Consider the following 142841-nt stretch of genomic DNA (forward strand, 5'->3'; position numbering starts at 1 on the left):
ATTGTCCAATGCCAAAGTAGCCCATAACTGAAAAAAGTCTGAAAATCGGTTGGGTTGTTTTTGAGATAAGGTTAATCTTCCGGTTGACCCGGAAATAAAGGTCAACATGGGGGTCTCAGTTTTCAAAGTTAATATTTAATGCCTAAGAAGTCTATAACTAAACAAAAATTGAAAATCGGTTGTGTAGTTCTTGAGAAATGGTCCCACTTCCGGTTGACCCAAAAGAAGAGGTCAAAATGGGGTCACGGATTTTCCCCAACAAAATTTAATGCCTTAGGAATCTATAACTAAAGAAAAAAATTAAATCGGTTGTGTAACTCTTCAGATTTGGTCCCACTTCCGGTTGACCCGGAAGTAGAGGTCAAATCGGGGTCACGGTTACCCGAGGCAATTCCCGTATGCCTAATGAGTCTAATACTGAAAAAAAACTTTGAAATCGGCCGTACACTTCTTGAGATATAGTGCTGCAAAGAAAAACTCATTAAAGCTTCTAATTAGCATAAATTAACATGTGATGACGTCACAGTCTTAAAATTGTATTTTTCGTACTAATAAATTTTATAAGGTACACGATGGTATGCAACTTACCTCAATGCAATGCCTTTTGCAAAATCTCAATTTTCGATTGCATTAACCGTGGAGAAGCTATTGCAATGCGTTGAAAGTGACTGCATCGAGTTTATGAGGTACTACGTTGTACCCATGATGCCAAGGTTTTTAATTAACTGTTAATTATAGACGTACTTTGATTGATTTTAATGGACTAAAACATCTCTTATTAGAATCAGTTACTCCAATCCCCATGGAGTCTTTATCTACAAAACAGTCTGTTAAACGGCTGTGTACTTCTTGAGATATGGTGCTACAAAGATTTCCCAATTAAATATGCAAATATGGGTCACGTGGTTAATTAATTATGAATTTAAAAAAAAATGGTCTGTGGTTTGATGTAAAAATTGATTGAAAATCGGTTGAGTAGTTCTTGAGATATGGTCCCACTTCCGGTTGACCCGGAAGTAGAGGTCAAATTGAGGTCACGGTTTTTCCAAATTTTTCTCCTATCCCCAAGGAGTCTTATAACTACAAACAGTCGACATTCTTAAAGAAGAATGTCGTCTTCCTGTGATAATTTATCTCGGAATGTCGACATCCTAAAAGTAGGATGTCGTCTTGCTGTGATAATTTATCTCGGTATGTCGACATCCTAAACGTCAGTTGTCATCTTCCTGTGATATTATTTATCTCTTAAACTAAAATAATGGACGAAACAAAATGTACCACGTAAAACTCTGTAGTGACTTATTGCTATTAATATTAGTCATGCAACAGCCGTTTATTTTGGTACGGAAAACATGTACATGATACATTTGCTACACGCAACAGCAGTTGACTTTTTCCATGGCTTCAGCTTTTTGCATGGGCAACGCGCTCTTGTTTTATGAAGTCAACAGATGAACATGCATCATTCTATTGCTCCACCTTCGGTTTTATAACTTCAGTTAAGTTTCATTAAAGGGTATTCGGGAAAACCCTATCTGACCATTGCTAACACTGTATACTACATATATTCGCTCCGAGTATTTTGAGGACGGATTCCGGCACCTTTTTCTGTGGAAAAGCGGAACAATTCTAAGTTGCAATTCGTGCGGTTTGATTCTTAATTTCTGGAGTACGTGCGCTACATTCGTACACTGGTTGGCTCTACCACGTTTTGACCATCGCCGCGATTGACTCTTGGAAGAGTGGATGGTCATCTTATCAGTACTTTTGAGTAAGTAAATTGACAGTGTTTACATTTACTTCAACTCCATAAGGTTTGGAACATAATGGTCCCGCAAGTTCAAATACGCGCGAGACTTGCTTAGTCTACACAGAAGGTAATAAATAATTTATTACAAGCAAATGCAATCGTACAATAATAGAAAACAAAAAATAAAAATCAATGCAAAACACATGTAGGGGATGGAGGGGCCCATAAAAAGCAAACCTTAACGAGTACGGACCCCCTCCCCCCTTTTTTGTAACGAAGAAAGCAATGTAAGCAATTCTATTTAGTGGGTGTAATCTTATGTAGCGGCAAAACAATTCAAAATTACAGGAAGAACAAACACAAAAACAGTTAGCGTAAAATAAAACTTAACCATATATTTAAATGAAACAGATAAACAAAATACCCAAAATAAATACTAGAGAAATTGGGCCCCACAACTCTTGCTGGGAAAAAAACCATGTCGAAATATACCATTGTTATCCATTAGAGAAGTTTTGTGGTCACCTTGGTTGGGGAGCGAGGACGATTGCACTTTTGGTATTGTCAATGTCAAACTCCGGTTCCATTGTGTGCTGTCTGTTACCCTCAACGCATAGATTTTCTTGTGAATAGTAGCTGTGTATGATTCATGGTTCGCTGAATAATGTGGCAATAACAAACTTTTATCCTTTTGATCACCATCAGCCCCATGTATAATAAACTTCAACGGCTGACGATTGCGTTTTTGGTATTGTCATTGTTAAACTCCGGTTCCATTGTGTGCTGTCTGTTACCCTCCACACATAGATTTTCTTGTGAATAGTAGTAGCTGTGTATGATTCATGGTTCGCTGAATAATGGGGCAATAACAAACTTTTATAATTTTGAACTGAATGCTTGATTTATTATCTAGAGGTAAATGCTTGAGGCCAGTAAGAGTATTGTGCACGTACACCATGTAGTTTTTGTTGGAAACCGTTTGCTAACAGCCATCTATGTTACCCTTTGAAATAAAATCAGAAAATTTATAAGTTTGCTTGTTGCATAAAATTAAATTGAAGATGATGCCTGAATTGATTTTTCAATCAGAGTTGGACTCTAGACTGACGTGTTGGACTCCTTGAACACTCCAAGTGGTTCAATAGGTAGTGCAATTCCAATACTTATGCTGATGTTCTCATGATGTCAGCATCAACAGGAAGTTCCAACAACTTTGTCCCCTTGTACAATTAAATATGCAAATATGGGTCACGTGGTTAATTAATTACGATTTTTTTTTTTTTTTTTTTGGGGGGGGGGTCTGTGGTTTGATGTTTGATCTAGTACAAGTTGATTTCACAGAACTCTTAACCACCAAACTCTGCGCTTATGATCACCATTTTTCGCTTACTGTGTTTTTATTAAACATCATCGTGTCATGCATGCACACAGGTTATGTTGGGCTAACATTTTGAGAAAATAAAAAGGCAACACTATCGATATAAAGATAAGAATCAAACTTAAATATTACAAAAAGAAATATATTTTTAGTTTTAGGGGATACAAAAATATTGATTTCAGACGGAGATTCGAACTCGCAATTCTTAGATGTGTAGTCGCGACTGATGACCACTAGGCTAGAAGGGCACGATGTAAAAAATGGTGGGTTTTTACATGTGTGCATCAACAGAGGGGATTATGATCCGGCGAAATAATTCTCGTTTCATGATTTTGCGACCATTGTCACTAAATATGAACTGCTGACGCCTATAATTATTAAGTAGGGTTGAAATGTAGTATTAGATGCGTTAAGGGGGTTTTTGACGACGACGTCGATGTCGTCAAAAACCCCTATCTAATTACGCACGTTCGTTTTAACGAAAACCCATGCACAGAGTAATTGGTCCAGAACGCGGTTAGAAAAACAAGGACAAATTTAACGCACGTTCTAACGAAAATCCCAAACCTCCCTACTTTGTGCGTGTACAGAGTAATGTGTCCAGAACGCGGGTAGAAAACAAAATAGTATAGACTCCTCTCAAGAAGTCAACAACTCATTGAGGTACATACTGTGTTGTATAACCAAAGAGAATGTTTCACAATAACATGAAAGTGACTGCATCAAAATTACAAATTAAAAAGTTCAAATGAAGACCACGTGGTTAATTAATGAAGAATTTTTACACTTTTTTGTTAGAGTAAAACTTATGTTCTAAGCTTCAATTTGATATATGATTTAACTATTTTATCCTCATACTTTAGGAGTAGGGGCCTGAACAAAAACGCTGTACAAACGCTATGGGGTTTTAGGCAGAAACAAAGAATAATAATAATAAAAATAATAAAAATCTCGACGAAAACAACACCTGTTCCGACGGTAGGTCGGAACAGCTAAAAATAATAAAAATCTCGACGAAAACAACACCTGTTCCGACGGTAGGTCGGAACAGCTAATAATAATTAGGTGATTCCTTGAACAAATATTTCTTGTGTTTTTGTGCAAATCTCTTTCTGGAAAACTGATGAGCGACATTGCTTGTCTGATTATCTTTTCTAGATAACTACCCTATCTTGAGTTGTTATCCAGAGGCTTCTGATCTTCAGGCCAACGTCAGGGAACGTCTAGCAGCCAAAATGAAGAGCATCCAAACAGCTTTTGTGTGTACCCTTCTAATTGCTATGCTGTTCCTCTTCCTATCCATGATGTACTTACCCTTAAACACAGGGATTTTTTCTGGTGACAAAAGGTAAGAACGTAAACCTGGAGCGCGTTTTGGTGGTCATAACTAATTACAGTTTCCGCCACTGGCCAGACTTGATTTACCAATGGCGAAATCAACCGAAACAGGGAATATTGGTTACTACCCCAAAAACACACCCCTGACTGGGCAAATTTGGTTGAACAAGGGAAAGTGGTAGTCCAACCTGGGACCTCTACCAGCTGAGCTATCTAGCCTCATGTTGGCCGTCTGGCTATTTTGTTAAAATCTTTGTGTTGGGGTGCCAGTCAGAAGCCATTCAACCTGTGACTGCTGTTTAGCCAAGTTTGTACTTTGTATCAGTGCAACAAAGTCGTAACTCATGGGAAAGGGTTGTTTTTTGTAGATTTGAAGATGGGCAATTTGTGTCAAACAACTTTGTTCCTAATGGTGCTGTATAAAAAAAATCAAATTAATTTTTAGATTTTGGACTGGAAATGGAATAGGGGACTTTTGGAACACTACGCTGGCAGCAGACTTACCGGGTAAATCCATTTTTCCTTGGTAAAGTGCGTATATTCAGAACTAAGTAAAGAATGGTATTTTACCTGGTAAGTCTGCTGCCACCTAGTGAACCTGCGAGGGTAGATGTTGATACGGCAGCTCAGGGCTGTATACTGCCGAGGGAGCTGAGAAAGATTTAAGGAATGTTATAGGCCAAATGACCAAGGCACTGATGTAAAGTGCATTGAGACGTACTGTGAAATCTTATTTTGTTCCAAAGTGGTTATTTTTTTTTGACAGGGAACTGGTTTACTGTATAATTGCGTGTAACATGATATTAACTTGAATTTTTCTTGTAAACTTTACCACCCAACAGGATGAGTGGGAGAGATGCCATCTACATGTTGATGCACGCCTCCGTTCTCAAAGACAAAATCAACAAGATGGAAGGAGTTCGGTCAAATCTGGAGTCGCTTTTACTTCCCGAGGCGGAGCGAGAAAGGAACTTGAGCAACAATGGAGAAACTGACAAGATTCCCAGGACTAACAAGAACACTGTAAAGGATATTGGGAATATCTCATTACCTCTTACTGGAATAGATAACAAATCACATGGTGTTAAATTGAACCCAGACAACGGGAAAAACTCGGCACAAACCAGAAAAGATAACAAATCACCACCAGTTAATTTGAGCCTCGACCCCTCAAAGAATATCATTAAGGATGGAGGAAATCTTTCAAGTCTCCCCGTCAAAATTGAAGACACTTGCAAAGAGAAGACGAACATTCTTCTCTTGAAGACCCACAAGACTGGAGGCTCCACTCTACAGAATGTTCTGTATCGCTTCGGAGACATTCGAGATTTGACCTTTGCCCTTCCGTTGACCGATGTCTACATGGGGAGTCCAGTGAAATTCAAGCCTTCGTTTGCGATTCGGTCACCGACAGGCCAGTACAACATTCTAGCGAATCATGCACGTTTCCATAACGAAAGTAAGCTGACAAAGTTTTAAGTACGTATTTTTATCTTAAAGGGACATGTTGCCTTGGATTGGGGGCTTTGGGTCATGAACAAGTTTGAAAGCGTTTGTTTTAAAATAACACACAGCAATTGCCGTGGTGCCCTTTGCAAAGTTCCATAGAAATTTACATCTTCCTCATAGAAGTGCTCTAACAAGAGAGAAATTGCTGTGCCCCTTCAAGAGTGAAATTCAAGTATGGTTGGAAAGATGTTTTAAAAGTTGAACAAGGATCCACACAAATATCCCTCTCTATTTTGTCGAGTCAACAATTTGGTTAGCTATAAAATAGTGGACTGTGTAATTACTCAAAATATTTATTAGCACAAAACCTTACTTGGTAATGAGTAATGGGGAGAGGTTGATAGTATAACATTGTGAGAAACGGCTCCCTCTGAAGTGACATAGTTTTTGAGACCTAAAGTTTCGAATTCAAGCATCTGAAAGCACACAACTTCGAGTGACAAGGGTGTTTTTGATTTCATTCATATCTCGCAACTTCGATGACCAATTGAGCTCAATTTTTCACAGGATTGTTATTTTATGCATATGTTGAGATACACAAAGTGAGAAGACTGGTCTTTGACAATTACCAATTGTGTCCAGTGTCTTTAAGTTCACACTATTAAAAAGGTTAACCACAAGAAGTTGGAAACGTCATGGACAATTAAACCTTTAAAGCGTATAAATTTATTTTAGTGTATTATAATTGCTATTGTTTGTGTTTAAAACGCCTTGATAATTTTTTTTGGAATTGCGCTATATAAGAGCTGGTTTTATTATTTTGTTTATTTTTCATATTTTTAGACATGAGGAAAATAATGGCCCCAGGCGCCAAGTTCATTACAATCCTCCGCTACCCACCAAAGCAATTTGAAAGTACCTACAGCTTCTTCAAAATGGAACGTCGGATGAAGTGCCCCCTAGAAATTTTCGCAGCTTCTCCGAAGAGCTTCTACAATTATGACAAGGAGAGAAACCCTCGTCATAGCAGCCTCAACCCGATGCTGTATGATCTTGGATTGGACATTCAAGCCATGAATGACCCTGTGAAGGTTCAGAACTGGATCTCTTACATCGATGATGCGTTTGACTTGGTCCTGATCGTTGAGTATCTTAAGGAGTCCCTGATACTACTTAAAGAGATGATGTGCTGGTATTTCGATGACATCACCTACTTTACTAGCAACGCTCGCAGCAGTATGCTCATTGGGCAGCTTTCAAATGCAACAACCAACAATCTTCTGAACTGGCTGGACGGGGACGTCCGTCTCTACCGCCATTTCAACACCACGCTCTGGAACAAGATCCGACAGTATGGGGTGGATCGCATGGCTGCCGATGTCGCTGAGCTTGATCGTCGGAATGAGAAGCTCAGTCAACGTTGCGTCAAGGGAAAAGTATCTGAAATGGGAAGAAATACAATTATTGAGAGATATATCCTGAGACCGGAAGCTGCTCAAGATATAACTTGTAAGACAATAACGTATTCTGCTTACAGCTACTTGACATCCCTAAGGCATAAGATGAACATGCGTCGACCTAAGAAGATAGAAGGTGCCAATTAGGAAGGGTTGTGGTGTCAGTGTTCTCCCTTAACAGTGGTCCACTAGCAAAATGGCTATTAGAGCACATTAGGACAGGTGAAAATTCTCTCCATTTGGCTATCTGGCTAGTTCGGTGTTTTAAAAGCATTCCTATTTAATATGAATAATGGGCAAGTGCAAAAGCTGACTAAAGAGTGACATAAAATATTGGCCCGTCACCCCCAAAAATACAGGTAAACCCTGGGCACTCTATGGGAAAACCGAAAACCAGGCGTGCTTCCCTGCCAAAACTTCAAAGTGGACCTCTTTTTGCTCATTAATCAAATAAAAGCTTTCAAAATAACATCATCTTCTCACTTATGTCGCAGGCCTCGACCTCTGCAGCGGCCACCAGCGGCCACCAGCGGCCACCAGCGGCCATTGCCGTGATGCCCCAGCCAATTGCCGTGAAGCCCTTTTAAAAATCACGTACCTTACGGCCACTTGGCCGTCGTGCCCTTTTTCATTGATCCCATAACATTATTTATTCGAAAATGTTATTTATTGTTAACATTGTGACCCATTTACATCACCATCAGCCCCATGTATAATAAACTTCAACGGCTGACGATTGCACTTTTGGTATTGTCATTGTTAAACTCCGGTTCCATTGTGTGCTGTCTGTTACCCTCCACACATAGATTTTCTTGTGAATAGTAGCTGTGTATGATTCATGGTTCGCTGAATAATGTGGCAATAACAAACTTTTATCATTTTGAACTGAATGCTTGATTTATTATCTAGAGGTAAATGCTTGAGGCCAGTAAGAGTATTGTGCACGTACACCATGTACTTTTTGTTGGAAACCGTTTGCTAACAGCCATTTATGTTACCCTTTGAAATAAAATCAGAAAATTTATAAGTTTGCTTGGTGCATAAAATTAAATTGAAGATGATGCCTGAATTGATTTTTTCAATCAGAGTTGGACTCTGACGTGGACTCCTTGAACACTCCAAGTGGTTCAATAGGTAGTGCAATTCCAATACTTATGCTGATGTTCTCATGATGTCAGCATCAACAGGAAGTTCCAACAACTTTGTCCCCTTGTACAATTAAATATGCAAATATGGGTCACGTGGTTAATTAATTACGATTTTTTTTTTTGGGGTCAGTGGTTTGATGTTTGATCTAGTACAAGTTGATTTCACAGAACTCTTCACCACCAAATTCTGCGCTTATGATCACCATTTTTCGCTTACTGTGTTTTTAAACATCGTGTCATGCATGCACACAGGTTATGTTGGGCTAACATTTGAGAAAAAGAAAAGGCAACACTATCGATATAAAGATAAGAATCAAACTTAAATATTACAAAAAGAAATATATTTTTAGTTTTGGGGGATACAAAAATATTGATTTCGGACGGAGATTCGAACTCGCAATTCTCAGATGTGTAGTCGCGACTGATGACCACTAGGCTATGACGTCACAGTCTTAAAATTGTATTTTTCGTACTAATAAATTTCATAAGGTACACGATGGTATGCAACTTACCCCAATGCAATGCCTTTTGCAAAATCTCAATTTTGTATTGCATTAACCGTGGAGAAGCTATTGCAATGCGTTGAAAGTGACTGCATCGAGTTTATGAGGTACTACGTTGTACCCATGATGCCAAGGTTTTTAATTAACTGTTAATTATAGACGTACTTTGATTGATTTTAATGGACTAAAACATCTCTTATTAGAATCAGTTACTCCAATCCCCATGGAGTCTTTATCTACAAACAGTCTGTTAAACGGCCGTGTACTTCTTGAGATATGGTGCTACAAAGATTTCCCAATTAAATATGCAAATATGGGTCACGTGGTTAATTAATTACGAATTTAAAAAAAAAATGGTCCGTGGTTTGATGTTTGATCTAGTACAAGTTGATTTCACAGAACTCTTAACCACCAAACTCTGCGCTTATGATCACCATTTTTCGCTTACTGTGTTCTTAAACATCATCATGTCATGCATGCACACAGGTTATGTTGGGCTTACCATTGAGAAAAAGAAAAGACAACACTATCGATATGAAGATAAGAATCAAACTTAAATATTACAAACAGAAATGTATGTTTAGTTTTGGGCGATAAAAAAATAAAAACATTCGGACGGAGATTCGAACTCGCAACTATCAAATGTGTAGTCGCGACTGATGACCACTAGGCTAGAAGGGCACGATGTAAAAATGGTGGGTTTTTACATGTGTGCATCAACAGAGGGGATTATGATTCAGCGAAATAATTCTCGTTTCATGATTTTGCGACCATTGTCACTAAATATGAACTGCTGACGCCTATAATTATTAAGTAGGGTTGAAATGTAGTATTAGATGCCTTAAGGGGGTTTTTGACGACGACGTCGATGTCGTCAAAAACCCCTATCTAATTACGCACGTTCGTTTTAACGAAAACCCATGCACAGAGTAATTGGTCCAGAACGCGGTTAGAAAAACAAGGACAAATTTAACGCACGTTCTAACGAAAATCCTAAACCTCCGTACGTTGTGCGTGTACAGAGTAATGTGTCCAGAACGCAGGTAGGAAACAAAATAGTATAGACTCCTCTCAAGAAGTCAACAACTCATCGAGGTACATACTGTGTTGTATTACCGAAGATAATGTTTCACAATAACATGAAAGTGACTGCATCAAGTTTACAAATTAAAAATTCAAATGAAGACCACGTGGTTAATTAATTAAGAATGTTAACACTTTTTTATTAGAGTAAAGCTTATGTTCTAAGCTTCAATTTGATATATGATTTAACTATTTTATCCTTATACTTTAGGAGACGGAGCCTGAAAAAAATGCTGTACAAACGCAATGGGGTTTTAGGCGGAAACAAAGAATAATAATAATAATAAAAATAACTAGAGGTACATGTACAGTTTTTGTTTACTACAAAAACAAGGTGTTTGGGGTGAGTGAGTGAATGAATTGGTGACAACATTTTACCTCATCAATCCAATGACTGGTTAAGGAGTTATGATTTTTTTTACAAATTAAACACCAACTTCCGGTTTGCATTGGAGAAAAGGTCAAATAGGGGTTACTTTTTATGTAGCGCGTGATAAGTTTTTTAAGACCTTTTAAATGATGGATGGGTTGTAAAAATCAAATATTTGGTTTAGAAGTTATGATTTGTTTAAATATAAAGTTTCAACTTCCGTTTTGAACCGGAAGGTATTGTCAAATGAGGTCACACTTGGTAGCGTTAGTGATGTCTTTTGAGTTCTATCTTTTGACGTATAGATGATAAAAATCAAATCATGTGGTTTAGGATTTTTTTATTTTTCAAACATTATATATCAATTTCCAACTTTAACTGGAAGTCAAGGTCAAACAGGGTCGCATTTGTATAGCACTTGATAAGTCTATTAATACCTTTCAGATGATGCATAGATTGAAAAATCCAATGTATGGTTCAGATGTTATGATTTTTTTCAAATATAAAATTTAAACATCCGGTTTGAACCGGAAGACAATTTTTTTCAGGTCACAAATTATAGCGATAGTAATGTTTTTCAAAGCCTTATCTGACGACGTTCAGATAATAAACAACTAATTTCTGGTTCCGGAGTAATATTTTCTCAAATAATTAACTGCATCTTCGTGTTTAACTGGAGGTCAAGGTTTAATAGTCAATGTTGTGTATCGTTTCTTAAGTTGTTACATACCTACCCAATGACGTATAAATATATAAAAAATCAAATGTGTGGTTGTGAAATTATTTTTCTGTGACCAATTATTTTCAACCTCTGGTTTGAACAAGAAGCCAAGTTTAAACTGATTTCATTTGTGTAGATCCTGACTAGTTCATTAAAACCTTTCAGCTGATGTATGACTTGTAAGCATTTTATAATTATGTGATGGACTATCTGAAGGTGTATAATGTATCTTTTAACATCAATGCAAATGTATTCCTACTTGTAGTTTTGGTGCGAGACGTTGTTCATTATTACTCAACTATTGTGATTCACCGCGATTCACTCAGCGCTCGATGATACTAAAAACGTTACAGCGCCCTTTTTCGCTAGACTAAAGAGAGCACTTTTGGGAATTCCCCCAAAAACTCGGCGCTTGCATGCACTGCTTAGCGTACATAGCGTGCGTTGTTGATCAACATGGGGTAAATGCGTGGGTCAACAGGTGCATTGACGTCCCTTTTCGACTGATGTAAAGGTCCAAATTTTGTTATTTCTGTGCAAAAGATTGAGCGGGATTGCTGTTTTACAATCTGAAACAAAAATTACGTTGAAATGATCAATAGTTTTAAAAACATGAATACGATAAGATTTTATGAAATTTTCAACTTCCGTTTTGCACTAGAAGTATTAAAAATATTTTACGTGTTCTGTAAAGCATTTGTCCAACTTTTAATGATCTATCCGATGGTGTGTAGATTGTCAAAATCCGAATCATAGTTTTTGAGTTGTGATTTTTACAAATATTAAACTTTGATCTAACGTAATTCAATTCCCGATGACGTCATAATGACGTAATTAAGTATGTGTTGTCTTGATACTGAGGTTCAACTATCTCTTGAGTTTCAATATTCCATTCAATCTCAATCTTAAGTTATTCCGTAGAAAAGCTCGAAAGTTGTCTTTTGACGAAAAAAAACCCGAAGGTGAACTTCGACCCAGGGTAACGACCCGGATGCTAAGGTCGTACGATTTTGGCGTTTACTTTTCAAATGTTGCCCCAGTCTTGGTCTATCAGATGCACAAACTTTAAACATCATAGCTTTCATATTCGCTGAGATACAGCAAAAAGCAAAAGGTTATTGTTCAACTTTAAAAACCTTGTAATTCGACACTTGATGACGTCATCATGACGTAATGAAAACTGTGTCGTCTTCATATTGAGGTTCAACTTTCTGAACACCTAAAAAACCAACATGTATACACGATTGTTTTATGACCAAATTGTATACATGACAAAACAGCTACGCAAGTTTAGTAATTCATCCTTGTCCAAAAGGTTGTTTTTATTAAGAGTGAAATATGGTTGCGCTTATGGTTAGGCTTCACTTGTGTTCAAAATTGCTGGAGAAGTTTCATTGAGAATATTACATTATTTATTTTATTTTCAACATCCTGGTCTGAATAGACTGTAAAATTGAAGTACACAAACTGGAATGAGGAAAGGAATAGTCAGGAATGTCATTTGTTTGTCTTTTGATTTATTCAAGTTTCAGTATTATTGATAAATTATTGTACTTAAGAAATTAAAAGTGGTGTTTTGATTGAGCTATAGGAAACTGCATGGGGAGAAAATACAGCACTAAAATGACTGTTCTCCTTTATTGAAACTTAAGGACCAAAATCTCTTTGAACTTCAAATGCAATCAACTCTCAAGCACCTATGTTTCTACCATGATTAATCTGTTTTCAATCTAATTGTTCAAAGTGTATGTGGTTAATTTACTTTAATGTGGTCAATCATTGTTGAACAATAAACTTTTTGGAAACAAAACAATAATACAACTTGACATGTGTATGGTATGGGCTGATTAAGTGTAACTAAATTATTTTCACACATAACTTAACACACAGAGCCTTTTGTCTGATCTGAAGAACAAAGCAATAATGGTTTAATTGTCTTGCTTTAAGAACACATTTTTCAAGACTGGGAGTTGAACTTACTTTCTAGAGGTTAGAAACACTAGATTTGGTATTGACACCAGCAACCAGACCACAAGGCTTGATCATCAATTAGAGATTTTTGGCTGCATATGTAATTCTTTACATTTGTAAAGAGCTCCCAAAACACCCACCCTATGAACAAGTTTGGTTTGGACATTGATGAAACACTGTACACAATTCAATTTCAGATTGAAACTTTGTTATGTTAAAAGGTTCCTAAAGTTGGGTCAACCCTTGTCCAATGCTGTAGTGTTAAAAGGTTCTTAAAGTTGGGTCAAACCTTGTCCAACACATATATTTTGAGGCCTTCTGTTATAATTTGTAGCCTTTAAACCTTTTTATAAGTTTTCCCTTTGGCATTGTCACTGCCAAATGTGTACAAAGAAGTACTTATTGAATTGTGTAGAATCAGTGGTTGAATGAAGTGCATTCATTCATTCATTGACATCAAATTTGTGTCTCTTCACTGAATACAGGAATAGTTCAGTTTTCCATTTAGGAATTAAGACTTTAGATTAAATCCAAGCAAAAATTATTTCCAATTGTCAGCAGTATAATTTTTGTAACTTATTCCCCAATTACATATCTTACAATGCCATGCTAAACATGTTCACTTGAAACTAATGTAGTATGCAGATGTTATATTCACAACATGTTCACAACATTTGCATATACTGTAAATTTTATGTTTTGTGTAAAAATGTGTTGACTTAAGTTTTCAGACCATTATCTAAAACCCCAATAACATGTTCCAACTTTCATTTACTTTTATTTTGTGTCTTTGCTTAACAGGAATATGTTAAGCTTCAATAGTCGTCAACAACCAGCTCCTGGGGTGGATAATCAATGTCATGTGGATTACTCCTAGAACTGAACGAGTCTCTCACTATAATCCATAGACCAACACTAGCTACTTTTGTGTGGACAACCAAGTCTTTTTGGAGTTAAACATGAACATTACAAACTTTCAACCCAACACTGAACTGCTAGCAACCAATAGCTCCCAGAGTACACACCTGTATTTTTGTATGTGTGTACATGTATGTATGTGTGTATAAACTACAGATGGAACATTGCATAGTCATGAAGCATTAGTTTGTGCAGTTTAAAGGGTGTGTACAACATTGTTATGAATGAACATATAAATGCTCACAGATTTGCACATAACTTATGGTATCAAGATGGTCATGGCAGAAAACTTCCCTTGAAATAGTTTTGCTTGATATGCCATAGTTTTTTTGGAAATGAATAAAATACGAGCCTTTATCCTGCAGGATAAATTCCGATGTTTGAAAATAGGTTAAAACACATAAGGGTTTTTCCCCACTGTTTTCTCATGACTTCGAAGAAGAAAAATGTGAATAATTGTTTATGTACATTTAACATGAACACCAAACACTTCATGCATACTATTCTTTGTTTTGAATTCTAACATCAACATTTAGAACTACTTTACGTATGTGCTTTTCTTTCTATAACAGTGGGAATTCTGATTTGTTTGTCCTCGTAAAATCAGCAAAACTCATTAACAGTCTGTTAAATAGTATGAAATGTCCTTGAAACCTGATATGAATTTACATGTACAAAGGTCAGACCTTGTACTTAATAACATTCCCTCTTATGTTGATGGGCTTAATATCACGCCTGAATCTTGTTACCAATAATTGGACTGCATAGCATATAGTGTACCTGTACATCGCGCTATATGATGTCTTTTGACATGCTAGTTATCCAGTTATGAATATATATCTATGCTATATTACTACATAACAGACTTAAAGTTTTTGTATAGATAAACCAACCATTTTCAGTGCTAGAATTATGCTATAATTATATAAATGTTAACTGTTTATACATGTAACTTTATAAGTGTAGATATATAGGCTGACTACTTTAAAAAATAATATGTATGGGTCATTTTATTAATGGTTTCTGATCTGATAAGTAACTGAATTCTTTCACACGGAATACCTGTAGGTCTATGATGACAAATGTTTCTTGACTTTACTGGACCATGAGGATTTTATAATAAGTATTGGATGTACCTGAACAATGGATGAAAGTGTTACTTGTCTTTAATAGAAAAATCGTGTGTCAAAGCACAGTCATATTGCTTTCAGTTTAAACTGAACATTATGAGTAAACTTTCTTGAATGCATAATTTGTGGTGTTCAAAGTATTAAAAAACACAATGTTAACATTTCATACAATTAACACTTGAATGTTTATTTCCCTAGCATTGCTACAGAAAAGTAGCCAAGTATTGGTTAACAAATTTGCAAGTACAAAAAAAGGTTAAAGCCACTGGACACTATTGGTAATTGTCAAAGACCAGTCTTCTCACTTTGTGTATCTCAACATATGAACAAAATAACAAACCTGTGAAAATTTGAACTGAATTGGTCGTTGAAGTTGCGAGATAATAATAGAAGAAAAAACACCCTTGTCACACAAAGTTGTGTGCTTTCAGATGCTTGATTTCGGGACTTCTGAGGTCTTGAAATCAAATTCGTTTCAAATAACTTCTTTCTCAAAAACTACGTCACTTCAGAGGGAGCCGTTTCTCACAATGTTTTATACTATCAACAGCTCTCTATTGCTCATTACCAAGTGAGTTTTTATGCTAACAATTATTTTGAGTAATTACCAATAGTGTCCACTGCCTTTAAGGTTTAATAGGATGTGTATATCATACTTGGATTGTTGACTTTACTTTGAAAGATAGTGTGTTTTAAGATTCAAAGAATCAACCATTCACACATTACAAAAATCAAAGAAGAGCAATTTGTTTTACAGATAATGTCTTCTGAATTGTTAAGCTGAGTATACTTTTCTAAATTGCTTGTATAATGTAATGACATAAACGGTTGTAATAAAGGTTCATCTTCTACACTCAAGAATCAACCAATCTAAAACTATTGTCATTTGTATGTGTTCATTCCGTTCATACATTTTAATGAAATAAAATTGATTGATAAATTTTAGAAGCAACTGTCAACATGGAAAGCAATAGATACAAAAAGATGTTTCAGCCGTCTTTCAGAATTGGATTTTAATTTTTCACCTAAGAATAATTTTTTGAGGTTTGATCAGAAGTTATTTAGTCTTTCTGAAAGGTTGAGACTCCCTTATGAAATGGTTGCTCTGTGATGGACTAGCTTAAGTGTTCTCTTCAACGCACGCTGCATGTGTTGTTCCAATTCCATGCTTGGGGGCGCTATTCACACTTTGCGGAAGTCGTCTGTGGTCGTGGCCGTGATTTTTACAAATATTAAACTCTGACTTATTGTAATTCGATGCCCGATGACGTCATCATGACGTCATTAGGTCTGTGTTGACTTGATACTGAGGTTCAACTTTCTGATGAGTTTCAATTTTCCATTCAATCTCAATCTTGAGTTTTTCCGTAGATAAGCTCGAAAGTTGTTTTTTGAAGGGAAAAACCGAACGCGAACTTCGACCCAGGGTAACGACCCGGATGCTAAGGTCGTACGATTTTGGCGTTAACTTTTTAAATGTTGCCCTGGTCTTGGTCTATCAGATGCGAAAACTTTGAACATTATAGCTTTCATATTCGTTGAGATACAGCAAAACGAAAATGGTCCCTTTTCAACTTTAAAAACCTTGTAATTTGACACCTAATGACGTCATCATGACGTAATGAAAACTGTGCCGTCTTCGTATTGAGGTTCAATTGCCTGATGAGTTTCAAGGTTCAGTTTGGCTTGAATCTTGAGTTATGCTGTAGAGAAGAGTTGACGGTGAAGAAGAAGGAAGATGGAGCAATAACAATAGGTGTTCGTGCTGAAATGCGCGAACACCTAATAAAAATCTCGACGAAAACAATACCTGTTCCGACGGTAGGTCGGAACAGCTAATAAAAATCTTCACGAAAACAATACCTGTTCCGACGGTAGGTCGGAACAGCTAATAATAAAAATCTCGACGAAAACAACACCTGTTCCGACGGTAGGTCGGAACAGCTAATAATACAAATAATAAAAATCTCGACGAAAACAATAGCTGTTCCGACTGGATCGGAACAGCTAATAATAATAATAAAAATCTCGACGAAAACAATACCTGTTCCGACTGGATCGGAACAGCTAATAATAATAAAAATAATAAAAATCTCGACGAAAACAATAGCTGTTCCGACTGGATCGGAACAGCTAATAAAAATAATAAAAATATCGACGAAAACAATAGCTGTTCCGACTGGATCGGAACAGCTAATAATGATAAAAATAATAAAAAATAATCTCGACGAAAACAATAGCTGTTCCGACTGGATCGGAACAGCTAATTATTTTATTGAGAAATTACCTCGAAGACGTTAAGTAGGGAGCCGTTTCTTACAATGTTTATACTACCAACATCTCTCAACAAGTTGTTATGCTAACAATTATTTTGATGAGCAATTACTTTATAGTATCCAGTGCCTTTGAAATTAAGTTCTACCCCTCGCCCCTCCTACCGTCGACGTCGGTGATCGGACTCGAGACGATCAAAACCGCTCAAATTGCTCTGAGGTTAAATCTGTTATAAACAAAAAAAATGTGGGCTTCTGAAGCTGCTGGTAAAATCTCACTGTGATCTGTAAACAAGATTATTTTCTTCTTGAAGACGTTCAGATTGCTCTGCGACTAACTCTGTACTAATAGGGAATAAGGATTTCCTGAAGTTGCTGGAGTAAAATCTCAGCATGATTGGAGCCCCCCCCCCACCCCGACAAAAATACTTCTAGCAGTGCAGTGCAAAATATAAAAAAAAAACACGGAAAATCACCCCGAAGCCAAATTAATACCCAATCAGTGTATTTGTCCAACCGTCCGAGCATCAATCTTGAACGTAATTTAATCTGAAAGATCTTGAAAGATGTCTACACCTCGCAGCAAATAGGTTTTTTTTAAAGCCATTGGACACTTTCGGTTAACAGTGTTGTCCAAGGCCCATACTTCGTGTATCACAACTTTTATATAAAAATAGGTAACCTGTGAAAATTAAGCCTCAATTTGTTGGTCATCGGAGTCGGGAGAAAACAAAACCAACCATGTTTACGCACGTTTCGCCGTGTTATGACATGTGTTTAAAATAAATCCGTAATTCTCGATATCGAGAATTGATATTGTTTTAATGTTTTCTCAAAAAGTACATCATTTCATGGAATAATATTTCAAGAGAAGTCTTTCACCGTTACCTTCCTGTAAACCCTGTAAGCTATTTGTAAATCTGTGGAAAAAAAATATGTTCCGAAAGTGTCCGACGTGTCATCCGAAATACAGAAGTTGGAAGTCAACAACCCAGGGTCACAAATTTGCAATTTTTTCTTCTTCACGGAACCGCCTTTGGGGCTCTCCAAATTTGTATATTATAGAATTTTAGGGTATACAATAATAATAATCCTGACGCTCCGTTTTCTGCTATGGGGTGCACCCATAGGTGCTACAGGTGTCCGGAGACAATGTACTTTACAACAGCACAAGATGGATGCACCTATAAAATCGTGTCCGCAGACAATGTTTCAAGGCCTATCGGGTCCGCAGACAATGTCCTTGTTTACCTTTCATTCCTCCATGCTACAATATCATGGAGGATAGACGCCATGCTTAACATCGCCAGTTTCTTAAGATGGGGTACACCCATTGTTGAATCGATTAGAATTGAATTGAGACCGACTAGAAGTCCTGCAGTGTTATTCTCAATGTTCACTGCCGCGTAACGCTTCCTTGCAAAGGCATAATAGATAATAGTATTGATGAACATACGCCCATCAATGCTTTCACGACAATCGCGACTTAAGCCCCACCTTCGTGGAAAATAATATGTTACAACTCGGGCCCAAGTCAACTCGGACCCAGGTAAACTCGTACCCTAGTAAACCCGAGTGGAAACTCACTTGTAACAATATTAAACTTTACTCCATTTTTTAAACATTTTCTTTTCAAACTCTGGGTTTGGTTTATTAAAAAAAAAAGAATTAAAAAAAAAGTATTTCTTTTCAGAGCCATAGCATTATTTGCTGAAAGAAAAACATAATTTAAAAAACATTAAACTTTGCAAAAGTCTGAGTTCATTGCTCTGAATCATTGATATTCTGCAAGATACTCATTCAAACAAGAGAGGAAATTCATTTTGAGAGAAAAGGCAAACGTTGTCAAGTAAAACAATAAAGATGGTCCTTGACGTCTATAGATTTCTTGGACACAAACAATAAGCATGCAATAAGTATGATCTTGCAAATAAGAAAATAATTTACATGCAAATAACTTATAAGTGTAACACCGGCGGTACCACCCATAAGACAAGGGGTCATGTCACCTGCACCACCACTAATCTCATTTATCTCATATCTTGCAGAGTCTGTGGTGTTCAATATATAGGTGAAACAAGAACTACACTCAAGAGGCGTTTCTACGGCCACAGATCTACAGTCAAGACGCAAAAGCTAGATACACCTGTAGGTCATCACTTCAATCTTCCTAATCACTCCATTTCTGACATGATCTTACAGGGCATAGAGGCACTAGGCAACCACAGAGAGACTGTGCGTTTGAGTAGGGAGAAACTCTGGATTAGACGCCTCCAGACCATTCAACCCCATGGTCTGAACATCCAAGAAGGAAACGACTAATAAACCTTTTGTTTTGCCGTCTCCTTTTTTTCCCCATAGCCTTTTAGCCTGAGCCTCATTCACTAATAAATTACTTTTTACCCAACCTCACCACCCTTGATGTTGTCCTTTGTGTTTCCATATTCTTGCTTGTGGTCAAGCCAGCCCCTTCCCTTCACCCCCCCTTTTTTGTCCCCCTATTCATTGTTTACCCCCTGCTTTCTGTATGCTTTCTAACCCCATTCATGTATTTCCACTTCACTGCTTATGTTTCACTTAGTTACCTGTTCATGTTTGTTGCGTTGTAATTTAGCCTTCGAGAAAGACTCTGCTAGGGTCGAAACGTCAGGCCATTAACTATTTTTTGCATTTATACTCTCGGTCCATTTGGTTGGCAAGTTGTTTGCAACAGTTAATTCTATTTTCTCAAGTGTCAATCCTGTATGCTTCGTTTTTGAAAGGGCAAGGGCACAAAGGCATCGTCTCCCTGGTGAAAGAGTACCCTAAGAGGAAATTGAATTCATTTCTACTAGGGCATTTCAAGGGCACCAAGGCAATGCTGAAGTGGCATGTTGGAGACAGTCGCCTTTGGTTGCCTCCCTGTGGGGTATCGGCCCTAGCACCTTCGTCACTACACAAAGCCGACTTGTGAAACACGGCGGCTTAGTGGACGAGTTGACTTTTGGGGGGACGAGTTAACATAGGAACCGGTAAAAGAGATCAGTGGGTACAGCTTTCCGACCGTTCAGCAACGACTACGTTGAAGTTGAGATCCTCCCAGGAAGCTACTACGGGCAATACCCTCTGAAAACGGACTAAAGTACATGTGCCTTCGTTGTTGCCGAAGTTTTTAAACTCTTGACCAAGTTGGAAAAGGAAGACCGGGCGGGGCATTAATGGACGGCAGGGTGAACCATAGCAGCACAAAACAGGGATATTCTGTTCACTTATCTCCAAGACCTCGTCAGCTCCTCGGACAGACAGTTCCACCCACGATGCTCACGAGGGTTTTTCTGGTCATAATATTGGCAACCGCTTCACTCGTTGTCTGTTACTGTGAGTACCGTTTATTGTGGCTTCTTATAGGGGCCATTTTGAAGTACAGATAGTGCTTATATTATACTTACATCAACCGTTTGGGATAACTTTCCGTATGGCGCCACCACTTTTTCACTCATTTTTACAAAAGGGATCAATCAGGTAAATTAGATACTATATTATTTTATTTCGAATGATAAAGTGGTGGCGCCGGCCATACGGAAACTTTTCCATTTAGGCACAATTGGTCATCGGAGTCGGGAGAAAATAACGGGAAAACCCACCCTTATTTTCGCACGTTTTGCCGTGTCATGACATGTGTTTAAAATAAATCCGTAATTCTCGATAATAAATTATCGAGAATTGATATTGTTTTAACGTTTTCTCAAAAAGTAAAGCATTTCATGGAATAATATTCCAATGGAAGTCTTTCACCAATTCCTTCTGTAAACCCTGTAAATTATTTGTAAATCTGTGATCTTAAAAAAAAATTATGTTCCGAAAGTGTCCAATGACTTTAAATAAAATGGATATTCATACCACTCTAACTATTTAACAGACTTAAATACAACCAACCTAGGTCATGCCTCAGTAAAAAGCAACTATAATGGTAACCAGGACACTTGGGTTCCATGATGGACACTTCGTACATTTTTCAAGGTTATATCCGCAACTATACGAACATTACAAGATAATTGGGTGTCAGGACACACTTCGTACCTTTGCCACTTCGTACCCTGGACACTTCGTACCTTTTGAAGGTACGAAGTGTCTTTGGACACTTCGTACCTTGGACACTTCGTACCTTCTCACGAGACAGGGTGGAACCTTCAGACGAGACACTTCGTACCTTCAGGATTTCATCGCATCAACCAGAAGGCAGGCAACCACGGAGTGCACTTTTACAAGTTAATCCAGCTACTTCATCAAGAATCATCCCTCGTCACAATCCAGATTAGGCTGGTAGGCTGGTAAAGGAGTCCAAGCTGCGTCGTTACCAGAGGCAGAAATATCAGAGACTCCAAGGTCGGGTTTTTGCACTCTGGGACCAGTACGAGTCAGGCCGCATAACGACGTCGTCCCTCCTGTCAGCTTGTAGCCATCTCAACGGTCCAGCCATCTAAACGGTGTATACCACAAACTTCTCAGAGCCACACATATTCAAAAAGAGATAAAATTCAATTTGTCGGTCAAGTTTAATTTTACATAAGTGCATTATTTAAACAAAAAGGAAACAAAAATTATTTCTAATATCAAATTAATAAATCAATATTTCAAATACAAAAAATCATAATACCGACTGAAAGCATGTAACTTAAGAACAACTTAAAAACACTTACAAGAAACACCCAAACACTTCACAACCCCAAGGATATTCCACAAATATTTTTAACAGTAATCATTATTTTTAATGAGCTTCACTTTACAGTCCATATCAAATAAATAAATCATAATAAAAATCATAGTAATCAAAATCATAGTAAAACACGTTTTAAAAATAAATACTTTTAACTTAAAAACTGGTATTCCATCTTTTCCTATATATCCGGAAACATCGGATGACGTAATGATCCGCACGAATGTTACAATATTAAATTATGATATTTTAAACTTCACACTGACAAGGACTTTCACATTTTAGACATTAATAACAATTCATGAGGTATTCAGTTATATACTTTTATAATTTTACTGAAGGTACGAAGTGACTCGGCTGACGGTACGAAGTGACTTATCTGATGGTCACTTCGTACCCCGCCCACGGTACGAAGTGACCAATTTGGGTACGGTACGAAGTTGATGGCCGATCGATCTCAAACTTCTACAGGAGTGCCTAAAACTCCATCAACTGTTTTGTTCCAGGCCTGAAACTTCACGGAGGCAACGAGGACGTTTGCCCCCATGCCCCTTGGTCATTGCCTTGAATTGATGCCCTTAAAATGCTCGGTAGACATTTACAATTCCATCATGAGGGTGCCCTTTTCCAAGGGGAAAAATGCCATTGATAGCGTCATTGCCCTCAGAAGGCAGTGGACACTATTGGTAATTACTCAAAATAATTATTAGCATAAAACCGCACTTGGTAACGAGCAATGGAGAGCTGTTGATAGTATAAAGCATTGTGAGAAACAGCTCCCTCTGAAGTGCTGTAGTTTTCGAGACAGAAGTCATTTTCCACGAATTTGATTTCAAGACCTCGAAATTAGAATTTGGGTTCTCGAAATCAAGCATTTGAAAGCACACAACTTCGTGTGTGACAAGGTGTTTTTTCTTTCATTATTATCTCATAACTTCGACGACCGATTGAGCTCAAATTTTCACAGGTTATTTTATGCATAATGTTGAGATACACCAACTGTGAAGAGTAGTCTTTGACAATTACCAATAGTGTCCACTGTCTTTAAAAAAGTAAGCATACAGGCCTGGTGTTCATTTAAGTTTACATAAAAATGGTTCGGGAGAGGGGCTAATAGCTAGTCTTGGTGCAAGACGTTTCTCGTTTCCTTTTCACGCACACCGCGGCCAATTCACCAACAGCGCCCGCACCGACTCAACCCGCACCGACTCACCTGACTTAGTCCACTGAGTGGACTTTTAAGTCGGGTGAGTCGGTGTGCGCGCTGTCGGTGAATTGGCCGCGGTGTGCGTGAAAAGGGAACGAGAAACGTCTTGCACCAAGACTAGCTAATAGCATGTGCCTGGGCTGGGATGTAGGGAGAAGATTAGGGTAAAACTCGATTTACTTGAATAGACAATATCATGACAATAGAAGTGGACAGCGTCGAGGCACAAGCTTGGTAGAAGGGCAGCGTAAGACATACTTCTTCCTTTTTGTGAAGATACATTTTACCGATCTCAGACGAAAAAACGCTCAGTCGATTGTCTTTAAAAATATGTCAGCGGGCAATTTTGAAAAAATCCGCCTCTTGTTTTCTTTTAAAGGCAGTGGACACTATTGGTTGTTGTCAAAGACTAGCCTTCACAGTCGGTGTATCTCAACATATGCATAAAATAACAAACCTGTGAAAATTTGCGCTTAATCGGTCATCAAAGTTGCGAGAAGAAAAAACACCCTTGTCATAAGAAGTTGTGTGCGTTTAGATGGTTGATTTCGAGACCTCAAGTTCTAAATCTGAGGTCTCGAAATCAAATTCGTGGAAAATTACTTCTTTCTCGAAAACTATGGCACTTCAGGGGGAGCCGTTTCTCACAATGTTTCATACCATCAACCTCTCCACATTACTCGTCACCAAGTAAGGTTTTATGCTATAATAATTATTTTGAGTAATTACCAATAGTGTCCACTGCCTTTAAATGCAAGACGCTAAGTTCCCGTGCATATTTTGTTTTGCTAAGGTAATTGGCCAGTTGCCCAACCTGCAAAACCAAAACTTTGTTTCTATAATCCTGTGACGTCAGATCTGTTCAGAAGACCTGCATAACCAAACCTGTGTTTTTATTCTTACATGTGCGTAGTTTTGTTGGATAGCAAGTCATCAGTGATGATAAGAAGCAGAACGTTCCTTCAGCAACAAGATGTGTCTGGAAGGTCCAAAACAGCACGACTTGCACCCCAGAGCATCTACAGGCCTACGACTGCAGCAAACGCTTCCAGGGGTCACAATGAGACAACGGTAGTATTGCCCATGCAAATCACAGACATTACAAAGCCAACGCTGATCGACGTGGATGCGGACACGAATGTGAACGCCCTCTACGATCGGCTTGTGATAGTGACGGCAATATCCGACAACCATATAGTCGAATCAATGGGAATGATCAAATCGGCACAGACTCACATGCCCGATAAACAAATTTATGTTTATAATTTGGGACTCAACAAGAAAAACATCCAAAAGGTAATAAAGTATAAGTGACATTTTTAATGAGAGACTTTGGAACGCTAGGTGGCAGCAGACTTACCAGGGGTGGGTAACACAAAGAGTTAATCGACCCCTGGTATTAAACTTTCCATTGGTGGTGCATTACTGAAAACAATATTGGTATGTCTACTGCCTGAGAGTAAAACATCAAAAAGGTGACAAGAGAGTTTGCCATTTTGTTCTTGGTGTTTCTGTTTCGTTTTGGGGAGACGGAGAGGCGAGAGGTCGTTCAGGAGATTCCCCGCCCCGGAGAAATGTGGTCCCACATAATGGCAAAATGTGTACATGTACAAACTTCTTCTGATAGCGCCCTCTTTTGAAGCATCCTCCTATAATAATAGAGGACGCCTCTCCCGGCGGAAATAATTCCCTTTGACGCCTTTGTGGCAGGGGAGTCTGTTCCACATAAGGCGAACGGTAAAAAGGTGAAGAGATAAAGAAAAAGAAAGAAAAAAAAAAGGGGGGGGGGGGAAAAACACGCGAGTATTGTCCGTCATACCACTCTTGCAAAGAGTCATAATTATGGTGGACAACTCTTTTTAGAGGAAAGACGGGTACTTTCAACGAGTCATAGAGTAAAGTTCTTTACAATTTCACTAAAAAAGAGTGATACGTGACGTTCAATCTCAAAAGAGCGAAACTGGCATCACAAAACAGTGAACAAAATACCTTCTTTTTTTTTTTTCTTTTTTTACGTAAGAGTATAGACACATGCTGCTATCTTTGATGACGCACAATGGAAACGTGTCCGAGTGCTGCGCACAATGCACTCTCAGCCAATGATGGCTCTTCACACGTGCAACCGTTTCATCAGCGATGCCAATGGTAATATTTAAGTTTCTGTTTCCTTATACTATAGTTGAACTCCGTTTGCAACGTACACGTGCGTGGGTTCGACTTCTCCAAGTACCCGCCTCACGTCAGGAATCTGAATACGATGGTGTGGAAGGTTGTTATAATGCGCGTAAGTATAAAATAGATGCGCTTGTTTCTGCAAATAAAAAAAACCATTATATTTGTTTCATGAAAAATCACCTTTCACGGCAAGGCAACGGTCGCTTCAAGGTGGGGGCTTTACCTATTACTGATTTGGGCCGTCAACCCAAGGAGCACGCTGCCATCTACGGAGCTGGAACAGGGTTCCCCTTTTGACAGTCAGTTAGGATTGGCAAGGGGATGTCATCCACTGGGGCCAGGCTGGTAGAGCGGCCGGAGCACATACTAATATAAACAACTTTCAGGGCGGACACCAATAAGCCATTTTGAGATAATCATGGCTGCATTCTCCCCATGGCTCTTCTCCACTTTGACCCCCTGTCCTTAGAGTCCCTTGCAATGACTTCAGGCAGTTCAAAGCCATTTGACACAGTAGAGCTCTGTCACGACTTGCGCGGTTGGCCAACAGGTGTGGGCCCCCCCTCACCTTGTTGAACACCTCCTCTTGACCCAGTTTAAATCCTTCTTTCTCCCCCACATGGCCAAACCACCGTCAGCCTGTGCCTCCTTAATACGGTGCCGATCCCCTCCTCTCCTCCTTCTCACTGACAGCACGTCAGCCAGGCAAAAAAAAAACACCACACATCCACCTGATCATTCCCATCATCTCTCCTCGTTCCATCTGCTAATTATTTATTTTTCCTTTGCTTTTTGTTTTCAAACTTACAGGAGACATTGGCCGAGTTTGGTACTATCTTCTACGGCGATGCATCCGTCCGCTTCAAGGGACCATTGAGTAAAATCATGCCGTACCTTTATCTCCATCACGGCTTTATGGCACATCTGCTCGGCTTTGACCCGAAAATCACCGGGGAAATTCCACACTACTACTACATGACACACGAAGGGATGTTCAAAGAAATGGGTCTGGATAAAAACGACTTCTACAATGTCACAAAGTCCGATGCGCCTTATTTCAGCTTTGGGCGGCTCCTACTCGCGAACAGTACCGTGTTGTGGGAGAAGTTGCTCAACCCTGTCTTAGAATGTGCGTTAAAGCCACAGTGCATTGCACCGGAGGGTTCTAAGAGGAATAATCACCACTATGACCAGTCTCTGGCGGCTATAGTTATATATAAGAACATGAGAAATGAGTGGACTGAAGATAATCACCACACCAAGCAGTATGACACGGTGATTGAAATAAAACGGTCGAAAAATGATGGTGATGGGGTTAAAATGTGCTAAATGAATGCGCCTAATACTGTGTGGCCCTTTCTGAAACCACGGCTTCAGGTTCGGCTCAGGCCTGCTTGACCCTGCGGATGTTGCCAATTATAAGGTGCTAAATAATTGGGTCCGATAATTCATCACTGCAATTATACCTATCTTTCTGAAAGTTTGTATACATGTATACTCAGTGCCTTGAGTACCTTGTTTGGTAGATACGTGCACTACATGTATATAAGACTTCGATATTATTGTTATTATTTTTGCTACGCGCTCAGGGCTTCAGACGAGAGGATAGACTTGATTGAAGCCCCGTTCTCATGCGAGAGGTCCCTAATGTGTAGCTATCGTGGTCCCGCGTGCGGAACAGGTTGGGGAATGCAGAGCATCACAAAATAATTGTTTTCTGGCGATGGTATGGGATTGGGACTTGAGTCAAGTCTAACGAGAGGACGGAGCCTGAAGCCGAATCTAAAGCCGAAGCGTGGTTTCGAAAAGGACTAGTTTCAAATAGATGTATATGATAAAAATGGAAACGTGCACACCGGGCTGTGCACATCTCTCAGCCAATGATAGTACATTTCTTCAAATATGGTGGCCAATTACGTCATGTACAATCCCTCTGTTGACACATATTCCAGACCCCCACATAGGGGGTGGGGCGTGGAGCAATCAAGTCCATTTATTGATGCAGGGCCCATTTTTATATAGAGTTGCTTGCAGAAAAGGTAGCTTAGTGACAAAGTGTTGCTTGCCAGGCAGTAAAGGGATACCAGCCAAACTACCACATGTAAACTTCGTGACTGGTGTCTTGCTCATTTCTGTTAAGCAGAAAACTGTTAAGCAATTATGTAAATTTAACATCTATCACATATATATTCATATTAATATTTCATTATACTTTCACCAATTTGTGTTTAACTATTATCTTATATTGTTGGTTTTAAACCATACCTTCTAAATATATAAACATGAGCTGAAATCCAACTGTCAAATGAAAAAGTGCTTTTCAAACACCATGAAAATAAATACAAATTTGAAAAAAATACAATCTAAATACACTGAAAAGATATGTAAACAATTTAAACTAAAATAGGAACACAATGCATTTCTGTACGTTTTAAAGGCACTGTACACGTTTGGTAGTTCTCAAAGACCAGTCTTCTCACTTGGTGTATCCAAACATAAGCATAAAGTAACAAGCCTGTGTAAATTTGAGCTAAATTGGTCATCGAAATTGCGAGAAAATGATGAGAGATAAAACACCCTCGTTGGACGAATTTATGTGCTTTCAGGTAGGAATAAAAGACTTCGGGTTAGAAGTCTTATAATATTTTAGTGAGAAATTAACTCTTTCTCAAAATCCTTGCTACAATAGAGGGAGCCGTTCCTCACAATTTGTTATACTATCAACAGCTCTCCAATGTTCGTTACCAAGTCATATTTTAAGTGAATATTTGTTTTGAGTAATTACCAAACGTGTACCTTCCCTTTAAGCTGCAGCTCTATGAAGTGGGGCCATGGCAAACCCCTAAACTGTTTTGTTTTAACGTGAGGTTTTGACTCGCCTTTCTGTTGTGCCTGGCTTGATTTGGCTGGTTCATTGTAGTCTTGAAGTCAAGACGGTAATTTTTAAGCGCGGTGTGTAGTTACAGCGCGGTGTAGCTACGGGGACGGTACACTCATCCTCGATCCCAGTATGTGAGTCAGTTAGAGCTGCTACGACCGTTGCATGTGTATAATCGCACTGGGACTGTTGCATGAACGGCGGACAAATAGGCAGCGCCTAACGACTTGTCATCAAGTCTAGGTTCATTGTGCCTCTACCTACTGATCGATAATGCTGTATATTATTTGTGTTTCTAGTAAGACAATTTGCCGCCAGATGCTCTGCATGGGACTTAAAAATTATTTACATAAAATAAATGAATGTTTTTAATCTTGTTATTGTAGACAGCAGTGTGAAATAAAAGTCACCACTCACTTAAAATAGTTACAAGTTCTTTAAAGATAATAAGTTTAATGAGAAATACACATAAAATTTGTCCTTTTTTTAAACAAAAAAATGTAAAAAAGAAAAGAAAAAAGGATGCGGCTTCAAAAAAAGGTCGAGGGAGGGGACGCTTAACTGGTATATATTTGTTTGGGCCTTATTCACTTTCCTGTTTTGTCCTAGGTCTAGTAACTTTTCTTTGCTCTGTACGATCTATTGCAACTGAAGTTCTGCTCAGAAGACCGTATGTTGTATACATGTAATTGTTTTTGTTTTTAAATACAAGTCTTTTGAATATTTTTTCCCCCTATTTCATTGTGTCTCGTATAATGATAGGTCTAGTATCTTTATTATATACTATCTTTGTTCGGTAGATCTTCTTTATAATTATTTGTGTGCATTTTGCGATATGTCCTGTTGAAAATTAAAAATTTTGTGGTTTAAAAACTTTATTGCCATTAATTGTTAGAGTGATTACAAAACGTAAACCTCTCCCCTAAACCTTAACAATAAGGGATGCCATTATTTTTAACTTGGCAAAAAAAACAACCAACATTTCTACATCATTTCATGTTTATTCTCGCGGACAAACCTATCCTTAAAATCAGTGGACACTATTGGTAATTACACAAAATAATTATTAGCATAAAACCTTTCTTGGTGACGAGAGGATGATGGTATAAAACATTGTGAGAAACGGCTCCCTCTGAAGTGCCATAGTTTTCGAGAAAGAAGTAATTTTCCACGAATTTGATTTCGAGACCTCGGATTTAGAACTTGAGGTCTCGAAATCAACCATCTAAACGCACACAACTTCGTGTGACAAGGGCGTTTTCTTCTTTCATTATTATCTCGCAACTTTAATGATCAATTGAGCTCAAATTTTCACAGGTTAGTTATTTTATGCATATATTGAGATACACCAACTGTGAAGGCTAGTCTTTGACAATTACCAATAGTGTCCACTGCCTTTAAAAAATGAAGTCTTCAAGTCGGAGCTGACAAGTGCCAACCAAATTCCTAATGAGCCTACTTGATATTTCAGGTTTTGATACATTTTGCGGATCAAGTGTTTGGCCATTTATGAATCCCTACTCACTCTGAATGAAGATGTTGTAAAACAATTTACCTGTAGAAGTTTCAGTTTCATTAATCAATAAGTGGTTTAGGTTAAAAACAAAAAGTGAAAATCACAGAGCAATGTTTTCAGGAGAGTTGCGTAAATCCGCTGTACAAATAATTGTTGTCTCACAAAACACAAAAATTCTTTTCATGAAACAGTATTTATAATTTCTCAAAAAATACAGCACCTCAGCCAGTAATATTATAAGGAAAGCTTTCCACCATCATGATCTTTAAAGGCACTTGACACCTTTGGTAGAGACCAGGACCCAATTTCATGGCTCTGCTTACCATAAGCACAGAATTGGCGCTTACAGAAGCAGGGAATTCTGCGCTTACGGCAAGCGTATTTCACGGGTTAGCAGCGAATTTGGGCTTCAGGTTACTAGACATTCTACGCTTACAAGGCAAGCGCAGAAATTCAGCGCTTGCACGTAAGCGGGGAATCGCGATCGTAAGCGCAGAATTCGGCAGTAAGCAGAGCTATGAAATTGGGCCCAGTATTCTCACATGGTGTATCCCAACATATGCATAAAGTAACAAATCTGTGCAAATTTGGAATAGATTGGTCATTGAAGTTGCAAGAGAATAATGAAAGAAAAAACACCCTTGTTGCACAAAATTGATGTGCTTTCACACTGGGGCAAACCCCCTTCTCTTTATTGATAAGTGCACTGGGTCCTTTACGTGCGATGCCCAACACACTCGACCAACGGCTATTTGTGTCCCATCCGAAGGACGAAGCATCATGGTTAAGTGTCTTGCTTAAGGATACAAGTGTCACGAATGGGACTCGAACCGACACTCTGCTGATCAGAAACACCAGAGTTGAATTTGGTGCTCTTAACTGAGAACCGGAATTGAAAAAGAAGTCTTTGAAGTTTTGAACAAGAAGTTGAGCAGGATACACCAGTGTTCTCCCTTATAAGTGCTTCGCTGGCCTGAAACAACCTTCTACGTAGAGGAGACCAAAGAAAACAAAACAACTATGGTATCTTGCTCAAGGGCACAAGTGGCGAGTCCGGTGCTCTTAACCTTTTTATAAAATCATACATGGTGCTGGAAGCGACCAACGGTGGGCATGACCAAGGTGATGTATCCCAGTGTACATTACCTTTCATGATGTATGAAGCTATACACAAACAACAACAATGCGCATTCTATGGGAAATGTGCACCTAGTAATATTATTATTATGGTACTTGAATTTCCTAGCAACGCACCTGTAAGAATCCGCACTGTGTTCCTGTGGTAACATCAAGAGTCACATTTACAAGGACTAGCCTTGTTTTGCCGGATTTCAAAACTTGTATTTTACCCAAGTATCCTTCTGCCACTTATTCACTGTTTCTCATTGTGTCTTAATAGCATATGTGCTGTTTGGACTAGTGGTACGGGTAGTCTTTTGTCGTTTTCTACCTTCTAAGTCGATAGTTGTAAAAGACTCTCAAAGTTTGGCGTGCAGACAATTCTGTTTTTCACGTGTCCCAATCGGATCATTTCACCTGAACGCTCATCGTCGTCAAGCCTAAGTGACATCACATCCTGAATTTAAACAAGATACAAAAGAAACGATAATAATAGAGACACGCAATGCAAGTGTTGTGTTATGACTGTTAAAGAACCCAGAGCACTTATTGAATAGAAGGGGTTTTCCCCTGTGTTACTCGCTGTGTCGGCTGTATGCCCCGTAGGACCTTGTAAACCCATAAGGTGCTAAATAATTGGGTCTCAGAACGTATCACTGCAATAACTTATCTTTCTGAAAGTTTATAATCTCAGCGCCAAGGGTTCCTTGTTTGGTAGATACGTGCACTATATAAGACTTTGATACTATTATTATTATTATTGTTATATAGCGCTCAAATCCGTCACTCAGTGCACTAACGGGGCTCGTACATTATCACCCCAGTTTATTTTTTCATTCCTTAAACGATTTCAGCTCCCAGGAGAGTAAACAACCTGTGCTGGCAAGAAATAGTGCACTATGTTAAATCAGGAACCATCACTGCCCTCACAGGTACCTATTTACTCCTGGGTGGAGAGAAGCAACTATAGTTTTAACTATAATTGCTTCTCTCCACCCAGTGTCTTGTTAAAGGACATAAGTGTCACGACCAGGAATCGAACCCACACTCTGGTGAACAAAAACACCAGAGCTTGAGTCTGGTGCTAATACACTACACCCAATTAGAAGAAGTATTTCCTGACTGTTGCAGTAAAACCTAAATACAGGCGGCACTCATTATAAAGAGTACTGTTAAAGGAAAGTTTCAGAATTGGTAAGAAACAAAAAATTGTGAAGATCACAGATTAACATAAAACTTACACGGTCTATGGATGATAGAAGAAAACATCCCTTGAAATATTTCTGTCTGAAATTTCATATTTGATGAGAAATAAATAATCTAAATTCTCATTCTTGAGTTTATCGCTCAGTGAGCGTTTTATTCATTTTTGTTTTGGCATCGATGCAATGCAAAATTTGTAATACATTTTTCACTTTTTTCTCGTGACCTAGATGGCCGATCGATCTCAAACTTTTACAGGTTTTTCAGTTCGTGTATATGGTGGATTACATAAAAAATTTTTGCTAGCAAAACCAATGGACACTTGCTATGAAATATGCTAATTACATTCACGCATGCGTACATACCCTGTTGGTTGGCAAACACCATAGAGTTGTGCACTAAGCAAATGCGCAATCGCATCTGCGTCACGCACCCATTAGCCGTGTACAAAACAGGGTGATGTTCCCTCATTTTGCCAACCAAAACATAAGTGCGCATGTGCTATGTGCAATTTACATATTTCATGGGCAGGGTCTATTTTGTAATGTTCGTTTAAGAAAAGGTTCTCTGCTTTTAAAGAGTATACATTGTATTCTGAATTCCCGAATCTCATTTCGGTTTTGTGTGTTTTTGATATGCCCATATAGGTGTGATAAAGCGCTATAAACAAGAACGTACTATTATTATTATGAATAAAGATACTTGAATTTCATAGCAACGCACCTGTAAGAATCCGCACTGTGTTCCTGTGGCAACATCAAGAGTCACGTTTCCAAGGACAAACCTTGTTTTGCCGGATTTCAAAACTTGCATTTTACCCAAGTATCCTTCTGGCAGACTCTGTAGGGTACACTTGACTGGTTTATTGTCCTGTTTTTGAAAAGAAATATAATTTACCATGTTTAATCTCCTGTTTAACGTGCTGTTTAAAGGAACACGTTTTCTTGGATCGGACGAGTTGGTCTTTGAAAAGCGTTATTTGTCACCATTTGTTAAAAAATGCATATGGTTAGAAAGACTAACACGGTCGACCATTTATGGGAGTCAAATTGTTGACTCCCATAAATGGCCGACCGTGTTAGTTCGCAAAGTAAAAGGAAAACCTTGCAATTTCGAGGCAAACTTGTGTGGATCATTGTATTCTACTTTTAAAACATCTTTCTAACAATATGCATTTTATAACAAACGGTTACAAACGCTTTTTAAAGATCAACTCGACCGATCCAAGGCAAGGTGTTCCTTTAAAGGCACTGCAGCCGATTTCACAAAAAGCTAAGATTAATCCTATCTCGAGTTATGGGTTCAATACATCCCAACGTCTCCGTATGTGGAACTGAACTCGTCCCAAGTCCTAAGGTTAATCCTAAGTTACGAAGAGTTTAGTGAAATCGATGGCTGGACACTATTGGTACTCAAAACAATTGTTAGCATTAAAATTTACTTGGTAATGAGTATGGGGAGCTGTTGATAGTATACAACATTGTGAGAAACGGCTCCCTCTCAAGTAACATAGTTTTTGAGAAAGAGGTAATTTCTTACTCAAATTTATTTTAATTGAATTTGAGACTTAGTTGAGGTCTCGAATTCAAGCGTCTGACCAATTGAGTTCAAATTTTCACATGTTTTTACCATGTTCAACATTGACATTTATAATTCAATTTAGCTTTTTCAACTGGAAAAGACAAGAAAAGAAGGAGTAATTGGGAGATTTCTATTCACAGATCATAAGCTTAGACTGTACAATACAATACAATTATTGTACAACAAAACTTTATTGTCCCTGCATGGGAAATGCCTTTGGACTTTTTGTTTTAGTTTTTACATAAACACACACCAAGATAAAATACCTGTGTTAAAAAGGGGTTAAAGCCATTGGACACTTTCGGAACAGAAAAAAAAAAAAAGTTCACAGATTTACAAATAACTTACAGGGTTTACAGAAGGTAATGGTGAAAGACCTCTCTTGAAATATTATTCCATGAAATGCTTTACTTTTTGAGAAAACATTAAAAAAATTATTAATTCTCGATATCGAGAATTACAGATTTATTTTAAACACATGTCATGACACGGCGAAACGTGCGGAAACAAGGGTGGGTTTTCCCGTTATTTTCTCCCGACTCAGATGACCGATTGAGCCTAAATTTTCACATGTTTGTTATTGTTGTTTTACACAAAGTGTGGGCCTTTGGACAATACTGTTACCTACCGAAAGTGTCCAATGGCTTTAAATTGTATAATAGAGAAAGTGTAGGCCTAAACAAAAAGTTAAAAAGTGAACCATAGAGAGATAAAAAGGCAGTTACTGAAAAAAGTAAACCATACAACAACAAGTATAGTAAAAAGGCAATAACAACAATGGAGTTAGAACCAAAAAGATACTACAGCTCACCGTTCCAGCTGCCTAATGTATAAACTTAATGGCAGCCGGAACAAACATACCTCAGGGTTCTGACGGCTCTTTGAAGAAAATGATTACTTCTAGGGCTTTTCTGGAATTTCAAATGCAGCAGGTGTGAGCTATCGGAACTAATGAATAAGATTCAAAGATTTGAAAGCAGTTTATTTTTAGAATGATTCACCTCTTTTGACTTCTTGTGACTATCTGTGTCTGCTGTTGTCGTTCCTGGTTCTTGTTTAAACTTTGGCCTTTGCTCTTCATCATCCTTTGTCATTGCCTGACCAGGTAGTGTATCCGGAAACTGGAAAAATATAAGTTCACCCTCAGATTTTGTCCGACTGCCAAATATGGAGGCACACGTTGTCCTCTCTGGTATGAATTTTGTGCTGGCCTTTGGTTGTATGGCGATTTTTTCAAGAGAAGGTTTTGTTTCTGATTCTGGCATTTCTACATCCTCTCCAGCGTCCGGTTCTTTTTTAATTTCTAAAATAAAGAACGTTATAAATTATCATAGAGTTTAGAATCTACAATAAGCACACATTTAGAAAATACTTAAATAATTAATCAGAAAAAACCGAGCTGTGACAATATTTTTTACATGTTAAGAAAAGGCAAAGTAACAGGAACCCCCCCCCCCTAAAATTTGTTTTTGATGAAGTGACCAGGGGTGGATTTCACAAGGGCTTTAGACTAGTCTTATCTCCAGTTAGGACGATTAAAGTTTTTAATATCTCCTGGGACTAGTCTTAGAAAGTAATTAACTAGTGAATTAGGCAGGCTAAAAAGGGGTCATCTGTGGCGAAAAAGGAGGAGGCAAAGGGTTATTAGGGTTTCCTTCTTGGATGCTCAGACCATGGGGTTGATTGGTACGAAGGCGCCTTATCCACAGTTTCTCCCTAGTTTATCCCTATCCTTAGTCTCTTAGTGGCTACCTAGTAAAGGGTAATTAGTTGTTTCCTTCTTGGATGCTAAGACCATTGGGGTTGAGAGGTCTGAAGGCGCATTGTCCACAGTTTCTCCCTAGTTTATCCCTATCCTAAGTCTCTTAGTGGCTACCTAGTAAAGGGTAATTAGTTGTTTCCTTCTTGGATGCTAAGACCATTGGGGTTGAGAGGTCTGAAGGCGCATTGTCCACAGTTTCTCCCTAGTTTATCCCTATCCTAAGTCTCTTAGTGGCTACCTAGTAAAGGGTAATTAGTTGTTTCCTTCTTGGATGCTCAGACCATGGGGTTGATTGGTACGAAGGCGCCTTATCCACAGTTTCTCCCTAGTTTATCCCTATCCTTAGTCTCTTAGTGGCTACCTAGTAAAGGGTAATTAGTTGTTTCCTTCTTGGATGCTAAGACCATTGGGGTTGAGAGGTCTGAAGGCGCATTGTCCACAGTTTCTCCCTAGTTTATCCCTATCCTAAGTCTCTTAGTGGCTACCTAGTAAAGGGTAATTAGTTGTTTCCTTCTTGGATGCTAAGACCATTGGGGTTGAGAGGTCTGAAGGCGCATTGTCCACAGTTTCTCCCTAGTTTATCCCTATCCTAAGTCTCTTAGTGGCTACCTAGTAAAGGGTTATTAGTTGTTTCCTTCTCGGATGCTAAGACCATTGGGGTTGAGAGGTCTGAAGGCGCATTATCCACAGTTTCTCCCTAGTTTATCCCTATCCTAAGTCTCTTAGTGGCTACCTAGTAAAGGGTAATTAGTTGTTTCCTTCTTGGATGCTAAGACCATTGGGGTTGAGAGGTCTGAAGGCGCATTGTCCACAGTTTCTCCCTAGTTTATCCCTATCCTAAGTCTCTTAGTGGCTACCTAGTAAAGGGTAATTAGTTGTTTCCTTCTTGGATGCTAAGACCATTGGGGTTGAGAGGTCTGAAGGCGCATTGTCCACAGTTTCTCCCTAGTTTATCCCTATCCTAAGTCTCTTAGTGGCTACCTAGTAAAGGGTTATTAGTTGTTTCCTTCTCGGATGCTAAGACCATTGGGGTTGAGAGGTCTGAAGGCGCATTATCCACAGTTTCTCCCTAGTTTATCCCTAGTTTATTTTACTCCCTCCCTAGTTCTCTCTGGTTTATTGCCTCCTCCTTTTTCGCCACAGATGACCACTTTTTAGCCTGCCTAATTCACTAGTTAATTACTTTCTAGGACTAGTCCCAGGAGACTAGTGTTTGATTTTTCCCTGAGGGAGGAAAACCGGATAGTCTGGAAAACCCTTGTGGCCCCGATCGGGAATCGTACCGGGGTCACCTTGGGGAGAGGCGAGCGCTTTACACACAAGCCAACCGTGCCACCAGTTATGTTACCAATGAGTAAATTCTTACCTTTTTTTTCCTCCTCACATTCCATCTTTATTTCTGCGTCTTGTTTGTGTTCCTTCTTCAAGGACAACGCCGCCACCAACGGTAGATGTATCGGGCAGTATTGATTTTCCGCATAATCCCCATCCAACTCACTCACAAACTAAACATTGCAAAAAAAATGATTAAGGTGTCATGGCCGAGTGTTTTAGAGAATTGAGTTCAAGTTGTAGTGGTTAAGTCATCAGAGTATGGGTTCGAATCCCGGTCATGACACTTATGTCTAGGTGACCTGGCTGAGTGGTTAGAGCATCGAGCTCAAGCACCAGTGGTAAGGTCATTGGAGTGTGGGTTCGAATCCCAATCATGACACTTCGTAATGTCTGTGTGTCATGGCCGAGTGTTTTAGAGCATCGAGTTCAAGTTCTAGTGGTTAAGCCATCAGAGTGTGGGTTTGAATCCTGGTCATGTCACTTGTGTCCTTGAGCAAGATGCTTTACTATAATTGCTTCTCTTTACCCAGGGGTATACATGGGTGCCTCCAGGGCGATATACTCTCCAGGGAGCTTGGAAAGATTCAAGAAATGTTATTTGCCCATTGAACAGGGCATTAATGCAAAGCACATTGATACTTTGTATCTTAACTTGTACTAATATTATTTAAAAGTGGTGTAAGCCAATCTCCTCGAACGAAACAAACTCAGTTAAATTATCTACTCTGTTTATTTCTTCCGTTTGGAAAAAGTACAATTTTCTTACGTCATCTCTGAGAATTTCTTTCATCCTCTTAGAGTCTTCCTCCGTCATTTTATCTCTTTTGATTGGCCGAGAAGAAGATGATGATTTACTGTCCCCTCCTCCTCCAAGATAACCACTGCCCCCTCCTACTGCCGGACAAAAACAAACAAGAGATTTAATTTTTGTTAATTTATTATTTTTCACAAAATTCGGAAAAGGACTTGGTGTACTTTCAGGCCGGTATGCTTCGTTTTTGAAAGGACAAGGGCACCAAGGAATTTTCTCCAATGAAACTTCCACTGTAGCAACAAGGCAATGGCAAGGGCATGGAGGCGATCGCATTCTTTCCCTTTGTGAAGTGTCAGGCCTGAGTATACAGTACTAAACATACTTCGGTGTTTGGGTAAAAACAAACTAAATTAATTTGTTGTGGTACCGGCTGCTAACACAAAGAATTTAAACTGCCTCTAGCCACCGGGATTGCTCGGTTGAAAGAAATCTCCAGCAAAGATTGCGGGTTCAAATCCCAGCAAGTGATTTACCTACGGATTCCTTTTAAAGAACTTGAGGAAATATTGAGTACACACATTCACAAATACCTAAGACAGTTTCGCTATTCCTACATTCCTATTGGTGGAGAGCGCGTCACGTGGGGGTGTTTAAACCTTTGATAATGACCAGTAAAAAGTGTTAAAACATGGGCGTGACACGCGAGCTTGCACCTGTGCTTATAAGACAGTTTCTTCATTCCTATTGGTCGAGAGCAATGGCCGGGACAGTTGTGCCACATCACACGATACGCGCGATGCGCACAGCATTCCCTTATAAGAAGTTGTTTACACAAGGGCTTTACCATTTCATAGCTGGAGGGGTGTTGTGTTGACAGAAATCATTGAACAATTATAATTTTTGAATTTATTTTACTTTTTGACAAAAAGTGTTGATGTTTTTTGACCAAAAAGGTACTTATGAATGGGAATCAAAGTGTGTTGAATCAGTTTTCAACTAGTGGTTTAAACCCGCCGACACCTAGTTCTTGATAATTAACCTCGACTTCGTCTCGGTAAAACTATCAAGAACCAGGCCTCGTTGGGTTTAAACCACTAGTTGAAAACCTCTTCACCACACATTGATTCCCTTATTGGTGTAAGGGTTGAAAACAAATTAAATTCTTTATCCCCAATGCAAAAACAACATTCATTTTAAATTGTTACGGTACCCACTGCTAACACAATTCAAACTACCTCTGACCAACGGGCTCGCTCGGTGGTCGAGTGGTTAGACGGTTAGACAAAGTGCAGGATTAATATAAAGAGTAAAGTGTTACGAGTACTGTAAATATAAGTTTTGAATTGTAAAGAGAAGGGGTTCGCCCCGGTGTTCCTCGTCTGATCAGAAGTATATTTTGACACAGCACCTTGTTTACCATTACAAGGTGCTACACAAAAACAAAGCTCCACATATCTTGCATGGCAAAATACTGAGCGCTTTGGGGTATGCTGGTATAATTACTATTTTATAATTATTTGTTAACAATAAGTTCTTAATAGTCAAACTTTCCATTGAATATACATGCCTTTTTTTGTTTGGTCTAGCAGGGCCTTGCTCAAAGATAGAAAAAAAAAGAAAAAAAAAAAAAGAGTGAGATTGAATGGTTTTAAAGCAATTGGACACTTTGGGTAAACAGTTATGTCCAAGGCCCACACTTCACGTATCACAACTTCTTTATAAAATAACAAACCTGTGAAAATGTAGGCTCAACCGGTCATCGGAGTCAGGAGAAACTCACAGAAAAACCCACCCTTGTTTCCGCACGTTTCGACGTGTCATGACATGTGTTTACAATAAATTTGTAATTCTCGATATCGAGATTTGATATTGTTTTAATGTTTTCTCAAAAAGTATAAAGCATTTCATGGAATAATATTTCAACAGAAGTCTTTCACCATTACCTTCTGTAAACCCTTTAAGTTATTTGTAAATCTGTGAACTTTTAATTATTTTTCTGTACCGAAAGTGTCCAACGGCTTTAAAACCAGAGTCCCAGAGGGGCAAGGAAAGAAAAGATACCACTACGCTTGTACACCAACTGGACTACTTTACTAATCTTTACCCTCAAACTTTCCATTGAATATACATTACATGTATGTACATGACTTTTTTGCTTAAAGGCAGTGGACACTAATGGTAATTTCTCGAAATAATTATTAGCATAAAATCTTACTTTGTAACTAGTAATGGGGAGAGGTTGATAGTATAAAACATTGTGAGAAACTGCTCCCTCTGAAGTAACGTAGTTTTCAAGAAAGAAGTAAGCCTCAGATTTAGAATTTGAGGTCTCAAAATCAAGCATCTGAAAGCACAGAACTTCGGGTGACAAGGGCGTTTTTTTCTTTCATGATTATCTCGCAACTTGGATGACCGATGGAGCTGTGACGACTATTCTTAAAAAATTACCAATAGTGTCCAGTGTCTTTAATAGTAAAACTTTCCATTGAATATACATATACATACCTTTTTTGTTTAGTCTGTCTGCAGGGCCTTGCTCAAAGATAGAGTGGGATTGAATGGTTTCTGGCCGTCCGCGACCTCTGCCTCTCCCACGACCGCCATCACCTCTCCCGGATTTATGACCTCTCTGTCGTGGGGTGTCTGATGATACAGACTCTTTGCTTGTGCTTTATGAAAAGACAAAGTCAATTGGTTACTGACAAATTAATAAATAATAATACCGAATTGTAATGCCCCGTTCATACTTCCTGTAAATCGAAGCGAAATTGACGTGAAATTTACGTCATAACTCTCCTTTTGCAGCGCTATTCGCAAGTGAGTTGAGCAGAGTTGAACTGCTGCGAAATTATTTGTTGCGAATTTGTGACATCAACATTTGCTTCACATTCGCAGGAAGCATGAACCAGGCTTTATGCGAACATACCCATCTGGCTGGGTGCTCAGGGCGTCTGAACAAATCAGCGCTATGAAATTGAGCACCGGTGAGCATTGACAAGGACAAATTCTAACATGTCTTGCTTACCCATCTTTTTGGCTTCTCTCTTTTCTACCAGCTGAAGTGAGGTTAGGCTTGAATGCTTTCTGTAAGAACAAAATGAAAGGTGGCATTGTTTTTGAAATATCACTAAAAATATGGACAGCTTGTGAAACATTTCTGTCAGTTACATTTCTCAAATCAATATTTGTTCTGGGATAATTTTTCCATAATTGCAGTACAAGAAAGTGAAAAGTTTCTTAAATTGTATTTACTATCCAAAGGTGACTTTTTTTTCTTTCTTTATAAATAAGTTTTTTATTTCAATTATAGAATAAAAATAGTTATAAGAGATGTTAAATTTGCATTGGGGATAAAGAATATTGACTTTGGTTTTTACCCACACACCGATGTGTGTGAGCACTGTATACACAGTACTTTCCTGAGTCCTGTGAAAAAATATCACAGGCATAATATAGAATAGAGTTATCTACCAAACGTTTACAGACCCTTTAAAATGATAAGTCATTAGAACAGTTTTAAAAACACCATGCCAATCACAAATTACTGGAAGCAGAAGCATGCAGCATGCAAGGAGCCTGGGCATTCTCTTCTTTTCAAGTACAGCGGGGCGGCACAATTTGCTATGTTTTAGACTAACAATTACAGCGAGGATCAAGCCGAAAACCTGTAAGTATTGCAATCCTATGAAACTGTCGGTTTTTGGTATTTTTAAGAATTTTTTTTAAGGCTTCATCTTGCACAAGGGAAAAATTACAATATCGAGTATATAATTTAATTTTTGATTAATCAATTATTAAAAAAAAACTTACAGCACAAATGTTTATAAATAGATTGACCATAAACAAACCTTCTGTACACCTCCTAGGGTTAGGTCTCTTGCTGGGCGTAAAGATGGGAGACGAGTGCTTGGGTTGACAATACCCCCTCGACGCCCAATTAGCCCTCGAGGAAGGCTTCCTGAGGTATTTCCTGAAGATGGGGATTGTTCTTGCCCAGACATGATGATGTTTTTAACTTATACGTCTTTCTCTCCATCTTTTAAAAAAAAACACAAACAAAAACAGGAAAACATTTAATGGTTTGAACCGAGTGTGGTGGTGGATTGGCCCTGATTACTTCTAGAAACTATAAGGCTCCCCTGTGAGCTCACAGGGGAGCGTTTCTAGAAGTAGGCCCTGATGAGGCTAAGCTATGCTGTAGCCTGTACATACTAGCCAGGACACTGCGGACATGGTCATGGTGACAACTGACATGGACGTGACTGCTGCTTCTGGTCGTACTCACATGCATGCAGTGGTGGCAGCGAAATCTTTATTGATAGTTACAGTTAGTTGTGATAACGTAAGTCGTAACCCTCCTACAGCCGACGTCGGACTATGTATAACTTTTAATTTTATTAACAACAAATAAAGAATGTTCTTAATCTTAATATTAACAGCTGACAGTGATATTCGTGTCATCTTTACCATTAGCCCACCTTGTTGAGCTGTTAATGGCTCCGCTTTTAACATCTGACAGTGATATTCGTGTCATCTTTACCATTAGCCCACCTTGTTGAGCTGTTAATGGCTCCGCTTTTAACATCAGTCTCAGTGATGAGACCGATGTTAAAAGCGGAGCCGTTAACAGCTCAACAAGGAAGGTGGGCTACTTTACCATGTGTTTACTGTTGACTGTACTGTAGTGCTGTTATGTTTTAGTGATTGTTAGTTTGTGTACTGTAAATTAGTGTAATTAATAATAATAAATAAGTTGAGTTTAATTAATAATTACAAATTAATTTCAATATTAAAAAAGTCAATCAAAACCTAGCCCCACTTGTTGTGTGGCCAAGGATAGCTGAATCCTTGGCCACACACAAGTGGGGCTAATCAAAACCATATTGATCATTGATATTTTGAATTTGAATATTACAGTGGAATATATCACTATCTCTGGACTCTACTATGATTTGATTATATAAAACTTACAAACATTAATAAAACCACAACAACATCCTCACCAACACCATCCACAAAATTCAGTAATGGGCGCCGCCATGTTTTTAGTTTAGGGCTAAAGGGCGCCACCAATAGTTGAACACGCGAATCACTGAAGCGTTCCCGATGCAATTTGTACACGTATGCACTAAACACTAGCCTTACATAATAATCGATTCTTACGTGGAAAACTTGGTTAAGGCATACTTGCTAACCACAGAAAAATCATGCTTAGTTAGGAAAAATAAGTTACCAGCCAACATCACATAAAGTAAGTTGATACTTTTGCCACCGGTACCCGCTCATTTCTTGCTCAACAAAGTCATCTATTCTTGCTAAGCAGTATTTTTCAGCTTTGTTAATTTTTGGCCCCTGCTGCTGATATGTATCGATAACTTGGGATCGTTTTTGGGAGGGAGTCGATCCACCAGACACAACGTAAGTCGTCCTAGTCTTGAAACAGGACGTTCTCGTGGAGTTGGAAACAACCACACTAAACACACTACACGCGCATAGTTGTGTGATAATGGAAAACAACGTCTTGAATCAATACTAATGTCGTCGTCGTGTTAGTTTTGCATCATCAATGCAGGGTTCCGGTTGTTGAACACGGTCGCCCGCCACCACCACGCTGCAAAAATCTCTCCTCTCGCCTTATCGTATCATCGCCGTACAAAGGTTGGTATTTAATCTGGAGTTGTTTATCTCCTTTGTTGGCTGTTCCGCATTCTTATGTTGTTTATCAGTGACTCGGCAGTGATTACAAACTGATCAACACATCTTGACAGGTTTTACAACAGAAAACATCGTCTCCCGCAGAACAGGTATTTGACTATCAAAATTATATAAAAAGGCATGGCTCCTAACCTCTGAGCCATGTTATTGGGCAATCTGTTGGAGGTGTGGTGTGGGTGTGTTGCGGGCTGGGGTGTCTGAGCGATCAGCGAGAAAACACTCCTGACGTACCCGCTGACCATAATGGCATAACGGTGGTCCATCTTGCTCAGTTATTTCATGGTTATTTTTTTACTTCTATGATCCTGATTTCAATTACTGTTCTTAGGGAAACTGTCTTGCTTTATTCTACTACCGCGGAGTAGATAATCGGAGGTTCGGGAGACTTCTCAGTTCTGAAAAGAACTGTCCTGCTTTTTTACCAGGGCGGATGGTATAGAAATTAGACTGGACTACTACTTTAGCTTATAGGATCGTAATTAACTGTACTGCCGCGGAGTCAGTTCTGAATTGGCCCAACGTTTCGACTAGCTTGCCAAAAGTAAAGTCATCGTCAGGAGACTGACGTCATAGTGGTTAACAAAAAAACATTAAAAAAAATAAAAAAAAATTTTGTTTTTAACCATGTTTTTAACCATGACTATGACTATAGCAAGCTAGTCGAAACGTTGGGCCAATTCAGAACTGACTCCGCGGCAGTACAGTTAATTACAATCCTATTATAAGCTAAAGTAGTAGTCCAGTCTAATTTCTATACCATCCACCCGAACCTCCGATTATCTACTCCGCGGTAGTAGAATAAAGCAAGACAGTTCCCTAAGAACAACTCTACCTGGCAAGTAGATACGCACATGGTGTTACCGCAAACCAAATATACATTGATACCTCACCATGCAATGCCTCAAATCCTATACACTATGACTATGTTTTAAATTTTTATAAAATAAAATTTAGTTCAGGCTCTGCTGACTGAGTCTGAGTATTCCTTTTCTATTGTTGCTGGCTCTAGCTCCTTCCTCCGCCCATTTGGGAGGATGGAGGGTTATAAATTTTTATATAACACCCAAGCAGATCCTTGCCATTTGATTGGAGGATTGTCCGTCACGTGAAAGCAAATAAAAGTACCATTGCATGCTGAGTCACTCACCATGCTTTTTCGTTCCATCCGAAAAGTACCATTGCACGCTGGCAGCGTGCAATGGTACTTTTCGGATGGAACGAAAAAGCTGAGTAAAAACATCACTGCGTGCGCGTGTCTTTGGTAACGCAGCAGGTGTTACTGCAAGAAGGCATAGTAAAATTACTAGCATTCGGCTTCTACAGTTGAAATTGTTTGTTTTGAAAGTTGTATCTTTCAATCAAAATGACAAAGTTCTACTTGGATGTTATATAAAACAAATAATGAATGTTTTTCATTCGTGCAATGGTGCGAATATGTTCATTCGTTGAAAGCTGGAATGTTCCATTCAACTCGGCTCCGCCTCGTTGAATAGAACATTCCATCTTTCAACTCATGAACATATTCGCACCATTGCACTCATAAACATTCATTATGTGTATAATATTTTTATTATGAATATGTGTCAGTCTTTTGTATCATTGGATTGGAGGTAAGTCGTATTGTCTTACTCTTTGCATGATTGGCGCTGTTTTTGTACAGGCTGTACAGCAGTGCCTTGAGATCCCGTCATAAACTTGTATTAATTTTAATTAATCTTCGGCTAGAGGTAAAACTAAAAGAAGGTATACAATTTCAACTCAATTTTTTTGGCTATTTATGTGGATCTTGTTTTATCCGGATCTGGATATAGTTCTATTCTATGTTATTTAGTCGGCTCGAGAGCAGCTGTTTTGAAAGCTTTGTTGTCTTGAATGGTAGTTAAGTTGAACGGAAGTTTGTTCCAGTGTTTAATGGTGTTGGGTAGAAAACTGAATTTGTAGCAGTCCTTGTTGGTATGGATTGTTTGGAGTGAAGGTGTCGTGACAGGCGTTGGAGCGCCTGAAGGAGTTCCCTCTACTGGTAAGGCAATGTGACCCTGTCTCGTTTTGTGCAGTATCTGGAGAGCCTGTTCAGTCATGCAACTCGCCCGCGTTTCCGTGGAATACCGTTTTTTTTTTTTTTTTAACATGAAGAAAAAGAAAAAAAAAGAAAAAAAACATGTTTTTTCCCCGTTTTTTTTTTCGGATTTTTTTTGTATAGCCTAATATATGCCTGGCAACAACAGTGTATAACTACAATCATGTAAAATAAGCCAAAAATGAACCTAAGAGCATAATAAACCTCAAAATTTTCTAGGGTACCATTGTGGGTATCATGTCCCGCGGCGTTTCTGCTGCCTCGCTCCGCACTTGCGCTGTGCCTTTGAAAATTTTCCTTTTTTTTTTTTCAACGGGCAGTTGCATGCCTGGCTGTTGGTAGGTCTTCTGTCCTTTAATAAGGTGTTCCAATTGTGGTATGCAAACATTAATTTCACCTATGATTGGTTATGATGATCTGTCAGCAGTGCATTTACATGTAAGGTCCTTAATTAAAGATGATATTAGTTATGAAAATTTGATTTGTTTCAATTTATCACAAATACAGTGTATGTTATCCTTTACTCATTTTAGGGTTAGCAGCTTTGAAAGCAGAAAAGAAGTTTGACTTTGAGCCAACGTCCTAACTTTAAGAAAAATGTCTATCAAGGAGACGACATCTTGGATTGCGCCTGATCTTCCATCTAAATGCACTTGGCATCTTGGTGTTGATCCCAAGTCAAGCCCACATCGTCATGAATCTAATGAGTAAGTATAGAAGAAGGAAATGGAGCTTGTTGTTAACACGTATGGTAGCCACTCTTAACATTAATGGCAATAAAAAGTACTTGGTTCGAGGTACAGTTAGCTTGCAAAAAAAGGTTACACTTTCGATAAAAGTCAGGTTGAACAGTGGTGTCTTGCCTCGCCTTCCACTCAGTCTGTGGGGACCCCGGGTCGAATCCTACGGGGGGTACTATGTGGATTGGGTTTTCAGTCCCTACTGAGGTTTTCCCTCGAACAATTCTGTGGGGTTTTCCTCCCACTTCTAAAAACTTAAATTTCTTCATTGTCTTCTCACCTTGTCTCGACGCTGAAAAGGCTATGACAAGTATTAATAGATTAAATAACGCTGAAAATCCAGGACGATAAATGTCCATCCATGAAGAATAACTTATCATCGGACATGTTGGAAACCACAATATGAAAAACGTCTTGTCAAACGCTTGACCTCGGTTGCAAAATTTGGGGGGATAAAAACTCAGATAATGCTTTACACAATGTATCTAGGGCCTAAAGCTTTTTGAGAATCATTATCAAAAGCTGCTGATTCTTCTAACAAGTAACTTTTTATTGCAGTTAATTTCAAGAGTGATAACCAAACCAAACGTACACATTCCCTGTTAAGTTTAGTTTGTAGTCAACAATTTTAAACAAAAACACCATTTTTATCAGTGGGCTTTAGTTACAGACACTGTTAAAAAGAAATTCTGCTTATAAAAAGTACTTTTCGATCCCAAATCTCATTTCTGATTTGTGTTTTTGTTTTGCCGTCCTCACTCCTATATAAAGAGGTAATTTGGCTAGTCCCAGCGACTTTTTTATAACGAGAGTCTACTGTATATGTTTACAAATAACAGCTATATCACTATATTCTGATGACATTAAGTGGTGATAACAGTAACTTATCATGGTGTTCACACTTCAACTTGGTACTTTAACTTGATTTCAAAAAAAGATACAAAAGTTTTCAAAAAGTGCGAGGATCAAACTTTAGCCTTCGACCTTACTCAGTATTTGGACTATTTGATATGGAAAACACAGGCATACCGGGACTCAAAAAGACATTTGACCCTCTTGTTTAGAAGGGCTATCTGAAATGTAACCTTTTTAAAGATACAAAACTTCCGTTGTCTATACTAAAACACCCTGTTTAGTCAAAAACATTGCCATTTTAAATTCTCTTATCTTTTTTTAAAGATGTGAGAAGGTACAACTAACTGATTGCAAACTGTTTACCAAAATGATTTATGGTATACAATAACAGACCTTGAATTTCGCTCTTGAATTGTCCTCTTGAAGGAGCGCAGTATTTTTTTTCCTCTTGAGTTTCAAAATTTTAGTTTGTTTTGTTAGTTTTGCTCGGTTGACCAGATCACAAGGTGTGGCCCATCTGATGGTTTATAATGTTTTGAATAATATTTGAATAAATTAATGTCATATTTTGTATTCTTCTGTGCAGTGAGACCTGTCGCTATAAGTGTATGTTCTGATCCAACAAATCAGTTTAGGCCATCGCATTACTGCTGTGCGCATGTTTCAGATACATGTAGGCCGTGTTTCAGATGTCCTGATGTTTCGATGTTTCAACCACAGCAGATTCTTTCAAAGGCTAGTTATAAATGTACATAATTACAACTTGCCACTAAGGTTGCAAGACTTTCAGCAAGAATTTGCTGGAGTCAAAGATGACTAGTGCCTTGAAACTTGAAAAGTGAGTAAGATTATAATGAATTTAATTCCCTGTCATTTATTTCTGCAGAGAAATTCGAGAGATCCGGAAGAAAATCCTCCCGAATATTCTGAAGATGATTGGTCACACCCCTCTGGTGCGAATTAACAACATCGGAAAGAGTGCAGGACTGAAATGTGAATTATGTAAGTAGAAGTAGTAGACACTTTAAATGTGAGTGTGAGTATGGCCGTATCTGATTTGGTGGCTACGGCTACGGCTACGGCCGGATCACCGCATCTTCATGCATTGAAGTATAGGACGCCCTTAGCAACACCCCTGACAACGGTCATAGCCGCAGCCGTAGCCACCAATTCGGACGTGGCCTAATAGGCCCCAGTTTTCACCCCATAAGTAAACAGTAAAACCTGAAATTAACACGACTGAACTGAAGTAATTATGAAAGTTGCTTTTATATGTTGCTCTCTGAGATATTGAATTTTGGTGACTTAAAAAACTAATCACGATATCATCGAATATTGCGATATATTATTCTTGAAGACTAATCAAGGGTGAAAAAAAGGAAGTGTTGCCCAAGCTTAATGTAAGTTAAATTGATAATAACCTTGTGTTTCAAAAATAAGAGAATTTATTCTGGTTAGCAGGTGAGAATGAAAGTTTGCAGGCTTTTCCCCAGGATTTTTTTTTTTAAACTGGGGGCATTCTGGACATTTGTCAAAAGGATTAGGGTTAGGTTTTTTGTCATTTTGTTTATACAATGTATATATGGAGCTGATCAACTGATGTAATTGCTTGTTAAGGATGATTAAAGTTTTTTTAATTGAATTGAATTGGATTCAGGATGCTGAATGTGGGGTTCCCCCCCCCCTCTATTTTGGTGAATTTCCTCTTTTTTGGTGAAGTTACAGCAATATGCCTGGGTAAAGCAAACAAGATTATAGTCTTTATAATTATCCCTGATGCAAAAACTAACATACTGTTACCCCTTTTACTTAGTGGATTCAGCCTTGAGGTGATTCCTCATTATTACTTTCACTACCACGGTGTGAGTTCTTGAATGGTCTCAATGTTTTAACTAGTTTGCCCTAGTCATCGTCCATGTTGTCTGGAGCAAATTGGGCAGCTCGGTTAATCGTCTGTGCAAGGAAATTTTGACCACGTAACACCTACATGTACATGTATCCTATGGGAGTTGCACTGGCTTCCAATTGAGACACAAATGTAATCAAGATCTTGCTGCTCGTGTGTCTGAATTCCTGTGGTCCAGCATACCTGACCAAGTTCTGACCTTACATAAAACATCTAAATACCTTGCGCTCCAGTTCGGACAAATCTGCATTATTCATTCCTAGAAGCAGTTGGGGTGACTGCCCCTTTGCTGTTGCTGCCAGGATATGGAACAGTCTTCCTATCAACACTTAACAATCATCTACAATACAGATTTTGAAAATGTCAATGAAATCTCACCTGTTCACAATGAGCTTACTGTACGGCGCTATGAGCAAGGATCGTTTGAATATGGTGGCATATAAATAATACGATTGATTGATTGATAGAGACTGACATTTGTTTTCCTTGGTTTTTTAAAATCCTCAGTGGCTAAGTGTGAGTTTTTCAACGCCGGTGGGAGCGTTAAAGATCGGATAGCTCTTCGTATGATTGAAGAAGCAGAGAGGAAAGGAGTCCTGAAACCAGGGTCTACTTTGATCGAACCTACTTCCGGGAATACTGGTAGGTATAAAGCCATTACGAGTTTAGAGTACTTGTGTTTCATTATGGACTGTAATGGACCTTTTCATGAAATATGTAAATTGCACATACTGTAGCGCGTGCTCACTATCATTTTGGTTGGCAAAAATGAGGAACATCACGCTGTTTTGTGCACGGCTAATGGCTGCATGACGCAGACGTGATTGTGCGTCTGCTTAGTGCACAACTCTCTGGTGCTTGCCAACCAACAGGGGCTGTGCGCATGTGAGAATGTAATTTAGCATGTTTCATGAAAAGGGTCCATTGTGACCCAACCCCCTTTTTAAGGGCAATTAAAACTTTTGGTAAGAAACCTACTGTAGCTTTCAAAAGTATAAAGCATTTTGTGAAATGTTTCACTTTAAAGCAATTTGTAGTATGGAAACATATAAGTTTGTATCCGCAAAAATTTGAATCTAAGAAGTGCTTTGTCAGAACGCTTCTGAGATTGACTTTCGGCGATCTCTTTAAAAGGCAACTCTCTTTTGAAATAAAATGTTTGAACCACATGCTATTTTTATTGTGATGTATAGAGAATAAATACATTCAAAAGTTTCCAAAAACTAAAGGAGTACTTTGCCTTTAATGTGTACATATTTCCTTATTTTTGAAGGTATTGGCTTAGCCTTGGCTGCAGCCGTTAAAGGCTACCGTTGTATCATCGTCATGCCAGAGAAAATGAGTAGCGAGAAAGTATACGTCCTACGAGCTCTTGGCGCTGAGATTGTTCGTACGCCGACATCGGCTCGCTTCGATGCCCCTGAATCTCATATCAGCGTCGCTCAGAGGCTGAACAGGGAAATCCCCAACTCTATTATATTGGATCAGTACAGGAATGAAGGGAACCCGTTGGCCCATTATGATACTACTGGGCAGGAGATTTGGGACCAGTGTGATGGTTAGTGTTATGTTAGGGCAGGATCAAAAGTCTGCTGTGGTTGTTAAGTGATGTTAAGGATGGCATGCATACAGAAGTTGTAGTGTGATTGACTCTAGTCATGTCATGTGTCTTTGAGTAAGATACTTTACCAAAATTGCTTCTCTTCACCCAGGAGTATAAATGGGTACCTGTGAAGGTAGAGGTTGATAATGTGTATGAAAAGGTCTTTGGAGCTATACGGTTGCCTGGTTTGTATACTCCACAGGGAGCTGAGAAAGATTTAATGTTAATTGTACCAATGGCCACCAGGGCACTAATGTAAAGCTCATTGAGTCGTTAATTGTGAAATGCACTTCATAAGAACTTTTTATTTTATTTTATGATTATCAACAGCTATTTATTTTAATTCTTATTAAAATTAAATTTGAACTTCTACTTATAATCATTATTTAGGTAAGCTTGATATGGTAGTAATGGGCTCTGGAACTGGTGGCACGATGACTGGTATTGGACGCAAACTGAAACAACTAAACCCCAAAATACAGGTAAACTATTTACTATCTGGGCCCAGATTCATAGAGCAGCTTAGGCACAAAAAGTAGCTACTCACAACAAAATTATACTCACTGGACTAAAGTTACTAGTATCCTGCTCATTTCACAGAGACTTTTCTCATTTCTAAAAAAAGAACTCTACCTCATTAATTACTACTTTCGCTAAGTAGTGGAATAGGGTTTTCTCCTTATTTACTTCACTACTGTACTACTTTGCGCCATGACAAAAGATGGACACATTGCATTACGGAATGGACCCCAAGAACACATACGAGACGTAGAGGCAGACCAAGCAGGCATTGGATGGACGACATCACAGAGTTTGGAACCGTCACATGGATGCGACGCGCACAGGAAAGATCAAAATGGAACAATGATGAAGAGGCCTTCCTCCTGCAGTGGAGCGACATAGGCTGAATAGAATAGACTGTAGAGTAAGCTCTTGAGTGGTAACAAACCTGTATGCTTCGTTTTTGAAAGGGCAAGGGAACCACATCATTTTCTCCTTGGTACAGGGCACCCTATGATGAAGTTGTAAATGTCTACTAGAGCATTTCAAGGGCAACAAGGGAATGACCAGGGGGCACGGAGCTGTCGCCTTTTATTGCCTCTGTGACGTATCAGGCCTGTGGTAATAGTTTCAACGTTTCGACTAGCCTGCTCTAGCTAGAAACATTGTCAGGAGACTGAATGTAATGCCTCAAATCCCACTTATAAATCCCTATAGATGTATTATTGTTATTATTAAAGACATTGGACATTTTTGGTAATTGTCAAAGACCAGTCTTCTCACTTGGTGTATCTCAACATATACATAAAATAACCAACCTGTGAAAATTTGAGCTCAATCGGTCGTCGAAATTGCGCGATAATAATGAAAGAAAAAACACCCTTGTCGAAGTTGTGTGCTTTCATATTCTTGATTTCGAGACCTCAAATTCTAAACTTGAGGTCTCGAAATCAAATTTTAGGAAAATTACTTCTTTCTCGAAAACTACTTTGCACTTCAGAGGGAGCAGTTTCTCACAATGTTTTGTACTATCAACCTCTCCCAATTACTTGTTACAAAGTAAGGTTTTATGCTAACAATTATTTTGAGTAATCACCAATAGTGTCCACTGCCTTTAAAGCCATAATACACTTTCGGAACAGAAAAAAAGGAAAAAGTTCACAGATTTACAAATAACTTACAGGGCTTACAGAAGGTAATGGTGAAAGACTTCTCTTGAAATATTATTCCATAAAATGCTTTACTTTTTGAGAAAACATTAAAACAATTATCAATTCTCGATATCGAGTATTACGGATTAATTTTAAATACGTGTCATGACACGGTTAGACGTGCGGAAACAAGGGTGGGTTTTCCCGTTATTTTCTCCCGACTCCGATGACCAATTGAGCCTCAATTTTCACAGGTTTGTTGTAAAGTTGTGATACACAAAGTGTGGGCCTTTGGACAATACTGTTTACCGAAAGTGTCCAATGGCTTTAAAGAGTGTTCAACTAATCAACCACCATGTGTTTTTTCAGATTGTATCATTTGATCCACATGGCTCAACCTTGGAACCGCCCTTCTTCGATAAGCCGACGGACCCTACAGTCTCCTACGAGGTAGAGGGTATTGGATATGACTTCATTCCTACTGTGTTGGATCATAAAGTCCCCAACGACTGGGACAAATGTGATGATAAAGAATCGTTCTTAATGGCTAGGAAGTTGATCAGGGAGGAAGGACTTCTATGTGGTAAGAACATTTACCAATTTCAACAATGAAATTATTTAGAATTAACAAAATATTGGTCTGTAGATTATCAACTAACAAACATTTACTATGATTTATTCAGTTATAATGTTTGAGTTTTGGTTTGGGTGTGTCATGGCCGAGCGGTCAAGTTTGGAAGGTGATGCATTCTGCTCTACAAGCTAGGCTCCTAGTGGATGATAACCTAATAGACTATGGAGGGGCTGCTTAGAGCTGTATACTCCCCAGGGAGCTGAGAATGATTACAGGAATGTTATTGACCCAGTGACCAGGACAAGCAACTCCTGCCATGTGGAATAAGATCCCGTCACATTTTGCAAAATACCATCTCTCGACAGCTTCATGAGGGAACTAAAGTCAGACTTTAGCTAATCCGCCTCCACAGTACTTAAGCAGCATGCAGCATCAGAGTCCAGCTTTCTCCAGAAGACAATCAGAGCATACTGATCGAAACCTCGAGTTAAAACCAACGGTTCTTTACAGAACCACCCCAACTCATTAGAGATAGTCATTACATGGTGTTACCGCAAACCTTTCTATATCGTATTTCCACCATGCAAAGTTTCAAATCCTACTTAAAGTCAGACTTGTTCAAAAAGAATTTCTTGGGTTTAATTTAACTACAAGTATTTTATATCCTTCATTTTCACATTGGTCATTGACGTTTTCTTTTTTTGGGGGAGTGCACATTATGAATCTATCTTCTTATTTATTTTTATTAAAAAATATTGTCATTGATTATCTTTAGGTGGAAGTTGTGGAGCAGCGATGTCTGTAGCTATAAGGGCAGCTCAAACATTGACTGATGGTCAACGATGTGTCGTCATCTTACCAGACTCCGTTAGAAACTACATGTAAGTTAAAGATGCAAAGATATGCTCAAGATTAGTAGTAGCTCAAGACTGTAGGAATTTCCATACAAAACTAGTTCAGCCATTTTCAAAGAGAACGATTTTGAGATATCGCTCGATATCTGGACTGATTTAGGCCACCCTGGAAGAATAATCCGTAATTTTAATACACAATCTGAAAAAGGTTTCAGACAGTAACATTTCTCATACTCAAATTTTGGGGTATAAAACTGAGATATTTTTCCATAACCGCAATACTTCGAAGTGAAATGATTCTCAAAATGCTTTATTCAGTTCAAGTAAATTTTACAATTATTCCATACTCTTTTTGGAAAATAATTAAATTATGAGATTTTATACTTTATGGTTGAAATGTTTGACCCCTTTTGATCCCTTTCAGGACCAAGTTTCTCTCTGATGACTGGATGGTACAAAAAGGTTTCATGGACGTTGAACATGAAGGAGAGAACACAGAGAAACACTGGTATGTTCCACAATCTCCCTCATAAATGACAATTTTCCCCCTTTATGTTAAATTTGAACTGGAAAAAAATAAATAATAATAATTAGTCTTGTGTTTAAGAAATTGAGATACTATGCCTATTATAACAAACTTACATTGGCAATTTCATGTGCGAACATGACCTTCACTTTGACCTCTACATATATGGATTCTTGTGGCCTCTAAGGGCCTTTTGGTAGCTTATGGCCACTATGGTATCTATAGGTTAAAGACACTGGACACTATTGGTAAATGTCAAAGACCAGTCTCCTCACTTGGTATATCTCAACACATGCATAAAATAACAGACCTGTGAAAACTTGAGCTCAAACGGTCTTCAAAGTTGCGAGATAATAATGCAAGAAAAAACAACCCTGTCACACGAAGTTGTGTGCTTTGAGATGCTTGATTTCAAGACCTAAAATTCTAAGTCTGAGGTCTCGAAATCAAGTTCGCAGAAAATTACTTTTTTCACGAAAACTACATTACTTCAGAGAGAGCCTTTTCTCACAAAGTTTTATACTGTCAACCTCTCCCCATTACTAATTGCCAAGAAAGGTTTTATGCCAATACGTAATTATTTTGAGTAATTACCAATAGTGTCCACTGCCTTTAAGTTCGGTCTTGAACTGTTCAATATTTGGTGAAGAATGGATGTGGCTGGGTAGAGAGTTCCTTGAACCAAATGATTTAGTTTGTACTGCTAGTATGGTGAGGAGATGTGGAGAGGGGTAATGAGGTCAGACAGGTAGCTGGGACATGTTCCATGAATCGTTTTGAGCATTGTGATATGATGAGCTTGTGTAGTATTAAAGAAGTGTCTTGGCCGAGCAGTTAAGAGCACCAAATTCAAACTCTGGTGTTTCTGATCAGTAGAGTGTAGGTTTGAATCCCCAGCTGTGGCACTTGTGTCCGTAAGCAAGACACTTAACCATTGCTTTGTCCCTCGGATGGGACGTAAAGTCGTTGGTCCCTTATGTTGTGTAAGGCATATAGAAGAACCCAGTGCACTTATCAAAAGGAGAAGGGGCTGTGGCTGCTGTATGCGCCATAGCACCTTCTGAACCCTTTTAAGGTGCTACACAGTTGGGTCTCAGAATTCATCAGTCACTGTAATAAAACCTATCTTTCTGAAAGTTTGTATATACTCATCGCCTTGAGTACCTTGTTTGGCAGATAAGTGCACTATAAAACTTTGCCTTGGATCGGACGAGTTGGTCTATAAAAAGCGTTTGAAACCGTTTGTTATGAAATGCATATGGTTAGACAGATGTTTTAAAAGTAGAATATAATGATCCACATAAGTATCACTCAAAATTGCACGGTTTTCAAAAACTTGACTCCCATAAATGGCCGACCGTGTTAGTCGTCGAGGTAAAAAGAATACCACGCTATTTCAAGGCATATTTGTGTAGATCATTGTATTCTACTTTTACAAAGTCTTTCTACCATATGCATTTTAAAACAAACGGTTACAGAACGCTTTTCAAAGACCAACTCGACCGATCCAAGGCAACATATTCCTTTAAAGAGTGTGATTTTGATTGAGTTTTTTTTTTGAAGGTGGTGGAATTTGAAGGTTTCAGTACTGAAGATTGAGTCTCCAATCACAGTTACTCCCAAGGTAACGTGCCAGGAAGCTATTAACATCATGAAGAGGGAAGGATTCGACCAGCTCCCTGTCGTTAATGAATCTGGGTAAGTCATTCGAAAAGAAAATTATATAGAAGAAGAATCCACAGATTTGCATTAAACTTACACGGTTTGAAGATAATGATGGTAGAAATCTTACCTTAAAGTCATAAAATGTATCTTGCTGAGGTGCTAGTGTTTTTTTTTAAATGAGTTTAAAACTAATTCAGAAAAATAATTTGTTGTCCAAACAATGATTTTAGCATGTACAACAGACTTACGAGACTGGCCTGAAAACATTGGTCTGTGGTTTAAGCTTGGGCGATATCACGATAATTATCGAATATCGCGATATTAATTTGGACACGATTTCGATATCGGATGGATTTGGTTTTAATCGAAATATCGATATATCGCGATGTATCGATATATCGATTAAATATCGCAATGTATTTGCTAGCTGAGACATCTTGCACCCTATAGGTTTGGAGTAAAACCAGAAGAATAGGTCATTAGAACACCTCTCTTACGCTAGGACTGTCTCTTCTACAACTTTCACTTGGAGTTTTAAGACTGATGATGTCAAATTTCATTAATCGCGATTATATCGAATATCGCAATATATTGTCGGCGATATATCGTGAATAAAATAAAATCGATATCGCCCAAGCTTACTGTGGTTTTGACCCTCTTTCTCAAAAACTTGACAACCGATGAAGCTGAAACTTCTACAGGTAAACTATATTACATACATCTTCATTCACAGTGTGTGGAAATTCTCCAAAAACTTGATTTACAAAAGTTATCAAAACCCTTTAAGATAGTCAAAGTTAATAACAACTTGGTACAAACATGTAGAACAACAAGTGCTCACCTCTCACCAAGGTGACCCTGGTTCGATACCCGGCCAGGGCCATGTGAGTTTAGTTGTGCATTGGTTCTCTGCTGTGCCATGAAGGTTTTCAAGATCATTCGGTTTTCCTCCCTCCAGAAAAAAATCAAACACTTTAGATCTCTGGCTGTCCTCTGTGGTCATAATGGGTCGATGTGGCTGACTGCCAAAAGCACCCTTGCATGCCTGCTTCTCGAACACGGTGTATCCGCATCCTTTGCAATTCAGCTCTCAGCTGCGAGTAAGGTTAATTAGCCTCCCAAATTGTTATTACAAGACTAATTTCTGATTGATGATGATTATTTTTCCAGGGTTGTTGAAGGTGTAGTGACCTTGGGAAGTCTAATGTCCCATATGCTTGCAGGACGTGTTAAACCATCAACCCTAGTGGAAGGTGTACTCTACAAGCAGTTTCAGAAGGTAACACGATTATTTTTGTAAAATCAAGCTTCAAACAAAACAAAATACATGTATGTTGCTTTAGAAAATGTTGCTATTCATTGATTACCTCTTGCTTTTTTTCCATTGTGCTTTCTGACTATCTCTCTATTCATGTTTTTCCACTTCACTGCTTACGAGTATGTTATACTCTGTTCATGTTTGTTGTTCTGTCATTTAGCCTTCGAGAAAGACTGCTATGGTCGAAACGTCGGGCCATTTACTATTTTTTGCATTTAAAATTTCTAATAATTTCTTTTTTAGGATACCAGTTACAAATGGTACATGTGGAATTCTATTTTGGCTGGTAACCTTATTCTGGGAAGCATATGTTTATTGTGATTAAAAGGCAGTGGACACTATTGGTAATTTTACTCAAAATAATTATTAGCATAAAACCTTTCTTGGTGACGAGTAATGGGGAGAGGTTGATGGTATAAAACATTGTGAGAAACGGCTCCCTCTGAAGTGACGTAGTTTTCGAGAAAGAAGTAATTTTCCACGAATTTGATTTCAAGACCTCAAGTTTAGAACTTGAGGTCTCGAAATCAACCATCTAAACGCACAGAACTTTGTGTGACAAGGGTTATTTTTTATTGCATTATTCTCTCGCAAGTTCGATGACCAATTGAGCTCAAATTTTCAAAGGTTTGTTATTTTATGCATCCGTTGAATAAACACCAACTGTGAAGACTAGTCTTTGACAGATACCAATGTGTCCACTGCCTTTAAGCGGCTCTTTGAAAGTGGGGCCAGGAATCAACACTGCACTGAGACAAAACACAAAAATACAAAAAATAAAAGAATTTATAACAAATTAACTTTAGTTTTTGAATTTGTGTTTAATGTTTAATCATCTTTAGCCATTCAATTTGTAGAGTTGTTGAGAGTCTCAGTAGTTTATTAAAACAGTTAAAGGAACATAACAGAATTACATTATGGTCTAATGATGATGACACATGTAGTAGAAAACATCTCTTGAAATATTTCTGTTAAAATTCCATTTTTATGAGAAATAAATAAAACTGATATCCACTTTGGAGGTTAAAGCTCAGTTAGCGATTTATTTATTCTTTGTCTGAATTGTTGTCATGCAAAATGTGTATTTGTTTTTTTCACGAATTTCTTGTGACCAGATGGCCGAACTATCTCAAACTTCTACAGTTTATGTATATGGTGGATTTCGTAAAGTACTAACACTGTCAGCACCTATTTTGTTAGCAAACACCAATTCTGTAATCTTCTTTTAAATATGCTACCCAAACAGAAAAATGTGACAGACTTGTGACCTTTAACATTTTAGGTGACCCTTGACAACACACTTGGCCAGCTTTCCAGGATCTTGGATCATGACCATTTTGTGCTCATCACACACAGTCAAAAGTTATGTAAGTATGTATGTAAACACTTTCGCTTAAAGGGTCTGGGTACTTTTTGAATGTCTCAAAACACAAATGTCAACAGATTGTCTTTAACCTACATGGTTTATAGAATGGTAGAACACACCTCTGAAAATATTGCTTGCGGAGGTGTGGTAGTTTTTAAAAATCTATGAAAACAATTTCTATAAATATTTCTGCCTGTACAACGGATTTACTTGACTCTCATGAAAACATTGCCCTGTGATTTTCACTTTATTTTATTTTTTTTAAATTGACCACTAATGAAGCTGAAACTTCAGGTCAACTAAAGCGATTGCCTCCATGCCCCCTTATCATTGACTTTGTGCCCTTGAAATGCTCAAGTAGAAATTAACAATTGCTTCTTTTTTGTAGCCGTCTTTATACCAGCACATTGTATCTTTGTAAAATGCGCTTTATAAGTCCTATTTTTTATAATTATTGAGATGAAATTCAACGCCTGACTGAATTATTTTTGTTGTTCTCATTTTAAGACTCAGGTGAGGAGGGTTATACATCTAAAGAGGTGATCGTCGGCATCGCTACACGCATTGATCTATTGAACCATGTCACTAACCACCAGCAGCCTGCTATGTAAATCAAGGTGATTATAGATTTGCACATGGCGTCATCGACTGCCATATTTGATGATAAACATTGGAAAAGTGCATGCGCTGCGCACGACTCTCAGCCAATGATCACGCGTGCACGTTTCATCAAAGATGGTGGCAAACGACGCCATGTGCAATTCACCTTTTGGCATTGCTGTCTCTAGTGACACCAACAGCAATCTACTTTCATTCATTCATTCCTTTTATTTTTACCACACACAAGGAAAAGTGATATAATTTACATTAAATTATATTATAATGATTTAGGAAGACATAAGTACAATAGGATTTTGTGTGAGGATGGAGCTCAGGTCCCCAAAAAGGCACTGAGGTCGATTTCACAAAGATAGTCCTAAATTGTGACAAGTCCTAGAACTCTAGTAGGGGCTATAATTACAAACTTAAGGCCAGTCCTAAAGTTAGTACCAGTAACTCGTCCCTACTCGAGAAAAGATTTGTCTTATTAAAGGAAAGGTACACGTTAGGTAACTACTCAAAACAGATATTAACTTAAAAACTGACTTGGTAACGATGCATTGAAGAGCTGCTGATAGCATAACACGTTGTGAGAAACAGCTCCCTCTGAAGTAGCATAGATTTTGAAGTAGAGGTAATTTCTCACTAAAATAATAAAAGACTTCTAGCTAGAAGTCTTTGATTCCTATCTGAAAGCACACAAACTCGTCCAACAAGGGTGTTTCCCCTTTCTTCATTTTCTCTCAACTCCGATGACCAACCGAGCTCAAATTTTCACAGGTTTGTTATTTGATGCATATGTTGAGATACATACACCAAGTGAGAACACTGGTCTCTGACAACTACGAATAGTGTACCTTCCCTTTAAGACTCTTTGTGAAATCCACCCCTGGACACCTTTGATCAGTCATCATGGGCTGCATGGTTCCTATAAATCCGAGAATTAATTTCATCAAACATTATTGCCTTTTTGGAAACACTTTATTTTTGTCAGAAAGTTCGACTACCATAACTTTAGGTAAAAGTATACATGTATTGATTGTTTGGTAGTCACAACTGCAGCTTTCAAGAGTTAGTTTTATTGTATGCATCTATATTTAAACAGGATTGAAACAAAGGTACGGTTCCAAAAACCAAGGTATACTTTGCCTTTAAAGGCAGTGGACACTATTGGTAATTACTCAAAATAATAAACTCTTTCTTGGTGACGAGTAATGGGGAGAGGTTGATTGTATAAAACATTGTGAGAAACGGCTCCCTCTGAAGTGCCATAGTTTTCGAGAAAGAAGTAACTTTCTACGAATTTGATTTCAAAATTTAGAACTTGAGGTTACGAAATCAACCGTCTTAACGCACACAACTTTGTGTGACAAAGGTGTTTTTTTCTCTGATTATTATTTCGCAACTTTGATGACCAATTGAGCTCAAATTTTCAAAGGTTTGTTATTTTATGCATCCGTTGAATAAACACCAACTGTGAAGACTAGTCTTTGACAATAACCAATTGGAAACTTTAGACTATCTGCCAATCACCAAGAGAGGGCGCTCTTCACCAGGTAATGTCAACAACTTAGGAATAGGAGAAGCATGTGTCAGCACGCTCTGTATACGAACAGTGCAAAAATTACATTATGAACTGAATTAGTTTTGTCTGTACCTTGATGAAAACACGACATCAACAGAAAGAGAGAGTAAGATTTTATCAGATTATGATATTATATATTTATTATTGTTATAGACTATGTGACCTGTGACATCACATGTTTACAAAAGAGCCACAGAGCCTGGACTTCCTGCAGGCACGATAAGTACACAGCCTAATGGAAGAAATCATAAAATCTTATATTTTATGGAGATTGCACTGTCTAATTCTTATCAACTTTTGATATGACGAAAGGGGCACAACAAAACTTCCCTTATGACCTGTGCAGTATTGTGCCTGCCAGAATACTGAAAGAGTTAGAGTGTACAAGGTCACACACTTAACAAAGTTCACATGGTCTATACATTAGATCATTAACTGTTCCTTTACAATCCTAAAATTCGTATTCAGATGCTACATGTATTTGTTAGACTTCATGGTTCCTCACCAACTTGTTTTTCCTTTGTTTATTTATTTACATTATTCCGCATATTGAATGGAACTTATATTATTACTTCTGTTTGAGCATGGTAACATTAATTGTCACCTGGCATTGGCATTATTATTAAACTCTTGATCCTTAATTGAGTTGTGGTTATTGTTGTCTTTATTATTAGGCGTCCATTTCTATCTCTATAAACAAGACCTAGTTCCCAACATCTTCACAGAGTCACAGCCACTATCGCAAATCGAATTAGGTTGATACCTCGCCATGCATGCCTAAAAAAATAGATGGTTCATTTGGAACGGTGTTTGGTGGTACCTTTTTGATGGGCATTTGCTGTGCTTGACTACTTATTTAATGTTACAAAATTATTCAATATTCATACAGATGTTGTGAATTAAAGACAATGGACACTATTGGTAATTGTCAAAGACTAGTCTTCAATGCATAAAATAACAAACCTGTGAAAATTTGAGCTCAATTGGTCGTTGAAGTTGCGAGATATTTATAAAAGAAAAGAAAAAAACACCCTTGTCCATGTTGTCACACGAAGTTGTGTGCTTTCAGATGCTTGATTTCGAGACCTCAAGGTCTCGAAATCAAATTTGTGGAAAATTACTTCTTTCTCGAAAACTATGTTACTTCAGAGGGAGCCGTTTCTCACAATGTTTTATACTATCAACGGCTCTCCATTGCTTGTAACCAAGTAAGTTTTTATGCTTATAATTATTTTGAGTAATTACCAATAGTGCCTTTAATTCAACATCTCTGCCAACTTCCAATTATTTACAACTATCCATTCTATGATTGGTTGCTTTGTTTCCAACTTATTCATCACTTTTGTTGAATATTTGTGTAAAGCATGGAGGTAGGATTAGGGCCTAAGTGAACTGTTGACAAAGTGTGGCTAACTTTTTTTTGTTTGTGCATATCGCCTGCCATTGTAGTTTTCCCAACTTTGTTTAGCCTCTTGTCAAGGCATTCGTTGCTTGGGGAGCCGCGATATCAAGCAACTGGGCTGCAGCCGCTCTGCTGTTAACACCACAAAGGCCTTGACAATAGGCTAAACCTTGTTTGGCAAAAAACTTGGACTCGTTTAGAGAGGGCGCTGTTCGACATTAATCAGCTCATTACAACACCGGCACGGCGGACGGCAGTGAATTTTTTTTCCTCTACGTTTTATCTGTTTGATTGTTTGTTGCTGGTGTTTGTTTTTATCTCTTGGTAAGTTTGAGGGTACTTTTTATGTTAATGACAATAATCATATTTGTGTATAGCGTTGATATCTAGAAAACCTCTTTGCTGCTCCAGTCCTAAAAAAATAAATTAAAAAGGCCCAACCCACCTCACCTACTCCTGCTGTCCTCTGCAGTCTGCATGTGATCCGCATCCGCAAGGGAAAATTAGTCAAGTCATGTGTTGCTCTTGGCATATAATGTACTTGATGGTTAGGTAGAAGGTTACACTACTATGTATAGTATGTTTATTGCTCCATTGTCTTTGCTCTATATGCTCCATGACTACATCTTTACCATGCATGGAGGATACTGTTCACGCACGAATGATAGACCCAATAACTGGGGCGCTTTATTTTAAAGCCTCGGCCTGTATTTTGTATGTACTCCTTTTTCCGAAATGTTGTCATTATCATTATCGGTCATGACCGATTTTCGATAGTGACAGTTCGAAAAAAGAAGTACATACAGCGCCCCAGTTAGTGGGTCTAGCTAATGATAGGGAGAGAAACAGGGTCCCTCCTGCCCTGCTTGTACATCTAGAAACTGAGGCTCCCCCCGTGAGCCTTATTTATAGGGTCTAATATTTTGGACCTTCTTATAATTTAACTTAAATTAAGGAGGCCCAAAATATTAGATACATGTATTTAAAGGCAGTGGACACTTTGGTAATTACTCAAAATAATTATTATCATAAAACCTTACTTGATTACGAGTAATGGGGAGAAGTTGATAGTACAAAACATTTTGAGAAACGGCTCCCTCTGAGAAAGAAGTAATTTTCCACGAATTTGATCTTGACTCGAGACCTCAGATTTAGAATTTTGAGGTCACGAAATCAAGCATCAGAAAGCACACAACTTCGTGTGACAATGATGTTTTTTCTTTCATTATTATTTTGCAACTTCGGCGACCGATTGAGCTTAATTTTTCACAGGTTTGTTATTTTATGCATATGTTGAGATTATTAATTATATTACGTACACCAACTGTGAAGACTAGTCTTTGACAATTACCAATAGTGTCCACTGTCTTTAACGCTGTACGTTTTTTAAATCGGCGTCGATAGATGAAAGTGTTACGACAGTTAGCCACCAATAACTGAAGTTTCATTTGAACTACACAACCAAAACTTTCCCCACACACTCAATATAATTCATAATGCTTGCATTGCCTTTTTGTGGAGTGAAATTAAAAAACCATCTTCAAAATAGGCAATTTTCTGCTCGGCACTCACAGTTGTGTTTCTGCTGCATTGCCCGTTTTTTGACTTCTCAATTATGCTCAACGCTTTATATTTTTGGTCACCAAGCGCTGTACACGCGGGCACCAGTCTACTAGACCAACGAACTGCCGAGCCGCGGCCGAGTCGGACTAAATCGTTCCGTGAAAGGGGTGTTACAAGGCAGTGCGGCAGTGCGTGCAAGCTATGCGTGAACGGCGGGTATTGTAAACGGACAGCGCCCACGCACTGCCGCACTGCCCTGTAACACCCGTCACATAAATAGTTTAGTCCGACTCGGCCACGGCTCGGCACAAAGGCAATGACCAGGGGGCACCAAGGCAATCGCCTTCATTGCCTCTATGAAGTATCAGTCTTGCTAATAATAATATAATGTCCTTAATTGTTTCCTGCCTAGGTAACATCACAGAATCAGAAAAGTGTCATGGATGAATGAACAATCTTTGAAGTCACTGACTGTGTTATCTAACCAGATTTTTAACAAGAGCTAACAGTTACACCATGTGGCCTTTCACCAAGAGTGGTAGTGCTGGCATTCCACCAGGAACCGGTCTGTATCCTGTTGGGTGCATGGACATCATGTCAGACAGTAGTTTGTCAGGGTAATTTTTATTTTATTATTTCAAGCCCTTTTCACAATACTATATAGACGATGTGACCTCTGACGTCACTCAAAAACCATAACATGATTCGCGCGCATACTGCCGGGCAAAACCTTTGTGTTTTGGCAGCCAGCTAGAAAGTGTATGCAATCTTGCCATGACTATGCGTCTTTTTGCCCGGCGAAACATGATGCTTACAGTGTTTGTCAATAGAGGGCGGTTTGACTGTAAACATAGGTCACATCGTCTATTCCACAACGGTCAACCTTTTCACACTATGATGGCTTTACCCTTGTACAAGGACCAGGGCCTTGGTACAAGGACCAGGGCTCAATTTCATATAGGGGTCATTTCGTGTCAAATCACCCAATGGGTTAAACCCTACCCCCTTCAAAGTTGCTCAAGTTTGGTTTATGGGGTAATCGTGGCCCAACAAGCTCAAATTTCAGCTCCAACCAATAAACAGGTTTACGCACTTTTCGGATGGAGCTGAAATTTTAAATTTGAGCTTGTTGAGCCACGATTACCCCTAAACTAAATTTGAGCAAATTTGAAGAGGGTAGGGTTTAAAATTGCCTTTTTTTGGGGGGGGGGGGGTGATTTGACTAGGAATGACCCATAGAGGTGATGAAGCAGAAAATATAAAAAATAACAATTCTGCTAAGCACGAGCAGAAAGGAGCAGGATAACTGTCACAATGTAGCATGGTAGTTTGGCGGGTCACCTTAATCTGGGAAGCATAACTTTGCTGTGCTTGTCTACAATTTTTTTGCTTAAGCAGCACTATGATGAAATTGGTCCCTAGTGTAGAGGTAGGCGTTAAAGACACTGGACACTATTGGTAATTGTCAAAGACCAGTCTTATCACTTGGTGTATCTCAACGTAATATGCACAAAATAACAAACCTGTGAAAATTTGAACTCAATTGGTCGTTGAAGTTGCGAGATAATAATGGAAGAAAAAACACCCTTGTCACACGAAGTTGTGTGTTTTCAGATGCTTGATTTCGAGACCTCAAAATCAAATTTTGTGGTCTCAAATTCAAATTCGTGGAAAATTACCTCTTTCTCAAAAACTACGACAGTTACTTCAGAGGGAAGCCGTTTCTCACAATGTTTTATACTATCAACCTCTTCCCATTACTTGTTAACTTAGTTTTATGCTAATAATTATTTTGAGTGATTACCAATAGTGTCCACTGCCTTAAAAACACGGGGGTATTGTTGAAATGTGGAACCAAACAATGTGGAATGTGGACACAGTTTGAATATGCGCCATGGCAACCGTCAGGGTATGAACATTCCCGGGGCTTGGCTTCCCCAGGGTTGTTGGTTGGTAAGCAATTAGTCATTTTGGTTGGTTAGTGACAGCTAACTTTATTTTTCTCCTATATTTATTTCATTATTTTTTGCAGAACCTTCCTCCGATTATTTTATCCAACGAATAAACAAAACAAAAATCCCTCAAACTTTCCACCCTGGCTCCCGAGCAAGGAATATGCAAGAGGGTACATTGACTACACAGGATTCAAAAACTCAAGAGCATCATTTACTGCAGCAATTCTCAATTACTTGACAGGTAAGAAATATCAAACAACTGTTTTTAAGAGATGACAGGATTTGTTGAGACTATTAAGACACCATTCATTCTACCAAAAAGATTGTTTTTTAAAGTGCACAGAGATTTGAGTTCTCCATTTTAAACAGGAAATTCGTTTTTTTAACCCCCACGATAAAAAAATTACCAAACATATTAATTATGCTTATTTGTAATTGTATTTTTCACTCATTGTATACATGTATCTTATTGTTCTCTTATGCGCTTTAGACGTTTTACAAATGTCTTTATTATTATTGTTATTACAGAAGACTTCAAGATCCCTGCAACTTGGAATGCCCCACTTGCCAAGTCGGAGTCTCCTTTTCCAGTTTTAATATTCTCCCACGGTCTGTCAGGATGCAGAACGACGTACTCCACAGTATGTCTTGAAATGGCCTCCCATGGTTTCATTGTTGGTGCTGTTGAACACAGGTTAGAGGTTGATGCTTAGGTTTGGCTTCTGGCCCCAATTTCATAGAGCTGCTTAAGCACACAAACGTTGCTAAGCACAACAAACTTATGCTTACCAGAATGAGGTTACCAGCCAAACAACCATGTTAAATGTGAATCTTATGACGGGTATTCTGCTCTTTTTTGCTTAGCAGCTCTATGCAATTGGGCTCAGCATAAAGCCTGTAAGCAAAAAATCTTACTTTTAAAGCGCAGAAAATCTTGCTTTACAGAAACTGGTGGCCAGCCAAATTCCATTTACTACAACTGATGCCCCTCTCATTTTTGTTTGGCAAAGAAATTTTACCCCATTACTTGAAAGTGAACTGTTCCCAAAATGCTTTATACTAGTGAAAGCTGCCGTAGGCGTACCAAAAGTTGTTATATTGCCAATAATTTTCGGAGGTATTACCAAACGTACCCTTTCCCTATAACAACTGGATAGGCTGTGATGGTAGAAATTTCATTAAGATATTTTGTTCTGTGTTATTTCAGAGATAAGTCTGCTTGTACAACTTACATCATCAAAGAAGTGTCGGAAGAAAATGAGGAAGGCTGTAAAGCACCCTCTAGAGGCAGAATACAGGAATGGATACCTATTCTCCTCGTGGAAGGAGATGATTTCGAGATCAGGAACAATCAGGTGACTAAAAATCATTCGGGAAAAATCAAACACTTTCGATCTTGGCTGTGCTCCGTGGTCATAATGGGTTGATGTGTTTGCATACCTGCTTCTCGAACACAATGTAGCCGCGCCCTTCGCAATTCAGCTCTTAGCTGCGAGTAAGGATGATTAGCCCCCCAAATTATTATTATTTAATTATTATATTTTATTATTATTAATATTAAAACAGAGACAAGGTTTCAGACCTGTCTCTACCTTATTATTGTGCATACCCAATAACCATAGTCTGTTCCCCTGTGGCTATCCTGTCAATACACAGTTGGGCTCTGGCATGTCTGGGGGTCAATTCAGTAAAATCTCACGCATAGCTGGCCTCTGAACTTGGCATCTCTGTTTGATTGGTTGAGAGGGAAAAATCAATAATTCAATGGCTGCCTTTTGCTTTTTTATTTTTCCTCAGCATGTTGTTTCCTCTTTAGGCCAAACAAAAATTTAAAAAAAGTTGATCTTCCCCGCCCGCATCCTTTTTTGGAACACGTGCAACCGTCTGTTTCATAAAATAATATTAGTGAATGCCTATACCAGCAAATCTTTTTAGTGTAATCCGACCCTCTTAATAGTGTTAACACAGGTCCTCATGCAACAAATAGGTTTAAAAAAGTGTGCGATGGGTTCAAACTGAAGAATTGGTGGCCTGTTTGATTTGAAATACTAAGTGGCCATCTTGAACAAAAATAATAAATAATAAATAAAAAGGCCCTCATCCTCCTCTTTTTTGAAAAATCCGGACGATCAACTGATATTTTTTTTATTTGGCCTTATCTTATCCTTTGAAGCTTCATAGATGTGGTTTCTGAATAGTGTGACATATGTGCCAAGTCACAATTGCTTGTCTTTTAATATAAGAAATGCATTTATAAATTTGTCATAATCTTTAAAGGTGGAAAAATATTTTCAATTTGATTTAATTGTTTGTGTTTTTCTTTCTTTCCAAGCTCAATACTAGAGCTGCAGAGTGTATTCGTGCATTGGACTTACTAATCAGGATGAATAGCGGTGAACGAGTAGTCAACTCACTCGATGATCAGTTTGATGCAACCATGTTTAAGGTAACATTTCTAGGGCGAATAAGAGTAGCTATAAATATAAATACATGTATGTATGGGGTGTCGTGGCGAGCAGTTTAGAGCACCGAATTCAAGCTCTGCTGATTCTGTTCAGCGGAGTGAGGGTCCCAATCCCGGTCGTGACACTTATGTCTAAGATGATTGACTTGTACATAAGAGTAATATAGTAACACTGGGTTCTTATACCTTAACACACCCCTTGCATGCCTAGGGGCGTATTAAAGCGCATAGCAGGGGCCACAGCTGGCTTGTGCGTAAAGCGCTCGCCTCTCACCAAGGTGACCCTGGTTGGGTACCTAGCCAGGGCCATATGTGAGTTGAGTTGTGTGCTGGTTTTCTGCTGTGCCACAAGGGTTTTCCAGAACATCCGGTTTTCCCCCCTTAGGAAAAATCAAACACTTTCGATCTCAGGCTGTGCTCCGTGGTCATAATGGGTTGATGTGGCTGGCTGCCAAAGGCGCCCTTTCTAGCCGCCCAAATTATCATTGTTATTTAAGGGAGACCGACAACATAGGCCTACATAGCCCAGTTGGTAGAGCGCCGGCACGTTAATCAGGACGTCTAGTCTCGTTAAAATCTCAGACTAGTAAATCTTTCTTTGTTCAACCAAAAGTTAGTATTCTTTTGAGTTACATTTTTTTGTTTACCCCTTTCTTTTTTTTGTGCTTCTTGACTCTCTCTCTATTCATGTATTTCCACTTTACTGCATATGTTACACTTAGTTACCTGTTCATGTTTGTTGCGATGAGTTGTTATTAAGGGAATCAATGTGTGGTAAAGAAGTTTTCAACTAGTGGTTTAATCCCAACGAGGCCTGGTTCTTGATAATTTCACCGAGACAAAGTCGAGGTAAGTTATCAAGAACCAGGCCTCGGCGGGTTTAAACCACTACTTGAAAACCGATTCAACACACTTTGATTCACATTCATAAATACCTTTTTGGTCAAAAAACATCAACACTTTTGGTAAAAAAGTAACATAAATGCAAAAGTTATAATAGTTCAATGATTTCTTTCAACACAACACCCCTCCAGCTATGAAATGGTAAGGCCCTCCGCCGCCCTCAGGTAAACAACTCCTTATAAGGGAATGCTGTGGGCGTCGCGCGTATCGCGTGATTTGGCACAACATTGCTCTCGACCAATAGGAATGAAGAAATTGTCTTATAAGCACAGGTGCAAGCAGGCGTGTCACGCCCATGTTTCAACTCTTTTTACTGGTCATAAACAAAGGTTTATACACACCCACGTGACGCGCTCTCCACCAATAGGAATAGCGAAACTGTCTGAGGTGTTTATGAATTAGCCTTCAAGAACAACTCTGCTAGGGTCAAAATGTCAGGCCATTAACTACTTTTTGCAAATTACGTTTGAATGATAAATATTTTGTATTGTTGCAGAACGTGATGAACGTCGACAAGGTTGGGATTTGTGGGCATTCATTTGGAGCTGCGACATCTATACTCACTTTAGCAAAAGACAAACGATTCAAGTAAGTGTAAACAAAATGCAGTTGATTAAATGCATGTGCATTATAATCGGTTTTCAGTTTGATATATACAATTTTGCTGCCTGTGCATTTTTGATGAATTTTAATGAGTTTTTCATAAAGTGTATATTTGTAATTGAATATTTTTTATGTCATTTGAAATAGACAGAATTGTTTTGTACTTAATTTGCGTCATCTTTGTAGGTTTATCTGCACTTCTGGGTTATCTACAGTCTTGTTCTGTTGTCCTATTCTATTTCATTAGTTCTTTCAACGCACTGTATGTGTGCGGCTTGGAAATTAAATAAACAACTAATCAATTTGTTAAATAATTGTTCAGGTGTGGGGTAGCATTGGATGCATGGCTGTTCCCTGTGGATAAAACAAGTTATGCCGATATTGAACAACCTGTGCTGTTAATAAACACTGAGAAGTTTCATTGGCCGGCAAACATCGCCAAAATGATCAGACTGGTGCCTGACTTCAACCAACCCACCGATGATAGGAGAATGATAACGATAAGGTAAGGTACAAGACTGGCAAAGTCTCTAAAATGAACCACTTATTTACATTGTATAGTCATGTTTTTCATATAAACAGATGACTAGGGGGATAAAAGGTTGTGCGCATATGCACATTTAAAGTTGTTTTATTGGTAAAGTGTAATATCATTCTTATTACTAGCGGCCATGACACCCGTCTGCTGGTGGCAGTTGATTTGGGTTGATAGCCAAAATCGATTAAAGACACTGGACACTATTGGTAATTGTCAAAGATCAGTCTTCTCACTTGGTGTATCTCAACATATGCATAAAATAACAAACCTGTGAAAATTTGAGCTCGATTGGTTGTCGGAGTTGCGAGATACTATGAAAGGAAAAAACACCCTTGTCCCCTGCTTGTGCTTTCAGATGCTTGATTTCGAGACTTCAAATTTTAAATCTGAGGTTACTTCAGAGGGAGGTCTTTCTCACAATGTTTTATACTATCATTATTAACCTCAACCCATTATTCATTACCAAGTACGGTTTTATGCTAATAATTATTTTGTGTAATTACCGATAGTGTCCACTGCCTTTAAGTGTACCCCTCACCTTGAAGTGGCCGTCTAACCATGTGATGCTAGGTGATCTTTCATCAAAATAAAAAAAAAGTTAAATAAAATCAAGTGATGTTTTCTCCTGAATCCCCATCCGTGACACTTGTGTCCTTAAGCAAGACAATTAAACCATTGCTTCGTCCTTTGTCCCATGTGTTTTGTGACGCATGTAAAAGAACCCAGTGCCCTTATTGAAAAATAGAAGGGGTTTGCCCCGGTGTTCCTGGCTGTGGCTGCTGTATGCGCTGTAGCACCTTGTAAACTCTTATAAAGTGCTACATAATTGGGTCTCAGAATTCTTAACTTCAATAACCATCTTTCTGTATATACTAAGCGCCTTGAGTACCTTGTTTGGTGGATATGTGCACTATACAGGTATAAGACTTTGATATTAAGTTTATCACTAAAAATAAAATCTTCACTTTTTAAATCTTTAACAGGGGAACTGTTCACCAGAGTCAGACTGACTTCACCCTTTTGTTCCGATCCTCGATGTCCAAATGGATGGGGTTTGCAGGAACGCTGGATCCCAAGCTGGGCATGGAGATCAATCTAAACGCTACGGTTGCCTTTCTCTCTGCTAAACTTGGTGAGTGTTTTTCCAATCTTTTGTTTGTTTAGATGATCTTAAAGCCAGTGGACACTATTGGTAAATGTAAAAGACCAGTCTTCTCACTTGCTGATAAAATAACAAACCTGTGAAAATTTGAACTCGATTGGTCATCGGAGTTGTGAGATAACTATAAAAGAAAAAAACACCCTTGTCACACGAAGTTGTGTGCTTTCAGATGCTTGATTTCGAGACCTCAAATTCTAAACTTGAGGTCTCGAAATCAAATTCGTGGAAAATTACTTCTTTCTCGAAAACTACTCCACTTCAGAGGGAGCCGTTTCTCACAATGTTTTGTACTATCAACCTCTATCCATTACTCGTTAGCAAGTGAGGTTTTATGCTGATAATTATTTTGAGTAATTACCAATAGTGGCCACTGCCATTAAATGGAATTTGCAGTAACGCCTTGTGTGTATCTGCTTGCTAGGTAGATTATGTTCTTTTGAGAACTTGTCTTGCTTTTATATGCTACTACCACGGAGTAGATTTTCAGAATTCGGGAGACTTCTCTATTTCTGCTAAGCAATATAAACTATTTCTGTGCTTAGGTTTTATGCTTACCTGCTTTTTTTAAATTGGGCCCAGGGCACTTATGTAAATGACCAATGGCCAATTTCATGGCTCTGCTTACCGTAAGTAGAGAATCGGCGCTTACGGAAGCAGGGAATTATGTGCTTACGGCAAGCGTATTTCACGAGTTAGAAGAGATTTTTTACTTCTGCACGTGTGTACTCCACGTTACTAGACATTCTACGCTTACAAGGCTAGCGCAGAAATTTGGCGCTTGCACGTAAGCGGGGAATTGTGATCGAAAGATAATGATATTATTTGTTTTTCTTTTGTCCATTTTAGGGCTGCCATACAACAAGGACTATGACAAGATCCTACTGGGTGAAAATAAACACATCATAGTCGGCACCAACATCAAGCTTGACCCAGACAAGGTATTAGAAACTCAGGCTAGTCTATAAAAACAATCAACATTTCTAGATTGAAAGGCAGTGGACACTAATGGTAATTACCCAGACCAAACCTCTGCTCATGGATATCCTCCCACAATTGGCCAGGCTCTCGTCCACTTTTTCATTATAGTAGAAGTGGCGTCTATATGTGATAGGATATTATACAAATAATGAATGTTTGTGAGTGCAATGGTGCGAATATGTTCATGAGTTGAAAGATGGAATGTTCTATTCAACGAGGCGGAGCCGAGTTGAATGGATTATTTCATCTTTCAACGAATGAACAAATTTGAACTATTGCACGAATGAAAAACATTCATTATTTATATTATACACGTATAACATCTAAGTAGATCTTTGTAATTTTGATTGGAGATACAACTTTCAAAACAAACAAAGTGTAGGCCTACAAAATTTCTAATTGTGAAGTTACAACCGTTTCTTTTGGGTCGGCCTGTTTGACAATGTGCGTTCTGTACAGCTATTTTGAGACACGCAGTTGCCGAATGCTAGTATGTGCCTTGCATAGAGCTGTATAGCTCTATGGTGCCTTGTTACCAAAGATACGCGCACGCAGTCATGTTTTTTGCTCAGCGTGCAATAGTACTTTTTGGATGGAACGAAAAATGCACGCTGAGTGATGTAGCGTGCAACAGTACTTTTATTTGCTAACACGTGCGCACAATTCTCCAATCTGCCTGGGTGTTATATAATAGACAATGTTGAACTACAACTAGAACGCACACCTCTGTAGTTCAATTATGTCTAAGTTTTAGTATACCTACACTAGTCACTGGTCTGATGGTCTAAAATAGTTGACAAAAATTTCAGGCCACTGGTTTTTTAATCAACTGACAAACAAACTTGACTAATTAATCAGTTGGGTTCAATCGTTTTGTCATAAATTATTCTCAGTTACTATTAAGACAGGTGATGTGGAAAACTTTCTTGAAAAACAAATTTTAGTCGTCGGTGATTTTTTACAGTTCTTTCTTTGGTTTTTTTTCTCTCCAGGTTTTTCTGGACATGTTAAAATAATATCTGATATGTAATTAATTTAAACTAAATTGTAATAAATTTATATATTTTTGATGAGAAATTTGTATGTCTTATTATCATACATGATATAGTTTATATATTAAAGTAACCTTAACTTTTACAGGTCATGTTTTATTTTAGGTTTTTTAAATAATTTATTTTACTTTAATGTAAGATTTATTATTTCTGGAGGCATTGAATGGTACATTTTATGAGACCATAACTACTGTTTGTGTCATGTACACACTCCGCTTCAGAGCAAATTAGTGCGAGACTTTGGAATGCTAGGTGGCAGCAGATTTATCAGATAAATTTCCATTGTTTACGGTAGTTCTGAACATGCGCACATTTCTGCGTACAGTGGATTTACCTGATAAGTCTGCTGCCACCTAGCGTCCCATAAGTAAGATCCTGTAACTAATAATTTTCTTGTGTAAGTCATGTACGTAAGTGCAAAAAGAAAACCCTGAAGGAAAATAAACTGCCGAATTGTATAATGAAAAGGTTTGATTAGTAAGTAAATTATTTCAAGTTGAAGGAGTTTGGAGTTATTAACCTCATGTAGCATTTTGTTGTAGACAGGCGTCAATTAGTGTGATAAACCGAAAGTAAACTGGCTTTTCAATAATATAATAATAATAATAATAACCGTTTTTATATAGCGCTTTTCACACCCGGAGGCATCCCAAAGTGCTTCACATTATTATCCCTGGTCACTGGGCCTTAAATTGCTCCTTAAACCATCTCAGCTCCCTGGTGGGGAGTATGCAGCCTGTGCAACATTAATACGCACTACTCCGGTAATTTCATGGGTTGTTAAATCTGCAAGGTTCTTGATGAATTTGATTGACATGTTTGAAGTCAGAAATAGCTGTCAGTGGCTGTGGTTGTCAACAACAATACATCATACTCAAGATGATGGACTGTACTCTAAAAAAAAAAGTTCAGAAAAGCCAATCTTCATTTAATGTGGATCTTTTAAAGTGCTACTAATGTCATTCAGGCGTTAAATTTTGGTTCTAAAAAAAGGAAGCTCGGGGCGAGTGTTAGACAACTTGTCAAGTTCTGTATTGCCAAGTTTTGTTTTCCCCTTGCTCCTGGTAAAATTTAAATCGCGATTTGCCTTTTTCATGTTTTCGTCCATATCTTCTTCGATAAGCGATGTAAAACAATTTCCCATTGTTAGTAAAAACCATTTTCTTATTAACATAATTAACCAAATTCAACATTTTCTTTAACTTTTCAATTACTTCAAACAACTTCCATAATAAGTTGCATTGTTTTCAACAAATTCAACACAAAATTTGAATATGTGTACAATCGTAGCAATCTTATTTGTTTTGCATTTACATGTATGGTTTCCAGTTTTCCAACATAGCTAGTAAAAACTCCAGTAACCTTTCTTCATTGCAGGCTGATAATTCCCTGATCAGTGCATGCGTACCAAAGTACACAAACACGTGGTTATAAGGACATCCTCAAAAAGAAAGGTTGAGACTTTGTAAAAAAAATGTCCACTTTTTCCAGTGCATCAAGACCTATCTGCTGTTAAAATGCTCGCATCTTGCAAAGAAATTCACTAGGCCTATAGAACGGTTCCTAATTGGCTAACAGTGGAAACTTGTTAACAAATCAGTGTCTCAAACACACTGGTGACATCAATATCACACACAACATCCTCAAAATAGAGAGTTTGTGAAAAGATTGTTTGCAAGTGTATACCTACCCGCTTGTTATAATGGCAAATCTTGCTTGGAAAGTCACGGGTCTATTAAACAGTTCGTAATTGGCTCACTGGAACTTTTAGACCAATCAGTGTCGAAAGGCATTGATGACGTCAATCGCACGCTCAACAAAAGCCCGTCCAGAATTGTGTATTCTTCATACGAGCTTGTTGCCGACTCCGAGCTCCATTTGTAACAGCAGCCATGGCAACGTTTTCTTCGTGGTGTGGGTTGACAAATGTGCAGAAGATAACAATACTGATTTTCCTCCTTCAGTTGACACACTCGGGTAAGTACAGTATCTTAACCAATGTATTTCATAACGTGGTGGGGTTTAATTATCTTGCGAGTTCCAATGTACATTGATGTAGTTTCTCTTCGCCTGTTCTCTTCCTTGCTCTATGTTTAAAGATGCTATGTCAGATTTTTGGCCGATTCGACCCAAAAATGTTGATTTAAAATTCAATAGGTATTTTGATTGGGGTCGAGAAAGTTACAAGCTTTCATTTGAGCCATTGCTCGAAAAAGTCCGCCAATTATTAGTAGCAGTGAAATAAAGTGCTCGGGATCCCGACAATATATCACGTGACCAATTCTTATGTGTTTTATAAGAAACGTTTTTAAAAAATTCATGGTTCCTGACTATTAAAAGTAAAAGTTAAACTTTTTTTCGTTAGAGCGGGTGATACTCTTTAAAATACCATTCACTAAAAAAAACCTATTTTATAATGTTTGGGGCCAAAAATCTGACATAGCATCTTTGAAGCCATTGGACCATTTCGGTAAACAGTGTTGTCCAAGGCCCACACTTTGTGTACCACAACTTCTATATCAAATAACAAACCTGTGAAAATTAAGCCTCAATCGGTCTACGGAGTCGGGAGAAAACAACGGAAAAACCCACCTTTGTTTCCGCGCTTCGCCGTGTCATGACATGTGTTTAAAATAAATCCGTAGTTCTCGTTAACGAGAATTTATATTGTTTTGCTGTTTTCTCAAAAAGTAAAGCATTTTATGGAATAATATTTCAAGAGAAGTCTTTCACCATTGCCTTCTGTAAACCCTGTAAGTTATTTGTAAATCTGTGAACTTTTTTTTTTTTCTGAACCGAAAGGGTCCAATGGCTCTAAAGGCACTGGCCACCTTTGGTAATAGTCAAAAAACAGTAGAGGCCTATTCTCACTTGGTGTATATCGCAACATTAGGCCCTACAGTATGCATGAAATAACAATTAATCTGTGAACACTTGGACTCGATTGGTCATTAAGAGAATAATGAAAAGAGTGTGTTATACTATCAACAGCTCTCCAATGCTCGTTACCAAGTAAGTTTCTATACTAACAATTATTGTGAGTAATTACCAAAAGTTATGCCTTTAATTAACTGTGTCATTTCTTTGACATCAACTTTAACGAAATGTATAAAGATTGTTGTTAGTTTGTGTGGTATTGTTGTTCTAGAAGGGTGATTGAGAGCGTAATGATTACATATCAATTTCGAGCTTTCATAATAATTTGATTTCAAGCGAATAAAATTGTTTTTGAGCATTCAAAATAGTTTCGAGCGAAATTATTTCGCAATAAATTATTTCCGACTTTTGCAATACTTTTAGAGCTCTCGCAATGATTATTCTCAAGTATAGGTGAAATGAGATATTTTGAGTGTCAAAAATGATTTTGAGAGCATGAAATAAAATTAAAATACAATGATTTTGTTCGACCTTTTGGAGGGCTAAATGTATAGGGCTAAGAGGGCACACTTGTTTTTAGTGTTTCCAAGTTGATCCAACGGTCATATTTCAGGTACCAGCTCGATAGTCCGAATTAAGGTTCGATGGTCCGAAGATTCGTTTGTCCAAAGGTTTGTTAGTCTGAAGGTTCAATAGTCCGAAGGTTCGATAGTCCGAATTGACAATAAGGTCTGATAGTCCAAATTGACAATAAGGTTCGGTTCGATTCGGGCTATAAGAAATTTTCGTCGATTCGGACAACTGAAACCTTCGGACCAGTGAACCTTCGGACAACTGAAACCTTCGGACCAGTGAACCTTCGGATCAATGAGCTACGACTAATGAACCTTCGGACTATCGTATCAAATGTTCGGATTAATGAACCCTATTTCATTTTCGGACTAATGAATGTTATGGGAAATTTGTGCGTTCCGACTACAAACCTTCGGACTATTGAACCTTCGGACTAACGAACCCTCATACTATTAGGCGGACACCATAATTATTTTAAGGCCTATGTGGTTGCAAATACGTTTCTGTTTTATTTCATTTATTTTGTTATCAATTTCACTGTGGGTTCATCAATACTGTTTCTTAAATCAGAAATTGTTCACAACTTGTTTTTTTATTTACTTGTCCATCCTCGAGTGGTGTTCTAAATTGACTGGACAACACATTTTTTAAGGAGGGGGGGGGGCGGGGGAGCGTAGAGTCTTAGCACTTAATGGCGTGGGATCCATGAGCTAGCCTTGCTCATGGCAGTCGCAGTATTCGCTCCGAAAAGACGTCGCTGTAAACCCACCCGTATACCCTGTGCGTGGTGCGTGCGATCACACCGCATGACCAACCCGTATACACACTGTCACATCGTACGACTACTGTGCACACAAGCAATACGCACTCGTACCACTAACCTGACGGCCTCCGCATGCGGATAGTGTACGGGGGCATCGTGTCGTGATCGTGCGATTACGCACAGTGAATACGGGTGGGTTTTTATACAGCGGCGGTCTTTTTTCGGAGTGAATAATTCGACTGCCTTGAGCAAGGCTATCCATGAGCCTGCCTGTGGATGGGCCCATTTTTAACTCAAGAAAGGTGTTCCGTTAGGATATCACTCCTAAAATTAATAGCAATAAAAAATTAGGTTATAGTAGAAGGCATTTTTGAGAATCCTTTCACTTCGATGTAATTATAATAATGTGGTAATGGAAAATATATCAATATTTATCTCCAAAAATTTAAATCTGAGACTGGTTACTGTCAGAAACATTTCTTAGAATGCGTATTACACGGAAATGCTATCACATTTTGAAGTGAAATTTTCACAAAATGTATGTTGTATAATATCTACTTAAGGATTAAAGACACTAATTGGTCATTACTCAAAACAATTGTTAGCATAAAAGCTTACTTGGTAACAAGCAAAATGAAGGGCGGTTGATAGTACAAAACATTGTGAGAAACGGCTCCCTCTGAAGTAACATAGTTTTCGAGAAAGAAGTAATTTCTCATTGAAATAAGTGAATTTTATAAGAAACCTCATCAGCTGAGGTCTCGAATTCAAGGCATCTGAAACCACACAACTTTGCGTCAAGGGCGGGTGTTTTTTCTTCCATTATTATCTTGCAACTTCGACGACCAATTGAGTTCACAGGTTTGTTATGTTGTTCATATGTTGAGATATGCGTGAGTGAGATATGCGTGAGAAGACTGGTCTTTGACAATAGACCTTATGCATTGACGTCATCCAGCGGCCATCTTAGTGGAAAAACGGTGACGAAACAATCGAAACGCACAGATTTGTTCGCGCGCCGCACAGGATTGGCCAATGAATAACCTCCTTTTGACCTCTAGGTGAGGGCGCCCTACTGAAATGACGTCATGTGCATAAGGTCTATAGACCGATCCTTTAAGCTCCGCATTAAGACCAGCATGCACCGCATTCAACAGTTAGCGCTTGCACAATGCAATGGGTATTTGCAAAAAGGTCTCTGCTGCCACCTAGTCAAAAGTCTCCATTAATTTCACTTTACTTGACCGTTTTACAGATTGTGAATTCACATGTGCAGCGGAAAACTCGCTTTGTTCTCCAGAGTGTTCAGACCAGGACCCCGGTTACAATCGGACAAGATCGCAGTGTAGATGCGACCCATTGTGTCCACTGTATGGAGACTGTTGCGTGGACTACTGGACAAACTGCACTACGCTTCGCCAGTACATGCACAATGGGACCTCCAAATACCAAGGCTATATCGGATGTGTTGTTCCGTTAAAATTAACGATTGATCCACGCCCGTATTTCCAAAGTTACTACGTAGTTGATAAATGCCTTACTGATTGGCCCACAGGCACGGTAAAAGATAGATGTGAGAATATCACTTTGTATGGGCAGGAACGGTTCTTGGGTGTGTTTGTAACCGGTCCAGATGAAGTCACATTCAAGAACATATATTGCGCCCTCTGTCATGGGTTTGAGAGAAGCCAGCTGATTTCGTGGTCTATTAAACTGTGGCGCTGTAAACTCGTGCCAAACACGAACAAATGGGATTACAATTCATGTAAGGGTAATGATGTGGTACCACCAGCCTCCTTACAATTCAACCCGCATAGATGCTTCTCAACTGTGAGCTCATGCACCGAAAACAGTACCATGGAGCTGTGTTCACAGAAAACGGCAAGAATATTTAATCAGGCAACAGGGTTGGTCTATAAGAACATTGATTGTCTTGACTGTAACGGTCCATACAATGAAAACCATTTTTCGTGTAATATGCATGCGTTTCATCATTACCACACCCACATGGTTGAATCGAACCAGATGTTCACACTGCTGTTTGATTTTACGGAAGGGACTGTTCACTCAATTCACACGACAGGAATCTTCTCTAAGGAAACCACAGGTCCTTTTCTGTTGAGAAGAAATTGCAGCAACTGGCAGACACATGATCCGTTCCTAGATGCATGTGTTAATTTGTGTGATCCGTTACTACAACCCGGGGATGAGCAAGATCATCTTCAGTGTGAACGGGGTATCAATGATGCTATGGTGTTGGATAACAACCAGACTGAATATTGCATGAAGAATTTGACGCCTTTGGTCGTGTCTGGCAAACCAACCTACCTTGAAGGGACTAGTGATCGATTTGGTCAACAAGGCTCTATTCTTGTAATATACACAAATTTTGTGTATGCTGAGTATATCCAAGATGCTATGGACCAACTGTTAACAAACATAACTGATTTAGATCAGTTTGAAACTGTGACATGTAATGCAACATCGGTGGTTTTAGCCGTCTCTGTTCGATTAGGAGACGAAATGGTCCAATGTGAAGGGTACGCGATTGAGAGTTTCAACCCAAAGAGCGACATCCTTCAATCAGAAGGTTTCTTCTGTGTCAACCTGAGTGGTTTTGTTTATCATCAGAATGAGTTCATGTATGAGATGCAGTACCGTTTTGCATTGAATGAGAGCATTTCACTCAAGGATCCACCAGTGTTAAGATTGTGCAGTCCTTTTGTGGGGAGTAGGCGCTGTTCTCTTCTGACCTTCGACAGAGAGGAATTCCAATGGTCTTCCGGCTCTCCAGATGGTAGTATCATTCACTATGCATCAGGCCGGATATTGGACCTTCAGGAGATCTGGCAGTTACCTGATGGTACAATTCGTGTCTGTAATTTCTTCGAGGATGTTTTGAAAACGGAACACCCCGCATGGAGGTTTGTCCTTGCTAAAGTCAGTTTTGTGAATGGTGTTTTATCACTGGTTGCCTTGATTCTCGCACTCCTGTCGTATGCTGTGTTTCCGATTTTAAGAACCACTGCTGGTAAGACTATTATGAATCTAATGGTGGCATTTGTGTTGGCTCAAGTTCTCTTGATGATCGGCAAGATTGGACTGTCTTGGCTCTGTATCCTGCGAGCTTTGATGTTGCATTGGTCCTGGTTGACAGTCTTCTTTTGGATGACTATTCTGGCATGTGATTTGGCTTACAACCTCAGGAGCAACTTGGTACCCCGGAGCAGGTCCCACAGATCGGGTGGGTACAAACTGCTGATTTTGGGCATCTACGGGTGGGGTACTCCTGTTGTGATCGTTGCGTCTTGCTTCATTGTTTCACGACTCGGTGAAGACCATCCAAGTTGGCTTCAATACGGAGGCGCCGACTGCTGGATAGTGGACCCTTTCCATTCTTTGTTGGTGTTCGGGATCCCGGTTGCTTTTCACTTAGCCATCAACTGTCTGATGTTTGGTTTCATGCTCTACACTATCATGGCCAACCAAAACAGACTTGCCAAAGCGCGGATGGCGAAGAGTCTGAGGAGCAACGTGCTGTTAAATCTCAAGGTATGTATGATAACAAAAAACAGTGGCCGCTAGTTATCACTGACACAGCCTTTCCTGCTGACCAATATTTTGTTGGTATTGGTTTTTGGTACTGGTATTGGTAACTGTCATCCCATTCCTGGCTTGGCCAAATAGCTGAAATGTTACAATGGTATAAAAAAACTTTATGCTAAAAAGGGTACAAAGATACATGAAACACAGTAAACATTATACATGTAGTAAGGTTTGCGGTAACACCGTGTATTGATAATCTCTAAATGTGTTTGGGCGGATCTGAAAAAAACAACACCCGCAACCCAACTCAAATAGAAATTGTCATAACATGGTGTTACTGCAAACCTTAATCTATCGTATTTCCACCATGCAAAGTTTGAAATCCTACTTACAATAAACAATGCAAATATTTGTAAAGTAGCGAAGGTACATGTGTGTATAGTAAACAGATTGTGTTCCAGCCACTATTACCACGTTTTTTTTGCAACCCCACACAGCTTGTTGTGATCACGGGAGTCACCTGGACACTCTTTATCTTGGCCAATCTTATCGAGGGAGCTTTCATATGGTACCTCTCCGTCGTGGTCAACTCTTTCCAGGGGCTTTTCATCGGCCTGGTATTCCTTCTCAACGAAAACGTCCGCAATTTGTGGCGGCAGAAGTTGCGTCAAATACATTGTTGCAAGTGCTCCAGACTCCATTCGTCAAAGCCAGATATGACGAGTGTAGAGAGGGGGCGAAGAGATACAGAGATGACCCCTATCGACATGTTAAATAATCAACAGACTGAGGCCATGTCCAAAATAGCGGCTACGGCTACGGCTACAGCTACGGCTACATTTCCATGTCATCATGCGTTGAAGTATAGGCCGTCCTCAACAACCTCCTTAGCAACAGAAGTACATGTAGCTATAGCTGTAGGCGCCAATTCGGATACAGCCCCAGTCAGCCAATGAGCACGATACAATCAATCATTGGTTTAAAATGCCATAGACCTTATTGCAAATACTCGGTACGCACGCTGTAGGTATTGAATGAGGTGCATGCTAAGGACAGCTGGAGGCAGGAAATGATATTACTCTTAAAACAATCCAGGGCCCAATTTCATAGAGATGCTAAGAGATGAAATTTCTTCCTTGATAAAACCAGGATTACCAACAAAATTTCCATTTGCTGCAAATTTCTTGTTCCTTTTTTCAACTGTTGTTTGCTTATCCTGAAAATCATGTGGAAATTTGGTTGGAATTCCTTTTTTTTCCAAGGAAGAAATTTCATGCTATACAAATTGTTGTGCTTAGCAGCTCTATAAAATTGGGCCCTGATTGTAGGATGGGGGAAACATCCACCAGGCAAGGAGTACCAAAGTTCTCAAAAACGCTACAACCTATTGAAATGAAATTTGCACAGGTTAGTTTTGTTGTATATATTTACATTAATTTAGGATTAAAACAATCGAGTGGTTGCAAAAACCAAAAAGTACTTTCCACTTTTTTTTGGGGGAGTTTGATGGTTTGAGCAGCAAATCATAACCAACAGTGCAACCTTTAGAATTAAAAACGCGTACATAAAATATAAATGTATGTCAAGTTATAACGTATTTATTTGTTGATTATTCGATCACAATAATTTGAACAAAAACTACACACAAAGTATTGTATTTAAAGACACTTACAAAAAACATGATTAAAAAAAAACACAATCTTAACAGATTGAGTTTTTCAAGTTTAATCCTTCCTTACCTCTAACCCTACCCCCACCCCACCCAAGTTATTGGCTTAAATTCTATGTCATTTTAAAGACACTGGACACTATTGGTAATTGTCAAAGACCAGTCTTCTCACTTTGTGCATCTCAACATATGCATAAAAATAACAAACCTGTGAAAATTTGAGCTTGATTGGTCGTCGGAGTTGCGAGATAACTATGGGGAAAAAAAACCCTTGTCACATGAAGTTGGGTACTTTCAGATGCTTGATTTCGAGACCTCAAAGTCTCAACTTGAGGTCTCTAAAAGCACGTCACGCCGTTTCTCACAATGTTTTTTTTATTTTACCATCAACCTCTCCCCATTACTTGTTACCAAGTGGGGTTTTATACAGATAATTATTTTGAGTAATTACCATTAGTGTCCACTGCCTTTAACTAAATTCTTATTTCATATTCAGCTCAGAGCTTACAAATTTCCTTTTCTTGACAAAAAATTGCATGTCACAAACCTTATAGCTCTGAAACAGTCAATTTGATTAATTTCATCAAGAAGCACAGTCATTGTTTATTTGTAGACCACGTACCTTTCCACTTTGTATATCCATTGTGACACTGAATAAACCAGCACCGGTTGTAAAAAAAATAATAATAAAACTTGGTTTAATAGTATGGACTTGTTGCCGTGTTTGCTCTCCATAGTTTGGATTTTTTGCCAAGTTTGCCCTCCAAAGTTTGGATTTTGCCTTCCATTGAGTTTTTTTTTTCTTTTTTCACCAAACAGAATAAGCAGGATTGTTGTTCCAGTAGTCCCCTCACTTTATTTACTTTGTCTTTCTAGTAAATAGACGTAGACCTTTGCCTGAGGTCTCCTCCACAAATTGATGTGAACCATACCACTCCCACAACGGCCCACTGCCAAAACTATTTTAATAAAAACACACATCCCTTCCGAATCATTCACAGCCAAAACAAAGCTGTGATGCAGAATACTGTTCACATGAAGCATCCGCAGGAATGAACCGCAAACCGGGCATCACTCAATATTTTTGGTTCATTTTGAGTCTGTGAAACAGGCATGATATTTGGTCCTTGGGGGAAAAAAAAGTAGGAATATTTCATCAAGTACAAGGGCTGACCTATTTGTACACTATGTGTCCCTGAGCAAGAACATGTATAACTATAATTGCTTCTCTCCACCCAGGGGTAAATGGGTACCTGTGAGGGCAGAGATGGTTCTTGTGATTGAATAGCCGAGTAGCGCATTATAATGTTGCACAAGGATGTATACTCCCCCCACCAGGGAGCTGAGATGGTTTAAGGAGTGAATTAAGGGGTTATAATGTGAAGCGCTTAGGGCTGCCCTCCAAGTGTGAAAAGCGCTATATAAAAACTGGTTTTTATTATTATTATTATTATTATTATTATTATGACGGTGTAGGCTCTAATAGAATTTTCAAGCTATTTAATATAAAAAGAAAAATCAGATTTTTTCAAGGGTAACAAAATCGGAAATCTTACTAAAGTAGGAAGATGATATCGTGTCTGTTGTAACAAAAAATGTACCCATGACTGTGTGACTGTACACATGAAGCATGGTTCATACTTCCTGTGAAGCAAATTTGACGTGAATTTGATGTCACAACCCTCCTTTAGCAGTGATATTCGCAAGTGAGTTGAGCAAAGTTGAACTGCTGCAAATTTTTCGTTGCGAATATGTGACGTCAACATTCGTATCGCATTCGCAGGAAGTATGAACCGGGCTTTTTGCAAGAAGATTTGAATTAGATATGCGATGCATCGAAGTAAAACTGTTGTGAAATTTAAAATATTTATGCACCGAGCTTCGATATCAATGATCACTTTAACTTAACAGCTAATTTACTTGTGTCTTTCTTCACTGCTCTCTGAGCTTCTCGTTCCATCTTCTTCCGATGTTGCTCGGCAGCTCTCTTGTCTCTTTCTGCTTGTTTCTTCTCTTTGATCACTCTGTCCGCATCCCATGAGAGGTCTATAGCGCCTGCTTCATCCTCCCAGGTTCCCTCGTTGTTGTCGTCCCACGTTGACAACTCCGACTGCGCCATTATCAAACAAACACAAAAATGTCAAAATATAAATTCACATAGTAATGTTGTTAAAAAAAAATATATAATAATAATAATTTATTTTTGATAAAGTGTCTTACATAAAAAAAATCTCAAAATGATGTACAAAATTTTTTTTACATTATTATTATAAACATTAAGCTAAAAAGAGTTACGCAAAATACAGCAAGATTACATTGTTATAGAAAGGTTTGCGGTAACACCATGTAATGACTATCTCTAATGAGTTGGGGTGGTTCTGAAAAGAACCGTTGGTTTCAACTCGACGTTTGGATCAGTATGCTCAGTATGCTCTAATCGTCTTCTGGAGAAACATTGTACAATAAAACCGACAAAAACACAAACAATGAGATACACAAATACGAGTCAATAAACAATATCCCAACACAAGAAAAGGCAATAAATAAAAAAGATACACGATTCATTCAAAGACAGTGTCTTGTGACCGCGTGGATAAGAGCACCGAGCTCAAGCGCTTCTGCATCCCGTATCCAACGAGGCCGAGATTTCAGAACGGTATATGGAGCGTGACGCATTGACATTCACAATACGCACTGTGTAATAAAAACAGAGGAAGTAGGATATAAAACAGTGGACGTAGCATATATGTTTTTATCCCCCTAGTAGTTCAAGCTTCTGATTGGTAGATTAGCGCGTACTGGAAGATAAACATTGATACATGCAATGCCTAAAAACATGTGAACCTTGACTTACCGATGCCATCGGTGTTACGTCAACATTCATTGCTAGCCTGTTGGAAACTCCACTGTTCGGTAAACCTCCCCTACCACGGTCCTTTTTCCGGATCAATACCTAAAAACAAAATTGTCAATAAAATAACTAATATTTCATAAGTTTAATTTGAGGAGAACCGGAAACCATACCTGAAGAACCAATCTGAATTAAGTATTGTTTGAAACTTTGCATGGTGTGGAGAAAAAGGAAGAAACTTTAAACAAAAAGTATACTTGTGGATACAACCATGTGTAAATCTCTTTTGTGTGAGTGTTGGCTCTGAGAAGAGCCGGTTTGGTCTTGACACTTCGGTATATTCTACTCTGTTCTCCTGAAGACGAGCAGAGTATACTGTTCAAAATGTGGAGGCCAAACCGGCTCTTCTCGGAGCCAATACTCACACAAAAAGAGATTAACACATGGCTGTACCCGCAACTTTACTACTTATTTATAGTTTCTTCCCATATCTGAATTGTTCAGTAATTTTGTTTTGTACTCTTCCAGTCTTGTGTAATAATAACAATAACAAGAGGTATTTATAGAGCGATCTGACACAGGGTACAACAGCGCTGTAAAAGAAACGGAACAATAAGCAAATAATATAATGCACGAATGATGGGAAAGACAGTTGGTCCTAAGCAATCAACCATTGAACAGGAAAGTGTTGAGATGTTCCTTGAAGACTTCAAGTGACTCAGCAGAACAAATTTGATGAGGGAGACGGTTCCAAAGGCGCGAAATGAAAGATCCCCAGCAGCAGAATGCGCTTTTTGAATTGCCAAGAGTGAACTGTGTATTTGTTGTGCTTTAAAATTAGCAACTTTGTGCTGCACCAGCTCTAATAAATTGGGCCAAGAACTTGAATTTAATTGACCTGTTAAAAGACCAAGCATGGTACAATCTGCCCCAGCCCCAGGGCATTAACACAAACCGTTCTTTTCATAGTGGACTGGATAAATCGCATAGACCTGTTTAAAGACCAAGCATGGTACAATCTGCCCCAGCCCCAGGGCATTAACACAAACTGTTCTTTTAATAGTGGACTGGATAAATCGCATAGACCTGTTTAAAGACCAAGCATGGTACAATCTGCCCCAGCCCCAGGGCATTAACACAAACTGTTCTTTTAATAGTGGACTGGATAAATCGCATAGACCTGTTTAAAGACCAAGCATGGTACAATCTGCCAAAGCCCCAGGGCAATAATACATACTGTTCTTTTCATAGTGGGTGCCATGTCACTGAAGTAATCCATTTCAGGGATGTCTTCGGCAGGTTGATTTAAATCCACTTGTTGTTGGGCAAGATTTGGGTCGTTGGGTTCTACTACGATACTCGTTGGGGCGCCAGCATAATCCCAATCATCCCAGTCAGCTACATCTTGCTGTGAGACAGAACAATTATATCAATTATTAATAATAGTACTATAATGAGTAGAGTAGATGGCCTTAGCTTTCGATCCAAACCGGACCTTCTTCAGAGGCATGTAATAACAATACTAATAATAAGCAGTTCTTGTAAGAGCATATTACAGAAGAGTCTCTATGCACTTCTGTGTCTAAAAAGCAGTTATTGTATAGAGCATATTACCAAAGAGTCTCTATGCGCTTCTGTGTCTAAAAAGATGCGTTTTAGGTTTAGATATGAATTGTTAGATTAGAATTCAGAATTTTATTTAATTATTTGTTTGTTGCGTTTAAAAACGCAAAACATGGTGGGTAGTATAACAAAGTAATACTAAAAATGTGAGCTTACAAAATCAGCCATTAAGTATTACAAAGACAATTAGCCTGATATATCAGGAATAACCTATTTGATATGATTACTTGATGCAAAGGTTATCCCCTTCAGAGAATAATCAGTAAAATGTTTGCCACCCCATCAGAATAGTGGTTTTACCATTTCAAGTGTGCCAACCTGACAGGTGTGTTTTGCATGTTGAATATCTTTGATTTGAACCACAGCCTCCAAACTGTTTCATTATTTTCTCGCAACTTCATTTAATACCAATCAAGCCAAAATTTTCACACGTGTGTGTAAAGTGTATGAATATGCTGAGATACATCAAGTGAGGACACTGGTCTCTTTGACCTTTACCAAAAGTCATACCCTGCTTTTAAACACCAAACTCAAGCTCTGGTGCATCTGATCAGCAGAGTGTGGCTTTGATTCTCGGTAATTGTAAAACTGTGTCCTTTTAAAAGCAAGACACAATTCTCTCAACATTTTGGATGGGACTTTCAGCTGTAGATGTAGGTCCCATCATGTATTGTTATTAGGAAGTATCAACACACATAACAGACCCCATGACCCAGTACACAATTATCGCAAAGAGAAGGGGTTTTGAACACCCCCGGTATGCCTGCAGGGCGTTTATAATCAATCATGAAGAATAAACTAAAAAGGAAGAAGAAGAAGAAAGTAGGATTCGAACTGCCTCTAGCTACCTGGCAACCTCCGTAGTCTAGTTGGTAAGACACTGCTCTAGAATTGCAAGAGTCGTGGGTTCGAATCCCACCCGAGGAACATGCCTGTGATATTTGTTCACAGGGCTCCGGAAAGTACTGAGTATACAGTGCTTTCACACATCGGTGTATGGGTAAAAACCCAAATTAATATTTTTTATCCCCGCTGCAAGTTTAACATCTGTTAAGAAGAAAGTACTTACTTCGTGATCATTAGGTGAGTTGGCTGCAGACGGAGTTCTTATGTTGCTTGAATGTTTCGGCAAGTCTGTGTCACTTTTACTGCCTCGATGAAATCTATTGAATAAGATGCGCTTTAGGAAGACAAACACAGATGCCAGAAAGTTGCACAAGAACCACTTGTTACATCTGAAGGCCGCCATTTATCACACTGTGAATGCGCCCCTAAATTGTATTGAAAATGACATTATTCAAAATCACAATTTTTAAAAACTTTGAATACTTACAAGAATAAGAATAAGATATAAAATGTTTAAAACAGCCAACTGCCGAGGATGTGGCTGAGAGTACTGAGAGTGCGTGTGCTGGAAACATTTCAATTGATATGAAATAAAAATTTAAATACTGTATTTAGTTTATGATGAGATATCCTTTGTAAACACTGTTTTTTTTGCGTTGACAAAGTTTTTCTCCCTCCCCAACAAGACTATTTAGAGGCCATTCAAAGAAGTTATTTGTCGGGTGTATTTAAACAAAATTGGCAGGCCACTTCTTCTCAAATAGAGTGGTAAGCTTGGAATTTGGAACACTTTGACAGACATGACATTGACAGAGTCTCGAATTTCTGCACCAAGTGAGGCTACATTCAAGAGACAATTGAGAGTTCTGTCTATCCAGTAGCCCACCTTGTTGAGCTGTTAATGGCTCCGCTGTTAACATCGGTCTCATCACTGTCACCATTACGTAATGGTGACAGTGATGAGACCGATGTAACAGCAGAGCCATTAACAGCTCAACAAGGTGGGCTAACCACTAAAAGCACTAACCAACCAAGCAAGCAATCAAACAAGTTTGTTGAGTATGTCTAAGTAATAACATGGATGGGGCAATAAAGTCAAATTAAAGTCAAACTCAAAATAGGCTACATTTTTTTTTTATATATTTTTTTTTATAACTTTTGATTGACCGCGTCCACAGTTTCACCTCAAACAACAACTACTCAGCATTAATACTGTCAAGACTGTATCTAGTTTGGGATGGAGGCCTCTAATTTCTTATAAAATTAAAATAATAGAGTTATATATTATTTCTTTGTTTTATTTTAATACGGGCGGGCCTTCAGGATAAAGACAAAACAGAAAACAATGACATGACGAAGAATGCGTATCATTAAATGAATAAAAAATAAAAATATGCAAAAATAAATGACCTTATCAAATTGAATTCTAAAATTCTTTCTATTCTAATTTTCTAATAAAAAAAGGGTAACTTTCCGTATGGCGCCACCACTTTTTCACTCATTTTTACAAAAAGGGATATATCAATGAGGTAAATTAATACTATATTATTTTTAATTATTTCATATCGAATGAAAAAGTGGTGGCGCCATGCGGAAACTTTTCCTTAAAATCTAAGTGGAATTTAATCATTTCTATCAAAGCACTTACTTGATTTCAGGGGTAGGCCTAATTATTTACTTGCAAATGGTGACTTTTATTGTTCATGACACGTTGTCTTTTTGTTGTTGCGGCAGGAATACATACTTGACGAAAATCGTGGCCGCTTCCATATTGAGTGCGCCCTCTCGTGTCTTGTATTCACATACCTAGTCTTCGTTTCGTGTTGTTTGTGTGTGGCTTTATCATGCGCGAGCGCCTTGGTAATAATAACGAACGGTTCTAGGATGGTCTTAATAATGTTAATTTAATATTATTTAAAAAAAAATGTCCGAATATCGGCATAGGTACCGGTCAAAAACTGTTTTACCTTTACAGTTTGCATTTAGTATTACAAACTCATGCAAGCTCTCCGCGCACCCATTTTTAAGCCGAGAGTAAATAATTCTTAGCATAAAAGCGTATGGTTACGAGTAATGGGGAGCTGTTGATAAAACATTGTGAGAAACGGCTCCCTCTGAAGTAACGTAGTTTTCGAAAGAATTAGTAATTTTCCACGAATCAGAGACCCATGGAAGTCCATGGGAGAGACCTCAGAACAAGATTTTGAGGTCTCGAATCGAAATCAGGCATGAAGAAAGCACACAAATTCGTGTTTTTTCTTTCATATCTCGCAACTTCAATTCGACCACTTGAGCTCAAATTTTCGTTATTAGTATAAAGACTGGTCTTTGGCATAGTGTTCAGTGTCTTTATTTAAAGAATTTAACACAAGGGTTAGTTTGAGTTGAAAATAATGGAGGACAGCTGAACTCCATTTCATTTTCTCCATTGATGGCTTGCACTGACTCGACCACGGATCTCCATGGTTCGCTTAACATTATGTGCATTATTTTGAGACTTGCTGTTGAATGAAGGACAACTCGTCCATCGGACAACTCGGTCCGGGTGGACGAGTTGTCTGAACTCCATGTCATTTTCTCCATTGATGGCTTGACTCGACCCCGGACTTCCATTGCTCATTAATCATTATTATATATTTTTGTATGTGCATTGAGACTTATATTATTGAATGCAGACAACTCGTCCGGACGGACGAGCTTGTTGAAGCCTCCATTTCCACTGGTGGGTCAACTCGTTCACGGGACCTCTGTTCACACTTGTTTTTACCTCATTGATATGCACGTCATTATAGGACCACTGTCTAAAAGCTTTGCTTCCTATTTATGGCGCCTTCGAGTCTGCAGTGTCATGTTTTTGCATGGTTCTTCAAACGCTATTCCGGGAGACTTTGAAACGCTAGGTGGCAGCAGACTTAAATTTCCATAGTTTACGTAGTTCTGCTGAGCATGCGCACATTACCGAGAACAATGGATTTGACCTGGTAAGTCTACTGCCACCAAGCGTCCGGAAAGTCTCCCATTGGAGAAACACTTTGCATCTGATTTTTTGTGCCTTTACAGAAAGAGGCCATCTGAAAAAGGGTTGGGCTTGAATAATTACAAAAACAATGTGAGCAAAGATGTTGATGAAAAGCTTTTTTGACATGAAGTCTGTTTTTAATTATCAATTTAAACTTTACTTTTAATTGTATACTTGAAAAGTATCTCACATTGTAAACCCTTACTTATAGTTATTGTAAACAACCACTTCTATAACACTATGACATTATCCAACATTTAACACACGATTGGACTTATTTCTACCAATTATTATTTAAGTTGAAAAAGTGATTACTATAATTCGTATTAATAGCTTATAGGCCTACCCGAAACACCCAACATTTCATGAGTTGTACATTAATTATTAGCAAAAATTAAATGGACTATAGTTGTAGAAAATGATACTCCACTAAAAGTCATAACATAAAAATTACATTCAATGACGCCGATAGGTTTACATTATGGTTTTAAATGTGACCTGAGAACCGCTAGATGGGTGAGCCTACAAGATACCGAAACAAAATATGTTGAAACTGTTGGAAAGTAGAGATTTAAAGAAAACGAAGAACGCTAGTATGTTTTGTCACTCTTAAAAGTAAAAAACAACTTCATTTTGCTTGGTTACGGAAGTACAGTAGCTTTATAGTATTGGTTTGCTGTAACACCATGTGTGACACCATGCGTGTATCTTGCCAGGTAGAGTTTGTCTTTAAAGACAGTGGACACTATTGGTAATATTGTCAAAGACTAGCCTTTACAGTTGGTGTATCTCAACATAATATAATGCATAATATAACAAACCTGTGCGTTCGATGACCGATTGAGCTCAAATTTTCACAGGTTAGTTAATTTATGCATATGTTGAGATACATCAACTGTGAAGGCTAGTCTTTGACAATTACCAATAGTGTCCACTGCCTTTAAAGAATCTAAGGCCGGGTCCGAAACGACGACTTCGGCTACAGCTACGTCTAGATCAGCGCGTCTACCAGTGTTGAAGAATAGCAGACGCGCGCGATCTAGCCGTAGCTGAAGCCGAAGTCGCCGTTTCGGACACTGCCTCAATACCCAGAACGAAATAATCCCAGGTTGCCATTGTGTAGATTGCAGATCTAATTAAAAGTTAACAGTTATTGACGTTATTTTGAATAGTCTGTTAATTAAATCACCAATTATCTAAGATGAGGTTCGGACGGCTCATGAGCGATGACCAGTGATGTAGTTGAGGAGATCAATTCGAGTTAGAATTCCAACTATCGTCTCTTTTATAGGAGCAGCATCATATCCATCTGTGCATTGAAACAATACAGCATGAATCAACAGAGCCTCATATTATCATAGACTTAACTCAAGTCCCAATCCCGTGCCAATCTATTGTGATGCATTCCCCAATCCTGTCCCAATCTCGGGACCACAATACCAACATTTTGACGGCGGCAGGTCATGTATAGGAACCTCACGCACGAGAACGGGACTTGAATCAAGTCTACGTAGATCGGGAGCCCAATACCATTCAGCCTGTAAGCAGAAAATACTGCTTGACAATCTTCTTTGCAAAGCAAACTGGAGTGCGTTTTGGCGACCCCAACCAAAAAATGTTTCTGACGTCATAACCAAAACGGTAACCGAGCTCACAACTCGGTTATTGTTCAGTCTGTGAACAGCAGAACCAAAGACCAACAAACGAAACAGTTTTTGGTTGGCTTCGCCAAAACGCACTTCTATGTTGAGTTGGTCACTCAATCGTATTAACAGATGTTTTACCCAAATTCAACATTTTCTGCAGAAAACAAAAATATCAACACAATGTTTGAATATTTCTGTGAATATTTACAAACAGTAGTGATCTGTTTTGGATTTGCATTCACGGTTTTCCATTTGTCCAACCTGGGTTGGCAAAAACTGTGACGTTGTAAAAGAAAGATCTGTGACCTTCATCACGGTGTGGTCATCTTACTCCATTCCAACTCATTGTGCCCAAACTGAGGCTGGACGAAATAATAGTCTGGCGCCATGCGGAATTAATGTTAGCCTTCATATTGAAAACAGGAAACATGACCAAGATGACAGCGTGATAAAGGTCTATAGGAGAGCGTCTTTTTTTCTCTGACCACAAGTACTCACTGTTTGATGTTTCAATGTTTGATGATTCACTTCTTGACACCAACACGAAATGATCACCATCCAGCATTAAGGATAACTTCCCTAAAGTGGTCAAGATGCCAACCTGTAGGAAAGGATGCAAATGTAGATCATAATGGTCGACAAAGTGTAGATCTCATTTGATTGTAACATGACTGCAAATAGTAAATAATAATAGTAAAGGGCACACATAATTCATTTTAAAATGCTCAACAAGGCGCCAACAAGAAAGTCATGATAATGAAAAATCAAAAACAAAGGAACTAATCAGCATGCACAATATTGGATATTTTTGTACATTATTTTTTTAAAGGGCTGTTTTTGCAGTAAATGTTTCGCAGGAGTTGCCCATCGCAGTTCAACTGTTGCAAATTATTCCTTGCAACTTTTGTAACGTCAAAATACGTAACGCATCCTTATTTGCAGTAAGGTTGAACCGGGCTTAAAGGCAGTGGACACTATTGGTAATTGTCAAAGACTAGCCTTCACAGTTCTCAACATAAGCATAAAACAACAAACTTGTGAAAATTTGAGCGCGATCGGTCATCGAACTTGCGAGATAATAATGAAAGAAAAAACACCCTTGTCACACGAAGATGTGTGCGTTTAGATGATTGATTTCGAGACCTCAAGTCTCTAAATCTGAGGTCTCGAAATCAAATTCGTGGAAAAATAACTTCTTTCTCGAAAACTATGGCACTTCAGAGGAAGCTGTTTCTCACAATATTTTATACCATCAACCTCTCCCTATTACTCGTCACCAAGAAAGGTTTTATGCTCATAATTATTCAATAGTGTCCACTTCCTTTAAAGTGCACAGTTACATTAAGTCAACATTTGAACTGAACATGTTTTAGAAACGGCAAAACACTTTTATACATACAATTTCAATAAAACATTTCAGACAAGAAAAAGATTCTATAATGATTGATCATTTTTATAGTTTTAGGTTTACCTTCCTCAGCTGCTTGTACATGACTTCTTTAACTAATGTTTCTGGCTGGATTCGTGAGCCAAAGACGTGTGACATTATACTCCCAAGAGTCACAACGCCAATAATGATCCTATAAAGATAAACAAAATCGATTTCATTTATTGTCCCCCTAAAAGGCAATTTTAATATATATATATATTTTTCCACTGGCAATAACAAGTACAAACTAACAATTTATATCCCCCCCAAAAAAAAGAGAGAAAAAAAAAGATATGCGTGGAGTACAACAAACAGTAAAAAGACAAGCATGACATACATTATTTTGCACGGGCAGCAAGATACAAAGAGCAAAAAAATACTACAATTTAAAAATACCTTAATCAAATCAAATTTTGAGGTCTCGAAATCAAATTCAAACATAATTAGTGGATAATTACTTCCTTTCTCGAAAACTACGTTACTTCAGAGGGAGGTGTTTCTTACAATGTGTTATACTATCAACAGCTCTCCATTGCTTGTTAACGAAGTAAGTTTTTATGCTAACAATAATTTTGAGTATTACCAATAGTGTCAAGTGCCTTTAAAGTAGAGGTTATTTCTATCAGCTTAGAGATGTTAATGGGAGACTTTGAGGGGCTAGGTAGCGGCAGGTACATTTCCATTGTTTACGTAGCTCTGAGCATGCGCACATTACCGAGAAAAATGGATTTTACCTGGTATGTCTGCTGCCACCAAGCGTCCTGAAAGTCTCCCATTGCGTACAGAATTGGAAATAACAAGATATTTTCGTAATTATTTGTTAACTTACCCTGGTTCATCAGAAACCGGAAGTTGGTCGAATCCACCCTGTCGCATAGTACCAACTGCTTCCTGACAAGTCGCTGAAGAGACGATTGTCTTGGGGCTCTTGATGTTCAAGACTGATATTGGTTTATGCCACCACCTAAAAATAAGTATTTTCTAATGAGATATGATTGTTTTGGAGCCCTTTCTGTAGCTTAGGAAACCCACTACGACCTCATTGTTTAGTCCCCATATTTAACACCCTGTACCCGAACTGGTGCAGATGACTCCAGGGCTGGTCGCACGGGAGGACTACCGCGCCCTGCCCAGCCTGGAAGAGGCCCCAGAGGCCGACCTCGCAGCACCTGGGTGGGCCAACTGGAAGCAGACTTCGAGTCCCAGGCTGGGCTGCTGTGGCATTCGGCAGCAGAGCGGATTGTTTGGACGGCTCTACGTCCCCCTTGATGGATCAAGAGAATGATGATGATGATGATGATGTTGGTCGCACGAGATATGTATTTATTTCGTAAGTTCACTGATTTACTGAGGTAAGAAACCTTTCGAGTAAAATGAGTTGAAACTATAATTCAGTTTCCCAACATGAGTTTCACTAATTAGTCTAGTTTCATTTTAATTGGAACAAACATGATCACGAGGCAAAAACAAAATAATGTTAAGGGTCATACCTTTTTGAAAAAGTGGCATGGTAAAACATTTCAGTAAAAAAAAGTAACATAACAATTTAAAGAGATTTTTTATTTTATTTTTATTTTTATAATTTAGTTTTTTTTTTTTTTTTTACCCATACACCGATGTCTGTTAGCACTGTATACTCAGTACTTTCCCGAATCCTGTGAAAAAAATATCACAGGCATGTTTTATTTTAGTTATTTTTTTATTACAACCCACCATGCTTTTTCTGGTTCGGTGCTTTCTGGCTCGGCCTCCATAAAACCCTTTTCTTTCATCCAGTCATCAGATAGAAACTTCGTCCTATGGAAATAATAATTGGGTTTAAGTATTATACACATTATTGACTGGCAATGGGGTAACTAGCGTACGTCTATTCCCCCGAGGGACTTTGAGTGTCCAGAAAAGCGACCTCCAGTCCACTCTTTGAGTGTCCAGAAATTGGCCCCCCTTCTGGTCACTCACAGGCCCGAGGGGGAATAGACGTACACTAGTTACCGAATTATGCCAGTCAATATGTGTTTTATAACACAGCTCGGTCTTAAATGTGAAATAAGTACAGAAATCTGGAAAAGAAAGGAAGTTTTGTAGTTGCTTCTCACGGTTCAAGCCAAGAGTGGGCGCTGTAACCGGGCACTATTTTCAAAGACTAGTGCCCGCTCAGGAACTAGTTCCCGCAAACACGCGCGCGCGATCACTAGACTATTATTAGTTCATCTCACGTGACCGTATTCAGCCAACCAGAATTAACAAGCAAGAGGTGTGTTATAATAAAAATTAGTTTCATGAAATTAGCAAACTATTGTTGTGCCAAAGAAATAAATTGGAAGCAAACTATCAGCGTTCGAAATGTGTTGCTATCGGAGGTTTCATAATGACATCGTCATCAGACAAGAAAAATAGCCCATTTATCACTTAAATATAAATTTAAAATACTTCATGCGTGAAGCCTTTTATATTATGCGTCTGAAAGTATCCAAGTTAAGTTGTGCCTTGACCAATTGAGTCAAAATTTCCACAGATTTGTTATTTTATGCATATGTTGGGATACACCAAGTGAAAATACTGACCAGCGACTCAATTGGTCATTTAAACAAAATACTCGTTGCACAAACTTGTTTGCTTTCAGACGCATAATAAAAGGCTTCATGCATGAAGTCTTTTTTAATATTTACTGGTCTTTAACAGTATTACCAAATTTATGTGTCCAGTGGCTCTATTAACCCTAAAAACAACTTATACATGAGACCAACCCAATAACTGACTCCGCGGCAATAGTACAGTTAATTACGATCCTATAAGCTAAAGTAGTAGTCCCAGCCTATTTCTTTAACATCCGCCAAGGTAATAGTTAATAAGCAGGACAGTTCTTTTCAGAACTGAGAAGTCTCCCGAACACCTGGGATGAACAATCTACTCCGCGGTAGTAGAATTAAGCAAGACAGGTCTCTAAGAACAAACTCTACCTAGCAAGTAAATACACACATGGTGTTACCGCAAACCAAATATAAAGCAAGACAGGTCTCTAAGAACAAACTCTACCTAGCAAGTAGATACACACATGGTGTTACCGCAAACCAAATAAAAAGCAAGACAGTCCTCTAAGAACAAACTCTACCTGGCAAGTAGATACACACATGGTGTTACCGCAAACCAGATATAAAGCAAGACAGTTCTCTAAGAACAAACTCTACCTGGCAAGTAGATACACACATGGTGTTACCGCAAACCAAATATATATTGACACCTCACCATGCAAATGCCTCACATTATATCAACTTACATGTAGTTTCTGACAGAATCGGGTAAAATGACAACACATCGTTGACCCTCTTTAAGTGACTTTGCTGCTCTCAGTGCTACGGTTACCGCCGCTCCAGCACTTCCACCTACGGGAGACATTCAAACGTTTGTCACTTAAATTTAAAAACCAATATTTTTGAGGCAGCAATACAACAGTTTTTCTTTGATCTGATGTAAATGCTTCATGGATTCTCCCGTCACTTCGACAGATGAATGTTCGGCATACGTGTTCTGGGCCCAATTTCTTGGAGCTTTTAAGCACACGAATTTGCTTAGCATACAATTTACATATACCTTGATAAAAACAGGATTACCAACCAAATTTTCATTTGTTGCATATTGCTTGATTCAGCTGTTGTTTGCTTATCCTGAAAATCACGTAGAAATTTGATTGGTAATCCTGTTTTTATCAAAGAAGAAATTTCATACTAAGCAAATTGTTGTGCTTGGCAGCTGTCTGAAAGTGGGCCCTGTAAACAGGACGGTGTAGCAATCACCGCCTAAGTTAAAGTCGTCTAATTATAGAATGTTGAGCCAATTCTTAAATTGCAGATCTTGTTGCAGATAATGCAAGTGAAGTCACTATTGTAGGATGGAACGAAGGCAATAGACATTTATCGTGCTGCCTCCATCATGGTCATGTTCCTCGTATCGAGTAACAATAATGAATGCTAATAATCGTTTTTCAAATAGGAGGCAGACTATTTTGTCCGTCCAGCCTCGGTTTGCTAACATTGATACCAACGGGAGAAATTCAAGATGGCAGCACCATATTGCTTTGACGCGTCATGCTTTTGGTATTAGGGAGTTTTCGTTTTCGACGACGGGTGGTTCTGCGACGGTTTTTCAGCCAACCGTTGTCGTTCTCAGCACACCGAAGATTCATCCCAAGTACTGTCGTAGAAATTGAGGGACGACCGTCCTCAAAGCCGACGCATGCGCAGATGACGCCAAATGTCATCATTACCGTCGTAGAACCATCCCTCGTCGTAAAAGAAAACTCCATAATGTTAATACATACAACTGAGACACTGTACTCCTTAAACAGAAATTGTCATATTTGTATGACGGAGTTCAAAGACGGGTTTTGTTACAATGTCCGAAACACTTTTTTTGTAATATATAAACATATTACTATTACTCACGGTTTATTAAAACGCTGCAATACAGCGGCTAAAAGCCGAAATGTACAGCTTACAAAAAATAGTCATTAAATTTTGTACTATTACATAAAAATGAATGAAATATGAAATGTATAAACACACAGGCAACATCTTACCACATAGCAAACCTTCCTCCTTTATCAACCTCCTAGCCATCAAGAAGGATTCTGCGTCGTCACATTTGTCCCATCCGCTAGCCAAAGTTTGATCCAAGACGGTAGGAACGAAATCATAACCAATTCCTTCGATCTCGAAGCTTTTCGATTCCACGTGTGGTTTATCAATGGAATCAGGTTGCAGAAGTGACCCGTGTGGGTCAAAGGATACAATCTGCTCAGAAGTGGAAGCATTTTTTTTAATTTTAACTGTGTTAAATGGTCTTCACAATTGCCATCAAAAAAACATGAACATCTTTCGTTTGGAGCAGAAGAAAAATACCACGAGTGGGTGGGAACTCTTTGGTTTGGTGTGGGTACCCTTGGGTAGTGGGTGTGTGGGACTTTGGGGGTTTTATGGGTGTCTGATTGTGACTATTTTGTGTTAGTACCATTTATAATAATGACTGTGTCATTTTATGAAACATTTCTTTTTATTTTGTGTAGATGTTTGTGCAGGCACTTCTTGATTTTGTTCTGCTTCATTTTCCTTCCTTTCCCCCTTCTTTTTCATGTCTATGTGAAAAGGTAAACTTGTAGTTTATTGGTTATTTGATTTGCTCTGTTTAAACACCTACCTGAATATGTGGATTCAATAGTTTCATCTTGCGACCAATACCAGTCATGGTACCTCCAGTTCCTGCTCCCATTACAATCATATCAAGCTGTCCTGTAGACATCGATCATAACATTAAAGGGGATTCAGTACAGACAAATTTAGCTTCGTGTTTTCACTTTAAGGCACTGGACATTATTGGTAATTGTTCAACATTATTGTTAGCATAACAGCTTACTTGGTAACGAGCAATGGGGATCAGTTGATAGTATAAACCATTGTGAGAATTGAAACGGCTCCCGTTTTTTTTTTTTAGAAAGAGGCAATTTCTCACTCAAATATTAAAAGACTTCAGGCAAGCAAAGTGTTGATATGCAAAACCGGTTTGATGACTCATTCAAAACAAGCCCATTGGCAGTACTATGGCATAAGCATTTTGTGGGGCGGGGGAAGCCGGGGGAAAACATTAAGTAGCGATCGAAGCGTCCACACCTACTTGTAATTTTCGGTATGAAGAAGTGCCGGCCGTAGTCGCCCTGAAATCTAATGTTAGGGATGCAGGGACATGCTAGGAAGGGTGAGGTACAAACTGTGTCTCTCTAGCATGTTTTAGTTCCAGAGTTATGTTATGCAACAGACGCAGATTTATTTTCAAATCATTGAATGATGTCTAATATTCAACCACTCAAAATTAGTTTATTTTTAAAATCTCGATTGGGGCGGGGCACGGCCTCGGAGCATAGAGTAAGGTTACTCTATGCTCGGAGGAGGTAGTGCGCACCCTGCCCTCCACTGGTTATACGTCATTATTACAAACCTTCACACTGGTCCCAAATCTCCTGTGCTGTTGTATCATAATGAGCCAGCGGGTTCCCTGCATTTCTGTATTGATCCAAGACGACTGAGTTGGGAATTTCCCTGCTGAGTCTCTGAGCAACCATGATGTGTGACTCGGGTGAGTCGTACCTCGCCGATGAGGGCGTTCGGACAATCTCGGCACCGAGTGCTCGCTGTACGTACACTTTCTCATTACTCATCTTGTCTGGCATTACGATGATACAGCGGTAACCTTTGACCGCTGCGACTAAAGCTAGCCCGATACCTAATGGAATTATAACAATATATTAGTTTTAGTTTTATTAGACTTTACACTGGCATAACAATTTAAATATACAAATCGATACAAAAGAAACATAGAGGCAAAATAGCTTTAAAAAAATACCAAGCCAGTGAGTGGCGAGGAGGAACAGGTGACCAGCACCTCTACAAAGCCGTCCTGCCACAAAGAATGTCCCCTCATACCCACCCCACAGTTAAGAACCACCCATCCCACTGTTAAAAATAAAAAAAGTTAGTTAGTAAGCCACTGCTCTAGAATCGCAAAGGTCGTGGGTTCGAACCCACCCGAGTAATTATATGCTCGTAATTTGTTTAAAGAGCTTGAAGACTGAGTGCTCACAGAAAGCTCGGTTAATTGTTTGGGTTTTATGATTGGTTTTTGACCTTGAAGATTCTTATTAAAGGCAGTGGACACTATTGGTAATTTCTCTAAATAATTATTAGCATTAAACCTCACTTGGTAACAAGTAAGGGGAGCTGTTGGCAGTATAAAACAATGTGAGAAACCGCTCCCTCTGAAGTAACATAGTTTTCAAGAAAGGAGTAATTTTCCTCGAATTTGATTTCGAGACCTCAGAATTAGATTCTGGGGTCTCGAAATCAAGCATCTGAAAGCACACAACTTCGTGAGACATGGGTGTTTTTTCTTTCATATTTTTGTCTCGCAACTTCGACGACCATTGATGAGCTCAAATTTTCACAGGTTTGTTATTTAATGCATAATTTGTTGAGATACACCAAGTGAGAAGACTGGTCTTTGACAATTACCAATAGTGTCCAGTGTTTTTTAAAACTGAGGTTCAAATAGAGAAGCGGAGGTGGTGAAGTAAAGGAGTCTAGCCAGTATTAGCTGCTTGCTCCCATAAAGTAGGCCTACTGAGTATTCTCGAATTCCGAAAATCTACTGCGGTATAAAGCAATACAAGTTAACACAAAAACATGGTGGCCCTGAATACGTGAATATTAACGCAAATATTCACGGTTTTTGCTCCAATTCGCAAATATTCACGTAAATAATTACGTGAATATTAACGATTTGTGCCCCACTTGAAAATATTTACGTAAATATTCACGTGAACATTCACGATTTGTGGTAAATATTTACGTAAACATTGACGTGAATATTTGCGATTTGGGGCAAAATCCATTAATATTGACGTCAATATTCACGTAAATATGACGTTCATTGTCCTTTCAGGGCCACCATACGTAACCTACACAGCAAGTAGATACACTCACAGTAATACCGCAAACCAAATGCATATTGATACCTCACCATGCAATGCCTCTCAAATCCCATATATTGAGTTTACTTTATACATACATAAACTTCAGAGTGTTAGTTATTTTCCCTTAGGCGATCCAAACATAAAATTATTGTCCGACCTGTATTCCCAGACGTAGGTTCTATCAAAGTAGATCCTGGTTTCAAGACTCCTTTCCTCTCTGCTTCTTCAATCATACGAAGAGCTATCCGATCTTTAATGCTGCCACCGGCGTTGAAAAACTCACACTTAGCCACTGAGATATAAGAAGATCAAAATCATATTATAGATACCACATTTTGAAATGGGTTATTCTACAACTATTATCATCATCTTCATAGCCCTCCCGAGGTAGATCCCGGAGATGGCCTCCCAACTATACGAGTCGTCATATGTCTCTGTTGATTGCTACTCTCTTAATGTTAAAGAGTGAAAAAGCACTCTTTGAAGAGCCATATGAAGGACAAAACTCTTTTTCGAGTTGTCTTCCACTTTTTTAGATTGAAGTTTGAATCTTTTTGAGTGAGTTTTCACTCAGTCCTGGAGTGAAACCCCTCTAAAAGAGTGAAATAACCACCACTCCTTTTAAAGAGCCATTATGAGGGACAGCTCGAAAAGTAAAGAGTGGTGTTTTTCACTCTTTTACATTTAGAGAGTAGGTGTCCTGCTGCTGCCAGAGATGGTATGTCAGCCTCTTCACAGCGAAGGGCTTGACGTCTTCCAGCCATCGTTTTACCTGCATTGTGACCTTCTAGAGAATTTTGGGGTATCGGCCACTGCCCATTCTGTTCACATAGCCAAAATACTTGAGCTTTGTTTTCCTAATTGAAGTTGGAAGATCTTTGAAGTAGTTCACGTACAACTATTATAGGAATAAAACTATAAGCACCCCCAGTAGGTTCCAACTACCAAAATAATATAAGCCATTTGACCATCTCTGTGAGATTGGGCATAGACTTGAAACATGGAGTATAGCATTGTGCGTCAAAACATTGCTTTGGAAAATTGTTTCTGCTTTGAAAATTTGACAATTGAAAGGGAAGGTACACGTTTGGAAGTTACTCAAAACAAATATTAACTTAAAAACTGACTTGGTAACAAGCATTGGAGGGATATGATAGCATAACATATTGTGGAAAACGACTCCCTCTGAAGTAACGTAGTTTTCGAGAGAGAGGTAATTTCTCACTAAAATAATAAAAGACTTCTAGCTATAAGTCTTTTTCTTATCTGAAAGCAGACAATTTCGTCCAACAAGGGTGTTTTTTTTTCATCGTTTTCTTGCAACTTCGATGACCATTTGAGCCCAAATTTTCACAGGCTTGTTATTTTCTGTTATGATGGGATACACCAAGTGAAAAGACTGGTCTTTGACAATAATACCAAACGTGTACCTTCCCTTAAAACAGCAGCCGATTTCACAAAACGTTTGGATTAACCCTATCTCGAGTTAGGACGAGTAACCCGTCCTTATCTTAGGATGGGTTCAATGCGACCTACGTATTTGAATACGACACTGAACTCGTCATAAGTCCTAAGATTAATCCTAGGTTATAAAGAGTTTGGTGAGATCGACGGCTATTTCTTTTAGGAGGAATTAATTACTTACGTAAATCACATTTCAAACCCGCACTTTTCCTAATTTTGTTCATCTGAACAAGTGGGGTGTGACCAATCACCTTCAGAATATCAGGTAAGATCTTACGTCGCTCATCAAACGTATCTCTGTAAGAAATTAAATAGTTTTTATTTCTTTTTGTTTAGTACACATGTTTTTACCAATAACATATTTTTCCAATAATTGAATAACACCCACTTCTCAACCCTTGTGTTTTGTTTATTTTGTATCGCTTCTGATTGAACCTATAAAAAAAACATTTTTATTTCATAGCGCTGCTTAACAGTAAGCAAATTAATTTTGCGTGCTTACTGTAGCAGAAACATTTGCTCAAGCCTTAGCGTATTCCACAGGTTAGCAGAAAAATTGGGCGGTCATATTGCGTGTTTACCGTGGATTTGCATTATGACGTCATTTATTTTCGTGTGGTAAGCACCGGAAGGTTAGCATGCCTTTTCGTGTGCTTACGGTTAGCAGCGCTGTGAAATGAAAATCACACAGTAAGCACAAAATCGGCCGCTAAGCAGCGTTATGACATTGGGCCTTGAGTGTCCAATTTCATAGAGCTGCTAAGCACAAAAATGGTAGTGCGCTTGACAAGTAGAATAGCTCCCGGGGAACTATTACTTGTCATGTGCATTTACCACTTGCGTGGATACTCACGTGCGCGTTTGGTAGTTAGCAAAATTAACACCTGGCACGTGATGATGAATGGACCAATGACGACTCGACTCTCTGTCATGAATATGTATGAGGTATAGTAAAATGGATTAACAATTGTGGATCAGAAGAGATTGTGTTTGTTGTTTCAAAGATGTTGGACACTATTGGTAATTTATTGTCAAAGACCAGTTTTCTCACTTGGTGTATCTCAAATGCATAAAATACCAAACCTGTGAAAATTTGAGGTTAATTGGTCGTCGAAATTGCGAGATAATAACGAAAGGAAAAACACCTTTGTCACATGAAGTTGTGTGCTTTCAGAAGCTTGATTTCGAGAACTCAACATCTAATTCTGAGGTATCGAAATTAAATTCGTGAAAAAAATTACTTCTTTCTCGACAGGTACGTTACTTCAGAGGGAGCCGTTTCTCACAATGTTTTATTACTATCAACCTCTCCCCATTACTTGTTACCATACCAAGTAGGGTTTTGTGCTAATAAGTATTTTGAGTAATTACCAATAGTGTCCACTGCCTTTAAGGCTGGGTTTTTTGTTTCTTTTTGTTCCAAATCAAACTGTCATACGTACTGATTGGATTCGTGTCTATGCGGACTCGTCGTAGGGTCTGCTTCGGGGCTCCATGTGCATTTTGATGGCAGATTTGGAACAACCCAACCATTTTCCACTCCGCCTGCCATTACCACCGTATACTAGAGGATCCTACCTGAAAACCAAGATCTAAACAAAAACACAGTAATGATAATAATAATAATAATAATCTTAACCATATTTGTATAGCGCCATTCCATCTAGATCATGGCGCTCAGCAACAGCATAGCAGGCAATGAAAAACAAATACAATTAAAGAGTAACTGGGAACAGGTGGGTGTTTAAGTGGATTTTGAATGACGAAACAGTGTCCATTCTGATGCGAGATGGTATACTGTTTCACAGTTTCGGGCCGATGTCAGATGCAATATTGTGTCCGCCGTGCAATACTGTCCACTCCGGACACTAAGGCCGTGTCCGAATTGGCGACTTTGGCTACAGCTACGTCTAGATCAGCGCGTCTGTCAGTGTTGAAGAATAGCAGACGCGCGCGCCCTAGCCGTAGCTGTAGCCGAAGTCGCCGTTTCGGACACGGCCTAACTTGCATATGCAATCGTTTCCGGGGCTATGCAAAAACCGTCCGGTGGACATGTACATGACTGCGTGCGCGCGTAAGCGAGCGTACATGCACCATATAGAATTAAAATAACTAGATCGGCCGCGCGTACATACGCGCCAGAACCCGCGTATGTACGCGCGGCCGATCTAGTTATTCTATTCTATATCTATGCCATGCACTGAACCTACGTACGTATATGCAGCATGAATATTCACGTATTTTATTATTGCAGCGAACCGAACAGTTCCCATGTCATTCATGACATGCACGTAGCTTGTAAAAAAAATGGCGAACGTGTTCCGTCAACCAAGGGCGTTTTATTTACTGCAAAGATGGTTTTGCACGGGGGCGGACACAACTGCAGCGTCCGGGCGGACACGATTGAATGTGCAAAACTGTCCGGCGGACATTATTGCATATGCAATAATGTCCTCCGGATAGTATTGCATAGAGGACATAATTACATGCGACACCGGCAGTTGTGAAGGCTTTGTCCGTGTTCGTGTTTTTGGACCTAGTGTTCCGACAGTAATTAGTTTTTTTATGGATTTACGAGACTCGTAAAGAATTGACTGTACGAACAACCAGCATGATGGGTTAAGGAGTCCAATTTAATAACAAATAAAATAAATAAAATAACACTACTACTTTGTAGAAAAGTTTTACTTGTTTGTTAATCAGTTGGTCTGTATTGCTTATAGCACACAACCAGGTCATGTCAGACAAACTGATCAAATTATGTTCGTATTACACCAACATTTGTTCATGGCTTATGCTGGCGCAAAATAAATCACATATTAATCCCTTAAGTTGTTAACTTTTATAGTTGACATCATATTTTTGAATGTGCCTCCCCCCCTCCCCCAAAAGAAAAAAAAAACAAAAAAACAAAAACAATTTAATTAATAAGACTTACTTAGCCTTTATGAATGGTTTACTACGTGGTAGTTTTCTGTGGGGCAAAAACCGCCATGAGCCACCCCGTGCCTGTGACCCTTCACATGTACGGGGTGACTCCCCACACAAACTTAGCACAGCCATGGAACAACAGAAAGCACAATCGATTGAGTCACAATCGAATTTATGCCGAATGTATCCGATCGCCAGCGGCCCATTTCCCGGATCTGTGCATCCAAAAAACCTAGAGACGTTGCCTGAATGCTGCTCCAATCCGAATGCTGTGGCCGGTGAAATCCGAGTCAAGACCAATAAATTTGACAGTTGAGAAAAAGGCCTCTGAAGTCTTTAAAGACACTGGACACTATTGGTAAGTTTTTATGCTAATAATTATTTTGAGTAATATAGGATCCTTAAAACATTAGAGTATATTATGTTTCTGAACAATAAAATAATGTTTTGAGTAGGCCTAATGTTTTTTTACGATTTATTTGTAAAAAAAAAAAAAAAAAAAAATCGAACATCGAACACACGTACGTGCAGCACATTCAAGTCCTAGTCGTGAGTTTGTACGTTTCGAAAAAAAAAAATTTTCTTGCATTTTTTTCACGGCAATGTCAACCATTTTGATCTTGAGTAGTCATTGATCACGTCCTTACTCGAGGACCAACACTCAATGAGGTAAGGTCGGGAGGGAAATGTGTGTGCTTTCAGGTTCAGATGCCTGAAAAAGGCTTCATCAGGCCTGGATTGAGTGAAAAATTACCTCTTTCTCAAAACTATTTACGTTATCTGGAGTCGTTGATAGTAGGCCTAGGCCAGCTATACAACATTGTCAAAAAGGGTTCTCTCTGAGGTAACGCAGTTTTTGCGAAAGAGGCAATTTCTCACTCAAATAATAAGACACATTATTATGAATCTGAAAGCACACAAAATTGTGCAACAAAATTGTTTTTCTTTCAACAATCAACATCATTTACTTGCAATTGCGATGACCAACCGAGTCAAAGTGTTCACAAATTTGTTATTGTATGCACAATAATGGGATACTCCAAGCGAGAATGGGCTTTGGAAATTACCCAAGGTGTCCACTACCTGTAACGACACTATGGACACTGTTGGTAATTGTCAAAGCCCAGTCTTCTCATAAAATAACAAACCTGTGAACATTTGAGCTCAATCGGTCGTCGAAGTTGCGAGATATGCATGTGAGAAAAAAAACCTTGTCCCACAAAGTTGTGTGCTTTCAGATGCTTGATTTCGAGACCTCAAATTCTAAATCTGAGGTCTTGAAATCAAATTCGTGGAAAATTACTTCTTTCTCGAAAACTACTTTACTTCAGAGGGAGCCGTTTCTCACAATGTTTTGTACTATCAACCTCTCCCCATTACTCGTCACCAAGTAAGGTTTTTATGCTAATAATTATTTTGTAATTACCAATAGTGTCCACTGCCTAAGAACAGATTAGCGGTAATCAAAGGATTTTAAACCAGACATACCTGACAAAGTGTAGTCTTGTAAAGGAGTTGTGATGTCGTCTGGTGGTCACTACTATGCTCTGTTCATTTGCCGTTTAGTAGTCAGTTATGTAAGAAGGCGAACCATAAAAAAAACCTCCGAAGTCATCAGGTAAACTTTTATACGCCCCAAATAAAAAATGCAGCTGACGACTATTTATTGCTATTGTCTGACCCAGTATACCTTTAGTGTACCCTTTGATAATAAAACTGACCTGGTGAGATAAAACATCTACAAAGGTCACTTTTGCTGAGATTTGGAAATAAACACCGATTTTAATTTTATAATTTGGTGCACGGTTATACGATGTAGGCGTAAATCTACTTTGCTGTTTTTGTTGCTGTTTGGGAACTGGATCTTGCTATTTAATTCTCATATAATTTAGATCGACAACGGAATTTGGGGACTGCTTAAGTTCTGAAAAGATTTGAAATTGAAATTTTTAGAGTGTATAGGTCTATATAATTTGGTGCACAGTTACAACATGTATTATATAATTATAAGATAATTATCTTGCTTTGTTCTGTGTATATTTGGTGTTTGGGGGGCCTTGCTTTTTAATTTTACTGCGTAGATTACGGTATTTAGGGGACCACGCTGTTGTAAAAATGGGCTTTTACTGGACACTATGGGTAATTACTCATAACAATTGTGAGAATTAAAACTGACTTGGTAACGAGCAATGGAAAGCATTGATAGGCCGTGTCCGAAACGGCGACTTCGGCTACAGCTACGGCTAGATCGCGCGCGTCTGCCTATTCTTCAACATTGGTAGACGCACTGATCTAGACGTAGCTGTAGCCGAAGTCGCCGTTTCGGACACGGCCATAGTATAAGACACAGTGTGAAACAGCTCTCTCTGAATTAGCTATTTTGTGAAAGGGGCAATTTTTCTCTCAAAGAATAAAATGCATCATGATTTACTATGCATTTGAAAGCACACAGAGTTATACAACAAGGTTTTTTTCTTCCAGTATTCTCTTGCAACGTCGATGACCAATTGAGCCCAGATTTTTACAGATGTTTTACTTCATGCATCATTATGTTGGGATGCACCAAGTGAGATTGTGACAACACAATTCTAGTGCCTTTGATACAATTGACATAATCTATTTATTATGTCGTGAGATAATTTGAAGCCTGACCTCCAAAGTGCTTGAACTTTGATTTATTAAAACGCCCTGCACAGTAATCGAGTACATGTATGAGATTAAAAAATAGTTAATGAATAAAATGAATAATTTAAATTGGTTGTTGTTAGAGTGACGCATAGGGCAGCCAACATTTCAGGGTAACGCAATTTTGTTTGTAAATTACGGCAAGTTTACTTAGCGCTTTGGCCGGTAGTGTCGCGAAAAATTTCTCAGTGAATCAAAGGCCACAAATTTACCCCCTTTTTAACCATTCGATTTAAAGCCATATTTTGAACACTAAGCACTTACACGGTAAACAGTATTGTTCAAAGGCCCACACTTGGTGTATCACAACTTATATATAAAATAACAAACCTGTGGAAGTTTAGGCTCAATCGGTCATCGGGAGTCGGGAGAAAATAACGGGAAAACGCACCGTTGTTTCCGCAGGTTTCGCCGTGTCATGACATGTGTTTTAAATAAATCCGTAATTCTCGATATCGAGAATTAATAATTGTTTTAATGTTTCTCAAAAAGTAAAGCATTTCATGGAATAATGTTTCAAGAGAAGTCTTTCACCATTACCTTCTGTAAACCCTGTAAGTTATTTATAAATCTGTGAACTTTTTTTTTATGTTCTGAAAGTGTATAATGGCTTTAATAGACGTAAAATTTTGCATCGAGAGTAACGAATATTAATTTTACTTTTTGACCCTGACACTGATGTGTTAGTACTGTATACTCAGTACTTTCCTGAGTTTTGTGATAACACATCACAGCGATATACTAGGGTTGAATTCGAACCCATGACCTTTGCACTTCTAGAGAGTGTCTTACCATTATACCACCGAAATTTCCCGATGTTCAGCAGTTTTATCACATTTTATTTTGGGCCAAATATTTGACTAGCGACGTTCGTTTTGCTATAATATGGCAACACGAATTACTGGAGAAGAGATATCTGCATCAGACAAACCCTTTGGTAAAAAAAAAAAATCCAGATTCGTATAGAATGGGTGCGTTCGTTTATCTTCCCTGAGTCGACCCCGGTGTGTGGCGGTTTTTTTCCAGGACGAACGTGGGTAATTATCTGCACACGTTCGTCCTGGAAAAAAAAACACCACTGGGGTCGACCCAGGGAAGCTGAACGAACGCACCCATTTTGTCCAGTCCCTTTGAGCCAGCCTCACAACCACTCGATGGATGTAGCGCCCTCTACCGGTGAATAATACAAAAACCAGCGTCGTCATGCAAATTTATATTTGTTGCATATTGCTTGTTACTGGTATTCAGCTGTTGTTTGCTTTATCTCTTAGTTGGTAGTCCTGTTTTTATCAAGGAAGAAATTTCACGCTTAGCAAATTTGTGTGCTTAGCAGCTCTATTAAATTGGGCCCTGTGTGTCTCAAAAAATATATACACTTGTTAAACTGCTGCCGAATAAAAAAAATACATTTATGTATGGATAGCTTGTGGACTCAACTTTCATGTGACACCAAAAAGTCAGAAAAACAACTCATGCTTGGCTGAGCACTGCTCATTTTTGTAAAGGAATTGAAAGTTAGGCTGCGGATGAATTAGCCTGCCTTTGTGAGAGGAAAGTCCTTTGGAGCTTGCAAAATTCAGGGTGTTATGGCAAATTCATGATCAATTGTGATCAGTTTGGGTTCGCTGAGTGATTTTTTAAATTTATTATTTTAATTTTTTTTATCATACCATTCATGCATAAGTGAACAGGAAATGCATATAATTTTTTTTTCTTGTAGCATTGTAACTTTCCCTGGTAGACTCAAGTGTTCACGGGATCGAGTCAGGATGGTACAAACTGTACTTTACATCTGTGACTTTGAATAAAAACTTTCACCCCACATTTCAGTAATTGTAAGATTAGCTGAACATCTCATTGATTCACTTAAAAACCAGATGTGGATTAAGTAAACTGATTTTTTAAATTCGGTTTGTTGGAAAACAAAATGTCACAGATGTTGGCTTCTTAAGATCTTAATCTTCAGATAACCCTTTGACTTGAAGTAGCCGACATCTTGGATAGAATCTTGTAAGATACAGAGGGCTTTTTAATTCTTCTCACAAAGGAAGGCTAATTCCGGCGCAGCCTAACCCTTTACAAAATCATGATTTAGCCCCGGAAGTTTTGGTGGCATATGAAAGTTGAGTCCATAAGCTATCCAAACATATAAACCTTTCCCATCAGAATCATATTTTTTTTTATTCTGCAGCCGTCTCAAAAGTGTATATATATTTTTTTGTTTAGACACAAGGTACTTCGCCTGCCACAAGGCCCTGGAATATACATGGTTACTTTGTTTTCGTCATCAAAGACTACTTGGTCTTACAAAACATTGAGAACAAAATCTAACAGAGAACAAACTCCAGTAAATAAGACGTGCTCTTTACAATGTTTTTTTTAAATTATAGTATATCATTATCAAACAGCTCTCCATCGCTCGTTGCCAAGTAAGTTTTTATGCTAACAATTATTCTGAGTAATTACTAATAGTGTCCAGTGCCTTTAACAAGTATGAATCAAAATACAGTTAATTTTGTTTTTATTCCACCGGATTCTTACTTTGATCGTCCGGAAATAATTATTAATTTTTGTTAGAAAACAGCATAATTTTAACTTTCTAAAAAAAAAAAAAAAAAATTATCTGTTAGTAATAACTTTAATGATTGGCTATAATTTTTCTGCTTAATCATCCCTTAATTATTCAACTGCGACTTTGCAGGGGCGACTCTCTGGGGGCGAGCTTCTTAGTGTGCAAGATGACTAGCCAATCTTCCTTTAAAATATGTTTCCGACCATGACAATCACCAAAAACACTCGTACAGCACAAAACTGCCCAAATTGCCCAATCCAAGGCAACGTGTCCCTAAGTGTAAATACCTGCAGTTTGTCAACCTAATTGTTACTATTATTATTATTATCACTGGTTTATTAAAAAAAAACAATCAAACTTGGCAGCCAGAGGCTGAAATTCGTCTTAAATTACAGGGCATAAGAAAATATATATACTATTTTTAAAAATTACAGAAAAACATAACGAGATATAAAAATAATCATTTAAGTACAATATTACAAAATACATGATATTCAAAGACTAAAACTGTAACTAAGATTGTATCTTCATCGGGAAAAAAAACTGGTTCAAAATATCACCTTTGCGTAAACGGTTTTTTTTTCTACTTAAATTTCTAAATTGCCTTTAACAAGTATGAATCAAAATACAGTTAATTGTTTTTTTTTTATTCCACCGGATTCTTACTTTGTTCGTCCGGAAATAATTATTAATTTTTGTAAGAAAACAGCATAATTTTAACTTTCAAAGTTTGCTTTATTATATTTAGTTATACAAATTGCCCAATCTAAGGCAACGTGTCCCTTAGTGTAAGTAAAGCCCGCAGTTTGTCAACCTAATGATACTATTATTATTATTATCACTGGTTTATTAAAAAAAACAATCAAACTTGGCAGCCAGAGGCTGAAATTCGTCTTAAATTACAGGGCATAAGAAAATATATATACTATTTTTAAAAATTACAGAAAAACATAACGAGATATAAAAATAATCATTTAAGTACAATTACAAAATACATGATATTCAAAGACTAAAACTGTAACTAAGATTGTATCTTCATCGGGAAAAAAAACTGTTTCAAAATATCACCTTTGCGTAAACGTTTGTTTTTTTCTACTTGTACATGTATGTGTCTGCAAATTAAAAAACTAATTTGACGGTATTGGCCTCGGCGTTGGCCTCGGACAACTTGGCCCTTCTGTCATGTCCTTAGGAAAGCGGACTTTACCTTCAGCGGTCTGACCATGCTTTGGGAACGGTGGGTTGTTTGAGGCTTCGGCAAAGTCACCATTAATGTAATCCGCTGTAGGAGTAACGACAAACGTGTAACCTTCGGCATCTTCCGAACCCTGTCCTGCTTTTGATAGCTTGACATAAGATGCCCTGAACTCCTTGTAAAAAGTGTCCTCATCTGTACTTTCATCGTCAATTTCTTGTATGATCTTCTTGGAGTCCTGATGGTTTTCGAGGGAAGGTTCCTTAACCGAAGGCTCACTCGTGGTAGGCCTGCAGTTATATTCGCCTTTGCTTTCAGGTTTTACTATGGAAGCCGATTCAGTCGGTCGTGGGGGCTCCTGCGCTGTAGGCTTGTTTGGGGAATGGTTCGGGGTAAGCTCAAAATGTTTTCCGTATACGCTTTCAGGCTCTACTTGATTGGAAGACGTTTGCTTTATCGATCGTGGAGGCCTTATTGGTGGAGGATTTGGTAAGGCCTGCTGTGGCTGAACTGTTGCCTGTGGCAATTCTGCGTATATGTCGTAGTCTACATCTCTACCAGGGTTGTGGTGGTTAGCATGCGGAGGAATTGGTGGAGGTTGTTGTGGCCGAACTGCGGACTGTTCTTCATATGGGTATTGGTAGTCGTGATCAACGTTGATGTAGTGAGCTCCATAGTGCTCCTGAGGAATCGGTGGTGGTTGAGGGGGCAACTCAGGGGGCAACTCAGCCGAGCGATGAGGATGTTGTGTGCCATGGTACCATGTTGGATATCCCCTATGTATGTCGTTACACGATCCGATACAGTAATTAGGTCCGCCACCTAACATGTCTTCCTCCTGCCTTGGCGCTTTTGTATTTCTTTTCTTAAAGAGGCTGAGCAGTCCCGATCCCTTAGACCTCGGTTTCTCAACTTCAACGGTTACTTTGAGGTTACTGTTAGGGTTTTTGTACGTCATCTTGCCTTTACATGGATACATCCCTGTCGGTAAAACAAAAGTATTTATATATTCTATCAGCAATTAGCTTCATGTTGCTCGAACTCGCTTGGCCAGTTTACGGGGGCAGAGCCTTTCCAATCATAGCACCACGACTTTAGAAATAACTTCCGGAAGACAATTGCACAGCATAAAAAACATTTTTTATATAGCGCTTTTCACACCCGGAGGGCTAGGGCGTCTCAAAGCGCGTTCAGCATTATAACCACGGGTCACTGGGCCTTAATTCATTCCTTATACCATCACAGCTCCCTAAGTGGCCGGCAGCCTATGCAAAATAATATGCGCTACACGGTTAAATCAATCACAAGAACCAACTATGCCTTCACAGGTACCCATTTACCCCTTGGTGGAGAGAAGCAACTATTATTATAGTTAAGTGTTTTGCTCAGGGACATAAGTGTCACGACGGGGATTTAAACCTCTGCTGAACTTGAGTTCGGTGCTCCTATCCGCTCAGCCACGACACCCTACATCACACATGACTCTCTTCCATCAAGCAGTGTATAATTCTTAAGTAAAATATTATGCTTTATGTAGGCTATACTTCATATTTTTTAAATATAGAATCATCTAATCTGGTAGGTTAAAAATGGAGAGTCATGGAAATAGCTCCCCCTTTTTTATCGAGATGATGTCATATAGTTGACTCTGCCCGGAGCATAGTCAACCGACTATAGACCTTATGCACATGACGTCATTTCAGTACGGCGCCCCCGCATTGAGGTCAAAAGGAGGTTGTTCATTGGCCAATCTACGTGCGTTTCAATTGTTTCGTCACCGTTTGACCTCAAAGATGGCGGCTGGATGACGTCAATGTACATGTATAAGGTCTATTGATTCGGTTGTTGGTGTATATAAAAGAAATATTGATTGCTTATAATCGGGGCACAGTTAAAATTATAGGCCCTCTGTGATGTCAAAACAATGGCTATGTCCTCAGCTTCGCTTCGGGCCTATAGTCATGCTTTTGACACCACCTCGGGCCTATAATTTTAACTGTGCCTCTCATCAGCAGTCAATATTTTCATAATAACACTCATCAGAGTGTGGGTTTGAATCCCAGTCGTGACACCGGTGTCCTTTAGCAAGACACTTAACCATGATGCTTCGTCCTTTGGATGGGACGGTAAAGCTGTTGGTCTCGTGTGTTGTGTATTGCACGTAAAATAACCCAGTCACATATCAAACTTTTATGCCATTTCCCTTCATAACAATGTATGGGTGCAAAAGCGAAAGCGAAAGCGAAGCAGACTTTGGTGACGCAATCATCGATATGTCTTTTTTCTTCTCTTCTTTTCCGGAACGCATTAGCTTTAGCATGACTTAAGAACTGTGATTTTTGAAATTACTTTATATAGGCCTATGCACATCTCAAAAAGTAAAGCATTTCATGGAACAATATTTCAAGAGAAACCCTGTAAGTTATTTGTAAATATGTGAACTTTTAATTTAGTTTTTTTTTTTGTTCCGAAAGTGTCCAATGGCTTTAAGTATAATATCCCGATGCAAATTTCCATCTATTATAATGGTTTCGGTATCTACAAATAGTATAGGATTCGAACTGCCTTTAGCTACCGGCCAATCTCGGTGGTCTTCTAGATGGTAAGACACTGCTCTAGAATTGATTGCAAAGGTCGTGGGTTCGAATCCCACCCCAGTAATATGCCTGTGATTTTGTTCTCAGAGCTCGGAAAATAATTTTTACCAGACAAATCGCAATCAATTTTGTAAAGGGTCGAAAGGCACCAAAACAGGTATGGTAAAACCTTATTATAAGCCCCAGGTCAAAACGATCAGCTCTTCGTTATCAACAATTTATTTTACAGTTTATTTTTAATGTCGCATATAGGCTACATGTACTAACAATGTCAAACAAAAATGTGTTTACTGTGCAGAGAGTAACAATCGTTTCGCGGAAGACTGGGTAGCTGTCCTTGAGTATTTCCATACAGAAATTCATGGTCCTATTGAAAGCACACCTTCCCATATAATCCCGTTAGTGTGCATTGTATACGAGCTTCCGTAGCATGCAGAGGGAAATTCCCCTCGATGTCCCCTTGAAATTCCCCGATGATGTCAGCACATTGTGTTGCAATACGGAAATTTATGCAAACGAATGAAATAATGTTTTGCGTTTCCACCGCTGCCTTTTTTTGCTTTTCTCCTTTTTTTTCTCTTTTCATTTCCATAAAAAACGAGAGTGACGTTTGTGTGGACATTCAAGTTTGCAGAGATTTTAAGTGGAGTTTTGTTGGCCTTAAAGACACTATTGGTTATTGTCAAAGACTAGTCTTCACAGTTGGTGTATATCAACCATAGAGCAAGGAGCAGATCTCAAAATACGCATAAAATAACAAACCTGTGAAAATTTTAGCTCAATTGGTGGTCGAAGTTGCGAAATAATAATGATAGAAAACAAAACACCATTTGTCACACGAAGTTGTGTGCTTTAAGATGCTTGGTTTCGAGACCTCAAGTTCTAAATCTGAGGTCTCGAAATCAAATTCTGTGATCGGCTCCAGGGCATAAAGACCGAATTCATGGGACGGGGAGATTTCACAAATATCTAAAGATTAATTATATCTTTAAAAGCTTTGGACACTATTGGTAATGACTCAAAATAATAATTAACATAAAACCTTATTTGGTAACGAGTAATGGGGAGCTGTTGGTAGTATAAAACATTGTGAGAAACGGCTCCCTCTGAAGTAACATAGTTTTCGAGAAAGAAGTAGTTTTCCACGAATTTTATTTCGAGACCTTATCAGTTTTAGAATATGAGGTCTTGAAATCAAGCATCTGAAAACACACAACTTGGAGTGACAAGGGTGCTTTTTCTTTCATTATTATCTCGCAACTTCGACGACCGATTGAGCTCAAATTTGTACTGGTATGTTGAGATAAACCAAGTGAGAAGACTGGCAAAGTGTCTTTAACTGCACATCAATCGTAGTTGCCAAGTAAAGTGTGACGTCACAATAAAAATCACTGCGGTAATACTGACAATTTGTCTTGCGATGAATTTTATTGCTTTGTAAAATCGGCCTAAGCAAGTAAAGGGCACCAACAAGCTCTTAAAACTTGTTCTGGGTGTGCCCTTAACTTGACCAGTTCAGGCATGGTGAGTATTAAAGACACTGGACACTATCGGTAATTGTCAAAGACCAGTCATTTCACTTGGCGTATCTCAACTCATGCATAAAATAACGAACCTGTGAACATTTCAGCTCAATTGGTCGTTGAAGTTGGGAGATAATAATGAACGAAAAAACACCCTTGTCACACGAAGTTGTGTGCGTTTAGATAGTTGATCTCGAGACCTCAAAATCTAAATCTGAGGTCTCGAAATCAAATTCGTGGAAAATGACTTCTTTCTCGAAAACTATGTCACTTCAGAGGGAGCCGTTTCTCACAATGTTTACTATCAACCTCTCCCAGCTCGTCACCAAGTAAGGTTTTATGCCAATCATTATTTTGAGTAATTACCAATAGTGTCCACTGCCTTTAACTATCCATGAAAAAAAAAAAGGAAAAGAGAAAACCGGGTAAGAAAAAATTAAGAGGAACAGATATTACTCCCATACTTTTGTTCAAAGAAAGTGAGGGAATAAAAAGATGAACATCAAAAACAAGAGCAAAAAGAGGAAATCATCTGAAAAGAAGATTGTCTCACATACAGTAATAATAAAGGACTCGGGTACTTTTAATGTCCATAGATTTACATTAAACTGACAGGGCTTGAAGATAATGATAGTGGAAAGCTTCCCTTCAAATATTACTAGCTGAGGTTGTGTAGTTTTTGAGAAATGAGTAAAACAAGTCACAAAATAACTTTCTCATGAGACGAAAATTATTTTAGCATGTAAAATCCCAATAACCAGTTATGATATTATACCAAAACCATAGCATAACTGGTTAATACGTTTTTACATGCTAAAACTTATACGAAAATTATTTGTTTTAATCATTTCGTAAAAACTACAGCACCTCAGTTAGTAAAATTTCAAGGGAAGCTTTCTACTATCATAATCTTCGAACTGTGTAAGTTTAATGTAAATCTGTGGACATTGTGTTTTTTGTTAGGAAAAAGTACATTATACCCTTTAAGTAATTGACCAGCAACCACCCAATACCCCGAGAAGCTGCATGTATTCTTCTTCAGATCTACACACTTATTTTTATTTTGCAGGAACAAAACAAAAGCGTAGCCGGGTCGTGGCTATAGCAATACTTGTTTTTTATTTGCAAACTTATTGCTTGACTTGTGCACTGTACATGTTTGGTAACTGTCAAAGACCAGTGCTCTCACTTGGTGTATCCTATCAAAACCATAAAATAACAAGCCTGTGAAAATTTGGGCTCAATTGGTGGCCTCAAAGTTGCGAGAAAATGATGACAGAAAAAAACACCCATGTTGGACGAATTTGTGTGTTTTCAGCTAGTAATAAAAGACTTCTGTAGCTAGAAGTCTTTTACTATTTTATTGAGAAATTATCTCTTTCTCAAAAACTACGTTACTTCACAGGGGGTTGTTTCCCACAATGTTTTATATACTATCAGCAGCTCTCCAATGCTCGTTACCAAGTCAGTTTTTAAGTTAATATCTGTTTTGAGTAGTTACCTAACGTGTACCTTCCCTTTAATTGAAAGAGACAGTGCCACGACTTGAATTGTTTGAGATTAGGGGCTGATCAGCATGGTCTTCTTAGAACGGTGTAGGCTTAAATTGAAGACCACTACCGTCCCGTTTGAAACCCATGATGGAGGTTGTTTAAAGGAACACGTTTCCTCGGATCGGTCGAGTTGGTTTTCCTTTTACCTCGTCGACTAACACGGTCGGCCATTCATGGGAGTCAAATTTTTGCTTCCATAATGACCGACCGTGTTAGTTCGCAAAGGAAAACCACGCAAATTCGAGGCAAATTTGTGTGAATCATTGTATTCTACTTTTAAATTATCTTTCTAACCATTTTTTTTTAACGGTTACAAACGCTTTTCAAAGACCAACTCGACCGATCCAAGGCAACGTGTTCCTTTAAGAAAATAATATGTATATCTCACCTGCAAATGGTGCCATTTCCGCCATTTCCATATTGCTTAGTGGTGGTGCTTCAGTATCCTAAGAAATGAAAAGAAAAAACGTTTGCATATTCAGGCTTTTCCTGGTCTGCGTGCTGTGCGCACCAAATCTGACGATCGAATGGTACAAAGTGTAGAGTGTTGACAAAGGTTACATTCAAGTACTAAAATAAATATTGACATGACGTTATCAGTGCGTTACCTGGTGTGGCGGGGATTCAGTTAGTCTTGGTTCAAGACTCTCCTGGATTTGTAACAAGAGAGCGCGCTATCACCCCAACGCGCTATCAACCACGAATCGCTATCACAGGAGAGTCTTGGCACATTCGTTAAATCTCCCCCCAAAATCGGGGGGAAACATAATGCGCGTGCGTAGGTTTCCCGCAGAGCCCGCCCCTTTTTTTTTGGGGGGGGGGGGAGATTTAACGAATGTGCCAAGACTCTCCTGTGATAGCGGTTCTCGAGTGATAGTGGTTCGTGGTTGATAGCGCGTTGGGGGTGATAGCGCGCCCTGTTGTGACAAATCCAGGAGAGTCTTGAACCAAGACTAGGATTCAGTAGGAAGCACACAATGGTACAAGGTTGAGTGCTGATATCCAAACAGAATTTGCTTTACAGTACCCAATGCATCTCTGCCAGACAACATCACATCATACGGGTACTCCAGTAACTATATAAACTTTACACTGCTTCGCCGACAAACACTTTCTCCTTTTCTGATCTTTCGGGTCTTCAAAAGTTTTGCCAGGATTGGGCGCATCTCACAGCCTTTTCGTTTGCTGCCGTCAGGTTGGTCGTCAAGGCAGGCACTGCTCATCAGGGGCTGGTATTAGGTGTGGTATAGATTGGGGTGAGTGGCAGGGTCATATTTGGTGCCGTTATCATGTGATATACAGCCACTCCTTCATGCATCGTCTCTACTGTAAACTATTTCAATGATGGCAAACCGCTCGCTGTTCGGAATAACACGAGAGGTGTTAAAGGATTTGACTACCTGTAAACTTTGTTTTGAGGAATACGACGAAGTTGAACGCCAAGCCAAATATTTACCGTGCCTGCATAGCTTTTGCCTGTTTTGCCTCGTCGAACACGCCAAGGGTGAGAGGGTATTTAAGTGTCCAATGTGTAGGCGTTCTACGAACGTTCCAGAGAATGGAGTTCGCGGGCTTCCAGATAACTTCATAGTCGGAACTTTAACGGATCTTCAGCCCGTGGTTAATAACGCTGACCCATCTACGATCCTTAGATGTGGCTCGTGCACAGATGAGGAGAATGTATCCGCAGTCGGGTTCTGTTTGGCATGCCAGGCATTTCTGTGCCGCACATGTAAGGAGGCCCATTCGAGAATGCGAGCATTCGATGGCCACGAGGTTAAAACAATGGAGCAGTTGCAGAATCCATCAACGCCGCCACAGCAAGGGTCGTACTGCGATCAGCACAAACGTGAGCGTCTGACTCTATTTTGCACCGGTGCGAAGTGTCAGAAGGTTCTATGTATACTCTGTGCTCAAACACGACACCAGGGTCAGGATCACCCCACCGTCGAACTCGCCGTGAGGTCTGCCGAGGTAATGAGGGATATGAACAACCTTGTCGAGCAAGCCCGTCATAAAGCAACCCTTGTACGAGAAATATCCGGGAAAATCAACACAGAGATTAACCGAACGAGTCGTTTGTACGAGGAAAGCGCAAACGCCGTCAATCGTTTTTTTGAGGCACTTCAAGAGAAGCTCAAAGAGAGGGTAACCAATGCAAATATCTTCCAAAATCAGGTTTGTGTTGATCGCACCAATCTTCTTCGTCGACAGACAGACCGGGCCGAATCCATTATCTCCCAGTTTGAGTCTGCTTGCCAATTTGCCGAGACAGCTTGCGGTACGGGAAATCCAGTGCACCTCCTCTGGGCTAAGGAGCAGGTCTTTGCGAAACTTGAGGAGCTGATCAACTTAAACCTCGCCAAGCATATTCCATTCCAACCGACAAGTGAAGACGTCTTCAAGTCATTAACAGCAGACCAAGAATGGGCCCTAGAAGAGTTTGAGAAGATCTTCCAGCGCCTCGGGATTTTTACAAAGTCCATCTGTAACTATGATTTTGAGGTTGATTTAGCAGAAGGAAAAACATTTTCTCTCATCACCGAAGCTTTGCAAGTGGTCCGTTTGCGTTTATCAGACAAACCCGGCCAGTCATTGGAGAATCTTATTGATCGTCTAGATGCGTTCATCGTGTCCCCAGATGGTAACAGCACAGATTGCGCCATTTTAAGAATGAGTGACACCGACATACAGGGATGTGAGGTGCAAGTCCAGCCGATGGTTTCGGGGACACACAAATTAAACATCAGTGTTTCCGGGGTACCCATCAAACACAGCCCCTTCTTCCTCGAGGTCGCAGATGGTCCTCCCCAAGAGCCTACCGCCCAGGAGGAAATCTCAAGTGATGTGACTTGGAACCAGAAGGAGATCTCTACTGATGTGACTTGGAACCCTGACGTCTTTGCGGGACGTGAGCACACAATCTTTGTCAAGCTCCACGGCATCCGAGAAGGTCAAAGGTTAACTGCAAGATACTATATGCAGGAGGACCAGAGCACGAATGGCCTTGAAAACGACAATGATGACGAGCCCATTGAAGATGTCACACATCAAGACGTTGGAACTGACGCAAGAATTACATCAACTGCAGATGAAGGAACATTCCGGGTTGCTTTCACTCCTTCTCAAGCTGGCAGGCTGATCATGTCGATCTTCCTAGACGACAAACCGATTCCAAACCAACCCTTTCTCGTGAGCGTCGGCCCTCGCCGTCAGACCTCGCCGTATTCCGCCTCAATCCGCTTTGCTCAGATGGGGAGGCACACGGGGCGTATTGCAGTACTGGACATGCCTTATTCTATTGTCGTCTCAATGCATGACTACAAGAGACCACTTCGCACTGGAGGCCGAAGCATCATCGCGACCATCGCCTCGGGAACATCCCATCAAATACAATGCGTCGCCAGGGACATCCAAAACGGCAGGTATTTAATTACCCTTTCATTAATTTTTTTGATTTCATTGGATGGGTTGCAAATAGCGTCATTGACCGCCTTTAATTGATATTAATAAACATTGGACGCGCTGCGCATCTCTCCTCAGCCAATAGTAGCCTTGAACTCGTGCACATTTTATCAAAGATGTTGGTCACTGACGTCATGCGCAACCCATCAATTGCCAGCCATACAATTATACAATAAAAATAAAACTGAATTATTCGGTCAGACAGAACCTGTTTGTTTGTTTGTTGTTTGTTTGTTTGTTTGTTTGTTTGTTTGTTTGTTTGTTTGTTTGTTTGTTTGCAAAACGCAGCTCAGCATAACAAAAGTATGCTTAGAATAAGACTACCAGCTTAACTGCACTGTCACACATACCATAGGTGAGTGTGGTTTCCTGTTCATTTCAAACCATCAAACCACAATTTTCTGCTTAAGCAGCTCCATGAAACTAGGCCCTAGATGCATCAACGACCAAACCAGTCCCGAATCACTAACAAGCACTGAGCACTTAACTCATGACACTTTTGCATTCCCTTTTGTTTCCTTTTTAATTTGTGTCCAACACCCATTTTAATGCTGCTTTCAATTCACCGTTCCCGTTTGTTTGTTCCTTTTGTTAATTTAATGTTATTGTAGGCGAAATTCTCGTAGCCTTTGACTTTTTATTTCGTATAAAATAAACCAACGTTGAAAGTTGAATGTAATTGAATTTTCCAGCTACAACATTGAGTTCATACCACGGTCTTTGGGCTCTCACACTCTGGAAATAACAGTAGATGGACAATATCTGGACATAAACCCGAAGAGTTTTACCGTATCACGCTATCTACCCTTTGGAAATCCTCGTTGCGGCTATATTAGCCCGACCGGGATCGCCGTTGATAAAGAAAGGTATGGTAAAAGAGATTGCGAGGTTTAGCTGCACGTTACGCGAGCAAATACGTGGACGTGAACGTCAAAAAAAGGTGTTGTTTCTGGGTGACACCGCAAATTTAAAGTCACCTGGAAATATACTTTTTTTTCTTGAAACATAAGAGTATATTATGTTTCTGAACGATAACATTTTTTTTTGAGTAATTGTTTTTATCGATGTATAATATGTAAAAAAAAAAATAATAAAGTTGTGTTGGGGGTGACTCCGCCTACCCCTTTTGTGACGTCAATCGAGGCAGACTTTGCCTCGATCGAACATCGAACACACGTACGTGCAACATACATTCAAGTCCTGGTCGTGAGTTTGTACGTTTCGAAAAAATAAATTTCTCTTGTATTTTTCCGCTGCTGGATGCAGCAAAACAACTAAAGATGGGGTCAGTTTGCAAGTCTTTTCCAGCGCTGCGCAGCAAACACTTCGAGCCGTCGTGCTTCAAGAATCCGGAATACACTACACATTTTGACATGAAGAGAAAAGTTCTTTTCTAAAAGACGCCATCCCAACAATTTGTCCAGCTAGTGGGGAGGTCAAAGAAGACGTAACGAACCTAAAGGAGCATTTGCCTAACGGAAAAATCAGGTATTTTTTCAACTTTGAGGGCATGTTTTAATAGCTTGCGCCAAGCGTCACTATCTTGTGTTGGCACGCACTGCATGCGATTCATCGCGCCTCGAATGACGTCACAAACAGCGCCCTCTCGGGTCGGGCTTATTTTCAAATTTGTAAATAACATGGAAACTAATTTGTTTAAACCTTAGTTAATTGTTTATTCATATTCCACTCATCAAAACACATAGTTTAGTGACAAAAGCTTCTTTTGACAAAAAATCACTTCCAGGTGACTTTAAACTTATTGAGTGCTCACGTATGACGTCTGCGCGGACGTACGTACCTGACGTGAAAAAATGGTAACTTCACGTATGCTAAAAATAGGAAATTTTAATAATGTTTTTGACGTTCACGTTCACTTTCACGCGGAACGTGCAGCAATCCCTACATTCCTACACGCTACACGCAGCAAACAGTACATGGCAACCAATGTACTTACCCATGGCAACCATTAATTTCGTAATTTACTCTGGTTTATTCAATACGAGGTAGGGAGCTACAAAAGAATAGCTAATTTGACCACGGCGTTCACACTTTTACAAGAATACAAATGTGTTTAATACCAGGTAAATTTCCATTGATTACGTAGTTCTGAGCATGCACACATCAATAAAAACAATGAATTTTGCCCTGTAAGTCTGTTGCCACCAAGCGTCCTAAAGGTCCCCCATTAAAACTGTTGCAAAATTCGGGAAAATTAAGTAATGCTATTCATTTTGGTTTTACCCATACACCGATGTGTTTATACTGTTAGCACTATACCCGGTCCTTACCCGTGTTCTGTGAAAAAAATCACAGGCATATTACTCGGGCGGGATTCGAGCCCACGACCTTTGAAATTCTAGAGCAGTGTCATACCAACACTACCACCGAGATTGCACGGTGTCTAGAGGCAGTCCGAATTCTTTGTTTTTGCAGCGGGTCCTGCAAACGATTTAAAGTCACCTGGAAATAGGATTTTTTTTCTTTCAAACATAAGAGTACATGCTTACGAACAATAAAACAATTTTTTTAGTAATTGTTTGTCACGATTTATATGTTTAAAAAACATATAAAGTTGTTTGGGGGCTGACTCCGCCTACCCCTTTTGTGACGTCAATCGAGGCAGACTTTGCCTGCAATGCGTATAGTTATCACACGTGTAAAGTACATGTACGTCCAAGTCGTGAGTTGGTACATTTCAAAAAGTGTTTTTCTGCATTCAGCAGCAATACACCTGGTCGGCATTGCCGGAAAAAAACGTGTTTTTTTTTTTTTTTTTTTTTAAACGTACAAACTCACGACTTGGTCCGTACATGTACTTTGCAATTGTGTTTACTCTACGCATTACAGGCAAAGTCTGCCTCGATTGACGTCACGAACAGCGCCCTCTCGGGTCGGGGTCTACTCTTAAATTTGTAAATAACATAAGAACTGATTTTTTAAAACCTTAGTTAACTGTTTATTCACATTCCACTCATCAAAACACATATATTAGTGACAAAAGCTTTATTTTGAAAAAAATACCACTTCCAGGTGACTTTAATTGATATTAAATAATGCTCTTATGTTCGCTCAAACCCAATCAGGAATTTTGTCCTAGTCGCAGACGGCCGACAGTCCTGCATCCATCGCCTAGACTTGGATGGCAATGATGCTTTACAACATATCGCCATCTCAACCAAGAGGTCCGTGCAAATTGCCACGAGCAAGCTTGGCAGACTAGTGATGCTGATACCGGCGGAAAGCACCGTGATACTACTGTCCGCTTTTACGAAAGATGAAGAGCAAAGGTAACTTAACTTTACTTAAAGACCCTGGACACTGTTGGTAATTGTCAAAGACCAGTCTTTTCACTTGCTGTATCTCAACGTATGCATAAAATAACAAACCCGTGAAAATTTGAGCTCAATTGGTCATCGGAGTTGGGAGAAAATGATGAAAGTAAAAAACACCCTTGTGGGACGAATTTATGTGCTTTCAGATAGGAATAAAATACTTTATCTATTTTAGTGAGAAATTACTCTATTTCAAAATCTATGCTACTTCAGAGGGAGCCGTTTCTCACAATATATATTATCAACAGCTCTCCAATGCTCGTTACCAAGTCAGTTTTTAAGTTAGTATTAGTTTTGAGTGAATACCAAACGTGTACCTTCCCTTTAACATGCATAAAATAACAAGCCTGTGAAAATTTGAGCTCAATCGGTCATCGAAAATTAAAGTTGCGAGATAATAATGAAAGACAAAAAAAAACACCCTTGTCACACGAAGTTGTGTGCTTTCAAATGCTTGCTTCGAGACCTCAAGTTTTAAATCTGAGATATCGAAATCAAATCCGTGGGAAATTACTTCTTTCTCGAAAAGTGCATTACTTCAGAGGGAGCCGTTTCTCACAATGTTGTATACTGTCAACCTCTCCCCATTACTCGTATTCAAGAAAGGTTTTATAGTGATAATTATTTTGAGTAATTACCAGTAGTGTCCACTGCCTTTAAAGAATGTTTCAACTTGAACGAAAACAACTCACGGGGTCCAGTTTCATAGAGCTGCTAAACACAACATGTTAAAGCAAGAACAACACAGGTAATGCTTAGCAGGTTAAGGTTACCAGCCAAAACAAAATCATAATTTATAGCAGTGTTGAGCCACATTTTCTGCTCTAAAAGCAGCTGTATGAAATCGGCCAGGATCTTTGCCGAAATTCATTAAAAAATACTTTTAATCAAACAATAACAAACTTGTGTCTATTAAGCAGATCTTATTGTACTATTAAAAAACAACAATAATAATAACATTCCCCAGTGCTTTTCAGAAAGATTCGCGAAACAATGTTACACCATCACTCGTGTTACGTCAAAATGTTGGAGTTCCGTTTTGTCCATGTATAGAAACTTTGTTGCAAAATGGAGATGTATAAAAGCATAATTGACGTCAAAGTATTGTCATTTTGACGCACGGGTTAACGGCAGAAGTTTTCCTATAATTTGTTGAACCTTATAGGCCGGCCTCCAGGTCGATCTTGCGTCGACAAAAAACAGTCTGCGACTGACTTTTCAGGATCACACTCTGCACCTGATCAGTCAGCGATTATTTACGACCTGCGCGTAACTGCGATGATTTTAAGACAATTTGTAACAGTCGCCGCTCGAAAAAATGAATAGTCACAATTTCAACTTATTAGACGTGACCCCGATGGTCGGGAACCAATTGCAGGCGCACGATTTCTCAGTTGATGTGACCTGAGCATATTTTGTTTGTTGCGGGCGCAAGAAAATCGTAGGTCTACCTGAGACCGGCTTTATAGGTTGTGCAATGCGTTTTCGGGCAAGGTCGTTTAGCCACTGGATTTTTTTACAACATAGACTGGTCCGCTGTGTCAAGGAAACTCCCCACAAATACACCTTAGTCTTCCGCGTAGTAACAATATTGTTTTACACACCTGACCCAACACATGTAAATATTCAAGGGTCCGCCCCCGGAATGGTGAAATACAACAAATTTCTTCATCATACCCAAACAACAAAATATTTTTATTAAGTTGTGGGCGACCTTGACTATTTCTTGTTGAGCGTGTGGTTCTTGAGAAGGATCAGAAGTTTACTCGATATTTCGAACTTTTTTTTTTTCGTCATCAGGAAAATAAAAAAAAAGAGAAATGTGTGTTTTCCCAACAGGTGGTCATGCAGCAGCGAAACCACAACACCAACCAATGTGTTCTGCTCCCAGGATAACAAAGTGATAATTAGCGATTGTAACTCTCAAAAGCTCTTCGTGTACGACAGTCAAGGTGTCATCATTAGTCATATTCAACTACCAGAGGGATCCCTCACGGGCAGTTGCATGAACAACGCGTGCTGCCTACCAAATAATGACGTCATCGTTGCAACCAGCTGTCATCCTTACCGCATTATCCGTTATACCATCGCTGGTACCCTCAAGTATGCGTCAGTCTCGCCTGCCAATGGCGACCAACTGGCAGTTGCTGCGTTGGGTGAGCAAGCAACAATCGTCGTGTCCTCAGCTGGGAAGGTTATGATTCTAGCCCTGCACCCGAATGGTTCATCGACAGTTGTTAGCGAGTTTAAGACGGAGCGAATATACACCAGTCTCGGCTCGACGGCTGATGGGTGTTTCATGGCGTTTGATCCCGGTGAAGGATTTCACCTCGATAAGTACAGTTATCGGGAGTACCCAGACGAAGAGGAGGGGAAAGAAGTACTGGTATAGGATTTGTTAGGAATATTAACAGTAATTATTAAGGAACTGTGAATGTATTCATTTTGGGTTCTATCCATATACACTGTGTGTGCACTTTATACTCCGAGTTCTGTGAAGAAAAACATCACCGGCATATTACTCGGGTGGGATTCGAACCTACGACCTTCGTAATTCTAGAGCAGTGTCATACCAACTATACCACTGAGGTTGCCGGGAAGCTAGAGAGGCAGTTCGAATCCTATGTTTAACCGCGGGTACTGCAACGATCTAACAATTATTTTTTTTAATAATGGCAACAACAAAAAAACCTCTTTGTTATCCCATGGCAACAGATACAAATACATTTTTTCCCTTTTTTTTCGATTTCAAACAAAAAGTGAAATTTTTCCTATTTCCAAGACCACGTTATCATGACACAGTTAACTTTTATGGATGGCTGCATTGAATATATATACAACTAAATATGGGTTCAACCTTTTAATTTCAAATAGGGATGGTTTAATACTTTTTTGACGTAATACAATGTTGTATTTTCGTCAAAGAAGAAAAAGTACACAGCTCATTATGGCATTGCTCCTATTTAATCATCGAATACATTTTGTGAGATTAGACACTTAAAGGCAGTGGACACTATTGGTAATTACTCAAAATAATTATTAGCATAAAACCTTTCTTGGTGACGAGTAATAGGGAGAGGTTGATGGTATAAAACATTGTTAGAAACGGCACCCTCTGAAGTGCCATAGTATTTGAGAAAGAAGTAATTTTCCACGAATTTGATTTCGAGACCTCAGATTTAGAACTAGGGGTCTCGAAAACAACCATCTAAACGCACACACCTTCGTGTGACAAGAATGTTTTTTTTCTTTCATTCATATCTCGCAAGTTCTATGACCGATTGAGCTCAAATTTTCACAGGTTTGTTATTTTATGCATATGTTGATATATACCAACTGTGAAGGCTAGTCTTTGACAATTACCAATAGTGTCCACTACCTTTAAGAATAATATTATCAGTAATTATATAATAGTTGTGGCTATCTAATCTTATTTTGAAAAAGGGCCTTCGTTTATACTTTTGTATTTGCTGAACTTTGGCCCCATGCTAACAAACACGAACAAGAAACACAGGCTGCATTGAATCGATAAAAAAATACCACCGTTGTGCTGGGTTCAACCATCAACTTTTTATATTTTTTTTGTAGAGTGTGAAATACCATTTTTGAGGGACATTGGTCTTATGAAAAAAAAATGGCATGGGAAAATACTTTTGGAGTATTTTAGGTGTATTTAAAGTATGGAGTCATTGTTGGGGGCTATAATCGTCGGCTTCCTCCATGGTTGAATCATGGAGGTAGAAATGTTTTTACCTCCATGGATGAATCCACCACTCTATTCGGAAAATAAAGCTAAAAATCCTATGGAATAATTCAGTATCAAGAATGACAGGTGTTTCAAGCAAAGTACACATTTATTTAAAAATAGCAATCCTTTTAATAACGATTAAATTGCGTGACTCGATAAATAAACAGTTAAAATAGTCTTTTGAAACAACAAACTCTTAAATGATGAAGACAAATAAACTTACAGTTGAACAAAATTCACACAACAGTTGAACAAAATACAAAATAAAATAAACGTTACAATACAGTTTAAGATTATATCTAAACATAGTGAAAAAAAAGGAAACATAGTTCTTTTATAGATGGTAAATTTGCATTGGGGATAAAGAATATTTATTTTGGTTTTACCCATATACACTGATGTGTTAGCAATGTATACTCTGTGAAAGTGATTGTTTTCACATAGCTTGGGAAAGTACTGAGTATTTAGTGCTTATCACATCCGTGTATAATGGTTAAAACCAAAATGAATCTTGTTGTTTGAGTTCGTTTCCATGGCGTTTTAACCACCAATCATTAAACTCAAGTGCACAATACCTGTAGTCCCTTCAAAGAAACAAAGTTCACATATTATTTACAACAGGGTTTACAGAAGGTAATGGTGAAAAATTGTTCCATAAAATACTTTATTTTTGAAAAAACATTAAAACAATTATCAATTCTCGATATCAAGAATTACGGATTTATTTTAAACACATGTCATGACACGGCGGAACGCGCGGAAACAAGGCTGGGGTGACTCTAGTCTTGGTTCAAGACTCTCCTGGATTTGTCACAACAGGACGCGCTATCACCCCCAACGCGCTATCAACCACGAACCTGTGATAGCGGTTTGTGGTTGATAGCGCGTTGGGGGTGATAGCGCGCTTTCTAGTTACAAATCCAGGAGAGTCCTGAACCAAGACTAGGGTGACTCCCGATGACCGATTGAGCCCAAATTTTCACAGGTTTGTTATTTTATATATAAGTTGTTATACACGAAGTGTGGGCCTTTGGACAATACTGTTACCGAAAGTGTCCAATGGCTTTATTTTTAAGACGTTAACAAAACAAGTTGATAACCATTTAAGATGTTATAATAAAACCAGTAAATCAGTTTAATACAAAACGATAACCATTTAAAGGCACTGGACACTATTGGTAATTACTCAAAATAATTTTTAGCACAAACACTTACTTGGAAACAAGCAATAGAGATGTTTTTTTCTTCCATTGTTCTTATCTTGCAATTGCGACGACCAATTGAGTTAAAACTTTCACATAATTTCTTTTCTATGCATTTGTTGAGATACACCAAGTGAGAAGACTGGTCTTTGACAATAATGTCCAGAGTGTAAGACGTTATAATAAAACCAGTTGATAACCATTCAAGACATAACAAAACCAGTGATAATCATTTAAGACATTATAATGACACCAGCTAATAACCTTTCAAGACATTATCATACAATCAGTGATAACCACTCAAGACATTATAATTAAACCAGCTAATAACCATTCGAGATGTTATAATAAAACCAATTGAAAATTATTTAAGACGATATAATAAAACCAGTTGATAACCATTTAAGATATTATAATATAACCAGTCGATAACTGGAGATGCAACTCATTATTCTAGTCATATACCGAGGGGTAACTAATATAGCAATCACACAGTCTTCCAGATGGTCTAGAGGTTTGGGTTGTATTTCGCAACTCAAGGGGTGGACCAATGAATATTTGCACGCGTTGAGTCAGGTTTGTCACACAATATTGTTACTTCACAACAGACTCCGATAACGAGAACCAAAACGATAACGATAAAAATGCACGCCCTTGATTAGTTGAAATGCTCCATGCAGAATACGCACACACCCACACAACCAATCGAGGGCGTGTATTTTTATAGTCATCGTTTTTGTTCTCGTGATCGGGGCCTGTGTGACTCGGCCTTAAGATGGTTTGTGTACAAGTCAATGAGGAATTCTCTAGAGACAGCGGACTAGCCTATGTTGTAAAAACTTCAGCTGGTAAACAACCTTGCCCTTGCCACTCGGCTACTTTGAAATTTGTATTGTTGTGACTGCTTCACCACTAATTGTTTTGGATATTTGAAAAATGTGAACTTTCCTTACTGGGTTTCAATCAGGGCCCAAATTCATAAAAATGAATACTGCTTAGCATTGTTATTTGCTTAGCAAAAAATGAGTGGGGTACCAGTTGCAATAATGTAAACTCTACACCATTATGGTTGGTAACCAGTTTATATTGCTGTGCTTAGCAAAATATGCTTAAAGGCTTTTTGAAATTGGGCCCAGGTGGACAAAAACAGAGCTTTGGAGCCGAAGCTGCGGTTTTGGAAAACGGTAATTTCCTTGATAACAAGGCTGTCAAATATAAGTGCTTGTGTTAATTTAAAATCAAAAAAATTGTGTACATACATTAAGCGTGAGGTCTTGCGATCTCGGTGTTGAAAACACTCCTGGTCCCAGCCTTGGTTTTGGGCTGCTGGCCCTTGGTCTTGGTCTGGGAGAAAAAACACTGTTACTTAGACTCTGGTGTCCATATGAGGTGTCGGTCTTGATTTCAGCACTGTCCAGCCCATGGTCTGCCAAATTCTAGGAAATTCTCTGGTCTCAACTATAACAATGCCAGTTAAGGTGCAGTCATACAGGCCTCGATGGCGAGAACAAAAACGCTACCAATGCGCGCCCTCCATTGGTTGAATGAGCAAGGGCATACTCTGCGTAGAGCAATCCAACTAATATAATGCCTTCTCTTTGCGTCAAGATCGTTTAAATTTTCTTTATCGCTGCAGTGAAACTTGGCCTTCAGCCTCTGATCTACTAGATTCTACGAGATTCAGGGCCAAATTTCAAAAAGCTGCTAGGCAAAACATTTGCTTAGCATGAAATTTCTGCCTCAATGAAAACAGGAGTACCAACCAAATGTCCACATGATTTTCAGGATGAACAAACAACACCAGCAACAAGCAATATGCAACGAATGGAATCTTGGTTGGTAATCCTATTGTTGTCAAGGAAGAAATTTCATGCTAAGCAAATTTTTGTGCTGAGCAGCTCTATGAAATTAAGCCCTGGTCTCGATTGCAATACCTGTCTCCCAGATTTCGAAGCAACTGTCACTTTGTGAACACCAGGCAGGGAAAGACGACCATGAGCCTCTAACTGTTATTTGATGTATTTCATGCAAGAGTGAAGGATTCCAATTCCACCGAGTTTTCTCAATTCTTCAAGATGTCTGAAAAATAGAGCAGGAAGAAAGCGGTAAAGTAACTTTAACGAATTTGGGTACTTTTTTTAACACAAACACAGTGTCCACAGATTTTGAGATTAAACTTACGTGGTTTGAAGATAATGACGGTAGAAAGCTTCACTTAAAATATGTCACAATGTCACAAAAATGCTGAGGTGCTGTAGTTTTTGAGAACTGAGTAAAACAATGTCACGAAAAACATCATGCTAAAATAATGTTTGTCTCCTGAGACAAAAATTATTATTGTGACATTGTTTTACTAATTTTTCGAAAACTTTAGCACCTCAGCAAGTAATAATTTAAGGGAAGCTTTCGACCATCATTATCTTCAAACTGTGGAGTTTGATGAAAATCTGTTGACATTGTGTTTTGTGTCCTACAAAAATATACACTGCTAGCAGAAGAAAAGTTTGACGGATTTCAGAAGACGAGTTCCGAGACTGCACCAAAGATGCACAGTTGGCTCCCATTATAAAGAGTACTAAGAAGAGGTTCTGCTTCATATAAAGAGCACATTCTGAAGTCCTGAATCTTATTTCTGCCTCGTCTTTCTTGTTCTTTGTTTTGCTGTCCTCTTATAACAACATTTATGTTAAAAAGAGGTAATTTGGCTATTCCCCGATTCTGCTTAAAGACAGTGGACACTATTGGTAATTGTCAAAGACCAGTCTTCTCACTTGGTGTATCTAAACATAATATGCATAAAATAACAAACCTGTGAAAATTTAAGCTCAATTGGTCGTCGGAGTTGCGAGATATGAATGAAATAAAAAACAACCTTGCAATAGAAAGTTGTGTGCTTTCAGATGCTTGATTTCGAGACCTCAAATTCTAAATCTGAGGTCTCGAAATCAAACATGTGGAAAATTACTTCTTTCTCAAAAACTACGTCACTTCAGAGGAACCGTTTCTCACAATGGTTTATACTATCAACCTCTCCCCATTACTTGTTACCAAGTGAGGTTTTATGCTGATAACTATTTTGAGTAATTACCAATAGTGTCCACTGCCTTTAAATAAAACCAGTTGAACCATTTATGACGTTATAATAAAACCAATTGATTACCATTTATGACGTTATAATAAAACCAATTGATAACCATTTATGACGTTATAATAAAACCAGTTGATAACCAGTTGTTCCAGCGATCTTGTTATAACAAGAGTCCACTGTACTGTTTTTAGTATCACATAATTAAATATGATACTAAATTCATGATCAAATTCAAAAGGAGAAGTCTGATTTCATCTGTTTAGTTTAAATCAGTCATACAAAATTATTTTGTCTGTGTGGCAACACCGATTGCCTAGACTACAGTTTTGTTTTGTTTCTTGCTTGTTTTTACAAGAGTGAAAATAAAACACAAAGCAACACTTGGTTTCCTTTTTCCTGTTCATTTATCCGTTTGACCTCAAGCAGGTAAAGATTAAACTAAACAAATGTCCACAGGACTTGCAACAAGTACCGACAAACATTTGTCACACTTCTAGTTCAAGCCAAATTCTGTTTAAAGGGTAGGTTAGGTTTGCAGGCCAAATACTTTACGGTGGCAATGGTGCTGATTACCTCCATGCCAACTTGCCATTCCCTTGGTGCCCTTGAAATGCTCCAGTAGAAATTGACAATTTCCTAATAGGGTGCCCTTTACCAAGGAGAACATGCCTTGGTGCCCTTGCCCTTTCAAAAACGAAGCATACAGGCCTAGGTTTGGTTATCACTCTTAGAGTGAATGGCATTACAAAACATTGGTTAGAAGCCTACAGCCGGCTTTTGATAGTTTTAAGGCATATTGAGAACATTTCACTTTGTAGTAGTTGTGTCAGTTTTTACATATGGCCCAACTTAGAATCGAAAAGTAACGTTTCTCAGATTGTGAATTCCAATTTTAGGTCTCATTCGTCTCACAGTCTTCAAAAGAATGTAATTCACTATTTTTTAAACGTATTATGTGGCATTATTGTAAAGAAAATACATGTTCTGCGTATAAATGAAGAAAAAAATTGCCCCCAAAATGTTTATATTAATTAAAACTCTGGAAATCTTCAATCCAAGAGTCCACATTTCAAACAAATTAGGGGAACAGGTTGCAAGGATTCAGGGAAAAAGTGAAAAGCGGATCTGCGTTCAGGAACTTTGTTTTTTCCGTTTGAACAAATCGAAACCAGGATGCATTTCCTTCCCGACAATGCTTTCCACTGCAACCACCAGGAAATGCTATAAATACTAAAGAGGTGAATAATCTTGGACAAGGGTACAGGCACTGAACCTTTTTGGTAATTATTCAAAATAGTTGTCAGCGAAGCTGAGGGATGGAGTACTGGGGCCTTTGACCCTTGACATAGTCACAATCTGTGTAGCTCATTCAAGGAGCTGATTTGACAAAACACTAGAATTAATCCAATCTCGAGTAACTCGAGTAACTCGTCCCAACTTAGGATGGGTTCAATGCAACGTCTATGGATACAGAACTAATCCTAAGTTAGGTAGAGTTTGTTGAAATCGAGTAACTCGTCCCAACTTAGGATGGGTTCAATGCAACGTCTATGGATACGGAACTAATCCTAAGTTAGGAAGAGTTTGTTGAAATCGAGTAACTCGTCCCAACTTAGGATGGGTTCAATGCAACGTCTATGGATACGGAACTGAACTCATCCCAAGTCCTAGGATTAATCCTAAGTAAGGAAGAGTTTGTTGAAATCGAGTAACTTGTCCCAACTTAGGATGGATTCAATGCAACGTCTATGGATACGGAACTGAACTCATCCCAAGTCCTAGGATTAATCCTAAGTAAGGAAGAGTTTGTTAAAATCGAGTAACTCGTCCCAACTTAGGATGGGTTCAATGCAACGTCTATGGATACGGAACTGAACTCATCCCAAGTCCTAGGACTAAGTAAGGAAGAGTTTGTTGAAATCGACGGCAAGGCCATACAGCATGCAAGCATAAAAGCATGCTAAGCACATGGAACTCTTGCATATCAGAAACTGATTACCTGCCAAACTCAGTGGTTGCCAGTTTGGCTACTGCAATAGGGTTAATGTTTCATTTTAGAGGTTTACAGACTCTCTTTATAATTTCACACCCCTACTACTTTTCCCCCACTTTTTGATCAATACTTTTTTGCTTGCAGTCTTTTAGAAGTGAAAGTTTAATTTAATAGACTTTTTACAGATTTGAGGCAGACAAATTTACATACACATTGCACACTATGTGCCATGTGTTTAATTTCCTTTTTCTTGTTCTTTTACATTTTTACTGGTTACTTTCCAATTTATAGTTATTGTTTATGTTTTATACAGTTTTTTTTATATAATTTGTCACGGAATTTGACCTTTTTTCACAACGTGATATGTTAATAAAAAACAAAAAATAAAAAAGTTTAGAGTTGATACGCAAACACCTTCTTGCGTTATGATTTCACTCATGCAGACTCGTACAAGCTTGTATTCGCCTCCAACCATAGACCTCCTATTGTCCCTCTTTTGTTTGTACTAAATTTTTGGCATTAGCTCCCATTGGTTTTGTACACGTTTTCCAACTGTGGACCTTTCCATAACCATGGACTCTATTCTCCTTTTTGATGTTATAGAGTCCCTGGTTAGAATGTGTATACATGCATAAACACACACCCACAGAAGAACAAGGCAAACACTATGGGTGCATTCGATTAGCTTCCTCGGGTCCTCCCCGCGGTGCATCTTGGTGAGCCCCCAACAAGAGCTAATCGAACGATCACACTTGCCCTCTTGTGGTGACGTCATGCACCTCGGGCCAGCCCCAAGTGACTCGTTCCATTAGCAGGGCACTGGGGGCTGACCCGGGTGAGTCCCTGGAATGACATGAATGACGTCAAAGCTATTCGAACGTACCGGGGTTGACCCAGGGAAGCTAATCAAACGCACCCAAAATGCTCCTATAGCTTGCTTCACCAGCGGAGCATAAAAACATGAACATACCTTTGATCAGTTGTCGCCAGTTTGGCTACTGCGATAGCACAGTTCTTTTTAACAGACTCGTCCGAGGAGTCTGTTTCGGATAGAAGCGTCTTAATGATGTCTGTGTGTACAAGAGAGCTACTCAATCCAGCTACCTGTGTACAGTGGCTCAGCACTAGAGCAGCATTGCCAATCATTACATCACTATCTGTCTTCAGAAGCCCCAGGGTGTATTGCAGTTCTGAGAACGGACAGACATGTACGAGATTTCGTTAGTAGGGTAGGAATTAAAACTTTGTGTGGTGGAAGTAGGTGTTGGTGCAAGAAGGTCTTGTTGAGTTGGTCAGCGTCTTTGTGTATGTACAATATACCCCATACACTCACTGGTGGGATGATCTTGAAGTTTTCCAAAAGCGTCTCTTCAATAGTAATGAAGGCGGTGTGGAGAAGTGCAGCGGGGGATCGCGATAGTTGAGTGATAGTGCATAACACGTGGAAATCCCTTTTTGAGTAGTGTGAGTTCTGAAAAGAACGGGTGGTTAAACAGTTAACATTCCAATCAATATGCTCTGATCATCTTCAAGATTGAACAAAATTTGAAACAACCCTATCTAGACAAAGCAATAAATCTGAAATGCTGTCAGATTCCAGTTGTCTGTGTCTTATACATGCTAAGAACATGACAAATACAATGTATATCTTATAACCAACAAACTACATCTAGTAGTTTGATGACGGCACTGTTTTACGATTCAACACCATTACAGCCAATATTTCCTTTGAGTAGCTACATCTTCTTAATGAGCCTGGAATGATCTTTCATGCATCAACGATTATTCAGGCTGACAAGAAACTATTTTTTAAATATTTATTTTTATTATATTTTTTGTATGCAAGTCGCCAGACACACAAGACCTGAAGGCCACTTCAAGGTGTGGGCAACAGTTTTTTTCTTCAAGTGGCCGTTGCCACCTACTCCTAGGGCTGAAACAGGGTTACCCCTTTTACAGTCCATACGGATGTAGGCTTGGGTATCATCAGTCTGAAGCCTAGTCGGTAGAGCAGAAAGCACTACCTCCCCAATTTTATGTAGGAAATGTCACAACCTGGATTCGAACCCACACTCTGCTGATCAAACACCATAGCTTGAATCCGGTGCTTTTAACTGCTCGGTCGTGACACGCCACATACATTGTATATTCATACCTACTTTCAACAAACCCTACACCAGTACTGCTGGGAAAAAATCAGAGGTGCCAGTGTAAATACCGCATGTTAAATTTTGCAATCTTTCCCTATGAATATACATTATATTCCCCAGGTAGCTGAGATGGTTTAAAGAATGATTTAAGGCCCTGTGACCAAGGGTGATAATGTAGAAGCGCTTTGAGATGCTTTTCGGGTGTGAAAAGCGCTATATAAAAACTAGTTATTATTATTAAATAGGCGAGAATTTACCTGGATCTGTTCTGACCATATCGTTCCTAGCTTTATCACTCCTCTGTGTTAGAACTGCAAGACACTTAATGCCATAGTGGCCACATGTCAGGTCCCCACCCTGTAAGACAGAGGGTAGAAATAATAACAATATTAATAATAACAGTAATAATAATAATAATACAAAGCATTTATACGGCGCTATACAAAGAACAGAGCGCCTTACATTAACAAAGGGAGGGCAACATAAGAACAAAAGACAAAACCAGACCAACCACAGGCAAATAGATAAACAAAAAGTTGAGCCAATAAGGATGGTTCTGGAAACAAAAATGTCTTGAGGAGGCGTTTAAACACAGCCAACGACGCAGCCCCTCTCAGATTCGCCGGCAGCGCGTTCCACAAGCGCGGTGCAGCAACCTCGAAGGCCGTGTCCCTGGCTTTCCTTTTGGATCTAGGAATGGAGAGCCGGTTCAAGTCTGATAAGGAGCCAGTCGATGGCTGTGTGCATCAGAAATACCATATTGTAAGTGAATCAAATTGACATGATAATAAAACTATTATTGAAGTCTTAGTGCACGTCAATGTATCTACCAACAAGGTACTCAAGGTGCTGAGTATATATACAAACTTTCAGAAAGATAGGTTATTGAAGTGATGGATTCTGAGACCCAATTATGTAGTACCTTGAAGGGTTTACAAGGTGCTACGGCGCATACAGCAGCCACAGCCAGGAACACTGGGGCGATCCCCTTCTTTTTTCGATAACTGCACTTGGTTCTTTTACATGTGCTACACAACACATGGGACCAACGGCTTTACGTCCCATCTGAATGACAAAGCTTAAGGACTCAAGTATTACGGCTGGGGATTCGAACCCACACTCTGCAGATCAGAAAAACCAGAGTTCCAATTCGGTGGTCTTAACCGCTCGGCCATGACACTTCCATTGCAGAAACAGTCACTACAGGACCTAATTGAACCCTACAGCAAGGGAACTGTTTGGTTACAATAGACCTTTCTATGGGGGTGTCGAGGCTGAGCGAATAAGAGCATCAGACTCAAGTTCTGGTGGTTGGGTCATCTGGATACTGGGTTTGAATCCTGGTTGTGACACTTGTATCCTTGAGCAAGACACTTAACCATTGCTTCTCTCAATACAGGGGTTAAACCAGTAAGGGCAGAGATAGTTTTATGTGAATGATTAGCTTGGAGCGCAGTAATTCACAGCACTGGCTATATACTGTATACTCCACAGGGAGCTGAGATGGTTTAATGAATGAAATACATGGCCCAATGACCAGGGGTTATAATGCCAGAAACGCTTTATACGCCCTTCGGGCTGTGATAAAGTGGCATATACAATTCTATTATTATTTTGATTGCAATGTCCAGGCCCAAGTTTTTGCCAACCCAGGGGCCAATTTCATAGAGCTGCTTAAGCAAAAAAATTGCTTAAGCACGAAAATAGCTCGCTTATTTTACACATGTTACTGGCCAAAATTTCATGCAATATACTTTGCTTGTGACTGGTATTTAGCAGTCCGGTACAATGCCTAATCAGGGAACAATTTTCTCGTTTTGGCAACATGTACCCTGATCAGGAAACATTCATTCTCCAGTACACTTGTCTCCAATTATGGAGACAATCAAAATGTTTCCTGATCAGGAAACATTTGTCAACGTTCTTTAGTGTCTCCAAAACAGGCAACACTACTAACATTTCCAAATCAGGAAACATTTTTCATCTTGTGTAGTGTTTCTAAATCAGGGAACAAATAGTATCCTGATTAGGAAACATTCCCCTTCAATCAGGAATTTCTTTCCCTATAAAGTAATTTTAAAATCTTTAGGAAGTGCTCCAGAATGCCAAAGAATAAATAACTAGATAAAAACAAAAATATTATAATAACAATTATTAATAAATACCCTGGACGGTTTCAAGTCTCTGATTGGTCAAAACCCAGTCACGTGTGGGAGTGTTAACGGTGGTATAAAGACCGGCTTTGGAAAATAGCGAATAAGTGTCCCCTAAATCAGCATATATTGTGTAAACCTTGCGCGTTGCACTGTATCGCATGCTTATTTATATCCATGTTAGTTTCATTGCAACTTCGCGCACTTGCATTGGCTCACAGCTAAGTTTGGTACAATTTATAAATTCTTTTGGTTATCTTTCAGAAACATGTCAATCTCCTGCTTTGAACTTGTTTCTTTTTGCTCCCCTAATTGGACTTTACCTTCTTTCTCAGGTAATTGCTTACCACAACTGCTAGAGCTTCTCTCATTTGTTATGGTCGAAGATCATTTTTTTAAGCTGCTCCTTGTCTTTGGAAGTACATGTACCTTGTGCAAATTTGCCAGGCTACATGTAGTTCTTTACACTATGTTACATCACTGTTTAAAACTCAGCTGAGTATGTGTTACATGTATATAATTACTTGTAAGGTATCTTTCACACTCATATTTTAATGTTCTTTTTATGCGCTTGGAGGCTTTTGCACTATTTGCTCTCTTTCTTGAAATAAGCAGGCGAAAATCAATCACATTTCGAAACATTTTTAAACATCCCACCGTGCTAACCATCATACACTTTTAGAGCTTTTCAATTTTTGTCGGTCCATGCATGGCACAAGTACTATCCCTATTGAGCACAAGATTTGCAAACATTGAATGTCATGCAGTTTGGTCAAAGCACGTAAAACTTCCTGTTTACAAGTATTATGTTTTAAGGTTGGTTTTTGATTTGCTCATTAAAAACTTTGCTTACATTACCAAGAAAGATCCATTAAATAAAGAGGCCAGAATACCACATCCTGTTGTCCTTACCACAGAGAAAGGACCACTCACTCACACCTTCAAGAACATTGATGCCAGTGGTGCTCTGTTAACTGCAGAAGGCAAATTAACTGTTCTTGTTAGGATAAGTATACTAACCCATTCCTTCCACCTTGTTTTACCCAAGTACGTGTAATGACAATGTAAACACTCTCACTAAAAAGGATGTGAAGTTTTGAGTTTTGGGGGCCAAAATTCCAAAATTCTTTAACGGGGCTTCCCTTAATACTGTTAGGTTAACATTTGTAACACTATGTTAAAGGGATACGTTGCATTGGATCCGACGAGTTGGTCTATAAAAAGCGTTTGTAACTGTTTGTTATAAAAATGCATAGAAAGAAAGATGTTTAAAAGTAGAATACAATGATCCACACAAGTATGCCTCGAAAGTCTGTGGTTTTCCTGCAGTTAAAAAATCCATTAAAAATTGCCAAATGCTTAGTCGACGATATACATGTAAAAGGAAAACCATGCAATTTTTAGGCATGTTTGTGTAGATCATTGTATGTACTTATCAAACAGCTTTCTAACCATTATGTATGCATTTCATAACAAACAGTTTCATTTTTTTTTTTTTTTTTACCAACTCGTCAGATCCAAGGCGCAATCCCAACTTAATTTGTTCTTTAACACTAGAGTTCTTCACTAAAAAAATTGCTTTATTTAGGGTACATTTGTCTTCTTTAAAAAAACATATATAGTAAATGGTCAGACATTTTGACAATACAGCAGAGTCTTTCTCGAACAAAGGCTGAATGATAACTGATAAGGCTAAATGATAAAGTGTAGCAGAAGCAGTCGACAATGAATAGAGAGAAGGGGGGGGTGCAGAAAGCTTAATGTAATCAGTGAATTTTTAAGAAGTTGGTAAAACCACCATGTAGGTAGGAATGAGGCAGACTACAAAAAAATTATATCTTTGGGGAAAGGGAGAAGGCAAAGACAAAAGATTGATATTAGTCATTTCCTTCTTGGGTGTTCAAACCAAAGGGTTGAATGGTCTGGAGGTGCCAATCTACATGCAGTTTCTCCCTACTCAGAAAAACTCCATGCTGACCAATAGCTACCTCCATGATAAGAGCAAGGCCTCCCTGTCCTATTCTCAGATAAACAATATAACTGTAAAACTGTGTCAGAAACTGAGTGATTTGTAAGATTGTATTACTGTAATACCATGGAGGTAGAAATAAAATTTCTACCTTCCTCCATGGTTATAACCACCATGCATAAGACAAGGAATCATGCCAACTGCACCTGCAATACATGTATATAGTTGAAACAAGCACTACACACTCATCAAGAGACATTTTTACAGCGACAGATCCACAGGCCTCTTTCAATCAATTTCTTACATGACTTACAGGACATTCAAGGCACTGGACTAAGGTGTTTATTGTAAGGAAACATTGTTGGATTATGGCTAGCACTTTTGTGCAAATTTAATGCATTCAAGTACACATGTTCTTGTTTTCCCTGCAATTTAAACTGTGGGCCACCATCAAGCACAAGTAGGGAAGAAAATAGTAAACTTGTTTCCTACACTGTCTGAATACTTAAGGTACAGAATAGTACATGTAAATGCAAGCTTGTCTCAAGATCCAAGCTCCTGTGCATAGATTATGTTGTTTACTGGAAGCCAGTAGAGGGTATGCAAGGCAGGATGGGGGTGTCAAAGATTAGGGGGCACTAATCCCAAATGCATATTGAGATGGTTGTGACAAAATTGATAAACAGGAACCCTTGTATGTGTGTGCCATATGGTACTGATTTCCTAGCTACAGTTTTAGTGACTTTGAAGAGTTATTGTTGATTTTTGTAAATGTTTGTTAACTATTAAAGACATTGTACACTATTGGCAATTGTCAAACACTAGTCTTCACACTTGTTGTATCTCAACATATGCATACAATACCAAACCTGTGAAAATTTGAGCTCAATTGGTCGTCGAAGTTGCGAGATAAAAATGAACTAAAAAACACCCCTGTGGTTGATTTCGAGACCTCAAATTCTAAATCTGAGGTCTCAAAATCAAATACGTGGAAAATTACTTCTTTCTAGAAGACTACATTACTTCAGAGGGAGCCATTTCTGACAATGTTTTACACCATCAACCTCTCCCCATTACTCATACCATGTAAGGTTTTATGCTAAAAAGTATTTTGAGTAATAACCAATAGTCTCCAACTGCCTTTATTTTAGGCAAGACCTCACATGTTATTTCCCATTCACTATTGTGATATTCATGAGTTTTGCTTTCGTACATTGTTATTTGAACTATTGTTCTTCATCCTATATGTAGATGTAGTTCTTGTCGGTAAAATTGAAGTAGAGACTGAAAATTGTGCTCTAAATATCAAAATTAGTCAAATTACAGTCAACATAAATAAACTCAAACAAACTGGCATGTGAAGCATTAATGATCATTCTTACTCAAGCTGAACCTCGTTTGTAAAAACAATTCATGAAATACAGCACATTTTATTTCTGTAAATAGAGATGCTGCATTTTTGTCTCAAAAACAGGTGATGGGCCTG

General features: G+C 38.8%; 11 protein-coding genes across 19 annotated transcripts in view; 6 read left to right on the plus strand and 5 right to left on the minus strand.

Moving 5' to 3' along the window:
* The first annotated feature begins 1385 nt into the window (after window positions 1-1385).
* Window positions 1386-15535, plus strand: LOC117301438 (galactosylceramide sulfotransferase-like). 2 transcript variants are annotated; one of them, XM_033785430.1, is made up of 5 exons: window positions 1386-1771; window positions 4287-4476; window positions 5309-5925; window positions 6759-7424; window positions 13970-15535. In XM_033785430.1, coding segments are annotated over exons 1-5 (1500 nt in total). In that variant the 5' UTR covers window positions 1386-1746; the 3' UTR covers window positions 13972-15535. The 2 variants fall into 2 exon arrangements, with proteins under 2 accessions (XP_033641321.1, XP_033641320.1); XM_033785429.1 differs by lacking the exon at window positions 13970-15535 and having other exon boundaries at window positions 6759-7610.
* An 8796-nt stretch (window positions 15536-24331) lies between these two features.
* Window positions 24332-26896, plus strand: LOC117301712. The gene is made up of 3 exons (XM_033785736.1): window positions 24332-24688; window positions 25572-25676; window positions 26378-26896. The coding sequence occupies exons 1-3, from the start codon at window positions 24332-24334 to the stop codon at window positions 26894-26896; spliced, it is 981 nt and encodes a 326-aa protein (XP_033641627.1).
* Window positions 26897-30599: 3703 nt separating this feature from the next.
* Window positions 30600-42770, minus strand: LOC117301256 (DNA-directed RNA polymerase III subunit RPC4-like). Of its 3 annotated transcripts, none has more exons than XM_033785130.1 (9): window positions 42687-42770; window positions 41564-41751; window positions 40741-40799; window positions 40221-40384; window positions 37728-37852; window positions 36993-37131; window positions 34866-35167; window positions 33007-33153; window positions 30600-31537 (listed from the first exon to the last, which is right to left on the minus strand). In XM_033785130.1, exons 2-9 carry the CDS (start codon window positions 41714-41716, stop codon window positions 31415-31417), a joined length of 1212 nt encoding a protein of 403 aa, XP_033641021.1. In that variant the 5' UTR covers window positions 41717-41751; window positions 42687-42770; the 3' UTR covers window positions 30600-31414. The 3 variants fall into 3 exon arrangements, with proteins under 3 accessions (XP_033641021.1, XP_033641019.1, XP_033641020.1); XM_033785128.1 differs by having other exon boundaries at window positions 37728-37855; XM_033785129.1 differs by having other exon boundaries at window positions 37728-37855; window positions 42719-42754.
* A 503-nt stretch (window positions 42771-43273) lies between these two features.
* LOC117301577 (cystathionine beta-synthase-like) lies at window positions 43274-59823 on the plus strand. Of its 3 annotated transcripts, none has more exons than XM_033785605.1 (13): window positions 43274-43373; window positions 46041-46214; window positions 47989-48104; window positions 49516-49650; window positions 50282-50566; window positions 51002-51093; window positions 52633-52846; window positions 53613-53718; window positions 54116-54199; window positions 55781-55915; window positions 57053-57161; window positions 58483-58567; window positions 59074-59823. In XM_033785605.1, exons 2-13 carry the CDS (start codon window positions 46105-46107, stop codon window positions 59175-59177), a joined length of 1575 nt encoding a protein of 524 aa, XP_033641496.1. In that variant the 5' UTR covers window positions 43274-43373; window positions 46041-46104; the 3' UTR covers window positions 59178-59823. The 3 variants fall into 3 exon arrangements, with proteins under 3 accessions (XP_033641496.1, XP_033641497.1, XP_033641498.1); XM_033785606.1 differs by lacking the exon at window positions 43274-43373 and adding an exon at window positions 43380-43519; XM_033785607.1 differs by lacking the exon at window positions 43274-43373 and adding an exon at window positions 43657-43712.
* Window positions 59824-62416: 2593 nt separating this feature from the next.
* On the plus strand, window positions 62417-72528 carry LOC117301632 (platelet-activating factor acetylhydrolase 2, cytoplasmic-like). Its single transcript, XM_033785652.1, has 10 exons — window positions 62417-62477; window positions 64129-64333; window positions 65749-65912; window positions 66200-66365; window positions 66879-67026; window positions 68004-68117; window positions 69535-69626; window positions 69964-70146; window positions 71163-71311; window positions 72188-72528. The coding sequence occupies exons 2-10, from the start codon at window positions 64233-64235 to the stop codon at window positions 72304-72306; spliced, it is 1236 nt and encodes a 411-aa protein (XP_033641543.1). The 5' UTR covers window positions 62417-62477; window positions 64129-64232; the 3' UTR covers window positions 72307-72528.
* A 6225-nt stretch (window positions 72529-78753) lies between these two features.
* On the plus strand, window positions 78754-82374 carry LOC117301552. The gene is made up of 2 exons (XM_033785582.1): window positions 78754-81136; window positions 81628-82374. Exons 1-2 carry the CDS (start codon window positions 79010-79012, stop codon window positions 82084-82086), a joined length of 2586 nt encoding a protein of 861 aa, XP_033641473.1. The 5' UTR covers window positions 78754-79009; the 3' UTR covers window positions 82087-82374.
* A 2150-nt stretch (window positions 82375-84524) lies between these two features.
* On the minus strand, window positions 84525-89894 carry LOC117301514 (receptor-binding cancer antigen expressed on SiSo cells-like). Its single transcript, XM_033785540.1, has 5 exons — window positions 89768-89894; window positions 88343-88544; window positions 86888-87058; window positions 85654-85752; window positions 84525-84909 (listed from the first exon to the last, which is right to left on the minus strand). The coding sequence occupies exons 2-5, from the start codon at window positions 88520-88522 to the stop codon at window positions 84694-84696; spliced, it is 666 nt and encodes a 221-aa protein (XP_033641431.1). The 5' UTR covers window positions 88523-88544; window positions 89768-89894; the 3' UTR covers window positions 84525-84693.
* A 2330-nt stretch (window positions 89895-92224) lies between these two features.
* On the minus strand, window positions 92225-103425 carry LOC117301504 (cystathionine beta-synthase-like protein). The gene is made up of 11 exons (XM_033785528.1): window positions 103378-103425; window positions 101890-102024; window positions 100202-100486; window positions 99407-99498; window positions 98790-99003; window positions 97491-97596; window positions 95927-96010; window positions 95043-95177; window positions 94256-94364; window positions 93283-93385; window positions 92225-92447 (listed from the first exon to the last, which is right to left on the minus strand). Exons 1-11 carry the CDS (start codon window positions 103418-103420, stop codon window positions 92356-92358), a joined length of 1398 nt encoding a protein of 465 aa, XP_033641419.1. The 5' UTR covers window positions 103421-103425; the 3' UTR covers window positions 92225-92355.
* A 7838-nt stretch (window positions 103426-111263) lies between these two features.
* On the minus strand, window positions 111264-131749 carry LOC117301314. Of its 3 annotated transcripts, none has more exons than XM_033785211.1 (3): window positions 131262-131749; window positions 118641-118698; window positions 111264-113560 (listed from the first exon to the last, which is right to left on the minus strand). In XM_033785211.1, the coding sequence occupies exons 2-3, from the start codon at window positions 118669-118671 to the stop codon at window positions 112512-112514; spliced, it is 1080 nt and encodes a 359-aa protein (XP_033641102.1). In that variant the 5' UTR covers window positions 118672-118698; window positions 131262-131749; the 3' UTR covers window positions 111264-112511. The 3 variants fall into 3 exon arrangements, with proteins under 3 accessions (XP_033641102.1, XP_033641100.1, XP_033641101.1); XM_033785209.1 differs by lacking the exon at window positions 131262-131749 and adding an exon at window positions 119344-119561; XM_033785210.1 differs by lacking the exon at window positions 131262-131749 and adding an exon at window positions 119280-119434.
* On the plus strand, window positions 119576-128118 carry LOC117301312. The gene is made up of 4 exons (XM_033785207.1): window positions 119576-121677; window positions 122410-122583; window positions 124804-125007; window positions 126892-128118. The coding sequence occupies exons 1-4, from the start codon at window positions 119594-119596 to the stop codon at window positions 127442-127444; spliced, it is 3015 nt and encodes a 1004-aa protein (XP_033641098.1). The 5' UTR covers window positions 119576-119593; the 3' UTR covers window positions 127445-128118.
* LOC117301313 (tetratricopeptide repeat protein 12-like) overlaps window positions 131263-142841 on the minus strand; it is a 34658-nt gene continuing 23079 nt past the window's right edge. Inside the window, exons 15-18 of one of the 2 annotated variants that reach the window (XR_004520284.1) lie at window positions 137491-137590; window positions 136054-136273; window positions 131937-132081; window positions 131263-131346 (exon numbers count right to left, since the gene is read on the minus strand). Coding sequence is in view for 1 of the 2 variants with exons in the window: in XM_033785208.1 (XP_033641099.1) it covers window positions 132012-132081; window positions 136054-136273; window positions 137491-137590 (390 nt within the window). In the remaining variant the exon portion in view is untranslated. Of the gene's footprint in view, window positions 131347-131853; window positions 132082-136053; window positions 136274-137490; window positions 137591-142841 lie in introns of those variants that run through there. The other variant, XM_033785208.1, reaches the window with a different exon arrangement.

Source organism: Asterias rubens, chromosome 17 (assembly GCF_902459465.1).
Source record: "Asterias rubens chromosome 17, eAstRub1.3, whole genome shotgun sequence".
Taxonomy (NCBI): domain Eukaryota; kingdom Metazoa; phylum Echinodermata; class Asteroidea; order Forcipulatida; family Asteriidae; genus Asterias; species Asterias rubens.

Excerpts from the sequence above, each read along its gene's own strand:
- LOC117301712 (XM_033785736.1), top strand. The coding sequence starts at position 24,332 with ATGATAAGAAGCAGAACGTTCCTTCAGCAACAAGATGTGTCTGGAAGG. Across the intron at positions 24,689-25,571 it reads ACAAGAAAAACATCCAAAAG|TTGAACTCCGTTTGCAACGT; the intron begins GTAATAAAGTAT and ends CTTATACTATAG. Across the intron at positions 25,677-26,377 it reads GGAAGGTTGTTATAATGCGC|GAGACATTGGCCGAGTTTGG; the intron begins GTAAGTATAAAA and ends TCAAACTTACAG.
- LOC117301514 (XM_033785540.1), bottom strand. The coding sequence starts at position 88,522 with ATGGCGGCCTTCAGATGTAACAAGTGGTTCTTGTGCAACTTTCTGGCA. Across the intron at positions 85,753-86,887 it reads CACCCACTATGAAAAGAACA|GTATTGATCCGGAAAAAGGA; the intron begins GTATGTATTATT and ends TTTTGTTTTTAG. Across the intron at positions 84,910-85,653 it reads ACGTAACACCGATGGCATCG|TCGGAGTTGTCAACGTGGGA; the intron begins GTAAGTCAAGGT and ends ATAATGGCGCAG.
- LOC117301504 (XM_033785528.1), bottom strand. The coding sequence starts at position 103,420 with ATGAACAAAATTAGGAAAAGTGCGGGTTTGAAATGTGATTTAC. Across the intron at positions 97,597-98,789 it reads GGAGGAAGGTTTGCTATGTG|GTGGAAGTGCTGGAGCGGCG; the intron begins GTAAGATGTTGC and ends TGTCTCCCGTAG. Across the intron at positions 93,386-94,255 it reads TGTACAAGCAGCTGAGGAAG|GTTGGCATCTTGACCACTTT; the intron begins GTAAACCTAAAA and ends CCTTTCCTACAG.
- LOC117301256 (XM_033785128.1), bottom strand. The coding sequence starts at position 41,716 with ATGTCTGGGCAAGAACAATCCCCATCTTCAGGAAATACCTCAGGAAGC. Across the intron at positions 40,385-40,740 it reads GAGAGAAGCCAAAAAGATGG|CACAAGCAAAGAGTCTGTAT; the intron begins GTAAGCAAGACA and ends CTTTTCATAAAG. Across the intron at positions 37,132-37,727 it reads AAGAAATTCTCAGAGATGAC|TTTGTGAGTGAGTTGGATGG; the intron begins GTAAGAAAATTG and ends TGCAATGTTTAG.
- LOC117301312 (XM_033785207.1), top strand. The coding sequence starts at position 119,594 with ATGATGGCAAACCGCTCGCTGTTCGGAATAACACGAGAGGTGTTAAAG. Across the intron at positions 121,678-122,409 it reads AGGGACATCCAAAACGGCAG|CTACAACATTGAGTTCATAC; the intron begins GTATTTAATTAC and ends TGAATTTTCCAG. Across the intron at positions 125,008-126,891 it reads ACGAAAGATGAAGAGCAAAG|GTGGTCATGCAGCAGCGAAA; the intron begins GTAACTTAACTT and ends TTTTCCCAACAG.
- LOC117301577 (XM_033785605.1), top strand. The coding sequence starts at position 46,105 with ATGTCTATCAAGGAGACGACATCTTGGATTGCGCCTGATCTTCCATCT. Across the intron at positions 51,094-52,632 it reads AACTAAACCCCAAAATACAG|ATTGTATCATTTGATCCACA; the intron begins GTAAACTATTTA and ends GTGTTTTTTCAG. Across the intron at positions 52,847-53,612 it reads GGAGGAAGGACTTCTATGTG|GTGGAAGTTGTGGAGCAGCG; the intron begins GTAAGAACATTT and ends GATTATCTTTAG.
- LOC117301552 (XM_033785582.1), top strand. The coding sequence starts at position 79,010 with ATGCACAATGGGACCTCCAAATACCAAGGCTATATCGGATGTGTTGTT. Across the intron at positions 81,137-81,627 it reads ACGTGCTGTTAAATCTCAAG|CTTGTTGTGATCACGGGAGT; the intron begins GTATGTATGATA and ends AACCCCACACAG.
- LOC117301632 (XM_033785652.1), top strand. The coding sequence starts at position 64,233 with ATGTGGCCTTTCACCAAGAGTGGTAGTGCTGGCATTCCACCAGGAACC. Across the intron at positions 64,334-65,748 it reads TCAGACAGTAGTTTGTCAGG|AACCTTCCTCCGATTATTTT; the intron begins GTAATTTTTATT and ends TATTTTTTGCAG. Across the intron at positions 69,627-69,963 it reads GCAAAAGACAAACGATTCAA|GTGTGGGGTAGCATTGGATG; the intron begins GTAAGTGTAAAC and ends ATAATTGTTCAG.
- LOC117301314 (XM_033785209.1), bottom strand. The coding sequence starts at position 119,475 with ATGAGCAGTGCCTGCCTTGACGACCAACCTGACGGCAGCAAACGAAAA. Across the intron at positions 118,699-119,343 it reads GTGTTTGTCGGCGAAGCAGT|GATACTGAAGCACCACCACT; the intron begins GTAAAGTTTATA and ends TTCATTTCTTAG. Across the intron at positions 113,561-118,640 it reads GGAAATGGCACCATTTGCAG|GGATGTATCCATGTAAAGGC; the intron begins GTGAGATATACA and ends TTTTACCGACAG.
- LOC117301438 (XM_033785429.1), top strand. The coding sequence starts at position 1,747 with ATGGTCATCTTATCAGTACTTTTGA. Across the intron at positions 1,772-4,286 it reads CATCTTATCAGTACTTTTGA|ATAACTACCCTATCTTGAGT; the intron begins GTAAGTAAATTG and ends TATCTTTTCTAG. Across the intron at positions 5,926-6,758 it reads TGCACGTTTCCATAACGAAA|ACATGAGGAAAATAATGGCC; the intron begins GTAAGCTGACAA and ends TCATATTTTTAG.